We start from the raw sequence: 144,179 nt of genomic DNA, 5'->3' as shown, positions 1-144,179 counted from the left end.
AAAATATTATTTACGAGTGGAAATTGGACAGTCGTGATTTTTAAGTGCGGGTGGTCCACCCGGCGAGGAGTGCGTTTCCGGTCCGAGCCCACTGAGGCCCTACAACCGCCTTTATTTCACCTTTTCGGCGCCTTTTTATTTTCCCAAAGTAAAAGCAGTTTTAGGACTGACGGCTTCCTTTAAGCTTTCCTCCCATCTCGAACAGGCTGTTTGCAGAGTTGTGCGGAGAGAGCAGTCGGTGTAGAGGGACTGGGAAGATGTCGCTGTGCTACTTACGTAAAAAGCGATATCGGTTGCATGGCTTCAGAACCTAAATTCCAGCTCATCATGAATGTTTTACGAATACAAAGAAGTATTCTTGCAAGAAAAGTGTTGAGTAAAGAGAAAAGGGATAAATGCGGTAGTGTTTCTGCAGAATTTTGTTTCGTTTTGAAGTAACATTATAAATCAAGATGTTAACTAGTGTTCGTCCTTTAGAAGTCTAAATGATATGTTAGTGATTTCCTTAACTCTTATGCACAGAGAATCAACCTTAAATAGGCACTGCTCCCTGAGCTTTATCAGATTAAAATCCTAGCCAGGGGGATTTACTAATCGAAAAAAGATAGGGAACTCTGAGGTCTGCTCATATATTCAGAATTTCATCAATTATTCAGGTTCACTTAGTTACAGCAAGGGAATTAATTGCTGAATCCGATACACAGCAATTGTAAAGATTTTCTTGCTTTCATCAATTCATCAGCTGAAAACAATTCAATCATGTCGCATGTTCTTTCTGTATGAAAGGCAACTAGGGGTTAAACCCCGAGAGAATGTAATAAATTCACACTGAAAAACACGGAAATATCAAACCTGCAAGAAGTACTGCACTTTGGAAGTACCATGTTGGATTTACTAGCATTATTCTGAAGGGGAAGGGGGGGGGGGGGAAGTGGCGTTGAGAAACAGTCATTAAACCTTAACTCCACATATTTTCATAAACATAAGTTGAAATACTGAATAAAAAAATTAAATTACAGCAACATGCTAGATACTGGGGGACAAATTGAGGAGAATCCATACAAAATTAAAGGAAGGAAAAGATAAATTTTCCAATGTGCACGAAATTCACACTAAACGAATAGAGATGTAATGCAGTTAGTCCTTCACTACGTTCCTCAAGACCAAGAAAATCGTGTCTTCCAACGTAGTAATACAATAAGTAAAATAGCACAGAGTAGCTTCACACAAAGTAAATATATACAAAAAGGAATCACCCTTATGCAAGACTCAATAAAGTGGGACAGTCGCTAAATACCCTAATATTTACGAAAAAAATAATGAAATAGAAAGATGCCATGGCTAGAAAATAAAATGAACTGCAGTGCAGAAGAGAAAACGATGTATACGAAAAGACGAACAGAGCAAGTACAGAAGATCTGAATTCAACAAAATACGAAAAGATGAACAAAGCAAGTATTGAAGATCTAAATTCAACATCATAAAATCACTCGAAAACCGCTAAATCCTAATAAAATCGAAAAGAAACGAATCTACAACGAGAAATGAAAATTAATTCACACGAGTGTACAGCCACATGAGCATTCACACATAAGAGAAACCATTCTATCGAAACCTAAGCATTTATTCGCGGAATACATTTCGACACCACAAGGTCTGGAAGAAACCCCTCTGAAACATAATTTATAATTTTGAATCTAATTTTTTAAAAGAAAATCAGTTAAAATACTTCAGTTAACCTGAAACCTTACGCAACCTTATTGTAAGTCGAAGTTCCTAATCTGACTCATAAAGCAATGATCAACACTCACCAAGGCCCACCACGAGGTGCTCAAGCATGCTCTCAAAACAACGGCTTCACGTAGTTGGAACTGTCGCGAAAGATCCTTACTGCCACCAACCTTACTATGGTTGAATGATTACTCAGAAGACAGAAACCTCTCTGCCTTTCTGAATACAATAAATTGGCGACATTAGACTACAGCAGACAGGAAAACGCAGCACCACTATATACCACTGAAATAGATAGTAAATAAATAAACACACATATTCACTCACTCCATCGCATAGAGGATAAGAGTAGTGGGGCTACAGGGATATGAGCACATTTTATTAGTGCGGGTTGACTACATCAGGGACAGGTATGCACTCAGGGGGCAAACTTATTGTTCTCCTTTGATTGACAGGTACTTAACCTATTGTACTCCTTTGATTGACAGCTCCTTAACCTATTGTTCTGTTAAGTGGTTTGCCATGTCACCACACTTAACCTACTGTCCCCTCTACCCCATCCCACCCCTCCCCCCCCTCAGGAAACCTCCCCTCGCTGCTACAGGTACACTTTCAGGTCTGAATTATTGGAATACCCCCTATCACTACTATCAGTTTGATTGACTACTTAATTAAGTTGATCAATTAATTAACCCCTCCCCATCTGGTAAACCCTCCCACTCTCTCCTCCCTCCCAGAAAATGGGAGGGGGGGAAAGACTCAGTTGATCAGTTATTTGGAGGAAAATCGATTGTTCTGTATAGATTATTGTTTAAACAATTAAAACAATGTACAGAATATATGGAAAGAGTATATTGTTGATTTACATGAAATTCACCTTGTGGGGGTTGGATTTCTGTTGCTCATCATTCTCTGCTGTTTGGAAACATCTAGGTCTTGTTGTTGTTGTTGTTGCTCTCCATGCTACTCTATCCTGTGCAAGCTTCTTCATCTCCCAGTACCTACTGCAACCTACATCCTTCTGAATCTGCTTAGTGTATTCATCTCTTGGTCTCCATCTACGATTTTTACCCTCCATGCTGCCCTCCAATGTTAAATTGGTGAACCCTTGATGTCTCAGAATATGTCCTACCAACTGATACCTTCTTATAGTCAAGTTGTGCCACAAATTTCTCTTCTCCCCAATTCTATTCAATACATCCTCATTAGTTATGTGATCTACCAATCTAATCTTCAGCATTCTTCTGTAGCACCACAATTCGAAAGCTTCTATTCTCTTCTTCTCTAAACTATTTATCGTCCACGTTTCACTTCCATACGTGGTTACACTCCATACAAATACTTTCAGAAACGACTTCCTGACATTTAAATCTATACTCGATGTTAACAAATTTTTCTTCTTCAGAAACGCTTTCCTTGCATTGCCAGTCTACATTTTATATCCTCTCTACTACGACCACCATCACTCATTTTGCTCCCCAAATAGCAAAACTCCTTTACTACTTTAAGTATCTCATTTCCTAATCTAATTCCCTCAGCATCACCCGAATTAATTCGACTATATTCTATTATCCTCGTTTTGCTTTGGTTGATGTTCATCTTACACCCTCCTTTCAAGACACTGTCCATTCCGTTCAACTGCTCTGCCAAGTACTTTGCTGTCTCTGACATAATTACAATGTCATCGGCGAACCTCAACGTTTTTATTTCTTCTCTATGGATTTTAATTCCTACTCCAAATTATTCTTTTGCTTGTTTTACTGCTTGCTAAGTATACAGATTGAATAACATCATTTAGGCAACAACCTGTCTCTCACTCCCTTCCCAACCACTGCGTCCCTTTCATGCCCCTCAACTCTTATAACTGCCATCTGGTTTCTGCACAAATTGTAAATAGCCTTTCGCTCCCTGTGTTTTACCCCTGCCACCTTCAGAATTTGAAAGAGAGTATTCCAGTCAAGATTGTCAAAAGCTTTCTCTAAGTCTCCAGATGCTAGAAATGTTGGTTTGCCTTTCCTTAATCTATTTTCTAAGATAAGTCGCAGGGTCAGTATTGCCTCACATGTTCCAACATTTCTATGGAATCTATACTGATGTTCCCCAAGATCGGCTTCTACCAGTTTTTTGATTCATCTGTAAAGAATTCGTGTTAGTATTTTGCAGCTGTGGATTATTAAATTTTCACAACTGTCAACACCTGCTTTCTTTGGGATTGGAATTATTATATTCTTCTTGAAGTCTGAGAGTATTTCGCCTGTCTCATACATCTTGCTCACTAGATGGTAGAGTTTTGTCAGAACTGGCTCTCCCAAGGCTATCAGTAGTTCTAATGGAATGTGGTCTACTCCTGGGGCCTTGTTTCGACTTAGGTCTTTCAGTGCTCTGTCAAACTCTTCATGCAGTATCATATCTCCCATTTCATCTTCATCTACATCCTCTTCCATTTCCATAATATTGTCCTCAAGTACATCACCCTTGTACAGACCTTCTATATACTCCTTCCACCTTTCTGCTTTCTCTTCTTTACTTCGAACTTGGTTTCCATCTGACCTTTTGATATTCATACAAGTGGTTCTCTTTTCTCCAAAAGTCTCTTTTATTTTCCTGTAGACAGTATCTATCTTACCCCTAGTGAGACAAGCCTCTACATCCTTACATTTGTCCTATAGCCGTCCCTGCTTAGCCAGTTTGCACTTCCTGTCGATCTCATTTTTGAGACGTTTGCATTCCTTTTTGCCTGCTTCATTTACTGCATTTTTGTATTTTCTCCTTTCATCAAGTAAATTCAATATCTCTTTTGTTGCCCTAGGATTTCTACTAGCCCTAGTTTTTTTATTTACTTGATCCTCTGCTGCCTTTCCTATTTCATCTCTCAAAGCTACCCATTCTTCTTCTACTTTATTTCTTTCCCCCATTCCTGTCAATCGTTCCCTAATGCTCACCCTGAAACTCTCTACAATTTATCCAGATCCCATTTCCTTAAATTCCCACCTTTTTGTAGTTTCTTCAGTTTTAATCTACAGTTCATAACCAATAGATTGTGGTCAGAGTCCACATCTGCCCCTGGATATGTCTTCTAGAATTTAAAACCTGATTCCTAAATCTCTGTCTTACCATTATATAATCTGTCTGAAACCTTCGAGTATCTCCAGGCCTTTTCCATGTATGCAACCTTCATTTATGATTCTTGAAACAAGTGTTAGCTATGATTAAGTTATGCTCTGTGCAAAATTCTACCAGCCGGCTTCCTCTTTCATTTCGTACCCCATTCCATGTTCACCTACTACATTTCCTTCTCTTCCTTTTCCTAGTATAGAATTCCAGTCACCCGTGACTATTAAATTTTCGTCTCCCGTGACTATCTGAATAATTTCTTTTATCTCATCATACGTTTCATCAATATCTTCGTCATCGGCGGAGCTAGTTGGAATATAAAATTATACTACTGCGGTAGGCATGGGCGTCATGTCTATATTGGCCACAATAATGCATTCACTATGCTGTTTTTAGTAGCTTACCTGTACTCCTATTTTTTTTATTAATTATTATACCTACTCCTGCATTACCTCTATTTGATTTTGTATTTATAACCATGTACTCACCTGACCAAAAGTCTTGTTCCTCCTGCCACCGAACTTCAATAATTCCCACTATATCTAACCTTAACCTATCTATTTTCCTTTTTAAATTTTCTAGCCTACCTGCCCGATTAAGGAATCTGACATTCCATGCTCTGATCCGAAAAACGCCAGTTTTCCTTCTCCTGAAAATGATGTCCTCCTGAGTAGTCCCCGCCCAGAGATCCGAATGGGGGACAAATATTTTACCTCCGGAATATTTTACCGAAGAGAACGCTATCATCATTTAACCATACAGTAATGCTGCATGCCCTCAGGAAAATTACAGCTGTACTTTCCCCTTGCTTTCGGCCATTTGCAGTACCAGCACAGCAAGGCCGATTTGGTTAGTGTTCCAAGGCCAGATCAGTCAATCATGCAGACTGTTGCCCTTGCAACTACTGAAAAAGCTACTGCCCCTCTTCAGGAACAACAAATTTGTCTGGCTTCTCAACAGATATCCCTCCATTTTGGTTGCACCTGCGGTACAGCTATCTGTATTGCTGAGGCACGCAAACCTCCCCACCAATGGCAAGGATCATGGTTCATGGGGGGGATCTGGGTCTTACAAGAAGCATTTACATGGAGCAAACATGTTGCATAACACAATGTTCGGCATTGTACTCTGGGTGTCTCAACCAAATGTTTGGGCCTTTGTCAGCACTTAACTTATTGTTCTGTTAAGTGGTTTTCGATGTCACCCCATTTCCTTAATCTACTGCACTGCCTTTGATACCAAATTAAATAATTAGTTATGTCATCCCACCATTTTCTAGTACACTTTTCGAATTTCACATGCTTTTGAACGCCATTTCTGGCGCATTCTTCATTGTCATGTTCCCCGTTAGACTATTACACTGCGTTTTAGATAGAAAATTATTCAAATTAACTTAGTGGTATGCACTTAACCTGCTGTGTTGCTCCATGTCACCCACCGACACACACCCTCACATTAACTATTGTACCGCTAACACCACATTGTTATAAAAATTTATGCAAATTAATTAAATCGATATTCTTCACATGTATGGGGTAGTTTTTATTAATTCGCAGCGTCCTATTAGTTGGTGAAATCTATGGAATACAGTTTAAACAAAAGATTGATAATAAAAAACACATCGCACCACACGACGCCAGACGCTCGATGCCCAACGCCAACACTGGAGTCAGTGTGGAACTATGGTCCCCGTGAAGCTACGATGTCACCATTTGGATTCCGCAAGCATGAGGCGCTGACGTCTCTAGCTGCGAAGAGGTTTTAATAGCCCACATTTGTGTCGTCTGTCTCATGTCCTTAAAGTATCCCATAAGCATTTTTAGAGGTATGTATGCAGTAAATCGCTTGTACTCAGAAACTTTTCTATCCTCTGGATCGTCTATGAACCATTCCGCATTTTCTACTACTATGAAAATCTGCGGGTGATGCAGAGACATATTTTTTAAGGTTTGATGTTATGCCAACATTCTATGTACGGTCGATCTCAGACCCATTGAGTTCATAGCGTATCTCTTGGAACAGGAATGCTAAAGCTTTACGTGTAAGCTTTGTTCCCACTGTATCGCTGCCATTGGTTTTCTTGAATGACTCCTCTAGATATATGAAACTCTTGCATGGAAGCGTGAGTGCATCTTGGTTCTGGATGACAATCCTAATTACATCGTTCTTGTTAAATGTGGTTGAAGCGTAAGGTTTATGAGAGAAATATTCCTGAAGTATAAGAACTCATCATACTCTACCACACTGGTTATATTGAGTGAGGACGTCACTGCGTGGTTTCAAGCCAACTGATTTAAGAAACTCGTAGTTCGCACATGTTATCACTTTGCTGTTCGGTAGTGAAGTGACATGCTGTGGTTTGCGTGCACGTCTTGTACACCATATGCCCATCCCACCCTAGACGTAATCGTACATTGATGTCCTCACCCCTAAAGTCAACAACTTGATTATTCTGGTCCACAATACGCAACTCCAAATAATCCAATGTCTGAGCTGTCACTGGAAGGTATATTGCATTGGCAGGGGTCTCAACAACCTTATACCCCGTTGCAACTGAGGGGAAGAATCCGTAAATAGTATGGATCAGACTATCGTTGAGATAGGAGTTCGTTGCAATGTTACACTCGACTCAGATTGTGCTGACGGGAATTATATCCACAGTCTGATCTGACTTGTAAAATTTACTTGGATCCTTCTTCAAAATCTGCTCTTTTGTGAAGCCCTGCAGGCGCCCTATTGAACCTTTCTGGTTAAAGTCAATCGCTGCATTTACAGTCGTTATTTCAGATTTAAGTTTATTGATGTTTGCACGAAGTTCAATAACTTTTCCAGACTGTTTTAAGACTTCGTTTAAATTGTCGATATAGTATGCACCCTGTTGTATATCCACAATATATTTTTCACCATTAATATTCAGATGCAGTTTTCTGGTAGTTACAGTGATATCTGGGATGCTGTTGTACGTCTTCAGTCCAATCAATGCAATATTCCATTCACCAACCTTCAGATCAATTGGCAGGAAGTAATTTGCATGCAGTACAGATGATGGTTCTTTTAACGTCAAAGTGTACGACATTGCATCTGAACTTCAGCTGATGAAGGAATGTTTAAAGCTCCTCCTTATATAGCATGCTCCTTATTCTCTGCAAACGTCAAGAGAAACATGATGCATAGATGTCCACAGAGGTATGTATTAAAGTCCTGATAGCGTCGATAATTGTAGAACACACGTATTTTGTGAGTGGAGTATCGTTGTAATTCTTCTGGCGGTTGCAGGTCACCAAAAGAGTCGAATTAATAGATGGTATCCACATGTTTCATAACATATGATACCCAGTGGGTGCCGGGACCGCCAGCAACATCTAAATTCACAATGCCACATTCACCAGTTTTCCACATAGTCTTCGGTAATGTATCCCGCATAAACACACCACGGAATCTTGGTATGTTGAATTTGTTTCTAACAAACTTAAGAAGATAAGTATTTGTTAGTGGTCGATCTGGTGGGACCGCTAATGGCCTTGTTTTCATTTATGTATAGACCAATCCCTTTTCGGTACAGTTTCGAGTAAAGTCCTTTTACGATGGCTGTGGCTTCCGTCATGCGGTTATGTCTTCTTGCCTCTTGTCACTGCACTTGGGTACTTTGCACGTTCTTCACCGTTCGACCGATAGCTGCAGCACCACCAGCGAGAGAACCTACCGTCAAAAGCGTGGAGTGGGTCGGGATGTGAAATGGAAGAAACCCGTCAAATGTCTTGGGTATTGGTAGAACTCGAGGTTTCCAGAAACAAATGTATTAGAGGCGATCAAAAATTTCCGGCGAGGGCGTTGCTGCAGCGTATACACTTAGGAAGACTACGATGCGGGTTTATAAGCAACGACATGTAGGCAAGGGATTAGTGGCATTCGTGTCTTTCCGACGTGTGTGCAGTAAATGTGGAAACGAAGAACTGTGGTGGCATTATGACCAAATGCGTCCAAACAGGACCAACGCGCAGTTATTCCTTTCTTGATCCATCGGAGAAATGAAAATAGTGTATGAGCAGCATGTCTGTCGAAAACTAGCGTCGTGAAATGGTGCGCCAAGTTCCGAATTGATCGTGATTCAACACAAGACGCCGGTCGTCTGGGAAGCCAGTGTTATCCATTACGGACATGTGGGAGACACTCGAGCACCAGCCCCACAGTGCTGATCTCTCCCCATACGTGTATCACGCCTTCGTTTGCAATGCCTTGAAGGGTCGACTATTTCTCTCGGACGAGGTTGTGCAGCAGGTAGTTACGGACTTCTTCACGCAGCAGGACATGGTGTTTTACCGAATGGGTATTTTCAAACTGGTGCGTCGCTGGGATGATTTTCTCATTACTCGCGCCGATATTTCCTGATTGCCATACCAATTCTGTACTGTATAATCTTCGAACGGGACCCCTTATACACTGAATGCTTTCTAGATCAGAAACCATTCGGAACAGAGTACGAATTTCTTTTGCTTCTTATGAGAGTTTCTGTGATGCTCCTGAATATTGACCGTTCCTCCTGAGACACCCCGTTCCTTTGTAGTGGAACATACTTATAATTCAGTCATGTTCTGTGGTGTTATTGTTAAAGAACACTAGCAATTACTTGTTAAGGAAAACAGATGAAAAATTGTATTGTGGGTAAAAGTGCTTTGTGATGTTAAGAGGGAATGAGGTTGTCGGCACTGTTTCGAAGTAGGCAACTCGTAATGGATAAAGAAGTACGACCAGCTTCCTCACGTAGACTTACTCAAGTGCGGCTGCAAAGCCGAGCCAGACAGAACAATAAAATTTGTCCTTCATACAACTATAATGAACGATACTAAGCTGAAACATTCCCGAACATTCCATTATGGTCGTTGTATTTCTCTGGAGTGTATCACAAAAGCTGTAGCGTAAAAATAATAGAAGGTTTGTGCAAAAGTTTCGTCGATTAGAATTGACTTAAAAATCCCTGTGCAAGTGCAGCGAGGACCAGGAAGTTAACCCTTTCATTGGTTGTCACTTGCGATCGAGAGAAACTGGTTTACTGCGGCGTTTAGTCGAGTGTGAACAACAAATGCCCACTGGTGTTAATAAAATGCAGCTATATACGAGGGCAGTTCAATAAGTAATGCAACACATTTTTTTTCTGAAACAGGGGTTGTTTTATTCAACATTGAAATACACCAGGTTATTCCCCAATCTTTTAGCTACACAACACTATTTTTCAACGTAATCTCCATTCAATGCTACGGCCTTACGCCACCTTGAAATGAGGGCCTGTATGCCTGCACGGTACCATTCCACTGGTCGATGTCGGAGCCAACGTCGTACTGCATCAATAACTTCTTCATCATCCGCGTAGTGCCTCCCACGGACTGCGTCCTTCATTGGGCCAAACATATGGAAATCCGACGGTGCGAGATCGGGGCTGTAGGGTGCATGAGGAAGAACAGTCCACTGAAGTTTTGTGAGCTCCTATCAGGTGCGAAGACTTGTGTGAGGTCTTGCGTTGTCATGAAGAAGGAGAAGTTCGTTCTGATTTTTGTGCCTACGAACACGCTGAAGTCGTTTCTTCAATTTCTGAAGAGTAGCACAATACACTTCAGAGTTGATCGTTTGACCATGGGGAAGGACATCGAACAGAATAACCCCTTCAGCGTCCCAGAAGACTGTAACCATGACTTTACCGGCTGAGGGTATGGCTTTAAACTTTTTCTTGGTAGGGGAGTGGGTGTGGCGCCACTCCATTGATTGCTGTTTTGTTTCAGGTTCGAAGTGATGAACCCATGTTTCATCGCCTGTAACAATCTTTGACAAGAAATTGTCACCCTCAGCCACATGACGAGCAAGCAATTCCGCACAGATGGTTCTCCTTTGCTCTTTATGGTGTTCGGTTAGACAACGAGGGACCCAGCGGGAACAAACCTTTGAATATCCCAACTGGTGAACGATTGTGACAGCACTACCAACAGAGATGTCAAGTTGAGCACTGAGTTGTTTGATGGTGATCCGTCGATCATCTCGAACGAGTGTGTTCGCACGCTCCGCCATTGCAGGAGTCACAGCTGCACACGGCCGGCCCGCACGCGGGAGATCAGACAGTCTTGCTTGACCTTGCGGCGATGATGACACACGCTTTGCCCAACGACTCACCGTGCTTTTGTCCACTGCCAGATCACCGTAGACATTGTGCAAGCGCCTATGAATATCTGAGATGCCCTGGTTTTCCGCCAAAAGAATCTCGATCACTGCCCATTGTTTGCAACGCACATCCGTTACAGACGCCATTTTAACAGCTCCGTACAGCGCTGCCTCCTGTCGGAAGTCAATGAAACTATACGAGACGAAGCGGGAATGTTTGAAAATATTCCACAAGAAATTTCCGGTTTTTTCAACCAAAATTGGCCGAGAAAAAAAAATGTGTTGCGTTACTTATTGAACTGCCCTCGTACAAACAGAAATTCAGTTTTTAAGCTATGAGCAAATAGTGGTATACAGGGTGTTACAAAAAGGTACGGCCAAACTTTCCGGAAACATTCCTCACACACAAAGAAGGAAAATATGTTATGTGGACATGTGTACGGAAACGCTTACTTTCCATGTTAGATCTCATTTTATTACTTCTCTTCAAATCACATTAATCATGGAATTGAAACACACAGCAACAGAACGTACCAGCGTGACTTCAAACACTTTGTTACAGGAAATGTTCAAAATGTCCTCCGTTAGCGAGGATACATGCATCCACCCTCCGTCGCATGGAATCCCTGATGCGCTGATGCAGCCCTGGAGAATGGCGTATTGTATCACAGCCGTCCACAATACGAGCACGAAGAGTCTCTACTTTGGTACCGGGGTTGCGTAGACAAGAGCTTTCAAATGCCCCCATAAATGAAAGTCAATAGGGTTGAGGTCAGGAGAGCGTGGAGGCCATGGAATTGGTCCGCCTCTACCAATCCATCGGTCACCGAATCTGTTGTTGAGAAGCGTACGAACACTTCGACTGAAATGTGCAGGAGCTCCATCGTGCATGAACCACATGTTGTGTCGTACTTGTAAAGGCACATGTTCCAGCAGCACAATTAGAGTATCCCGTATGAAATCATGATAACGTGCTCCATTGAGCGTAGGTGGAAGAACATGGGGCCCAATCAAGACATCACCAACAATGCCTGCCCAAACGTTCACAGAAAATCTCTGTTGATGACGTGATTGCACAATTGCGAGAGGATTCTCGTCAGCCCACACATGTTGATTGTGAAAATTTACAATTTTATCACGTTGGAATGAAGCCTCATCCGTAAAGAGAACATTTGCACTGAAATGAGGATTGACAAATTGTTGGATGAACCATTCGCAGAAGTGTACCCGTGGAGGCCAATCAGCTGCTGATAGTGCCTGCACACGCTGTACATGGTACGGAAACAACTGGTTCTCCCGTAGCACTCTCCATACAGTGACGTGGTCAACGTTACCTTGTACAGCAGCAACTTCTCTGACGCTGACATTAGGGTTAACTCCAACTGCACGAAGAATTGCCTCGTCCATTGCAGGTGTCCTCGTCGTTCTAGGTCTTCCCCAGTCTCGAGTCATAGGCTGGAATGTTCCGTGCTCCCTAAGACGCCGATCAATTGCTTCGAACGTCTTCCTTTCGGGACACCTTCGTTCTGGAAATCTGTCTCGATACAAACGTACCGCGCCACGGCTATTGCCCCGTGCTAATCCATACATCAAATGGGCATCTGCCAACTCCGCATTTGTAAACATTGCACTGACTGCAATACCACGTTCGTGATTACCACTAACCTTTTGATGCTACTTACTGATGTGCTTGATGCTAGTACTGTAGAGCAATGAGTCGCATGTCAACACAAGCACAGAAGTCAACATTACCACGTTCGTGAATACCACTAACCTGTTGATGCTACTTACTGATGTGCTTGATGCTAGTACTGTAGAGCAATGAGTCGCATGTCAACACAAGCACAGAAGTCAACATTACCTTCCTTCAATTGGGCCAACTGGCGGTGAATCGAGGAAGTACAGTACATACTGACGAAACTAAAATGAGCTCTAACATGGAAATTAAGCGTTTCCGGACACATGTCCACATAACATCTTTTCTTTATTTGTGTGTGAGGAATGTTTCCTGAAAGTTTGGCCGTACCTTTTTGTAACACCCTGTATATTGTGTGTGTTTGCCTGTGTGAGCTCATTCGCATACGTGAGAGCACCTGGGGTCACAAGGAACTCAAAATAGAATCTAATTTGCGTTCACATTGTTTTAGATCTTCCTTCCTTTACGGGATGAATGAAATGATGATGTTCAGAGTGATGTACGAAATACGAAGTGCTTCGTACCATCTAAATATACACTCCTGGAAATTGAAATAAGAACACCGTGAATTCATTGTCCCAGGAAGGGGAAACTTTATTGACACATTCCTGGGGTCAGATACATCACATAATCACACTGACAGAACCACAGGCACATAGACACAGGCAACAGAGCATGCACAATGTCGGCACTAGTACAGTGTATATCCACCTTTCGCAGCAATGCAGGCTGCTATTCTCCCATGGAGACGATCGTAGAGATGCTGGATGTAGTCCTGTGGAACGGCTTGCCATGCCATTTCCACCTGGCGCCTCAGTTGGACCAGCGTTCGTGCTGGACGTGCAGACCGCGTGAGACGACGCTTCATCCAGTCCCAAACATGCTCAATGGGGGACAGATCCGGAGATCTTGCTGGCCAGGGTAGTTGACTTACACCTTCTAGAGCACGTTGGGTGGCACGGGATACATGCGGACGTGCATTGTCCTGTTGGAACAGCAAGTTCCCTTGCCGGTCTAGGAATGGTAGAACGATGGGTTCGATGACGGTATGGATGTACCGTGCACTATTCAGTGTCCCCTCGACGATCACCAGTGGTGTACTGCCAGTGTAGGAGATCGCTCCCCACACCATGATGCCGGGTGTTGGCCCTGTGTGCCTCGGTCGTATGCAGTCCTGATTGTGGCGCTCACCTGCACGGCGCCAAACACGCATACGACCATCATTGGCACCAAGGCAGAAGCGACTCTCATCGCTGAAGACGACACGTCTCCATTCGTCCCTCCATTCACGCCTGTCGCGACACCACTGGAGGCGGGCTGCACAATGTTGGGGCGTGAGCGGAAGACGGCCTAACGGTGTGCGGGACCGTAGCCCAGCTTCATGGAGACGGTTGCGAATGGTCCTCGCCGATACCCCAGGAGCAACAGTGTCCCTAATTTGCTGGGAAGTGGCGGTGCGGTCCCCTACGGCACTGCGTAGGATCCTACGGTCTTGGCGTGCATCCGTGCGTCGCTGCGGTCCGGTCCCAGGTCGACGGGCACGTGCACCTTCCGCCGACCACTGGCGACAACATCGATGTACTGTGGAGACCTCACGCCCCACGTGTTGAGCAATTCGGCGGTACGTCCACCCGGCCTCCCGCATGCCCACTATACGCCCTCGCTCAAAGTCCGTCAACTGCACATACGGTTCACGTCCACGCTGTCGCGGCATGCTACCAGTGTTAAAGACTGCGATGGAGCTCCGTATGCCACGGCAAACTGGCTGACACTGACGGCGGCGGTGCACAAATGCTGCGCAGCTAGCGCCATTCGACGGCCAACACCGCAGTTCCTGGTGTGTCCGCTGTGCCGTGCGTGTGATCATTGCTTGTACAGCCCTCTCGCAGTGTCCGGAGCAAGTATGGTGGGTCTGACACACCGGTGTCAATGTGTTCTTTTTTCCATTTCCAGGAGTGTACAAAGGGTCCCAGAAATGTTGCGACAAACTTCGGTTAGTTGTAATGAGCACTTTGAGGAACGAATGGAGGATAGAAACCCTTGTCCGGAAATGTCATCCAACGGCACTACAGAGCGTCGAAGCTATAGGCGCCGGCGCCTGCCACTAGACCACACCTTCGGCAGCAGACCTGACTTTGTACACGTACAGACTACAGTCGGAACGTCTGGAAATAGGAATTGTCTCCTTTGAATGCAACGTTCTGTTGCCTTGGTGGACGACGGTTTCGGACCCGGGTTTCCATCCACAGTTTTTCTCTTAGAACTCCCTAAAATTTCCAATATTTTTCAATATACAGGACGAAAATAAACTGCAATGGGAAACCCGTGTTCAAAGCCGTCATAGACCAAGGCAACAAAACGTCGCATTTATAGAACACAAGGTCTATCTACGCGGCAGCTGTCTCCATCTTCTCCACTGGCAGTCGTGGCAACCAGTCGCGATCACTGAATAACAGACAACATTGCGAGACCTTACGCCTACAGTCCGTCAGCGTGGAAAGTGAGGATTGCTGCCGAAGGGGTGGCCTAGTGGCAGGCGCCAGCGCCTGCGTCTTCGACACTCTGTAGCGTCGTTGGATAACGGCTCCAGCAAGGGGTTCCTGTTCTTGACTTGCTCCTCAAGACATCCTCTGCAGCCTCTCGAAATTAGTTGCAACATTTATGGCACACCCTGTAGAGGAGACCAGAAGGACTGGTAGCACCCACACTAAATGACATATACGGTTGGTTGGAGCAGTTCCATAAATCGGCAAGAGAGAAATACCACAGGGACAGCCTATAAAGTTCCACGAAGCTCAACTCCTGGCAAGACAGTTGTCAGTTGCACTACCGTAAAAGAAGAGCGGAGATCGAAGTTTTCCTACCTTCCTAACAGCATATTTTTTTAACATCTACATTATCAGCTTTATTTTTGCTGTCCATAAACCCATCTCCAATCTATGATAGATACTCTTGTTTACTCGCAAACTGACAATATCCCATATTCTAGCTCTTTCTGTCACATTGCTCATACCATTAGCAAATCTCCATGGTGGATTCGCTATGGCGCATTTGTACAACAGTGGCTAGGTTCATCGCGTCTTGTCCAAAAATGGTAACAGCAAAGCACAACGCTGGTCATTAACACTGCAACAGCTTGAAGGCGGCATGCAACAACATCAAACTGGCACGAAGTATACTACGCGCTAGGATATACAAATGATTTATAATTTTAGCGAAATCGGACAAAACGGGGAGACAAGAAATCGCATTTGAATGTCCGCTGCTTGAGAGAAAGCTGTGTTGTGCCTCGAATTAGGTAGTGGCAAACCCATGGTTTGTCGAGTACTAAGTGCAACGTCCACAATATTGTTGCTCTCGTTGATCGAATTCCCACGACTGACATGCGAATATCGAATCTACAGCTCAGGAGGGCCATACTCAGTGTCACGCAATATTTCGATAGCCAAACATGGCTAGCGCCATGGAGTCAGGTGCACTTGCTTGGAGCACGACAGGTATCCTCATGGACAGTATGACGTTTGTTGGAGCTCCACGGACTGCCGGCATGGCAACCCCTTTGATGGCTCACGTTGACACGGCAGCAGTGAGAGTCGCATCGACTATGGTGCGCCAAAGACAACTCTGCATACAGGAGTAGCACTACGTCACCTTTTCAGACCACTTCTGTTTTTGTGTACAGCGTCACAATGGATATATGCGCGTGTGAAAAAATGTTGCTTTTGTACTAGGAGCTCCTATTGTTCCAGTCTGACGAAGTAAACCTACGTCGTAATTGTATGGATACAACTCGTGCTGTTTGAAACGGCTATGTTTCAAATCATTTTGGTTTAGCGTTCTGTGCATGTTATTCAGAGCGTGGCCGAGAGATATTATACGAGGAAACTTTAAAAAATAGGATACACATTATTATGGCCGGCCAAGTATCTATTATTGATTATTGCAGTACACATCAGAGTGACGCAGGTACATGACGTTTTTTATCAACATAGTCACTTTGTCTGTGTAACTAGGGTTATCAAGGGTGATGGTGAACTGCAGTAGGATTGTTACATCTCCTCTGGCTACCGATCGTGGTGTTCATTTCTTCGTAAGGTGTCACTATTTCTTCGTATGCATTTTCGGCTGTCGACGATCATTTTTGTAGGACTCTAGTGAACACATAATAACCTCTGAACTGTAATCGGGCTTGAACTTCGTAAACAGCAAACGTCATACATTTCTCGAAACCTATGCGGTGTGTTACAAAGAATCGATATTTTCTTTGGTGTGCGGGGTAGTAGTTTAGTCACTTTAAAGTTTGTCACCGTAGTTCATCGCAGAGAAACTTGCAGGGAAAATGTGTGCCATGCGCTGAAAACATTTCTTATATTGAAATATTCACAGCGTTGGGTTCCACATGCCTAATGGGATGGGAACTGCAGAGTTCTAGTATTATAGCCTGTTTAAGTGCAGAACCGTTCAGACTTTGGAATATGTTTATGTTCCACAATCATTTGTATCTTTCCGTTGTCTTCCTGGTATGGGCACCACACATCGGAACAATTATTCAGAATTGATAGCACAACTGATAAAATGTTCGAAATTACGCCGTCTGGAGCTCCATCATGCATAAACCACATGTTTCTTCATAACCGCCTGTTATATCATCACAACACTATACACAATCTGCTGTACACTGATAAGGGGTGCTAACGTCCTCGACATGCGCGCATCTGGAGAGATCTTAAGCTCGTGGTTGGGTGTTGAGAGTACGATTGGTGTGGAACAGTCTTCTCTGAACAGCAGTTACGGACTTGGCTCGCTCTGTTCCTTTACGAGAATTAAATCTGCAAATCGACAAATTAAATCGAGGACGTGTTGCAGAAAGGATTAGTCAAAGACAATATGGAAGGATCTTAAATCTCAAACTTTATCCTAAGAATGCGAGAATGATCTATGACTCCCATCCACATTGGAAAAGTTAGACAATCGTAATCGTAAATTACACACTATTATCGAAGTGCTGGAAATAAATAGATCAGTATAGGATGCTGTCTGGTATACCTTGGTATATATGTTCGAGAACAAACTATGAGTGGACGTATTGCACAGTCACCTATTACATTCACAATCTACTACATAGTACACGAAAAGTAGTGGACGGGTGGTTTAGCGATGATACAGAAATTGGGAAGTATGCTGCTGCGTCATTGCTTGGCGTTGAAATTATGGAAAAGCTGAAAAAATTGATCACACTATCAACTGTGGTGCTTATTACAGTACATCTCCCCATGTCGACGCTGTCTTTTCAATCCCATCCATCCGCCAGTATGCTGTTGATTACCGCATAATGACTGATGTCACTTGTTTGAGATGGAGAGAGTCTTAGTGGGAGAAGCACCTTGCGGCCATGGCCTGCACGAAACAGTGATCGCGTACATGACTGCAATACTAGAGATCAATCGAAATGGAACACCTAGACATCTCCTACCATGTTACTGTGGAAGAGGAGTTTAAATGTAGAGGTCATCAGTCATCTTTGGGGATCTGTTTGGAATCGCCCTGCGATGCTGCACACTCTTCCAGTTTCCATATGTCACAATGTCTTCCACATTTTTGTCAATAAGAAACACTATCCTTGTTTCACATTTCAATCGTCCTGTACGTTGTGGGAGCAGCATAGTTTACACCTTGCGATGTCCAATTTTCAGTGAGAGACAATGGATTGAGATGTGTTAAAGTCATTTTAGCACCTGACACAAATCTCGAAGTAATGGTGCAAAAAACAAAATCACAGCGGTGAACAAAGCTGTAATGATATGGTGGTTGGATGCGTTACGGCAGAAAAAAAAACAATGAATCAACCTACCTATGAAAGAACAACACAGGGACCTCTCTTGCAATTGATAGTCAGTGGGATATGGATCTCCTATGGTACAGGTGATGAAAATCTGGCCGGCCGGTGTGGTCGAGCGGTTCTAGGCGCTTCAGTCTGGAACCGCGCGACCGCTACGGTCGCAGATTCGAATCCTGCCTCGGGCGTGGATGTGTGTGATGTACTTAGGTTAGTTAGGTTTAAGTAGTTCTAAGTTCTGGACTGATGACCTCAGATGTTAAGTCCCATAGTGCTCAGAGCCATTTTTTGATGAAAGTCTCCACTGGTCTGTGGAAGTGACTTCGATCACAGGCCACCTGCCCCATTGGACCAATATCTGTATATTTAGTAGGACTGCCACACACACTCTATGTTAGCAGGCAGACGGTATTTGTTTTCGATATATCGGAAATCTGGGTCATGGTAATATCGAGTTTTCTGTCGGTGACGTTCGTGGAGTTTTTACAGTTCATAGTTTTTCTCTGTTGGATGGTACAAAATAACGAGGAGGGAGAGAATGTTTGTGTGACAGACATGAATGCACCCTGAGAAATGCAGACCTCCTTCAGACTGCTGTACCTGTATATAGTTTGTAGATGCACCACAATGCAGTAGCAAATTCCTCATCCTTCCTCCAGATCCTGTATGATGTGGAGTTTTACTAATTTTCCGGACAAGATACATCACCGTAAATGGTCTGTACTGTCTTTTCTACTACCTTGTGTTAAAGGAGAAAGCTTCGTTTGGTGCTGGCATTCCACACTGTACATGGTTGGCGGAGCTACAACAGCATGTTCCGACTTCCACCGAGTGGTCAAAACATGGCCCTGCCACATTAACTCAGCTCACCCTGTTTTGCCATAGGATGCAGAAAGTCTTAGACATAGCACTCTCCGACTTCCATTCAGTTCTGACTTAATTTGGACCTATCACATGGGCAATGCTGTAGCGAAGGTGGAGCAGAGACTGAGGAACAGTTTCAAGATGAAGAGCGACTGTCTAAAAAACGACGCTGGAGTTTTGCTGTATGGGATACTTAGCAGAAAGGTTCGAAAAAGGTGACTCGTTTCGAGTTATGAGAGTGGCACGAATATGATTCACCAATGGCTGTAATCATTAAAAAATGTTCGCATAGGAGCCAACACAAATATATGGTTGATTCCAAATCGCAGACAGCATTTCTACCAGAAAGTAACACTATCAGCGACTATAGTGTGCCTGTAGAACTAAGACCGCTTTTTATACAAGCTTATGGTAACATAGTCATTGTGATCTTGTTTTTAACATCTGGTCACTTATAAGATGATTACGTCTCCCTTCTACATCTAAATCTACATTTATACTCCGCAAGCCACCCAACGGTGTGTGGCGGAGGGCACTTTACGTGCCACTGTCATTACCTCCCTTTCCTGTTCCAGTCGCGTATGGTTCGCGGGAAGAACGACTGTCTGAAAGCCTCCGTGCGCGCTCGAATCTCTCTAATTTTACATTCGTGATCTCCTCGGGAGGTATAAGTAGGGGGAAGCAATATGTTCGATAACTCATCCAGAAACGCACCCTCTCGAAACCTGGCGAGCAAGCTACACCGCGATGCAGAGCGCCTCTCTTGCAGAGTCTGCCACTTGAGTTTGCTAAACATCTCCGTAACGCTATCACGGTTACCAAATAACCCTGTGACGAAACGCGCCGCTCTTCTTTGGATCTTCTCTATCTCCTCCGTCAACCCGATCTGGTACGGATCCCACACTGATGAGCAATACTCAAGTATAGGTCGAACGAGTGTTTTGCAAGCCACCTCCTTTGTTGATGGACTACATTTTCTAAGCAGTCTCCCAATGAATCTCAACCTGGTACCCGCCTTACCAACAATTAATTTTATATGATCATTCCACTTCAAATCGTTCCGCACGCATACTCCCAGATATTTTACAGAAGTAACTGCTACCAGTGTTTGTTCCGCTATCATATAATCATACAATAAAGGATCCTTCTTTCTATGTATTCGCAATACATTACATTTGTCTATGTTAAGGGACAGTTGCCACTCCCTGCACCAAGTGCCTATCCGCTGCAGATCTTCCTGCATTTCGCTACAATTTTCTAATGCTGCAACTTCCCTGTATACTACAGCATCATCCGCGAAAAGCCGCATGGAACTTCCGACACTATCTACTAGGTCATTTATATATATTGTGAAAAGCAATGGTCCCATAACACTCCCCTGTGGCACGCCAGAGGTTACTTTAACGTCTGTAGACGTCTCTCCATTCCTTCCTAAGAGACACAGGTACCACTCGCAAGAAAAACAAATGAGGCATGTCCATCCATCGCGGATTTTCGCTCAATATTGTCTGGTGCCACCAGCAAAGACATATAGGAGAAATATTGTACTTTGTAGGGGATGTGCAATAGATTAATTGTGATTGGCAGGCTTATAAAGGTTGTGTTGGGGTATCAGGTTACTGTGGTCATTATTCCGAAATGTTCAAGGGAAATGACTTTGTGCAGTCGTAAGGGAGGTATGGATTAGGTGTGGAAGATTGCGATTTCAATGCGCCGATAGCTGTAAGGGGGGAAGAAGGATTTTACATGGAAAATTATGTACAGTCATAAAACGGATGTAGATATTGATATTTTCAGAGCCACAGCGTCTGTGGGTTGTATTTCCGATACTTCACTTATTGTGGAATGTCATCAGATTGGGCGTGCAATTATAATATTTAATTGCAGTTACAGTGATAAGTCTGTGGGTGGTTTTCTAAGACGATACCGTTTGGCGTGAGAGTGGTGGGTGGCAGAGGTAGCCTGCGGCTGGAACGAATGAGCTTTTGCGGATTAAGGCTCTCACGAGTGGCAGGTATAAAGAAAAATTCCAGCCAGTCGGCTACTCGGTTTTTGCCCACAGCGGCAGGGCATGTCCCAGTGGCGGCGCTCTCCATATAGCTGAATATCGATCACTGCCAAGTGTTGGCGCTGGATGTGTTGACAACATCCAAAATTCTATCACTCAAATCATCCCCAGATGCCCTCCATGGCGAGAGGTGTTGGAATCTGGCATACATGCACATCCATGACTGCGGCTGTGGCCATGGCGATAGTTTTCACTGAGCACTGAGGGTCGGCATTGGCAGTGTACGAGGGGACAGGTTCCCTGTGTGTGTACATCTCGGAGGTGAGCACGGGGGATGGGCGAGTGTTTTCAGCAATCTGAGGCGTCTAACCGTAACAACTAACGCTACAGACTGGATCGTGGCTTAAGTGTGTCGTGTTTAGAGCTTATCAATACAATGCGGTGGACTTTGTCTTGTAGAGGTATTTGCTGTTGTCTGTATCCTATCACGCACTAACCCTTCCTCCTCCTTCCGAAGTAGCAGAGAGAACCAACTTAGGAATTCTATAGTGCCTTAAAAACCCAATCCCGACGTCAAATTCTCTATTGATAGTGATCTTCGATCTCTAGCCATGACAGCTACTACTAATGATTTGGTCATTGTTTAAGTGTGTCATGTTTAGCGCTTCTCAATACATTGCAGTGGACTCTGTCTTGCAGAGGTATTTGTTGTTGTTGTCTCTATCCTGTCACACACTAGGCCCTTCCTCTTCCTTCCGAATGTAGCGGAAAGTACCAACTTAGGGATAATATAGTACTTTAAAACCCTAATCACAACATCAAATTCCCTACTGCTCAATTTATTGTCTCCGATAGTGGTATTGCTAGCACACACACACCAGTCCAGCCCATCTGCAGATTGTTTAAGGACATTTTGAAATTTTCAGCTACCTTCTACGTAATGGACTTCCTATCAAATGACCTGACTGTGTCAGTATCCACTGACACAAGGCAAGAATGGGGGGAAGAGATCCAGTAGAGTTTTGAAACCTCGCAATTGCAGGATCAAATCTGCCTAATATTCCAGTCTTAGTATCCACCAACAGCAAACAATGAGAAACTGTCCCACACAAAGCATGTCAATTTAATTAATTAGTCAAATAATCTGATAGAGTTAGGGAATATTTTCAAGACACCCACAGCTGGGGGGGGGGGGGGGGTTACCAGGTAAACACTGCTTTGTTTGCAGTTCACTCTGACCGTAACTGACAGTTTGTGCAGGCCTGGCAGTGGCATGCAACACAGTGTGGTCACTTGAGAGAGACAGAGAGAGAGGGAGAGAGGGAGAGAGGGAGAGAGAGAGAGAGAGAGAGAGAGAGAGAGAGAGAGAGGAATGTGTTTTAACAGGAATTTCTCAGGTATCAAAAATCAAAGGACTGCCGCCACTTGACGCGTTTCTTTGGGGATTTGCGCCAATTTCCAGATGTGGACAGAAGGGGAGGGCTGGGGGATTTACAAGAGAGGGGGATCAGTTAATTATCTGATCAATTTAATTAATTTGTCAATTAAAGCGATGAAGTGCAAGGGGGGCTATTCGGATAACTCAGGCCTGAAAGTGTACTTGTCTTAATAAGGGGAGTGGGATGGTTGGATGTTTCCAGAGGGGTTGGGAGAAGGAGGGGGAGGAGTGGGGGGAGGGGGAAGGTTTCTCAGAAGGATGGGTTATCCCCCGGGGGGGGGGGGTGTCGTAAGTCACTTAGTAGAACAATAGTTTAAGAACTTGTCAATCAAAAGAGAACAATAGATTTGCTCCTGCTGCTTGCCCCTGATGTCGGCAATCCGCAATAACAAATTGTCCTGATGGTCCTGTTGCCCCATGACTCCCTTCGACAACGAGATCATTAGAGATGGAGCACAAACTCCGATTAGTAGAGGATGCAGAAGGAAAGTGGCGGCGCCCTTTCGAGGAAACGATCCCAGCATTTGCCTTTGGCAATTTAGGGAAATCATGGAAAACATAAGCTAGGATGGTCCTATGTGGGTAGTCATTATTCATATAAACATAGGTCGCATAGGAATCACTAGCAGGTATTATAGACAGTGGGAAAAGCAATTCAGAACCCCCTGCAATAGGAGTATAGTATTAATATCGGTATTATTATTTTGTCATGTTCTTCTTTTACTTGTGCCTTTATTCCAAATTGGCGCTGTCTCGGTATAGCTAGTGACGAATTTGGCGTGATTAAATCAAGGAGTGGTTGCAGCCTCTTCCTGTCGCCACAGCGTTACCTGGGGCGGAATATGTTTACCCCTACGAATTGTGTAACTGAGGCAAGACTTGGCTACTATACCGATATTTACCTATTAGGATGTGGGAAACTGCCTAAAACCGACATATGGGCTGGCTGGTATACCTATTCTCGTCGTCAATCTGCCAGATGGATTCGGTCCAGGGCTGATGCATCTCCACGTGCCAGAAGTGGTGCTTTAACGCGCACTGCTATTAAAGTGATCCACTATTAGTTTGTCCTAAGGATTAGATTTTTTCGTGGGTAATTCTCTCCGAGATTACCTACAAGAGATTCGTAGTCATCAGTGCTCCTAGTTATTTGGTCGCGCCCTTATTGCTTTAGCTTTTGGTTATGTACTGTCACTCACTCATCGACGTTTATCCTTTTCCTATTTTTCATGACTTGTTTTTATTTGGCAACCACGTGTTTCAAATGTATGTAATTTTCCAGTGAAGCGATTTCTTAGTAATGCTTCAGGGCGACATTTTGCAAACTCATTCATTTTGACATCCTGTCTAACCTCTGTAATAGTCTAACTTGATTCTGTCAGTGATTGTTTTCTTCAGCCCATTTCCACTGATCTAAACCAATTATAGTCGCCTGCTAAGCCTCCATACTCATCACAATATACCAGATTTTGATCCAAGTACCACTACATTCATCCTAGCATGTCTTCCTAATGTCCCATTGGTTTTTCAGATAGACTGTGATACGATGATTACGATCCGAAAATAATAGAGAACAAGAGCCTATAGAATCGTGTTGTACTTCCCCTGTTGCAATCAGACCTAGCCAGAATACTCCCATTGATAAATACAAAAGCGATGGAGATTTCTGAGGACTAATGGATGTGCGGGTTTTGTCGTTCAAAAGAATGTGTTGCTAAGATCCTCCAGCTACGTGAATGCTTTTGCGAATTTGACGCCGTACTGGAAGAAAACTAACATGAGATCTGCGCTTGATAGAGCAGATGGGGTACACAGATTCCTTCTCGAAAAGATGGTTGCGTCAGGAAGGGTAACCGGTCACTATATGTCGCTAACACCGCCTAAACCGATACGTAACCGACGGTGATCTCGCAGAGAAAAGGTAAAAGGCAAAAGGAAGAAGAAGACATCATTGAATATGGTCGGCGCGTGTCCTACGGAAACATCCATTCTGTGCGCTTGAATAACTAGATATCCAATGACTGGGAAATTAGTTTCCCACTGTATATAGTCCTACATTCTTCACTTAATACTGGTTCGTGAAACATTGTCAGCAAGCTTTTCGGTTACAGTTGGCGTCTACCTATAGTCTCTGACACTTGAAGTTTTTGAGTGTCTCACTAACGCTCTGCTGTGAGTTAGACAGACCTGAGACGATTTGTGCTGTCCTTCTTTGTATACATTCAACGTCTCCTGTTGGTCTTATTTAGTTAAGTGACCCACACACTTGATCAATAATATAGAAGGTGGCGCCCGGATGTTTTGTAAGCAGTTTCCTGTGTATACTGACTGCATTTTCCCACTAGTCTGTCAATAAACCGGCGACTGCCAAATTCACTATCACTGTTATACCCAGCTTTTTGTATGAGTGTATAACATTCTGCGTGGTGTCTGTTCTAAGTCATGTCTCCCCACAACTTTTTCGCAACGACGCTCTGAGCGTGTTTTCTAGGGAATTGACTAGTTTGAACCTGGGACTGTTGCTGGTAAGGAGATGCCAGACCACACATGACATGTAGAGTTCAGAAGAGTTCAGTGAGACTAGCGATGATATAACCAAATACTTAATGATTTCAGCGTCAGCTCCACTGCACTCCCTGTAAAAGAATCTTAATACTAACTAAATTTAGTGGAAGGGGTTCAAGGCTTTCCTATTTTTAGTTAGCTGGTAAAATAACGTCGAAAAAGCAGTTAAGTTTACCATTGGAAATTTTATTCTACTCACAAAACATTCTTTATAAATTGCACTATTGATAAAAGGAAATGTTTTAATACAACATGATAAAAACCAATTGCGTTCAACAAAAATGTGAACGAATATTCCCTGAATGGGTTTCCAAGTTCTACAATGGATCGAAGGATTACCTATGCCATATCACATCTATTATCTAGGTTTAAATTAAGTTTCACAAAAGAGAAAACTATCAAAATGGTCTACAGTGACCCTCAATTATCTGTAATTACTTATCTAACTTGTCGTAAATTACAGTGGCTGAAGTGGCTTCTCAATAATCGTGTAACAGAAAAATCATCGCTTTTCAGATTTTTACTTCAAGTAGCAAATGTGAACACCATGAGATTTAATTGACGATCGACACTAGTATTACGTAAAAAGGGGGTGTAACAGATGAGACTTCTGCAGTTCTGAGTGAAGCTTTATGCGCTGTTATGCGGCATCTCGTGCGTTCATTACCTTGTCGTTGGTTAGGCAGCGTCAGGGGGCGGCGGGCGGCGCAGCTCCATACAGCTCGCCGTCTCAGAAGCAACTCTCTCCTAACTGCTCCTTACTACAATTTACCGAAGTTGGTTTAAAGAAATCTATCTGGCTGTGTTTTCAACTGACCAATCAGGGTCTCAATGTTAACCTTAAGCTCCGCCTACAAAATTCTGTCTATCCAATGAGAAACGTTATACTTTTCGTGGTAGGGCAATGTTTTTAACGTTTGCAACGTAACAGAGACGCGAAAAAGTCTCACGCTAAAACTTGCAGCTGGTGTGGCCCTTTTAGTGTTATCGTAAGATCTATACTGTTCTTATGGAGGGCTCTATCTTTTAACATGGGGTGGAGGGCTCTATCTTTTAACATGGACTGGGGGTGATTTTGGCGGTCGGCTGGCGACGTGGGTGTCTGTCCCTTATCGTAGGGCCTCCTAGCCTACACGATTCTGCTCTCGGCTTCTGTTCTCGTTCCTCCCCTCAGAACTGCGTCTGTTTCACGGTGTGAAGGTATGACATGCATTTAGGCGTTCTTGTGTTAGTCTGTGGTATTCCATTTGCTCACTTGTTGATCGTATTACTTTGGTTAATTTAATGTCAGGATTTATTCGGAGCTATGTGACATACTGCTGGATTTTCTTATCATGTCAGGGTTTTCATGGAAGGTGTTGGATTTGCCTGACACCTTATATATCAGCACCCTTCGAACTTAATTTTTGCACTGAAGTTAGGCAATGATTGAATCGTTGTCTAAGTCAGTCAAAAATTATTCCTTTACCTAAATTTTGTTGTCTACTGTTCAGCCATGTTATTCTAGTTGTATGCTAGTTTGTATTACTAATTTATAATTTTATATTCTTCCACCTTATTCTCAAAAATATGTTTATATTGGCAGAGGAAGAATATTTTTATGCTATTATTATTATTAAATTTTAATTATTTTCTTTCTTTATGTAAGTGTGAAATTTGTGTTTTAAAAGTTTGTTATCGAAAGTGAAGAGTCTTTCACATGGATTTTCTTAGAAACATTTTTTTTATAAATGTAGTAATTAAGTAAAATCTATTCCTAACACATTTTCTAAATATCATGTACAAGTAAAATGTTTTTGTTTCTAGACAGTCATTTCAACATTGTTACACTAACAAATAAGAATTATTTGCTTTGACAAAGAAATTTACATACACAAGTATTGAGATATTATCCTAACAAATGGTACAAATGTTAAAAAAAGGGAAAACATCCAACAAGATAATTTTTTATTCTTTGTTTTTATAAGGAGAAAATAAGTAAAATATAGTTATTCTTTTATTTTTATGAGGAGCAAATAAGTGGCATATAGTTTTAGTGCTTTATTATGCCTTACTTTTGTTCTTTATATACTGTCCATTGCAGAACTAATGACTTATTTTTATCGATAGTCTATTTTTTACTTAAGTCCATAGTCAATGACTGTTATTTTGTAGTTTATTATCTGTCTGGTGTGCTTAACTTATTTAGTTATTCACACGTTTCTTTTGCACAATTCCTGCATCACATAATTTGATTTCACACATTCACACAATCCTATGAATGTTTAAGTATGAGGTTGGCGAATGTTTTTGCACGAAGGCGATGGCCTTTAGCGAGATGGATGTGTGCAAGTATTTGATGTACAGCTTCATTCGTCGTTCCTTGCTGGCTTTGCAACTGTGTGTTGCTGTTGTGGAGGTCCCATAATGGAATGGAGCTGTGAGTGCAGAATTTCGTGGTTTACTGGCTTTGTATGCGTGAAAGTCATCGTTATGTGTCGCTGAAAGCGGTTGTTTTTCGTTGTAATACTTTGCAGACGACTAGTTTACAATAGGATAGGGATTTGGGAAGGTATGTCGTCTGTTCTTCAGCCATCTTCTTTCGTGGTCTCAATCTTGCGAATCTTTAACTCCCGTTCTTCCTGCTTTTTCTCTGCTTCGTACTTGATTCTTGGTTCTTCTCTGGGCAGGATATGGGAATATTTATTGATAACTAGTCGCTTTTTAAGTTCTCCTCTTAGTAACAGTTTGATAAATTGCCTGTATATAATCGGTATAAAGTGCCTATGTCCTTCATAGATCGCTCTGCTGTATTTACGCTAGGTTTGTACTTAGATATGTAGACGGGTTTTATTTTGTGTTGTTTTAACGTGTTCTGCCATTGCACTGATTTGTATTGTGGGCCATTATCCGAAATTATTCGTTCCACTCGACCTACTTGTCTGAGAAAATCTTGTCTAAATGCTTTACCTATAGTAAGACCTGTTGACCGTTTTAATGGTGTCAAGGTAACATATTTAGAAGTAAATTCCAAAACGACAAATATGAAAATATATCCATTTTTTGTGCTTGGGAGTGGCCCCATCAAATCTGTTGCAGCTATTTGTTTTAATTTTTTACGGATTATTGGAAACATAGGTGGTTTGGTTTGGAAAGTGACGTGTTTAGCCCTCATACATTTTTTGCATTTGACTAATAATGTTCTAATTCGTCTTTCCATATTAGGAAAATGGCTTGTTTGTTTTATTTTTAAAAAGCATTTCTTTGGTCCAAAGTGGCCATTACTTAAATGTGTATACCATATGTACTTATTAATTAGTTCATCTGGGATATAAATTAACCATTCATTCGTTGCAACATTTCGTCTAAAAAATAAAACATTGTTTTTTACGAGATAGTGCTGTCGAATGTCTGGAAAATCCTTACTTCTCCACTTGTGTTTGATTCCTAGTATTTCGGGATCGTTGTCCTGTTCTTTGCCTATGTTTTTCAATGCTGTCGTAATGTAGTTTTCGAAAGGTACTTGTTTCATATAGTACGTTGTAAACTGGTCTTCTGCTGCTACCAAACCTATGTTACTGGATGCACCCTGTGGACATCGTGATAAAGCATCTGCTAATACATTCGCTGGTCCTGGTATGTGTGTAATAGTGAAGTCAAATTCTTGTAGTATTAACATCCATCTGGCTAACCCCCCATGAGTTACTTTGGCGGATAACAGAAATTCTAATGCTTTGTGGTCAGTGTATACTTTTGTTTTTCTTCCTAATAGGAAGTATCGAAAACGTTGGAAGCCCCATACAATGGCTAATGATTCCAGCTCCGTGACTGAATAGTTTTTCTCGCTTTTTGTGAGTACACGACTGGCAAATTCAATTGTTCCATATGATCTTAGCCCTGCCTGTTCGTATTCTTGGAATAAAACAACTCCTAAACCTGTTTTCGCGCTATCAGTGGCCATACAAAAATTTTGTGTTAGATCAGGATGTGCTAAAATCGGTGCTGTTGTTAGTGCGTTTTTCACTTTTAAAAATTCTTCATTGGCTTGTTGATCCCATACCCATGGCGTGTTTTTTCCAGTCAATGCACATAGGCGTGGTGTTGCGAGAGAGTCGATCCAAATAAATTTTTTATGGAATCCGGTGAGACCTAGAAATCCTCTGAGAGTTTTCTTATTATATGGAGTACAGAAGTCTTTGATTGCCGTTAGTTTTTTTGGGTCGGGCATTACCCCTTTCTCTGAAATTATGTGTCCTAGAAATTTGACCTCTCGCCTTCCAAATTAGTATTTTGTTATATTTACTGTGACCCCATGCTCTTTCATGATCTGTAAAAACTGATTTAATGTGTCATTGTGATGTTCCCAAGAGGGTTCTGCTTAATCACATCATCAACATAACAAGTAATTTTTTGTAAAATTTCAGGACTGAGTATAGTATTAAATCCCCTAATAAACGCTGCTGATGATATGTTTAAATTGGTAACATCTGCCGAATACGATAAATGCTGTAAATTTTCTACATTCTGGGGCCAATTCTATTTGCCAGACACTACTCCGCAAATCAATTGATGAAAATATCTTAGCACCGTGGAAGTTTTGTATCAATTTCTCTAATTTTTCTGGGCGATCTGTCTCAGTGATTACGATTGTGTTGATCTGTCTGGAATCAAGCACTAACCTGATGCTCCCATCTCTTTTTTGTACAATATGGAGCGGGCTGTTATATGTGGAGGTAGCTGGTTCAATAATATCGTCATCTAACATTTTAGATATCTCCTGGAATACTTTATTCCTTTAGCTTAATGGGATTGTATAGGGTGGTACTCTAAATGGTTTGTGCTATTTTACTTCAAACTTGTACTGAAAGTGTTTAATACTGCCAGTCTTAGGTAAAAATACCTCTGCTTTATCTCGTAAAATACCCTCTAATTCTCTTTTACTGTGTTCCGAAACACCTTGAGCTTCTTGCAATTTTTCGTTGATTTCTTTATGGATTCTAACATGAGTTGAGGCGATTCCCCTTTTGTGCATACCATTCTAATTCTTCATCCTCTTTATCTCGCATCATTCTTAATTGTTCGTTTATAACTGGTATTTCCTCTTATTTTAGCTTATGCTCAAAGAGAAGTGTGACATTTCCGAATGTTACGTTATCTTTCCCCATATCTATTATCGCTCGTCTCTCATTTAAAAAATCTGCACCTATAATCAAATCTACATAGTTTAGGTATATTCACGAAGTTGGCTTCGATCTTTTGACCTTGACACGAAAGAGTTAACCTTGTTTGTCTCGTAACTTCCGCAGCATTGTTTCTAATAGGACCTCTTACATTAATCTTATGTGTTTTCAGAACTGGCAATTCCCCATGAGCATTACACTGCATGAATAAATTTTCTGAGATCACGGTCAATTCACTTCCGCTATCAATTACAATATTGACTGGGATATGCTTTACCATGGCCTTCACAATTGGTTGAATTTGAAAGAGTTAGTTCTCTTCTTCTTCTTCTTGCATCAACGAATCCTCCACTGAATCATACATGAGTCTTTTCAGGAATTTCCCTTGTGAATTCGAACTTTCTGTAGGGTAAGCTTCGACTGCTACTTCTCTCTCTTTTATTTCCTCTTCTCTATTTCTTCCTTCATTTACGCTTTCTTCAACATCCTCTACTTTTTCCTCATCCTCGACTATCTTCTCCTTCTTCGTCGCTACTTCGACATAATCGCATTTAAATGCTCTAATTATCGATTTATAACTTCCTTCATTATATACGTTGGGTTGTGTGCCCACTAGTAACTTATTTTCAACTTTTGTCGATTGCGTATTATCCTCATTGAATTCGCTTTCCCTGGTTCCCATCTCAAATAGCTCTGCAATACTCATTACTTCGTCCTTTCCTCCTACATTCGTTGTGCTTGCCTCTGGTAATTCATCTTCCTCGTCAGTATTCGCCCAATTAATTTCGTTCCAACACGATATTGTTATTTTCCTGTCTTCGTTTTCATCTGGTCCCTGCGGTTTTGTTTCTTCCTTCTTCTCTTCTGGTGATAAGGTATTTACTTCTCTGTTCAAGGTTCTGCAATTATCCTGGGTCGGTGCGTCATTCTCTTTGACATGGGCGCTTAGATGTCAATTCGAACGTTTTTCGGGGTTTGGTGGTCTTAACCTCCACCTCTTCTATCTGTATTCTCTTTTCTTGCTCCGCTTGTTGATATTGGTTTCTTTGTTAATAATTTGACGGTCTATTGGTTCTCCAATACCCGTTCCGGTTGTCATTGTTCCCTCTGTAATAGTTGTTGCCGTTCCTTGGTGAATTATAGTTATTGCAGTATTCTCTTCTAAATCCATAACCGTTTTTTTGCTGAAATCTGTTGTCGTTTCTTGGTGCGAAGTTATCACGTGGTTAAAAAAAATGGTTCAAATGGCTCTGAGCACTATGGGACTTAACAGCTATGGTCATCAGTCCCCTAGAACTTAGAACTACTTAAACCTAACTAACCTAAGGGCATCACACATCACCCAGTCATCACGAGGCAGGGAAAATCACTGACCCCGCCGGGAATCACGTGGTTCATAATTATTGTTTCTTCGTACTGTGTCTCGAGGATTCCACTGCTTTTTGCTTTCGTTTTCACGTGCGCTTCGTCTTTTTCTTGCGTCATCTTCCGAAAATATAAACTCTAGTTCCCTTAGAATTCCTTTAAATGCTTCGACGTCATTGCCTCCGCGACCTACTAATGATTGCTGGTATTTGAATGGTAACTTCATCGCGCATAATTTAATCAACTCTCCGTCACTGTATGGTACATCTAAGCATTGATTTTTCTTTGCCATTACTTCGAAAAATTTCACGGGACTCTTCTCTCCTGAATTTTCAAAATATGGGTTCTGTAATAATTCGTACTTCACTCTGTTCTGTGCTTCGCTGGACCAGTATCGTGAGAGAAACTTCTCTCTGAAATCTTCGTACGATCGGCATGTCGCTGCAACATTCTGCATGGTTTCTGAGACTGTTCCTGACATGTGTGCACATATAAAGTCTAATTTGTGTGCTAGCGTCCAGTGTTCTGGTAATCCTACTCGGAATTGATCAATAAAAGTTCGTGGATGTAATGAGTTTCCTTCTCGAAAGTTTTGAAATTTTCTGACTGTGAGGAAATGATCGTTGTCGTACTTGGTCGTAGTTCCATATGAAATTCGCGATTCTTCGCCACTTTTGTTTCTGATCATTTCTCCCGTCGTTCTTTCCGGTTGTGGTAGATCCATTGGATATTGTCCACTTTCGCCTACCCTTGCGTAGTATCGTTGGAGTGGTACGCAATAATTTTCTTCCATCGGTTGTGAACGTGTAGCTGAATGCATTGCACTGTACTCTTCGCGACCTGGTTTTCCATTGTCACGTATCGGTTCGGTATCTTGTCTGGCTAACCTTGCCGCTTCATTGCACGATCCAGACTGTCTTGAAACATACATTTGTGGTTCTGCATGTGTTTGTGGTGCCGTTTGTTCATCAAGAATTTCGAAACTTGTTTGTTGCTGTGCAGGCTGTCTGATTTCACGTATGTTACTTTCCGCCTGTGATTGGAATCGCAAATGCATGATATCTTCGTTAATTGCTTGTTTTTCTGGTGCTATTACAGATACGGATCTGGTTAAAGACTAAGTACTCGTTCGATCCTGTTCACTACGCTCTTCAATAGTTTGCAACAACTTTGTTCGCAATTTCTGAAATTGTTACTTCGTTTGCGCTTCTATTTTGACTCTGCGATTATCATATGTTTTCAGCGCTTCTTTTGTGATCGTTTGTGTAACACACTGTTTTCAACAATTTCACGCGCTGTACCTGCTGCTTGCCTAGTAATTACGTTTATCTGTTTCTCTAGTTTCTTGACTTCTCCCTGGGTGTTGTTACGTAATGTGTTGATCTCGTCCTGAATGTCATTACGCAATGTTTGTACGTCCGCTTGTACCTTGTCAATGTCTGTTCTCAATTGCTTGTGACCTGTTACTAAGTTTCCTGTCACTTCTCGAGATTCTTTTGCCTCGTCTTCAATATGACTTGGGTGTAACTGAATTTTTTTGCTTTGTTCTTTAATCTCACGCATTTGTCTCGGGGTTTCTGCGTTCTGAATTTGAATTTGGTTCGCTATTTCTTTATTTTGCCTTGTCATGTTTTCCGTAATTTGTTGTAATAATTCTGCCAGATTGGTGGGTCCTATTGCGTTTTCTTCCGACGTCCTACGCTCTATTTTTTCGCCCAAGTGTTGGTTCGCAACCGATTGCATTGAACTGTGCGGTGACACGTTCCTGCTCGCATTCCTTGTACTTGAACTGTGCGGTGACACGTTTCTGCTCACATTCCTTGTAGTCTGTGGTGAGGGAGCTCTGATTACTTGTACTATGGGTTCTACGTATTCAAGACGCAAGTTAGAATCCTCATCGACTGTCTCTCTACTTTTCTGCTCCTCTGTCGTATGCTGACCTGTTTTCTATGCCTTGGCGTACATTATCCTCGTTATGGTGCGTTACCTGTCCTATTTCTCGCGGTACTGCATCGTCTGTTGTACTGTCCTCTATTCTCTGTCCATCTTCATCTGGGTCTCTACCAGCCGGCCGAAGTGGCCGTGCGGTTAAAGGCGCTGCAGTCTGGAACCGCAAGACCGCTACGGTCGCAGGTTCGAATCCTGCCTCGGGCATGGATGTTTGTGATGTCCTTAGGTTAGTTAGGTTTACCTAGTTCTAAGTTCTAGGGGACTAATGACCTCAGCAGTTGAGTCCCATAGTGCTCAGAGCCATTTGAACCATTTGGGTCTCTACCTCAATTCGGTCAGTGTCTCGATCTGCCATTGCTAATCTTTCCGAATCCCTTATTTTCTGTTTTAAAAGCAATTCACGCGCCCTACTTCGCGTCAACATGCGCTCATACGATCTCACTCGTTTCATAAACTTTATGTTCACACGACTTGACACTTATTATACCCAAGACTGACAACCATTCACTTACTTGTTGGGTCAGAACAAACTTGACAATGGTGTATCCGCCACCTGTGCGCTTGCATTGGAGAGAAAACTTAATTCTAACAATATTAAAATTCATAACTTAATTATGCTATTTTCTCTGCTAGAATGTCTCACTTTCTATTGAATACTTTCTTACTATCTATCGCTGCAGCTACTGTTTTCAACTACTTATGACTTTAAAAAAAATTACTACGAAAGTTTTTTAACAGGATATTTTTCTAACTAGTTGGGCATGTGGTCGACCTTCAGTCATGGTATTTTACCATCCTGGCAGGGTCGCCATTCTCTAACATTATGCGTGGTGTCTGTTTGTTCTAAGTCATGTCTCCCTACCACTTTTGCGCAACGATGCTCTGAGCGTGTTTTTTAGGGAATTGACTAGTTTGAACCTGGGACCTGTTGCTGGTAAGGAGACGCCAGACCACACATGACATGTAGAGTTCAGAAGAGTTCAGTGAGACTAGTGATGATATAACCAAATACTTAATGATTTCAGCGTCAGCTCCACTGCACTCCCTGTAAAAGAATCTTAATACTAACTAAATTTAGTGGAAGGGGTTCAAGGCTTTCCTATTTTTAGTTAGCTGGTAAAATAACGTCGAAAAAGCAGTTAAGTTTACCATTGGAAATTTTATTCTACTCACAAAACATTCTTTATAAATTGCACTATTGATAAAAGGAAATGTTTTAATACAACATGATAAAAACCAATTGCGTTCAACAAAAATGTGAACGAATATTCCCTGAATGGGTTTCCAAGTTCTACAATGGATCGAAGGATTACCTATGCCATATCACATCTATAATCTAGGTTTAAATTAAGTTTCACAAAAGAGAAAACTATCAAAATGGTCTACAGTGACCCTCAATTATCTGTAATTACTTATCTAACTTGTCGTAAATTACAGTGGCTGAAGTGGCTTCTCAATAATCATGTAACAGAAAAATCATCGCTTTTCAGATTTTTACTTCAAGTAGCAAATGTGAACACCATGAGATTTAATTGACGATTGACACTAGTATTACGTAAAAAGGGGGTGTAACAGATGAGACTTCTGCAGTTCTGAGTGAAGCTTTATGCACTGTTATGCGGCATCTCGTGCGTTCATTACCTTGTCGTTGGTTAGGCAGCGTCAGGGGGCGGCGGGCGGCGCAGCTCCATACAGCTCGCCGTCTCAGAAGCAACTCTCTCCTAACTGCTCCTTACTACAATTTACCGAAGTTGGTTTAAAGAAATCTATCTGGCTGTGTTTTCAACTGACCAATCAGGGTCTCAATGTTAACCTTAAGCTCCGCCTACAAAATTCTGTCTATCCAATGAGAAACGTTATACTTTTCGTGGTAGGGCAATGTTTTTAACGTTTGCAACGTAACAGAGACGCGAAAAAGTCTCACGCTAAAACTTGCAGCTGGTGTGGCCCTTTTAGTGTTATCGTAAGATCTATACTGTTCTTATGGAGGGCTCTATCTTTTAACATGGGGTGGAGGGCTCTATCTTTTAACATGGACTGGGGGTGATTTTGGCGGTCGGCTGGCGACGTGGGTGTCTGTCCCTTATCGTAGGGCCTCCTAGCCTACACGATTCTGCTCTCGGCTTCTGTTCTCGTTTCTCCCCTCAGAACTGCGTCTGTTTCACGGTGTGAAGGTATGACATACATTTAGGCGTTCTTGTGTTAGTCTGTGGTATTCCATTTGCTCACTTGTTGATCGTATTACTTTGGTTAATTTAATGTCAGGATTTATTCGGAGCTATGTGACATACTGCTGGATTTGCTTATCATGTCAGGGTTTTCATGGAAGGTGTTGGATTTTCCTGACACCTTACAAGTGGAATTATTCAAATTTTGATTCATTAATACTGAAGCAAGCTACGTTTTATAGTTGTGTGCATTGCCAGATTTTACATTTCTGAACATTTAAATCAATTTGCCAATCTTGGCATGATGTTGAAATCTTATCGACATCTACCGAATTTTATACAGCTGTTTTCAGACAGTACGTTGCTACAGAGAGCTGAATCATTTGCAAAATGTCTGAGGTTACTATTAACACTGTATGCCAGAACACAAATATAAAACATGAACAGCAATACAATTCCCTGGTAAACGCCTGAAATTACTTTTCCATCTGTCGTTGTTCCCAATTCAAGATGCCATGCTGCGCCCTCCTTCCCAAGAAATGTTCAATGTAGTCACGAATTTCATTTAATATCCCGTATGATCGTACTTTCCTTAATAAGCGTTTTTGTGGAACTGAGTCAAATGATTTTCGGAAGTCCAGAAATACTCCCTCTACCTGACCGCCATGGTCTATGGCTTTGAGGATGTCATGTGAGGAACGCTAGAGTGGGTTTCGCATGAGCGATGTTTCCGAAATTCATGCATACCGACACGGAAGAGGTCATTCTGTCCAATACCTTACCACGTTTGATTATACTTTTTTTAACATTATGCAACAGATGAATGTCAAAGGTAGTGGACGACAGTTTTGTGTATCACTGTCGACTGGTATGATCTGTACTTCCTTCCAACTACTGGACCCAGTTTTTTTTCGAGAGATCTACAGAATTTGTTCTTTTTTTTTGTTTTTTTTTTGTTTTTTTTTTTTTTAATGAGGGGCTAGCTCACCTGACAATTTTCTTTCTTTCTTTCTTGGGACCTTTGTCCCACATCAACGTGGGGTTGGCCGTGGTACTATTGATGTGGAAGTGTTAGTTACAGAGGATAGCCGGATGCCCTCCTTGCTGCTACCCCGAATCCCCCAATACGTAATTAGTGTATCCCAGCTGTCTGCATCTAGTGTAAGCCATGGAATAATGCGAACGTTTATCAGATGTCTGCGAGTCATGTAACTGAGGCAGAACATGGGGACCATCCCGGTATTCACCTAGTAGGATGTGAAAAACCGCCTAAAAGCCACATCCAGGCTGGCTGGCATAACGATCCCCATCGTTAATCCGCTGGGCGGATTGTATGCGGGGCCGGCGCGCCTATCCGAGTCCAGGATGCAGCGCATTAGCGCTCTCGGCTACCCTGGTGGGTCACTAACTCAGCTGTCAATGATGTGCAGAATCTGACAGTGATTCCATTGGGCATTGAGGTCTTGTGTTAAAGGTTGCGACTGTTTCTCGAGCCACTGACACTATTATCAATGTCACTCATATTTGGTGTGGCACAAGAATTAATGTGTGGCAGTACTCAAGCAACTAAATCTGTGACCATTCTGCTTCTTGTGTACTGTCTGTGGTTGTTGCGGGTCGCCCATTTATTTCTCTATAGTGAGTACATAAAGTACGAAATGTTCTGCGAAGTATGGCCTCAGTTTTTAATACTTAATCTCTCACTGACACAGATTACGCACAGATTTTGGCCTACAACGAGCTTCTGAACAAGTTTCAAGATAAATTTTTCAAGACAGAAACACACTTTAAAGTTAGTCTCGTCGATGAATATATTTATTATTCGATTTACATCCAGTCAGAGTGACTATGGCCGAAATTGCCAGACTAATTGCTAGCGAGAACTTCCGTGACTGCACACAATGAAACATGAAAGAATTACTCTCCAATATCTGTATGAATTACTTTATAAACACTCAAAAATCACTATGGCACAAAATGAAAGACAAGAGACACAAATAATGAATTACTGGGCAAGTACTTTTAATACGACGCTGAATTTCATCGCAGTCCTTTCACCCAACGCAGCTAAATCACATCACGTACCAGCATACCATTGCTGAATTCACATACGCACATGTAAATCATAGCAGTTTCTCATAGTAATAGCTACAAACACATGATAGTGTAGTCGCGACTGATCAAGCAGCGATCAACAGTTTTACCTAAAATAATTCAAACTAACTAATCAATGCAATGTAGCTTGAAACGATGTATAAATCATTCTAGTATCGCCGTAAGTTCTGCTGATAAGAGAGAAGTCTGCGGTGGAATACTGAATCGTTCACCCTGCAGAGTCTTTTCGTCATAGTATGCACTATCCATGCCTTCACATGTGCACAAAGACGTCGTGTATTTCCATTCCGCTAGTAATTCCTCCAATAATTTTGTAGTACATTGCTCAGAAAACCGTCAATCATTCCATTAGTTCAATGTCGAGTCTTCGCAAGACCTACCTGGCCATGCGTTTCTAGGCGCTGTAGTCTGGAACCGCGAGACCGCTACGATCGCAGGTTCTGAATCCTGCCTCGGGCATAGATGCGTGTGATGTCCTTAGGTTAGTTAGGTTTAACTAGTTCTAAGTTCTAGGGGACTAATGACCTCAGAACTTGAGTCCCATAGTGCCCAGAGCCATTTGAACCACACCTGCAGACGCCCACCATATGGGCCCTGGAACTACAAAGGTCACTACCGTATGCAGCAGCCACCACATAATCCAGCAGGATCTGTCCAACATACTGCTAGGCGGTAAGGCGACCATGGATAACGGCAAGATCCGTAAGGCTGCAAACACTGAAGCCTCCCCTCAGCGTAACAGAACCTTGGAAATTTGTCGATTTCCTGGACAGCATTTAACAGGTAGCGCTCACTACGGGTTTCGCACCCGAACACGGCCATCGTCTTGCGTCAGAGGATATCTGGACTCGTCTGTGAATTACAGGTTTCGCCAATGACGACGTTGCCAGTTGACGTGGGAATGGCAGAACCGAATACGAATTGCAAAATGTATTTGAACAGGATGTCTGGGTCAGAACGCCCTTTCTCATAGCCCGTTCATTACAGACTGATCGGACCCAGTGGCTCCAGTAGTCCTTCTGTGATCGTCTTACAGTACTGTGGCGGTATCCGTGCGACGTCGCAACACAGAGATGGCCAGATATCTGTCTTCACGTGGGGTTGTAATGCGTCGGCGATCTTGTCCAACTCCCGCCTTGTGTACTGACCTGTCTCAGTGTAGCGTATCCACAACCTATGGATGACACATGGAGATGCACTGGCATCTGCAGCAGCTCAACCGAAAGTCCATCCTTTTTGGATCAAACAGATCGCCCTTGCGACTTGCACTGCAGTAAGATGTCGCATTTCATGTGCCCGATTGAATACAAAGTGCACAAACGGAAACTGCCATCTATATATCCCACTAGGAAACACCGGGACAACGGCACTCACTTCCTTCTGTGGGTTCACGTGACACTGGAATGCATAACACAGCTAATAGGTGACGAATGATTTTGATTGTTGAATACACCGAAAGTGAAGACCGCAAGCCGTCCAGTAAGACCACAGGTACCGCCTGCATTGAAACAGGTTAAACACATCGGGTGTTGATACACCTTTTTTTGTACATTGTACATTTTCTATTCGTAGTTTTTCTTCAACCAGAGTTATTTCAGTGTTGGCACATTGGCGATCTTTTACGCTCCATGCAGTAATTCACGAGGCTACCATCTGTGGTTCGTATTGCATTATAGTAAATAAAGAGGAGATTTCTTGCGAGCTCTGTTAATATATATATATATATATATATATATATATATATATATATATATATATATATATATATATATATAACTAAAAAAACGACATATCATATTGTGAGTATATGATTGAAGAGGAATAAATGTCTCACTTATCTCTCTCCGTCCGAATGGGCCTCCGAAGGCCCAACGGCACCAATCGACCGCCTTGTCATCCTCAGCCGATATCGGATATGGAAGGTCAGGTGGTCAACACACCGCTTCCCCGCCCATTGTTAGCTTTCGTGACCGGAGCCGCTGCTTATCAATCAGTTCGCTCCTCAATAGGCCTCACAACGGCTGAATGCAACCTGCCTGCCAGCAGCGCTCGGCAGACCCAGATGGTCAGCTATCCAAGTGTTAGCCAGCGACAGCGCTTGACCTCGGTGATTTGACGGGAAGCGTTGTTACCATTGCGGCATGGTTGTTGGCACTTGACTCACATGGTTATATTTAAATTAAAACTGACGTTTACGTGTTCTAATTTATAGCTGAAAATAACCTATATTTCAATTGTCGTTATCAAGTCTCGGCTTGCCATATTACCAGTTCATGTGATTTTTTATCCTACTAGTTTCGCAAAGTTACTCCGATCATAAACTGCCTAATTGGGGCGCCTTCACAGCTATTTACCTGCCATCAACTTTGCCTCTAAAGGACTATTCCGAAGGAATTACTTGAAGTGAACTGTAACAACTACAACATTGAAAACCTGACAAAAATATTATTAGATTGTAAAATTGTAATACTATGTTCATCTTCGAATTCATCCATGACGTATGTGTTTGAACGCCATCTTCCATTATTGTATTTTGGTAATCTGTAGTGCAATAATGACGAAAGAGAATTCTGCAACAAAGATTTGATTTTCAGTATTAAATATAATTATTGACCGAATTTAAAATGCTGTCCTAATCTACTCATTAAGCGGCTCAGTCTTATGTTAAAGGTTTAACACTGTAAGACACGTATTGCAGTTAGAAACTGTGTGTGTTTCTCGTGGCAACGTAACTCATGACTGCAAATCAGCCAAACTACATTCATGCATGGCCTGAGAATGAGAGCACTTAGCGACATGCAACAAATCTTACACATAATTTCAAACCTATATGAAAGTTTTCTCTCTTACACTCATACGGAATGATGAAAGGAAAAAAAATTATCGCTTTCTACATTTTCACTGTTCAGGCAGTAAAATATCAGCACCAGGCAAGAAGTTTTAATTTATTATTTATTTACTAATAACCTTATTCACAACATATTTTGTAGACCCTGTTCATATATATAACTGAATGAGCATGCAAAGTTATGCCGCTGTATGGTACATAGTTCGCGAGATATGACGTCATAAACATTGAAATGTGTGAAAAACTAAGTTTTCTTGAAACGAAACGCAAATTACCTAGACTATATTCATCCTGTGTTTGAGAATGATAGCACTTAACAATTTCCAACAAACTTTAAATGTAATTTCAAATGTTTTCTGAACTTTTTCTCTCTTACTGCTTAGCTTCAAATATTTAGCACTTTAACTCGTTTGTAAAGTAATGATACATTTGAAAGCCTTTTATACATGGGAGTTCGAGTTATTAAAGAATCGATAGTATAATGGTATATTTATATCTAACGTCATAGACCCACGATTACCAGCAGAAAAACACAATCCCGGAAGCTTGTCTCCTATTCGCAGTGGGCTACCAATTACCGACTAGTATCGAAATCTGAGGATAATTTCATGTATACCCACTCACTCTTAGTTAAGAATTGCTATTTATATTTTACTGTCAGTAAGAACTTAGAGTACTGTTGTTGGTAGTTCTATGACATCGGAGGAAATGCTGTATGTAGAAGAACCCACATGAAGCAAAACATTCTCAACCATGGGAAAGGACATTAGCACGGCCGCAACGTTACTTACTTTAATATTTTAGTGTTTTAAGTATTTCAAAATTATGATGTTACAATACACTCATTCGCCTGATTTGCATATTAGAAGTGCCTTCAGTATTATTTAGCAGTCTACGTAAAGCAATACCTAATGTATATAGACGTCACACAACGCTTGGCGGTGGAAATACAGATAATTTCAATAACACTTTGGGTGTAAGGGGTTTTGGGGCCGCAACTATAACAATTTGCCCTCGCTTATGTAATTCATAAAGGAAGCAACGTTCTTCTAATCGCCCTTAGTTCTTTCCACTCTTTTGTGGAAATCTACTCGGACTCTTCTTCCTTCTTCCGTCCAGGAGTAATATAGAAGAGGAAAAGAGAAATTTAGAGAAGCGCTGATGAGGCAGTAAGAGGTGCAGCTACTGACAGCCGAACTCTCCGCCTCTGATTAGGGTGGTTGGCCTCAAGTTACCGCGTAAAGAGAAATGCTACTTGCCCCTCTGCAATAAACATAGCTGTCTGGGCTTTCATTTACCGGTAAACAAGGCGACGCAGCTCGTTCCGTAAGCGGAACGGGTCATCGACAACGCAACGAAGGCTGCGTGAGAGGCTCTCTGCTGTGGGGCGCTGCTGCCCAGCAATACTCGAAAACATTCGTGCCAAGCTTCATGATTTCTATCATCGAATCACTTCGTATCATATGTCAGGCCATTACTCGATTCTATGAATACGAATCTATTATGATATTTAACTCGTGTCTATCATTCTTTACGTGTGTTCAGTATTATGATAGAAATATGTTATATAGTGCCAAATTATACTTGACTTCACTTGCTGCAGACAGCAGTGGATTTAGAGAATCTAAGATAAATTAATTGAACCCGTGGATAATAACGAAGGGATAAAGAAGAGCATAACTTTGAGTGAAATATTGACTTCCTGTGAGGTCTAGCATGAACACTGATTTTCAGAATGTACGACTGAGACATCTGTGTATTTCATATACAGTGTCAATCGTATATATCAAATTACATCTTAATTTATGAATTTAGTTAATTATTTCCTTTTTCACTTGTTTCCACTGTGCTGCATCTATAAACTGTATGAAAACGTTGCCACGTTGCTTATTATAATAAATATGAAATGTAGAAAACATTTTAAGGATTTAACATCTTCATCATCTGAGCTGTGTTTCAATGTTTCGTCCATAAAAGCTGAAACCACAATGCACTATTAGGGTCTTTCAATATTGGCGTGAAGTTCACGGTTACGATTCTTGGTAAGCACCTCAGGATTTTTTTAGGTAGCAAGATTTGGAACGTGACCCATTCTATCTCGAGAGTCGGAATAAGTTGTCTTTGAATAAAATAAACACATACGTCACCGTAATTCCTGGGAACGACAATTCATTATTTGTTTAGTGAGATATTGAGAACTGCGTGTCATGCTGCCAACGTTTACATTCTCCATTTTAATTCCAAGCAGTGGTTTTACAAAAGCACTCTGTCATCATGAACTCGTAACATCCTTAGTTCCAAGGCAGACGGCAACACTGAATAGCTGCACCGAGTATAAGGTACAGTGATTAAGACACTGGGATACGATCGGAAAGAGCGGTCTTCAAATCTATCACCAGATTTTCTTGTTTATGTTTCCTGTTTTCGAGACTCATAATACGGCGACAGTCTGAATAATCTCATAAATAAGACTGCGATATTTTTTTTCATCCTTTTCCGAGTTCATGATTGGCCTATAGTGCGAAAAAAAAAAAAACACTTGGCAGATGCTGCTGTCAAAAGTGACTGCGAATTTCTCTGTCATTACACGAGCCGATCCATCTGTAGAAAATATTTGGAAAAACTTATCAAAATACCCTGCAGGTAAACTATAAATGGACGTATGTCGTAATTTATGCGTACTCTGATGAATGGAAAGATTATGACTACCTGCCCAATTGCGTATTGAAATAGAGCTGCGATTCTGCATGCCATAGATACTACATGTCCTTGGTAAGACATATCACGAAGGACTTATCCGAATGATATTAGCTGCTCCAGTCTCAATGAATTAACTAGTAAACTGCAATCTAAGTATTACGTTGAAACTTATTGTGTGTGTATGTGTGTGTGTGTGTGTGTGTGTGTGTGTGTGTGAGTGTGTGGGCGCACGGGCGTGTGTGTGCGTGAGCGTATGCGTGTGTGTCACTGTAACTTTTTAATTCGAGTTTGCTGAGTTTATCGAATTTCATAAAACATTGCAACGTATCAGAAGGCAGCTTTCTGTGGTACTAACTTATTAGAAAGATAATTACTTGTACTATATGTTTACAGTCAATGGTAATGATCTATACGGTGAACATTTTTTTGTTTCTGTTACATCACTACATTCTCCATTTTCCTTTAAAAACTGGCAGGAAGGGAACTAAAGGGAATGAAAGTAGGCTAAATATATTGCATAAAAAATACTGGCCATAACTGTCTCACGATAACCGCCCCTCATATTTTTAGTTTAAAGGTCTTTAGTTTATGCCCATACAGAGGATTGTCCTTATATCTTGTAATTACTGGACTAAGGCAATAAAGTCATCTTAAAAAGTGCATAGCAGTGTTGTGGCGTCTTTAGGTGACTATGTTGCCTCTCTCGGAAGACATCCATACCGAAATGGCGTGGGGGAAAGATGCAGCAGACACGCCGCCGGATCGCGTTCACTCGAAGGTGTCAAATTTCCGGCACAGGTCTACTTGGTCCTGCCCTTTAGACCCTCGCCGTCGACCCAATCAATAGAGGCCCAGCTGCGTGTCCTTCGACACTTGCATATTCGCCTCATCACGAGTCACAGATACAAAACTGTGTGCTCTTGCTGTGAGCTGCAGGTTAAGAGCTAACAAGGAAACATCACCAACTCGAACACATATGTTAAGAAGAAAAAAATCGCACTTGCCAGATATCAGCACCAGAAACAGACCCTGCGCGAAAGTTTGCGCCATAATTCTGATAGTACTCGGTTATGACGTTGTAAGTACAGCTTTTAAACTTGAGCTCGCACCGTTTGTTTGTCTCTCTTTCCGCCCCCACTGCAGCCACCTAACACCAAAAGCGCGAACTACGGTTCATCGTAGGAACGACCGGAGTCCTCCTGTAAGCGGCATGTTGAAGACGAGGAAAGAGGAGGGGAGCAGTGGGCACTTCCGATTAACATGTGTTGACAACTTGTTCGAGAACAGCCATGATATTCTGTGCGAAAAAAGTAAGTACGTAATGTCTTTATGTAATATGTCAACCTCATTCACTTAGACATTCAGTACTACAATAACAATATTCTCTAACTGATATTCTGCATCTGTATATACGCCTCAAAATAAAATTTAATAAACTTAGCTAACTGAAGAATAATTATGAAATGAACTTAATAATTTTCAATAGGTTTTTTTATAAATAAATAAATCTTCTGCTACCAGTCACGATTTTTCTTTCTTTTTTTTTAGTAAAAAAAAGAAAAAAGAAAAATCGTGACTGGTAGCAGAAGATTTATTTATTTATAAACAAACCTATTGTATCTACAGTTGCAGGCTTTCAAAAAACCATTTATAATGGATCAAATCAGATTAATAGTTTTCGATTTACATTTTAATCATGTTGATTGCAAAGAGTTCTCTGGCACCACCTAGACGCTAGAAACTGCGCACTTTGACACTGTGAATAAAGCATGTTACCCATGTTAAAACAGCGTCTTACTCAGTTCGCTGTACAGAAAGTGGCGCTCGGGCACGGGGAGGCTGCGAATGTTTGAAAGCTGTGCGTTCAGAAGTTCATAACTGCGTACTATATGAATCAGGGCCTAAATCTTCGCGCGGGATCGATTGCTGGGGCTGACATCTGGAATGTGCGCTTTTTTCACTTTAAAACGTGAGGTCAGTTTGACGAAGTTTTCTTGCAACTGTTGCAGAACAATTTACTCGACGGAAAATTTGAAATGTCAGAAACATATCATGAGACTAATTAGATTCCTAAATACACTGGCATGTGTAACTTCCTAGTGTCGACACCAGTCACATGACGGACCAGTGAAAGTGAACGTTGCTGCAACATCCATCATATCACAGACCAGTGGCAGTGTGCTCGCAGTAAGAAGCACATCGTTTGCCAGAGCAATGAAAGTGGGCCCTTACTAACAGACGAAACAAAAATTTTAAGCTACTCGCTAGGGCTGTAAAATGTAACCTACTCAATCACAGTTTCAATTGCTTCCTCCTTTTATTCCTTCACTAGCGATCCACTCCTATTCCATACGTTATCTACGGCCGGATGGCTTGTTACAATAGGCAGTGAAGTACACGAACGTTTCTCTAAATCAGTCTGAAAATTGGGTGATTTATGCATTTATACTTCGTGAATACTAAAAGGATGGCCTAGCAAGCGATACCAGACAAATAGGGATATTTTAACTGAAATTGCATTCACATCATCTTACCCACGCACCACGTGAGGCATCTGGATCTATGAAAGATCTGAATCTATACAGTTAAATCGGCATAGTAATGACATTAATATTGTTTCTATGTGCAACGAATAACTTTCATTAACACATAAGTTCAAGGATATGTGATAGTGCGTGGAATGACTTGATATAGACTGTGGTAATTGCACTTCGCTTTTAAGGGCGTGTTGAGGCCTAGGAAATCACGGAAGATGTTCAGATTTATATGAGATATCAATAAAAGACTGCGGGTCAGTGATCGTAATTCATGGTAATTTAGTTGTTCTTAAGACCCTTGATCGCCATGTATCTTTACCAACATACACACAAATGTCTTCAATCCATCAAACACAGATAACAAATATAATATCACAATCTTAATTACAAAAATGTAAGTTTATGAAAATGAGGGTACTGCTATGGATACAATTTGTTCGGTGTACATTACTTATAGAGTGGTGGTTCTATATGACCTTGGCCTTGATTATCAGATTACACTGACAGGATACCCATTGTTGGGTTACACAACTGCATAACTTATTTTCCAGGTCACACCCAGTCCATCCCCCCCCCCCCCCCACCACCACCACCACAATTCTACGTATGCACTGGGTGTACTGCCTGCTATTATTGATTTGGATAAGGACTTCTGGGAACCCAGCTCATGCACATACACTCCTGGAAATGGAAAAAAGAACACATTGACACCGGTGTGTCAGACCCACCATACTTGCTCCGGACACTGCGAGAGGGCTGTACAAGCAATGATCACACGCACGGCACAGCGGACACACCAGGAACTGCGGTGTTGGCCGTCGAATGGCGCTAGCTGCGCAGCATTTGTGCACCGCCGCCGTCAGTGTCAGCCAGTTTGCTGTGGCATACGGAGCTCCATCGCAGTCTTTAACACTGGTAGCATGCCGCGACAGCGTGGACGTGAACCGTATGTGCAGTTGACGGACTTTGAGCGAGGGCGTATAGTAGGCATGCGGGAGGCCGGGTGGACGTACCGCCGAATTGCTCAACACGTGGGACGTGAGGTCTCCACAGTACATCGATGTTGTCGCCAGTGGTCGGCGGAAGGTGCACGTGCCCGTCGACCTGGGACCGGACCGCAGCGACGCACGGATGCACGCCAAGACCGTAGGATCCTACGCAGTGCCGTAGGGGACCGCACCGCCACTTCCCAGCAAATTAGGGACACTGTTGCTCCTGGGGTATCGGCGAGGACCATTCGCAACCGTCTCCATGAAGCTGGGCTACGGTCCCGCACACCGTTACGCCGTCTTCCGCTCACGCCCCAACATCGTGCAGCCCGCCTCCAGTGGTGTCGCGACAGGCGTGAATGGAGGGACGAATGGAGCCGTGTCGTCTTCAGCGATGAGAGTCGCTTCTGCCTTGGTGCCAATGATGGTCGTATGCGTGTTTGGCGCCGTGCAGGTGAGCGCCACAATCAGGACTGCATACGACCGAGGCACACAGGGCCAACACCCGGCATCATGGTGTGGGGAGCGATCTCCACACTGGCCGTACACCACTGGTGATCGTCGAGGGGACACTGAATAGTGCACGGTACATCCAAACCATCGTCGAACCCATCGTTCTACCATTCCTAGACTGGCAAGGGAACTTGCTGTTCCAACAGGACAATGCACGTCCGCATGTATCCCGTGCCACCCAACGTGCTCTAGAAGGTGTAAGTCAACTACCCTGGCCAGCAAGATCTCCGGATCTGTCCCCCATTGAGCATGTTTGGGACTGGATGAAGCGTCGTCTCACGCGGCCTGCACGTCCAGCACGAACGCTGGTCCAACTGAGGCGCCAGGTGGAAATGGCATGGCAAGCCGTTCCACAGGACTACATCCAGCATCTCTACGATCGTCTCCATGGGAGAATAGCAGCCTGCATTGCTGCGAAAGGTGGATATACACTGTACTAGTGCCGACATTGTGCATGCTCTGTTGCCTGTGTCTATGTGCCTGTGGTTCTGTCAGTGTGATCATGTGATGCATCTGACCCCAGGAATGTGTCAATAAAGTTTCCCCTTCCTGGGACAATGAATTCACGGTGTTCTTATTTCAATTTCCAGGAGTGTATATGTGGTATATTCGAGGTCAGGACGTAAACTGTTATCGCACTAGTGCCTGTAGGGCGATAAAATTAGTGGGAAATTGGTCAACTTTGGACCAACGTGACTGAAGCTCTTCTCCCTCTCTTCTACTGCTTTGATAACTAGAGGACTCGAGTGATTGGTTACATTCTGTAGCTATACACCATAGGGAGTGGGTCATCGGACTTGTTATTAAAGGCAACAATAATTTACTCTGTACGCAGTTCAGGTGAGGTAAAGGTTAAGTACCGAGATATTTTATAAACATACCGGCCGGTTGCAACCAAACATTCCCTATTTACCACGTTATAACGAGGAAATTAATTATCATATGAGGACCAAATCTGGTAGCATTAATATCAAGGGCTTGGGGAAGAGAAATAACGCAGAATCAATTCAATTAAAACCTTTTTAATGTGCTGCACGGTATATCATACCATTACATACCGGCGCTGCTACGGTACATCATACCATTACATACCAGTTCAATTACTGCTCAAAAAGGGGCTCAATATGGCGCCCATCAGTGTCCAGAAGAATCTGAAAACGCAGGATTGCTTCCTGCACAGCAGAATGTAGCATGTCCGTAGATATGCTGGCTACCTCTCTTGATACGATGCGCTTCAGATCAGTACATGTGCAAATGTTCCCCTAGTATACCGTGTACTTCAGGTAGCCCTCCAACCAGAAATCACAAGGAGTGGGATCAGGTGATCGTGCCAGCCAAGCATTAGGAACCGACCGGTTGATAATTCGTCAGTTCCCAAATGTGTTCCAGAGAAGCAGGTGAACTTCACGAGCGATGTGTGGTGAGGCCCCATCTTGCATGAAAACTGTTGAGTTCAGTACGTCTCTTTCCTGTAGGGCGGGTATGACATGCTGGCGAAACATATCGCAGTAATGCTGGCCAATCATACTGCACGTCTTTGGTCCTTGAGTGTCATCCTATTCACAAAAGAATGGACCAATGATGAATGTAGTGGTGAAGCCATACCATTCGGTGACAGGTTCACCATACAGAGGAACTTCATGTGCAGTGACTGGAGGTGAAGATCCCCACACATGGCAATTTTGTATGTTCACCTCACCCATCACAGAAATGAGCTCTGTATGTCCATAGGGTGGTCCAGAGCCATCCCTCATCAACTTCAATCTTTGCAAGAAAATGGAGAGTGAAGTCAACACATCATTGTGCATCCTGTGGTGCAGGCTACTGTACAATATGGATCTTGTACAGATACCATTTGAGAATGTTTTGAACCACCTTCCGTACAATGGACCACAGAATGTCCAAGGTCGTGACACAGCACACGCACTGCTTGACGATCGGGAATTGCGCGCAGCCTTGTCTGCCATAGTAACAAGGATTTCATCAACCACCTTTGGTGCAACCCGATCGTAAGCCTCTTCCCGGAGTGACACCCAGTTCTCCAGTTGGTTCGAACTTCTTCTTCATGCTCCGCACAGCAGGTGGAGAAAGAGGACGCTTTTGTAATCCTTTCAGCTGGCGTTATTCTGGAAGTGCAGGTGCAGCATTACTGTTGTTTTGATGATAGAGCTTCAGCAATAATGCCCTATTTCTGTTGTCCAACCTCATGTTGACACGCCAACAAGTGCACTGCGACTGGTCAGGTGTGTGAGGCTATGAATCACGATGACTGATCGCGGTACCTGGTGGCTATAGTTGGAACTGGACGGTGGCGCTGTGATCCAAGAAAATTATGCAAACAATAGGGCAACAAGGACATCACCCCACATTGCAGGTTGCATACATCAGGGGCAGGTATGCACTCAGAGTCAAACCTATTGTTCTCTTTTGTTTGACAGGTCATTAACCTGATATTCTGCTAAGAAGATCCTTCATTTTGATTGACAGGTCCTTAACCTGTTGTTCCCCCTCCCCCCACCCCTCAGGAATCCTCCAACCCACCCCGTCTGCCTCACTGCTACATGTGCCTTTCAGATCTAAGTTATTGGAATCCTATCAATTTGATTGACTACTTAATTAAATTTATCAGTTAATTAACCTCCCCCCCTCTCGCATACCCCCTTCTGTCCAACCGTCCCTCACGGAAATTGGCATGAAAATGTCTCAGTTTACCAGTCATTTGGAGGGAATTCGTTTGCAGTGTGTGGAATATTGTCTTAAACAATTCAGAAAATGTATCGAATATTATTAAATTATTTATGACAGTGTACAGAATATAGTTTAATCATTTAGTTAAAGAATTTGTCCGGAAATCGATTGAAGTGTATGTAATATTGTTTAAACAATTTAGACAATGTGTGGAATAGTGTTTATCTAAACAATTTATGGGATTCAAGGCAATGTATGGAATATTATTTATTTATTTATTTAAAGAATTTTTGAGGAAATCGATGCTCCTCTCTGCCGCCCCATTCCCACCCACCACCTCTCCCCCTCCTTTCTCCCTCTCCCCTCCTCTACCTGGAAATTGGTGGAGAGGAAGGATCTCACGAAGGGAAATTCATGGGTATATTGTTCATTTATTAAAAAAAAATCAGTTTGCAAGGGTTGGATTTCTCTCGCTCATAATTCTCTGCTGGAACGAGGCAGGTCTTGTTAGAACTAATTAAATCGATCGCCTTTCTTTTTATTCCAATTGCGCAAGAAATACTGGTACGAAACACACATCACACGTAATTATACAGTTAAAAATCTTTTAATCTCGAAGCACGCACCGCCCGCCGTCCCCTGTCCACTGGACCACACAGAACGCCACACAGACACGCTCCCAGGAGTCTGGATGCACCGGCGGCCTCTCCAGAGTGACGACGACGCGGCCGTCAGCTGCCAAAACACGCGTAGGTGTCAGTTCGGGCCCCGCAAGGATGAGGCGGCGGCATCTCTTTTATACACGACACCTGAGAAATATCTGAAGAAATACGTGTTAAACTAGGCACCGTTGCTGGCGCGATGATGCACAGCTGCGGGTCCAGCACTGAGAGAGATGTTTGCATAGCGGATCACCCTCAGCGAGATGTTTGCATAGCGGTTCACCCTCGAAGGCCCAGCTAAAAAGCTGTCAGTGTTGTACTGATGTCACATGTTTATGTAAATAAGAGCCTAGTCTTCCTCTCGGAAATCTTAAAGTGTGGCAGAAGTAGTTAATGGTCACTTTCGTTGTTGGTGTAGGAGCTTTCGTGGTGTCTTAGCTTGTCTGCTTGGAAATCCTTGTCCTAACAGGACCTGTTTACGAAAATAGCCCAGAATAACACCGACTGCATTCTTCCTAACGAGACATCACGTGTTCCGTTCCTGAAAATCATGACGTCCTGCTTTCAACATGCATCTGAGAAACGGTAAACGTTCTCACCGCTAAAAGCCTTCGTCACGTCTGTGCACGTCGCGAAGACACTGTGATCGTAAAAGCATTCTTGTTATTTGGAAAGAGAACACTGTCTAAACACACGGGGGAAATCAGAAGAATTAAGCAAACAGAATTCGAAGCACTGTCCTACAGAAGAGAAAAATGGCGGGAATTTTCGGTGTCCTACAGCTACAGGTCTGGAGATGTCCTAATGCCACACTGCTGGATGAGTGACAGCATCCCAGCCAGAGATGGATGGTCTGCTTCAGCTTGTCTTTTAGAACTTTCCTTAGAAACCTTGCCTCCATTTTGTTCTAACCAGTTTGTAGAGGCTCCTATACCCCAGCACGAAGGACATCTTTTGAGTGAATGGAGTATTCTGATTGGCTCTTACTGAATTGACCCTCCAAATTACTGATAATGCCAATGTGGGAGCACTGTCCGCCACTTTTTTTCTGCAGATGAGACTTTCAGCGACGATACTATTTTGTACAGATCGCCGTATTGCACTGACAGTTAAACCCCGCAAAAGTGGTCTACAGATCATCAGGTACATCCCACGTACTCACTGTGCCGCTGTACAGCGCCGAGGGCGGATACTGCCACCATAAATGCGGCCCATGACCAGAACTGCAGAAGAGTGTGTCAATCAGAGAGAGGCCAGCTGGCCGTGGAGGACTCCACACCCAAGGAAGACCTGAGTGGTAGGAGTTCGGGCACTATCAGCGCAAACACACGTTGTATTGAATCTTCTCAAATTTCTGCAGAGGACACATGCAACAGACGTGGTCTCAATGGCGATTCAAGCCAACTTGGTATTAGTTCACTATTCACTCGTCCAGGGGGAGCTGCAAGCCAAATTGTCATAATCTAGAAGCTTTCTCGGACTCTTTTGAACTGGTGTACAAAGGACGGGCAAGCCCCAGCTTGGAACAAAGGCGATTACGCTATATATATTGAGATTCAGGCCGGCCGGGGTGGCCGAGCGGTTCTAGGCGCTACAGTCCGGAACCGCGCGACCGCTACGGTCGCAGGTTCGAATCCTGCCTCGGGCATGGATGTGTGTGATGTCCTTAGGTTAGGTAGGTTTAAGTAGTTCTAAGTTCCAGGGGACTGATGACCTTAGAAGTTAAGTCCCATAGTGCTCAGAGCCATTTGAACCATTTTGAGATTCATTCCAGAACATTGCTTGGTGTCAGACTGCGGCAGAAATCCTAATACTTGTTGTAGTTACACTGATAAATATGTGCCTGGTTCCCAATATTCTTGTGAGTCTGGAGATAGCTGGAGAAATCACAGCAGCAAGCAAGCAGGTCGCAGCTGCAAACAGCATCTCAGCAGATGGGGCATAGTGCATTATCCTGTTGGAATTTGAACTTCCCGCCATTTTCTGGGGGAGTTATGTTAGTGGAGGTAGCCCAATTGAACTTCTTCCTGCCAAAATTCAAACTTACCACTAAAATCCACCATAATGAATGACGTAATGGCCGCCATCTTGGATGACATTATGTGCTGTTTCCAAGTCTACACGACGCCATCTTGAATGAAGTCATCGCCGCCATGTTGGATACATGTGGCAACAATGCAGAGTGGTGTAGCAGCCTCCTTGTCCCAATGGGAGGACCGGGTCCTGGGAGCCAACTGCAACACATGCACAGACACATACATATAGAAAACAGAGCACACGCACTGCAAATGTAGAATATGTGGGTGGGTGGAGGCTACTGGATGCAATCAAGTACAGTGCTATACTATGCAGCCCGATTAGAGAAATAGTGCATTTGCGTTAGGTTTTGGCAGCTGTACTACATTTATATGCAATTTTAGAACACGGAATGAGCAGTGGTGTAATGATCCTATGGGTACAAGTGACATAAAATCGACAGAAGTAGGAAAATGACGGAACTTACGTATAAATTGAGTGAGAATACACCGAAATTCGGGGGAACTGAGAAAGTATTTGCGTGTGTTTTGGCTGTAGCAGAACAATTCTTGTACGTGGGAACGAGAATGCGACAGCAAGAGGAATCCGAGAAAACGTTGACACGGAAGCGCCAGGAACCCGGGAAACAGTCACTTTTTTCCCCGTCGAGGCAGCATACTACTGTATGTCTATTAAGATAACAGTGATACGAGGGTAAACCAATTATTATCCGCAATTTAGTTATATTTTTGTTTATTTTGGTAACACTGTCGTTTTACGTTGATGACGCGTACTTTGTTTATTTGTTGTTATATCTTTCCAAATTTCTAGCTGCTGGGTTAGTTTCGTTATCGCTGCCGTGTTGTTACTTATCGCAGCTCTGCTGTCTATTTGCACCAAAGAAGAGCAACATTCAGTGACCCGTTTTTTGTGGTCGGAAGGCGTATCAAGTGCCGAAACTCATCGAACACTTTCGCTACAGTATGGGAACAGTGTTTTACCACAACGCAGTGTCTACAAATGGATTTAAAAATTCCGAAATGGTCGCACAAGTGTTACGCACGATGAAGGAGCCGGACGACCGTTTACCGCCACAAACGAAGAAACCATTGAGCGTTCATGTGAAATGATTCTCTTAGACAGACGATTAACTGTTGACGAAGTGGCACATTGTCTGCAAATTAGTCACGGTTGTGCCTACGAGATCATCGACAACAGACTTGGGTTTCACAAAGTTTGTGCAAGATGGGTCCCGAAACTACTTACACAGTTGCATAAACAAACGCGCTTAGACATCTGCAAAAAAGATTTGAATCGCTATGGTAACGAAGGGGACAACTTCTTAGACAGGATCGTTACTGGTAACGAAACTTGGATCCATCATTACGAGACGGACAGTAAACGGCTGAGTATGAAATGGAAACATCCAAATTCGCCATGCAAGAAGAAGTTCAAGACCCAACCGTCCGCAATAAAACTGATGCTTACGGTTTTTTGGGACGCACAAGGTCCAGTACTGGAACATTATGGGGAATAGGGCACAACAATGAACAGTGTACGTTACAGTGAGATGCTTATTGCCATGCTAAAGCCAGGAATTCGAAGCAAACGTCGAGGATTGTTGTCAATAGGCGTTGTGTTGTTGCACGACAATGCCCATCCGTATACTCCTGCCCACACTGCTGAAACGCTCCAGAGACTCAAATTTGAAGTACTTGATTATCCTTCATATAGTCCCGATCTTCCCCTTCTGACTATCACTTGTTTGGTCCACGCAAACAGGCATTAAGAGGGGCCGTCGATTTGCCGCGGACGAAGCAGTGAAAGAAGCGGTGCATTCCTGGCTCGCACCTCAACCGATAACCTTCTTTTATGAGGGCATCACGAAGCTTGTACAACAATGGACCAAGTGCGTTGAAGCGCAAGGAGACTATGTCGAAATATGATGTCTTGTAAGTTTCCTATTTGATTACAATAAAATTTTGTAACTTCTTTGCGGATAATAATTGACTTGCCATCATACATGCGAGCTGAGTACCGTATTTGACGCTTTTTCGGAAAACAGAGAACCATCTGCCTCTAAAGTTACATGCATCTGGGTTAAAGCATAACAGAGAGTGGACAGAGTGATCGTTTGAGATGGAGCTTTAACGAGGTACGATTTAATGGCAGACTGATGATGCTGCAGGTTATTTGACCATTTTTCTGCTGTTCCGTCGGGATGCATCAGTCGTGAGACATAGCTTGATTTCGACTCGTATAGAACGACGTGTTCTGTATGTGACTTAGAGCACTGACTACTTGGATCAATAACAGGAAACCTCTCGGTTATAAGAGGACTTTCATCTCATGTGTCATGAAATGTGACCATCCTGTGAGCGACACATTCCCCTAAATGAACGAAGACTTTATTAGATGTACTTCATTCCCCTGTCACATCTTGGGTATAAAAATCGAGTCTTCAGTTTTATAACTAAGGTTTTTCTAAGTTAGCGATAGGTGTTTTGAGGCACTGAAATCGCTGTGTATACATCGGCTTGACAGATGTGTTGTTTACAGAGTTAGTGACGGCATGATGTGCAATTCACATGCCGGACGCCGCTGCTATGGGTTTATCTGTTTCCTTGTAAGAGGTATTCTCCATTACTAACGATCCTTTTTTTATAGGAGTGATGCAGGCATATTATAATTTCTGAACCATGATCGGATGTGAACAGTGGACGTTATACATCTTTGGAAAGCTACATCGCACATGTATCACACAGAATCGATATTTTAAGGAAGTAGTTTTTACAGTTTACAGTTTGTTACCATAGTATATCGTTGAGAAACCTTCAAGACGGATGTATGTCGTGCACTGTAAATATATTTCGTGCATTGTAATATTAATAGTGCCGACTAATAGGTCGGAAACTGAAGCGATCTAACATTATACCCTGTTTTAAGTGCAAATTCAGAAGAATGCAAAGTCCCCAAGACTGACTAAGTTTCAAGGAAGCTCGAAATTTAGTGCGGCCGTCAATGCGAGATACTTTTAATAGGGTCCATAATGAAACATTGTCTCAAAATATGATAGAAAACCCAAAGAGATTCTGGTCGTATGCAAATTTCACCAGTGGCAAAAAACAGTCAATACCGTCACTGAGCGATAGCGATAGAAATGTTACCGATGATGGTACCACTAAAGCAGAGTTACTAAATACAGTTTTCCGTAATTCCTTCACGAAAGAAGACGAAGTACATTCCAGAATTCTAAACCAGAACAGCTGTTAGCATGACATAAAAGTAGATATCTTAGGTGTTGCGGAACAACTCAAATCACTTAAGAAAGGCAAGTCTTCGTCTCGATATGGTATACCAATCAGGTTCCTTTCTGAGTATGCAGACGCAGTAGCGCCTTTCTTAGCAATCATATACAACTGCTCACTTGACGAAAGGTCTGTTCCTAAAGACTGGAAAATAGCAGAGGTCACAGCAATATTCAAGAAAGGAAATAGGAGTAATCCAATGAATTACAGACCCATATCACTGACCTCAATTTTGGAGCATTTACTGTATTCGAACATTACGAATCACCTTGAAGAAAATGACTTATTGATAGATAACCAACACGGATTCAGAGAATATCGTTATTTTCAAGACAGCTAGCTCTTTATTCCCATGAAGTAATGAGTGCTGTCGACAAGGGATCTCAGATCGATTTCATATTCCTAGATTTCCAGAAGGCTTTTGATACCGTTACTCACAAGCGATTATTAATCAAATTGCGAGCATATGGAGTATCGTCTCAGTTGTGTGACTGGATCCATGATTTCCTCTCAGATAGGTCACAGTTCGTAGTGATAGACGGTAAGTCATCGAGTAGAACAGAAGTGATATCTAGCGTTCCGCAAAGTAGTGTCATAGGCCCTCTGCTGTTCCTGGTTTACGTAAATGATCTAGGTGATAATCTGAGCAGCCCCCTTAGATTGTTTGCAGATGACGCTGTAATTTACCATGTAGTAAAATCATCAGACTATCAATTCCAATTACAAAATTATCTAGAGAGAATTTCTGTATGGTGGGGAAAGTGGCAATTGGCACTAAACAAAGAAAAGTGTAAGGTCATACACACGGGTACTAAAAGAAATCCGATAAATTTTGGGTATACGATAATTCTCACAAATCTAAGGGCTGTCAGTTCGACTAAATACCTAGGAATTACAATTACGAGCAACTTAAATTGAAAGACCACATAGATAATATTGTGGGGAAGGCGAAACAAAGACTGCACTTTGTTGGCAGAACACTTAGAAGATGCGACAAACCCACTAAACAGACGGCCTACACTACACTTGTCCGTCCTCTGCTGGATTATTGCTGCATGGTGCAGGATCCTTACCAGGTAGGATTGACGGGGGACATCGAAAAAGTGCAAAGAAGGGCAGCTCGTTTCGTGTTATCACGCAATAGGGATGAGCATGTCACTGATATAATACGCAAGTTGGGGTGGCAGTCACTGTAAAAAAGACGGTTTTTTTTGCGGCGAGATTATTTACGAAATTTCAATCACCAAGTTTCTCTTTTGAATGCGAAAATATTTTGTTAACACCCACCTAAGTAGGGGGAAGTGATCATCATAATAAAATAAGAGAAATCGGAGCTCGAACGGAAAGATTTAGGTGTTTCTTTTTCCAACGCGCCATTCGAGAGTGGAATGGTAGAGAAGTAGTATGAATGGTTCGATAATCCCTTTTCCAGGCACTTAAGTGTGAATTGCGGACTAACCATGTAGATGTAGAACCGTGTAGAATTAGCGGTGCGTGTGTTTATGTTCTCTCTTACCAATACTCTCCTGGTACTGATTCTAGACGCTAGAACAGTACTTTAAAATTGATAGCATAGTTGTTTTATGTAAAATTCTTCCAACTCCATCTGTCTGGAGTTCCATCAAGCATAAAAACCACTCGTCTCTTGTTCTTCTTAACCGTCTTCTATTACATCACAACACTTTCAAATCTACTACTATACACCGATAAGGAGTGCTAACCTCCTCGACATAGGTGCATCTGGAGAAATCTTGTGCACTTGGATGGGCGAGGGCTCGGCAAGCTCCACTCATTCATAAGAGACAGAATGTAGTGGTCAACTTCTGGTCAGCTGCAGATTAAATCGATAACGATGCTGCAGGGCGGGTTGGTCAAAGACAGTGCAAGGGGCTCTTTCAATCTCTAATTTTATCCTAAGACTGCGAGAATGCCCTGTGACTCCCGTCTGAATAGAGGTACATCGTAAATTATGCTCGAGATGCTAGAAATATATAGATCGCTGTACGGATGTACTGCACAGTCCTCTATCTACAATGATACTCGCAAAGTAGAGAATGAGTGGTTTATCGATGATACTGAAATTGGGAAACATGCTGCTGCATCATTGGTTGGTGTTGAAATTACTGTAAAATTGCTAAAATTGTTCACACTATCAACTATGATGCTTATTACTACAGTACATCGACGGTGTCTTTTCCATCCAATCCATCCACTGGTACGCTGTTGGTTACCACATAATGATTGATTGACATCGCTTATTTGAGATGGAGAAAGAGTTTTGGTGGAAGGGCAACGTCTTCTGGTGATGCCTAGCACCAAAACAGTGATCGCGTAGATCACTGCAATAAGAGGAATCAGTCGAAATGGAATGCAGAGCCATCAGCTATTCCATCACTGTGACAGATGAGTTTAAATGTAGAGGTCGTCAATTATCTTCGGACAGCAATTTGGAAACGCTCCACAATGCAGCCAAACTCTACCTATTTCCCTATGTTGTAACTGTCCTTTGTTTAAAATCATCCAATGTGTGTGGTGAGTTATGGTAGCAGCAGTTACAACATGATTTACACCATGATACATCTAATTTTCTGTGAGAAGCAATGGATGAGAACATGTTAATGTCAGTTTAGAACCTGACACACACCTCGAAGTCATGGCGGAAAAATCACAACGTATGGCAGTGTACAAAGCGTGTTACAGGAGGGGGAAAAAAAAATTCATTCGACACAGGGTCATAGGGAGCGTCTCTTGCGACTTATGGTGTAGTTCTACATCTACATCTACATACATACTCCCCAATCCACCATACGGTGCGTCGCAGAGGGTACCTCGTACTACAACTAGCATCTCCTCTCCCTGTTCCACTCCCAAACAGAACGAGGAAAAAATGACTGCCTATATGCCTCTGTACGAGCCCTTCTCTCTTATCTTATCTTTGTGGTCTTTCCGCGAAATGTAAGTTGGCGGCAGTATAATTGTACTGCAGTCAGCCTCAAATGCTGGTTCTCTAAATTTCCTCAGTAGCGATTCGCGAAAAGAACGCCTCTTTTCCTCTAGAGACTCCCACCCGAGTTCCTGAAGTATTTCCGTAACACTCGCGTGATGATCAAACCTACCAGTAACAAATCTAGCAGCCCGCCTCTGAATTGCTTCTATGTCCTCCCTCAATCCGACCTGATAGGGATCCCAAACGCTCGAGCAGTTCTCAAGAATAGGTCTTATTAGTGTTTTATAAGCGGTCTCCTTTACAGCTGAACCACATCTTCCCAAAATTCTACCAATGAACCGAAGACGACTACCCGCCTTCCCCACAATTGCCATTACATGCTTGTCCCACTTCATATCGCTCTGCAATGTTCCGCCCAAATACTTAAACGATGTGACTGTGTCAAGTGCTACACTACTAATGGATTATTCAAACATTACAGAATTCTTTTTCCTATTCATCTGCATTAATTTACATTTATATATACACTCCTGGAAATTGAAATAAGAACACCGTGAATTCATTGTCCCAGGAAGGGGAAACTTTATTGACACATTCCTGGGGTCAGATACATCACATGATCACACTGACAGAACCACAGGCACATAGACACAGGCAACAGAGCATGCACAATGTCGGCACTAGTACAGTGTATATCCACCTTTCGCAGCAATGCAGGCTGCTATTCTCCCATGGAGACGATCGTAGAGATGCTGGATGTAGTCCTGTGGAACGGCTTGCCATGCCATTTCCACCTGGCGCCTCAGTTGGACCAGCGTTCGTGCTGGACGTGCAGACCGCGTGAGACGACGCTTCATCCAGTCCCAAACATGCTCAATGGGGGACAGATCCGGAGATCTTGCTGGCCAGGGTAGTTGACTTACACCTTCTAGAGCACGTTGGGTGGCACGGGATACATGCGGACGTGCATTGTCCTGTTGGAACAGCAAGTTCCCTTGCCGGTCTAGGAATGGTAGAACGATGGGTTCGATGACGGTTTGGATGTACCGTGCACTCAGTGTCCCCTCGACGATCACCAGTGGTGTACGGCCAGTGTAGGAGATCGCTCCCCACACCATGATGCCGGGTGTTGGCCCTGTGTGCCTCGGTCGTATGCAGTCCTGATTGTGGCGCTCACCTGCACGGCGCCAAACACGCATACGACCATCATTGGCACCAAGGCAGAAGCGACTCTTATCGCTGAAGACGACACGTCTCCATTCGTCCCTCCATTCACGCCTGTCGCGACACCACTGGAGGCGGGCTGCACGATGTTGGGGCGTGAGCGGAAGACGGCGTAACGGTGTGCGGGACCGTAGCCCAGCTTCATGGAGACGGTTGCGAATGGTCCTCGCCGATACCCCAGGAGCAACAGTGTCCCTAATTTGCTGGGAAGTGGCGGTGCGGTCCCCTACGGCACTGCGTAGGATCCTACGGTCTTGGCGTGCATCCGTGCGTCGCTGCGGTCCGGTCCCAGGTCGACGGGCACGTGCACCTTCCGCCGACCACTGGCGACAACATCGATGTACTGTGGAGACCTCACGCCCCACGTGTTGAGCAATTCGGCGGTACGTCCACCCGGCCTCCCGCATGCCCACTATACGCCCTCGCTCAAAGTCCGTCAACTGCACATACGGTTCACGTCCACGCTGTCGCGGCATGCTACCAGTGTTAAAGACTGCGATGGAGCTCCGTATGCCACGGCAAACTGGCTGACACTGACGGCGGCGGTGCACAAATGCTGCGCAGCTAGCGCCATTCGACGGCCAACACCGCGGTTCCTGGTGTGTCCGCTGTGCCGTGCGTGTGATCATTGCTTGTACAGCCCTCTCGCAGTGTCCGGAGCAAGTATGGTGGGTCTGACACACCGGTGTCAATGTGTTCTTTTTTCCATTTCCAGGAGTGTATTTAGAGTTAGCTGCCATTCTTTACACCAATCACAAATCCTGTCCAAGTCATCTTGTATCCTCCTACAGTCACTCAACGATGACACCTTCCCGTACACAACAGTATCATCAGCAAAAAGCCGCATATTGCTATCCACCCTATCCAAAAGGTCATTTATGTAGATAGAAAACAACAGCGGACCTACCACACTTCCCTGGGGCACTCCAGATGATACCCTCACCTCCGATGAACACTCACCATCGCGGACAACGTACTGGGTTCTATTACTTAAGAAGTCTTCGAGTCACTGACATACTTGGGAACCAATCCCATATGCTCGTACATTTGTTAGGAGTCTGCAGTGGGGCACCGAGTCAAACGCTTTCCGAATTCAAGGAATATGGCATCTGACTGATACCCTTCATCCATGGTTCGCAAGATATCATGTGAAAAAATTACGAGTTGCGTTTCGCAGGAGCGATGCTTTCTAAAGCTGTGCTGATGCATGGACAGCAACTTCTCTGTCTCAAGGAAATTCATTATATTCGAACTGAGAATACGTTAGAGAATCAGCAACAAACCGATGTTAAGGAGATTGGTCTGTAATTTTGAGGATCCGTCCTTCTACCCTTCTTATATACAGGCGTCACCTGCGCTTTTTTCCAGTCGCTCGGGACTTTATGTTGGGCAAGAGATTCGCGATAAATGCAAGCCAAGTAAGGAGCCAATGCAGTAGATTACTCTCTGTAAAATCGAATTGGAAGCCCATCAGGACCTGGCGATTTATTTATTTTCAACCCACTCAGCTGCTTCACAACCCCAGGGATGTCTATCACTATGTCCTCCATACGGGAATCTGTACGAGACTCAAACGGCGGTATGTTTGTACGATCCTCCTGCATGAAAGATTTCTCAAATGCTAAATTTAAAATTTCAGGTTTCGTTTTGCTGTCTTCCTTTGCCAGGAAAGACTGATCAGTGAGTGACTGGATGGAAGCCTTCGACCCGCTTACCGATTTTACATAAGACCAGAATTTCCTTGGGTTTTCAGCAAGGTATGACGGTGGTAGTGGTTGAATGCTTCGCGCATCGCTCTTTTTACAGCAGCACGAATCTCTACTAACTTTTGCCTGTCCTCATTCTCCCGATCTTTCTTGTACCGCGAGTGCAACTGCCTTTGCTTCCTGAGCATTCTCCGAATTGCGCTGTTAAACCACGGTGGGTCTTTTCCGTCCGTAACCCACTTTTTCGGCACGTACTTGACCAATGTGTTTAAAATTTGCATATAATTCTTCCACGTCCATCGTACCGGAAGTAAATGAAGTCGATTCATTTACTAAGTGGGTTGCTAACAACGGCTTATCTACTCTTTTTAGTAAGAATACTCTCCTAGCCTTCTTGACCGACTTTTTAACTTTCGTAACCATAGTCGTAATGACAATATCATGATCACTAATCCCTACCACCTGTAATGAATCCATAGAAAACCCAGTCTATACTAGGTAGTTTGAAGGCGCCTCCGACTAATATAGCATGATCCGGGTACTTCTGCGATACAGAATGTAGACTCCCTTTGAATGATTCTAGAACTGTCACGGTGGAACCTGGTGGCCGGTAATAACACCCCACAATTAACTTTATTTCCCCTAGCCCTGTTAAACGTGTCCAGATGACTTCACAATCACACTCTACTTCGACCTCAGTAGACACAATATTTTTGTCAACTGCAATGAAGACACCACCTCCTACGGTGTCTAATCTGTCTTTCCCATACACCTTCCAACCCTCACTAAATATTTCAGAACTTCCTATCTCAGGGTTCAGCCAGGTCTCAGTCCCGAGAATAATTTGCGCGCCACACGCTTCCTGGAGGGCAGTAAATTCAGGTACTTTATTCCGAACACTCTGAAAATTTACTGCTAATATCTTGATAGCTGAAGTGTCTTTGCAATGAGCGCGTACTGATTTCCCTGCCTTCACGTCGACTGGTGAGTGTTCATCAGGACACCTCGCACTACTGCCTAGCCTAAAAAAAAAAAAAACATGTGCACGCCACGAGTACTCTGCTACCCGAGTAGCCGATTCCTTTGTGTAGTGCAGTCCCCTACAATTCCCCACCCAATAGCGCAAGTCTAGAAACCTGCATCCAAGACCGTCACAGAGTCGACGAAGCCTCTAGTTGAGACCCTCCACTCGGCTCCAAACCAAAGGACCCTGATCCACTCTGGGAACGATGCTGCAAATAGAGAGCTCTGCTTGCACCCCGCATGTGAGGCCAGCGGTCTTCACCAAATCCGCCAGCCGCCTGTACGAACTGAGGATCGTCTCAGAACCCAAGCGACAGGCATCATTGGTGCCGACGTGAGCAACTACTTGCAGACGATTGCACCCCGTACGCTCGATAGCCGCAGGCAAGGCCGCCTCCACATCTTGGATGAGGCCCCCCGGCAGACAAACCGAGTGCACGTTGGATTTCTTTCCAGCCTTGTACGCTACATCCCTAAAGCCGTCGGCACACGGACCGTGCTGTCGAACGTTAACGTTGAGCGTGCCAAGTTCAACGTGCTGCTGAACGCTCAGGAACGATGCGACTTGTGCCTACGGTACGTGGGCCCCAACGTGGTATACGCAATCGCAACGCACTCCAGCGGCAGTTGAGGGATGTGTGTAGTTCGTAAATCACACTGTTTACTCAACAGGCGCGCGTAAAATTCCCTCGTTAGCTCTATTAAAACGCACATTTCCTTCATCGTTCACGAAAAGGAAAGTACCATGTCCAATCAATAAGGACACAGGCTTATAAAAGTTCCATAACAAACAGTGCGGTACAAATTTGGAATACTTCTCCGCATAAGATAAACATTATTTCGTCATTCCCACATTTTAGTAAAACTCCAAGGTCAGCCTTACTTGATCACTGTTCCTGCCCAGTAGCAGAATCTTTGCAACCTGTGAATTACGAAGCTTAAAAGAAAAAGGAGCAAAATATCTTTATACAAGTAGCGCAAGCTGTCCTGTAGATTAAGCCAATGGAAGAAAGTCACCCCTAAAAAAAAGGTAAACTTATATTTACATAACATCAAATATTATAGTATATACTTATATTAAACTAATAATAAAGTATCAGAACCTAATAAAACGCGAATGTTAGGAAAAAGAATTTGGTAGTATTACGACGCGAACCACCGCCCCATCAAAACCTAATTACTGGACAGAGACGCTACTCACTACGCTAAAACAACAACACCCTTGCAGCATTTAATCATATTATCTTACTCTTTGCTAAAAACATTGACCGTAGAGAATTATGTTACTAATTGAAATTTAATTATAACAAAATGTACCAAGAACAATGCGGTTTGGGTGGATCTTCAGTGTGTCGCTGCGTACAAATAGCCTACTCTCATAATACACAAGTTACAATAATTCTTTGACTTCGAATATGATGTTTCTCATTATTTTATTGGATCGAATCACACAACTAACAACGGGTTTTCCAGTGATTCTCAATTTGTTGGTGCTCAGAAACAGCTTATAGACATATAGGCTTGAAACGAATGCCAATATGGCGCCTCACAACTCTACTGAAGGGAGACGGCGTGCGTGTGACGTAGGTGGCGTTGTTCCTTCTCATTGGTCAACGCTCAGATGCACGCTCAGAATATCTGACATGCCAGATATTGCTCTGCACGTTCGGAAAGACTCCCGAACGTGCTATTCCACGCTATGACGTCAGAAACTCGGCACGCTCAATGCTCAACGTTCGGATGCACGGTCCGTGTGCCGACGGCTTAAGGGTCTCCATCGCCCGCCTAACGTTGGAGCTCCCAATAACCAGCAAGCCTTTGCCCCCGTGTGCCTGTTCGGGCCCTGCTGAAGGATCGGCCACCTGCCCACTGACAGGACGAACGGGCGAGGCCAGCCGGCCAGCCTCCACATTGACCCTCCATCTCGAGCGACCCGCGAAAGCCTTGCAGTCCGCCACTCACCCTGAGGTGAGGGCGGCCCCAACGCGCCGGGTACACTAGAAGGTGCCTGGGCGGCTGAGTCAGCGGACGAAGCAAGCGACACCTGGGGTGTCTCAAGCGACGCGCCAGACCCTCCGCCGTCGCTGCACCTCGAGGCAGCAGCCTGAAGGCGGCTGACCTTGGTCAACAGCACGCTCAGCTGCTCGCGAACCGCAGCCAGTTCCTCCTGCGCCCGCACACAACACCCACACACCCTATCCATCCTACTGCTAATATCTTACGACTCCGCGAATTTATGCTCTACAGCTATCAATAAGCAATATACTCCTCTTAAATACGAGAATACACAAGGATTTTATGTAATTAAATATGCAAGCGCACAAACATCGGAAAGAAATTAAGAATCAGACTACAAAACAAATATGAAAGCTAAATGTGCGACTCGCTACTGCACAGCGGCTGCTCAAGGCTCACTGAGCTGTGTCAAAAGCGGGATATTGTCATCCTCCCGCAGAACAGGCGATGCAACTTTATACTGAGCTGTGCAATTGATGAATACCTACCTGTATATTTAATAGGATTGTCACATGTGCTCGATGCCGGCATGCAGAGAGTATTTATTTTCGATATATGGGAGGAGTGAGATGCAGTAAAAATCTTATCGAGTTTGCATTAACTATGTCTGTGGCACTTTACGATTTCGTAGAGGAAGACTTGGCTCTTATTTACATAGACATCTGACAGCAGTAAAACACTGACAGCCTTTTAGCTGCACCTGCGTGGATGAGCCGCTATACAGATATCTCTCTCTCTCGGCAGTTAGGCCTACGCTGGACCGGCAGGTTCATGTGGTGGTTGGCTAAACATGTACGTGGCCAGAGGCGTCTTGCATGTCCCATTAGGATTGCCAGGGAGAATGCGACCTGTGCTATTCTGGGAAGCATTGCAACAGATTTCTATAGCACGTTCAGAGACAGGCTTGGCTATTACTTACATATACATGTGACATCAGTGTAACATTGAGAACATTTTAGCTACGTCTGCAAGGGTGAGTTGCTTGGCAATTAGGTTTTCATTGGACTGCAGGCAGAAATTCTATATATAATCGTGTAATCAATGGTAAACACGTCTGCATGGCCCAGAGGCGTCTCACGTATGGGACTGGTGCGAGCGTGCAGTCCGCCATGGTGCCTTGGGGCCTCTCTAGGGAATAGTTCGCTGATACAGTTCGTTTGTCAATAGTCCAAAAGCATGTTTTACATGCAATGAGTGTTTGTGCATTGCATTATTTTCGACTGTTTAAGCGTTATGAGCGTGTTGACAGAGTGTTATATATGCATTATTTTTTGACAATTTCGCGAGTAGTGTACATGTTTATTGCATTATTTTGTGAACAGGTTTGTAGGCTGTGTAATGCATTATTTCGACAGTCTACAATTAGTGAATGTGCTTGCAGAGCCTTTTACATGCATTATTTTGACAATATACGAGTTGTTTGCGTATCTGTACATCAGTGTACTGAATTATTTCGGTAGTTTACAAGTAGTTTGTAGGTCTGTATGCTGTGGAGCGCATTATTTCGACAGTTTACAATCAGCAAGCGTGTTTGCAGAGCGTTTTACATGCATTATCTTGACAATATACGAGTTGTTTGCGTATCTGTACATCAGTGTACTGAATTATTTCGGTAGTTTACAAGTAGTTTGTAGGTCTGTATGCTGTGGAGCGCATTATTTCGACAGTTTACAATCAGCAAGCGTGTTTGCAGAGAGTTTTACATGCATTATCTTGACAATTTACGAGTTGTTTGCATGTCTGTACGTCAGTGTAGTGCATGACTTACGAGTAGTTTGCAGGTCTGTAGGCTATGTAGTGTGTCCCTGAGCACGCCAGGGCGAGTGTTTTGTATCAGTGTAATAAATGAACTAAGTGAAATCCATCCCTAAATTAATTGTTCCAAAATAAATGAAGTACACTGCTTCCTCTCCAGCAGCCCAGCACAGGCTGAGTTCTTTTCCCGCCATTCCACTCCCCCCCCCCCTCCAGACCCTCATGGGATGATAGAGCCCTCTGGTGACAGTACTCAGTACTAGGTCATTTGGACTTATGGTGAATACACTGGATGGAGCTACTGCCTATGACAACTCAAACTGTTTAAATAAAAACTGCCTGCAAAATAAGGACTTATGTCCATCCTATCCTGCAGCCCAGCACAGGTTGAGTACTTTTCCCACCAATTTCAAGGAAGAGGTGGTTGTCAGATGAGCTAGGTTAGTGGAGGTAGCTGAAGTGACCCTCCTTCCCACTATTTTCTTAGGTTAGTGAAGGTAGTCCGAGTGCCCTTTCTTCCTCACAAAAACTTGAACTTCTCACCATTTTCTTGGGGAGGGGGAAGGGAGTGAGGAGGGGTGAGGGGGAGAGAAAGTGGTGCAGGTTAAAGGAGGTAGCCCAATTGATCTATCTTCCTTCCAAAATTCGAACTTCCCACCATGAAGTCATTGTGAAATTGTGACATATGTCGCCGCCATCTTGGATCCACCATCTTGAATAAATTTGGCAACAATGTAGAGTGGGGTGACGCCGCCCTTGTCCCATTATTGACGCCTTACGACATGTTGTCTAGCAGCCTGAACACATACCTGTAGGCACCATCGAACCACATCCATGTCATAGCTACAATGTCCCACGACAACTGATGACCCGTTAGCACAAGGAGCTGACCCGCCCTACTTTCACTGAGATGTTCAGCTACGTTGAACCTTTGTACAGTTCAGTTTTCTATTCTTTTGCATTTGCGATTGCAGAGGAGGAAGTGACCCACTTAAATGCCCACCCCCCAGGTGTCAAATGAAGAGAAAATGTCCTTGTACCACGTATCCTAGAAGCAGATTTCACTACTGCCACATGCACACACACAAAAACGTCGCCTGCCTGGAACTGATGATCATCACAAGAGACGTTGCCACTGCAGTTGCTGTCGTCCAGACCACTGTTCACCTCCGCTCTTGTGACCAAGACGTTGCGTTACCGGGTACCGAACACTACTGGTTGGGCGGGCCTGGACTAGGACATCATTTCGGGGATTGTAGTCAGGAAATTTAACTTGACATCCCTCTAACTCGTGAAAGAACTTAGCATTCAAGAGAGTGGACTAGGAGCGTTTCAGAACTTAACTTTTATTTCCACTGTATAGTCTAGCAAATGACTTCATTCTTGACACTAGCAAGAATAGAATTTTATGCTATTTAAGATTTACTAAAGAAGTGTTTCTGGGGTCACGTTCAGAATGTGAAGCACAATGCGTGCTTTCACTGCAGCTAAATTTGCAATCGGAACACGGAACACAACATCTTTCACATAGCCACACAGCCAGGAGTCACACGGATTAAGATCAGGTGATCGGGACCGCCAAGCTGTAGGGATATGGCAGATGATAATTCTAGCATTTCAAAAATGGCGCTTCAGCAGCTCCTTAACTGGCTTTGCAATGTGCAGAGGTGCACCATCTTGCATAAAAATGATACCATCCACACAGCCACACTGTTGGACAGCTGGAACGACGTGGTAGCGCAAAAGACACTCATAGTGCTTACCAGTAACGATACAGGTAACAGGACTGGAAGCACCTGTCTCTTCGAAAAAATATGGCCCTATGATAAGTGATACCGTAAACCCGCACCACACAGTGGCCTTTTCAGAATGAAGTGGTACTGGTTGATTTGCGTGTGGATTCTCCATTGCCCATATTCGACAATTCTGTGTATTGGTATATTTTGTCAGATGGAAATGGGCTTCGTCTGTCCACAAAATCTTCCACGGTCAATCATTGTCCAATTCCATGCGAGCAAGAAATTCTAAAGAAAAGGTCTATCTTGCTGGCAGGTCAACAGGAAGCAACTCGTGCACATGGGAAATTTTGAATGGATACCATTGAAGGACGTTTCGTAGGATTTTACACACCGTACTCACGGGTATGTCCAATGTTCGGGCAATTCTCCGTGCTCTACACGTTTGCACACCACCACTCGTCTCCTCCTGCATTGCTGTGGCCACTGCTTCCACTGACGTCGAATCAATTCGTTTCCTCCCTCTACCAGGTTGCACACCAAAAGAACCCATCTTTTAGAATTTCCAAATCATTTTCTCCAGACCCGCGGCAGTCATCGGACCATTGCCTGTTTTCAAACCCTTCAGTGTCCGGAACTTGTGCAGACTGACGTGTGCACAGTCATAATTCTTGTAATACAGCTTTACAAGCAGAGCGTATTGAGACAGTCATGGCGAACGTCGCAGACACGAAAGGAGGAAAGCCCTGTACCCGGCGTGTTTATACCACCTTCAATAGGTCGTGCACATGACAGGTGTTTTCATTTACGTATTCTGACGCATACAGCGCCATCTACTGATCAATTTTCACGTTTTTCTCATTCTCCGAAAATATTCCATTGCAATTGGACGTCACTCTGACCAGTGGTGTTATTTCTATAGCATTTTGAAAGTTTAATTATAATCATCCTGTATAATCTTGCATATTCACCTAAATCAGGGATAAAGAATTCCTGCCAAAGAGTCATTACCACATGCTCAACGCCACATCCATTATGGCAGTATCTGTCAGTTTAATGGAGAATGCAGTCATGTCGGTCAGTGTGGTTTTGTGGAGTCTCTCCTCTGAATCCACGTATTCACAAGGATAGATCCCTTCTTTGTCATGAGTTGAAATGTTGAATCATCGGGATTTGTAACTCTGGTGATATGTATACCTTCCTGACGCATTGTCTCAACAAGCTCCTAAAGAGGCATGTGCATGGAACGTAGCAAATCCAGGAAGTGGAGCGTTATTCTTGACGTGATTCTCTTGGAAAATGTGGTGTGCTTCTACCTTATACTCCTTCAAACCAAAGTCACCCAAGAGCTCAACAAGAAAGTTGTCATCATACATGCTCAAATAATGGAAGACACCGGGTATGTGCTGTGGCAGTTGGAACTTTAAGTTGCATAGATTATAGGGTACACCACAGAACTTTGCCATTAGATTACAATAGTCTCTTTGCGGAGATTTTACTTTTGTATCAAACGACAGTCCACAGTTATAACAGTCAAGTGTCTTACTGCACAAGAAATTTTTTTCCTGCAAAACAGTCATGAGAACGTTCTTGTGATAAATATTGCCAACGTTCTTGTGATAAATATTACCAACTTCCCACACATTCTTCAAGCTCAGAAAGCAGCTATGTCGCGGGATAGTCCCTGACGTATAGTTAGAATCTGTTGCAGTTGGAGTCTTACTTGCATACAACTTGATATGTCATATACAGTACGTACTGGTGCGCAGTTTTATGAAGGAGGTGTGAGAGGCAATGGGGTCACCTCGATAATGTACTACAGGCATTCAGAGTCTGCTTATTTGGTGCACTACAGGCATTCAGTCTGCCTATTTGATGAAGGTACATTGTTCCTAGACATGTGCGTTCTTAAACTTTAAGAACTTTTTATCAACAATAGGCATTTATGCATGTGTCGGTTCCTGATTTGAGCAGTCAATGAGGTTCCTTTCAAGATATTCACCTGAGTTAAAAGCTGAGGTGTCTGCAGCAAAAATACAGCTTATGTTCATTTCTCACGGTTTCTCTGGTGTGAGCTCATGGGGGATGACACCAGTTGTTGAGGATAGGAGACGTAAGTAATTCATTTTTTTTACAACAATAAATTTATTAGCCACGCATTTGCGTGCATTACTAGTGTGATTGTTCTTGTTTGTTTCTACATGCACTTGATTTTAATAACACAGGTGAATGGATATAAGCTGCTGACATCAAATATAGACGCCACAGTCTATGATTGAGCCAACAACTGCTCCAGCCATGTTAGAAATACCATTATTTGAATCATCTCCATTCTCTAGTATCAGCTCATGGGGGATGACACCAGTCACTGAAAGTGAATACGTAAGTAGTTCATTTTTTCTTTTGTACAGTAATATGTATGTTACCCACACAAATACTTACATGCATCCAATTCTAATGAGAGATGTTCTTATTTGTTTCTAGGTTCACTTGATAAAAATATTGCTATGAACCAAGGCAGTACTCAACTGCAGGCAGAGTTGGAAAATGTTTTATTACAGGCCAAAATACCAATGAGCTCTGAGGATGAAGCATATCTGTAACCTGCGGCTACATCAAAGATTTTTCGCATAACTATTATTATAATTACTATAATATCTTGGTTTTTACACTCACTTGATACTTTATACTAGCAGAGGGGATGAATGTGTACGGATGTAGTCTTGCACTTAAACAACTGACCCATCAACGACGTGTCCGGGGCCAGACGTGTCAACATGGCAATCTCGTCTATCAATAATGACACAGACACTCCAGTCAGATGCGTCACGGCCCAGTCCATGTGCGATGATGTACCTACAGCCAAGCACATCGCAGCCTAGACCACCGACGATATACAGTACCTGCCAATACCACAACTCAGTCCTTTGTCTTGGAATGGACTGACGACTCATCGTTTGCCATAGTCTGCGCCACGCTCTCTGCGACCTAGCCCATCATGCAAATGTCGCAGTGGGTCACTGCTGTGACATCACAGTGGGCCTAGCAGTAACAGTCCCACTGCCCACTCTGTTATGGATCACTATGCAAGTGCTGCAGCTGCACTGGACTATTCCGTAGTTGCTGGCGCTTTTGGGTACAGGATCCCACAAACCCATACTGAAAACACAGATGTGCGGTACGTAGATCCCGCCCTTTCCTTACTGCCTGCCAAGGCGGTTTGGAAAGTATTGTCTCCAAAATCACCAATGACGCATGGTATTCCGCCATTAAGTGCAGTGCGGTTTTATGTTGTGAATTCACGCCCCCTCCCTCCCCCCCCCCTCTCCCAAAAGAAAGTAGTGATCCTGGCAAGAAGAAGAGCAACGTCTACATTTGGGGAAATACTGGCACGATATTGCGATGTGAGTCAAACACAGAATGGTTAGCAACTTTTGTCAAAAGTGTAATACTAGGTAATTTGTGCAACAAGAAGGAAAGAAGATTAGGTAAGACGCTCACTTGCGTGCTCTTGCTCGGTGTATACTCACATGTTTATGATCCAGTTGACTGGGCATCCAGTTTCACCCCTCTTCTGAAAGATATCACCACTAAACATTGTATCGGTCACAGAAATTCGCGTCATGGCCACCAACTGAGTAGTTCCTCTGCCTGTTTCACCCACCATTCATCAGCCGTGAGCCGCACACTGCTGTCAGACGGCGCTGTCGGCACCCGGAGTGATCACGAGGCAGGGAGTGCTGTCTGGTAAGCTTTGAGTGGCGTGATGTCTGTGATTACGACGACAGTGTTGTCTAGGGGCTCTAAATTGGAGATGTCGAGTTTTCGTGTTTTCCGTTGACCTGGTATTCTGTTTGAATCTGCAGAACGTGGTCGCAATTCAGTAGCCAGGATTTGATAAAGTGTTCGTATACCTTATGCGCCGGTATTCAATACGTTTAGTTGCTTGGTCACTGTGAAAGTACAGGACATTGTATTCTGTCGATGAGTGATGCTGTTGGTTCCAAATGTGATGTGCACGAAAATCATTACACCGTTGTTGACGAAGTTGTTAGTAGTGTATTTAATTTACTGGGTCACAACACAGTTACCATTCACATCCATTTACACCAAGAAAGCACCGGATGGCACACCACCTTGAAAGCTAACCCCTTACGTTGCTGCTGTGTATTACAATATGGACTGTCGGTGTCACATTGATTTTGCTTGCGACGGACTGCTGAGTAACGCTCAGTTTACACAGTTGGGCATAAGAGCCGACTGTTACTGCATTTGTGAACACTACAAGCTATAACGGCGTTATGCTTTTGAATTCATCGATATGGTCGTTTTCTGCAATTGAATCGCAAATTGATGAAACCAAATAAGTCAAAATTTTCAGTTTTCGTATTTTCATTGAATAGTACATTTAAGAGTACAGCCTATCGTTTGGTGTTGAAATGAAACACGCCATGCTCCTACAAATGGTAGAAAAGGTGGTACACGTTGTTGATGAAATTATCCACTTCCTGTGTTGTCGCACTAACAGTCACTGTTAACGTTCATTGAGCGGAAGTTGGTTGTATTACTGTGTCTCCAAAAAAGGAAGAATAGTAGTTCAGATTGTGATAGAAATAAGATACAGACAGCTCGCACCAAAGAACTGCCTTATCGAAATTATAGAGGAGTTTATGTTCCAGGGAAAGCAGTTACAGAATCTGGCAGGTAAATATCAATCGTTCTTGGAATAACCGTAGGAAACTGTATAGATGTAAATAATACCAATATTACCAACAATACCAATCTTATATTGTAAATTTCCTTTCAGCTCCAGAATGAAATGTTATGACTCGATTGACGTAATTCAACGTAATAATATTTTGGCAAGATTTCTTGATCTTCCCACCAAAGATGCTTAGCGCCTTATTGAAACAAAGGAAGTAAAGCAGAGGCGTTCTGGGAAATCTGAAACAGAATGTTGTGAAAACTGTAGCGATGCAACGTTTCTTTACCATATAATGTTTGGAAGTGAAAGGAAACTGGTTTGCAAGAAAGCTTTCCTGAATATACATGCAGTGAGGAATTCGCACGTGTTTAGAATATGTATATCGATGGATTAGTAAGACATAGTTTTAACTGAAGAAAAAGACATGAGCCCAACATTCCAGGTTTAATAGACAGAATTCCAGTGGCTTACCCAACATACCAAGTACCTATTTCCAGAATGAAGATGGAAGATGTGAAGACAGTCATTGAATATGTGCCTGCTACAAAGAGATCACTCTGTGAAGAAGTGCTTTTTTGGCCAGTGACTGACTAAAATTATAGCTAATGTACAGTTAATCTTATTGCTGTTAAAATAATTCGGTTTGTTCTGTTGTGTCAGACCATTTTCTATGTGTTATTTCAAATTACAGTTGTTCGTAATCGTAATTCCTAGATATTTTGTTGAAGTTATAGCCTTTAGTTTTCATTGATTTATATGTAGCCGAAGTTTAACGCATTCCTTTTAGCACTCATGCGACGACCTCACAATTTTCATTATTTAAGATAAATTGACAATATTCAAACCAAACAGATATTTTATCTAAATCGTTTTGTAATCGGTTTTGATCTTCTGATGACTTTTTTAGATGATAAACGACAGCATCATCTGCAAAAAGCCTAAGAGGGGTGCTCAGACAGTCTCCTAAATTGTTTATTAGATAAGGAACAGCAGAGGGCCTATAATACTACGTTAGGGACACCAGAAATCATTCCTGTTTTACTCGATGACTTTCCGTCAGTTACTACGAACTGTGACCTCACTGACAGGAAATCGCGAATTCAGCCGCATGACGGAAACGATATTCTATAAGCACACATTTTGATTACAAGCTACTTTTGAGGTATGGTGTCAAGAGCCTTCTGGAAATCTAGAAATACGGAATCAATTTGATATCCCTTCTCTATAGCACTGAACACTTCGTGTGATAAAGGACTAGTTGTGTTTCACAAGAACGAAGTTTTTCAAATCTGTCTTGACTGTGTGTCAGTAGACAGTTCTCTTCGAGGTAATTCATAATATTAGAACACAATATATGTTCCAAAATCGTACTGTACCTCGTCGTTAATGGTATGGACCTGTAATTTAGTAGACTACTCCTGTTGCCTTTCTTGAATGCTGGTGTGACCTGTGAAACTTTCCAGCCTCTAGGTACGGATCTTACGTTGAGCGAGAGGTTGTATATGATTGATAAGTTTGGAGCTATTGCATCAGAATACTCTGAAAGAAACCTAATTGGTGAGCAGTCTGGACCGGAAGACTCGCTTTTATTAAGTGATTTAAGTTGCTTCACTACTCTGTCTTAGTTGGGTATGTGTTTGAAATTAGACTCAAGTTTTCTTTGAAACTTTGAACAATTGTATCATCTGAGTTGGGAGGTCGTTAAAAAGGTCCATTTAGTATTTTTCTCTAGTTGCCAAGATTGACCTCTACCCATATTAACTCACAGGAAATATCTACTTCAATTTCGTTACGAGATAAACTACTTCTAACAGCAACAAACACGCCACCGCCAGCTGTGGTTAGCCTGTCCTTTCTGAACTCCGTTAGGTTCTTCGCAAACATTTCGTCTGAACTTATCTCCGGCTTCAGCCAGCTTTAAATGCCCATAACGACTTGAGCATCAGTGCTTCCTGTTAGCACTTGGAGCTACACTTCTTCTTCAGCATTTACAAGTTTTACACCGGTGCTCCCTAGATCTTCGTTCTTCCTGTGTTCGACCAGCACCCTTTGAGACTGATGTCCTTATTGTGTTTCCCCGAAACCCTTTAACCTAAAAAGTCGCCTAGTCTACGCCACACGGCCCCCGCTACTCGTGTAGCCGCCTCCTGCGTGTAATGGACTCCCTACCTATTTAGTGGTACCCGAAAACCTCACAACACTACGGCGCAAGTCGAGGACCCTGCAGCCTACACAGTCGCAGAACCATCCAAGCCTCTGATTCAGACCCCCCACTCGTCTCTGTACGAGAGGTCAACAATTAGTTCTATCGTCTATACTGCAAATAATGATGAGCCGTGTGCGGCTCGGGTTCATGCCGTTCATAGCTTGGCATCTTGTAATAGCGATAGTGGCGTCTCGTTTTCTTAGTGTGTTCACTGGCGCCACTACTTTGCTCGCCTTGTCTGTTCGTGAGTGGCAGTAGCAGGGCTTATCGATAGCGCGTTTTGTGGTGCCATCTTTGGAGCGGCCTCTAGCATTTCCGGGTCGTCGTGTGTCGAGGGAGTTGAGTTGGGACGGAGCAGCAGTGAGGTCCGGACAGCCAGTACCCGCCCGACCGCTGGCGACACACACGCACTGTCCGACGGAAGAACGTGATCGCGAGAGTGCACGACCATCTCAAGGACCGGATTCAGCGAATTTTAGTTGAATGGACCGTGATATTAGAGTAGTGAAACTTTCACTTGTTTGTGTGTGTGTGTGTGTGTGTGTGTGTGTGTGTGTGTGTGTGTGTGTGTGTGTGTGTGTCCACCCCTCGAAGTGACTTCGTGGCAATAAGTTGTCAGTCGACGATTTATACTGGGATCTTTCCGTGCCTGACTTGAGTGGGGACGACCGTTGGTTGGTCGTTCGGCTGGTCTTCGCAACGGACGACGTGCATTTGGTCTTCCGACCTCTTCCGGCTTCTTTGTGTTTGTGCCGACTTATAATTCGTCCGTGTTGCACAGTGACTGGTTTTAGTATTGTGAGTTGTTGGTGGAATTGTTTTCCCGCATCCGTGTGTATCTCGTGGTTTGAATGAGCTGTTATTTTAATGCTGTCTGTGTACTGGATTTGGTGAGGAGAGTTGCGAACAGGCAACAGTTCAGTTGGGGCGCAGCAGCGAGCAGGTCCGTGGTCTGTGCGGCGAAAGGGTAAGCCAGGGCCGCTGGCGGCGTGCTGCCACTGCCGGATCGAGGAGGGGTAGCTGTAAGAGCGACAGACTTCGTTGCACACCGAACCCTGGACTTTTAAGTTGTGTGAAGAGTTCACTACTAATGCAACCTCGACTATTCTGAGATCTCGCCTTTGGTCGGCGAGTTGTTGCTCCCATGGCCGCTGAGCCTGGCGGCAACGAGTGAAGTGTTTAGAGGCCGTAAAATATTGCAGCCGTCTTTCTCTATTTGTTATTCATCATTGAATTTAGTATTATTCTTATTAGTGAAGTGCAACTAGCGGTATTTTCTGCCTTGTGGCAGCTAACGCCCCAGTTACCTGCCCTGGAGGTTAGTGTACTTTTCTGGCAGTGTACCTTTCCTCGTGATGTTGATGCTGTCAGGGCTTGTAGTTCGACAGCCTCTTGTATTGTACTGTGCATATATTTTGGAAGGTCTGCCTTGGTTCTAGTGTTTCCTTCGGCCTTGGGTGTGCTTCTGAAGACGTGGTGCTGTCCGTCTCTTTGTCCTTGCCTAAAAATATTCCATCATTGTACCAGTGATCGGACATTATGCGGATTGGTTAGTCGGTCGGTGCTTAAGTTACCCCTAGTGTGAGTTGCCATCCTGTTACGTGAGTACAACTCTTGGCTGCCTGTCTCACCAATTACACATCTGTAGTCACCTTCCTCAGTCGATCCAGGGAGCGCTATCTGTGGGTCACTCCGTCTTATTTGGACAATTTATCATAATTGTTTAAAATTTACTCTAATGTTTTAACATGCTATTGCCTTCCCCACTTGTAATCCCGGCCTTCAGCCGTTAATTGTTTGTAACACTGCTTGTGGCCTTCTGCCAACAAATTATTTTCAGTTTTCTCTTAATAAGGCCTGGAGTTGTCACTATAGCTTGTTACAGTTCGTTAAGATTGTTTTAAAAGAGGTTTTAGTATTTTAACATGCAACTGCCTTCCTTACTTGTAATTCAGGCCTTCGGCCGTTGATTATTCTGAAAATTGCGTGTGGCCTTCAGCTTCAAATAATTTTGAATCCTTTCTTAATCAGGATGTCCGCCGTTATTTGTTTGTAACATTGCTTGTGGCCTTCAGACGACAAATAGTTTAAGTTCTGTCTTGATAAGGCCTTCAGCCGTCACTATAACTTGTTACAAAAAAATGGTTCAAATGGCTCTGAGCACTATGGGACTCAACTGCTGAGGTCATTAGTCCCCTAGAACTTAGAACTAGTTAAACCTAACTAACCTAAGGACATCACACACATCCATGCCCGAGGCAGGATTCGAACCTGCGACCGTAGCGGTCTCGCGGTTCCAGACTGCAGCGCCAGAACCGCGCGGCCACTTCGGCCGGCTAACTTGTTACAGTTATTCATATTGTTCAAGGGGTTTTTGGTATTTTTTTAACGTGTAAATGTCCATCTTATTGGTAAATCAGGCCTTCAGCCGTTGTGTATTTTTGAAAATGATTTTGGCCTTCAGCCGACAAATAATTTTGAACCTTCTTAATCAGGCGTTCAGCCGTTGATTGTGTGTTACATGGCTTGCGGCCTTCAGCCAGCTTGTAATTTTTCTAATAAGGCTTTCAGCCGTCAATGTAGTAAAATCTTAAAAATGATTGTGGAGGTTTTTTTTTAATAGTGTTTTCTGTGCGCAGGCCGGTGTGGCCGAGCGGTTGTAGGTGGTTCAGTCCGGAACCGCGCGACCGCTACGGTCGCAGGTTCGAATCCTACCTCGGGCATGGATGTGTGTGATGTCCTTAGGTTAGTTAAGTTGAAGTAGATCTAAGGTCTAGGCGACTGAGGACCACAATTAAATCCCATAGTGCTCAGAGCCATTTGAACCATTTGTTTTCTGTGCAACCAATGGTCACTGATTAGGCCCCGTCCACACCTTTACTGCTTTCCCTAAGTCCCGCGTTTCAAATGAGTTCTGCTTTCATCTCGCAGCCACGACTGGGCGTCCTTATTACTTCAGATAGCTGCTCGAAACAAGAGAGAATCTCTTCTGATCCGAAGCGACACACACCTCTGGTACTGATGTGACCACCGCCTAGAGCTGGTTGCGTTATGCGGTCTCCATGGCTCTGGAAGGAACCGTTCCACATCTGGAATGACTCCACCCGATATGCAAATGGCATGCACATTGGCTTTCTTCCAATCCTTGGGAGCCATGTCCCTAAGAGAACCCATAAAACATCTAACACTGGAGCTCTCAACTACCAATAACCTTACCCTCCGTGACTGCCTGGTTCTTGCAGTCTGAGAGATTTCATTTTAAACAACACAAGCGACTGTAACTGGCATAGACACTGTCAGCCACAGATAACGCTTGGAACCTGCTTGTCAGACTAACAAGGCAGGCCTTACTTTCGGTCCCCTAGGAAGTCTTTCACAGTCTGCCACGCTCTGAGGTGATCTCCCTCTCTACCACATGTGAGAGGTCAACGTCAGTGCTAGCAGTAACTGGGCTGGCCATCAGTGCGGACCATTCGGTGGGCGCATCAGACGTGCTGGACGTCTGTTGGATCCTCACTGTCCATCCACAGTAGTGATGCCCATCCACTGCCGCCTCAAGCTCCCAACACAGACTGGACCTGAGAGCGAAGTGTCACCAGCTCAGCTAGCATCCGCACATAGCAAATAAAGTCCCTATCAATACTAAAGAGTATGGAAAACTGTACTACACAGATAAATATCGACACATGTGGAACTCTACTATAGACGCTAACCAAAACGCAAGAACTGTGTCTAGTAAATTAGATGAACACACCAGAAATTGAAAAACTAAACTACCAACGCACATGCAATTTACTCATGATTAGGAACTCGTCAAATATCACAAATTCGGTTACTTCCCTGTTGCTGTTGTTCATTCGGCAGCTAGTAATGGTTCACCACTGTAGGTATTTAATAAAGTTGTTGAGGGGGACCTGTTATCTTCGAAGTGGCCGTGCGGTTAAAGGCGCTGCAGTCTGGAACCGCAGGACCGCTACGGTCGCAGGTTCGAATCCTGCCTCGGGCATGGATGTTTGTGATGTCCTTCGGTTAGTTAGGTTTAACTAGTTCTAAGTTCTAGGGGACTAATGACCTCAGCAGTTGAGTCCCATAGTGCTCAGAGCCATTTGAACCTGTTATCTTCAGCAGTCTGTGACTGTTGTGTGGCAACAGTGCGCTGGTGATGCTTAGTGTTGATCGAGTAATTCTATGTGGCCCAGTCGTATGTTATTCCTTTTAAAATTTGGTTGGTAAAGTCTTTCTTTATTTCTGCTTTAAATTGGCTGAGTGGTTTTTATTAAATTTATTGCTGAGTCGCAACTGTTATTTTAGGGCCACTTCTTAAATACAGTGATTATTAGATTTAAGGCGAGTTGCAAGTTCTCTCTATGCATACATGCTAACTATTTTGATCGAAGGAAATATTTTATTAAATATCCAGGGCTTTTTACGGGAGTGAGTTAAGGGACAAATTGAATTTCTATTAGTGGATGTTCTTTAATTGCCATATCGGTCATCAGAACCTGTACTAAACAATCACCAAGATTGTTGTAGTGATCTATGGTTATAGTTTCAGGTTTTTCCACGGCAGTATATTGCAAGTTTTGCCACGTCCGATCCTATCCAGGATGGTGGTGATGTCTTCCCACATTCCAAGCAGCAAGTGGACATAAAATAAGTCACGGCTGAGAGCTTCAACTATTCTGTCTGAATCTTTAATTAATAAACCAGAATCAAGTTAACCTTATTACAATTAATATCCAACTCTCCACTCCTACCACATGAAAATATCCCAGTTCAACATGCTGGTATTAATGTGCAGAATGCCGCTGAGGGGGATCAATATTTCTTTGCATGGTCACTTAGCAATAGAAACTACTCAAAAATGCATCAAACAGGTATACATACAAAACAATTTATTTTATGCGGGTATTATAATTTCAAAGGCATTTCATTCCCCGTAAAACTCCAGGACCTACCAAAATTCGAGGAGCAGCCAGAATGAGCAAAAATAAACATAACCGGTATTTTAGCTGCAGATGCATCAACTTCATTAACAGAAGTGTCTTTAAAGGCATCTGACTGCTGGAATCAGGAAGCTGTACATGCGAAAATACCTACCGAGGGAAAAAGTTCTTAAAGTATAAGAACACACACCCTGAAGAGCAAGGTACATTTGTCGTGTAAGCAGTCTTCGAATACCTCCTAGCTCTTTTCGTGCATTGTGAAGGTGAACCACTGCCCCTCAACACCTTCTTCAGAGTGGTAGAACAGCACATATCTGGGATGGTTCCTCTCCAAGCACGAAAAACCTGTGAAAATTTGATGGGATTTATCACAATAATAGGCTCATGACTATCTCGCAGGAAAAAGATGCCTTGTACAAGCAGGCAGTTGTCACAATTGTGGGCTGCCATTGGATAACAAAGCGGGAACGCAACGTAGAGACCATTGTAATCTAATGGTGAAGTTCTGCACCGTAGCCCACAATGCATGCAACTTGAAGTACCAACTGCCATGGCACGTACCTGTCTTCTTCCGTTATTCAAGCAAGTATGAGACTACTTTTGTGCTGAGCATTTGGGCGATTTTGGTTTGAAGGATTATAAGCTCAGTGTCAATCCTGGCATTGTCGAAAGAGTCACATTTTCTGAGAGAATCATACCAAGAATAATGCTCCACTTCCTCCCTGACTAGGTTTCATGCGCGCACATCTTCAGAAACTTGAGATGATGTATCCGAAGGATACGCATATCACCGGAGCTGCATATCCTGATGAAGCAAAGTTTTGGCTTGTGATAAAAGAGGTAATCTTTCCTTCCAGATACGTGAATTCATTGCTTGACATATCCACATTCCCTAGTGAACAGAGAGACGTTGCCATAGTAGATGCAGCATACAAGCATGTTTGAATGTTTGGCAGATTTAGAGGAATATCCAAGATCATGCTTGAGTACCTATGTATGCCTGCTCACAGACATCTTTCAGAAGTTTCATATTTATGCCTGGGTACATACTTCCTGTGCCTTACCTTCTATTAAACTGTATTCGGGCTTTTGTGGGACATGATGTAAAGTGAGTGGAATATCGACAGCAAACTGTCAACTGCTGTTGACATCTTGCACTTCTATAAATGCAGGATTCGCAGGGTGCTTTGCCAGCGTATGCACAGGTATGGCAAGGCGAGTAACTTTCACATTGGGTGAGGATGAGTACAGGCTATGTGAGGCTTTAAGTTATGTTCTTTACTTTTATGTGAACTGCATCTACGGACAAGCCATCCAGCAGTCTTTGCTGATTGGAGGGTTCCGATGGACGTCCAGAGTGGAAATCGCTAGACTGAAGAATTTAAATGTGGCTGTGGATTCTGGTGGGGGATATTTCCTGGAGGCAGATGAACATCCTATGCAACTGTCCCTGGGCCTGGAGCGCAAAGTTCCATGCAAATGTTCCACCCTCAAGCAGATGACAATGCTGGAGAACTATCAGGAGCCAGAGACATGCTATATACTACATAAATCTCCATCACTATCTCAATTTGCAGGTGAAACTTGTTAGAATCACCTATGAAGCTGATTAACGAGTACAGTGATTTAAACACCAAAATGAGCGCGTCTACGTCGTGGGATTCTGAGAGAGATTTTTATAAATTAATGAACAGTTCATTTTTTGGGAAAACAGAAAATGTTAGGTAATACCATGAAACTAATTTATTATGGTGCAATAGATTTCTTTGCCAGGCTAGATTTCAAGTGGGCCACCATTTTCAATGAAGGGCTAGTCACTGTGGAGATGATTATGGTTTCAGTCTAGTTTACAAAACCTATGCACAGGGTGAGTCTTATTAGTGTTTAAAAACCTCCAATGCTATGCAGATGATGATGAGAAAGTAATTTAATGTAAGACACATGGAGCTAAAAATTTCGGGAAATACCCCGAGAGCGGATGAGAAATGTTCAACATGCGATAGCACCAGGTAATGTACCTTGCTGCGAGTGCAGCGGTTGGGCATGTCGATTCTACACTTACCGGTAAGAAGCAGTCCCACACGTTTTGCTGAGGTATTTCGTTTTTGTTCGTGCGTTATTAGATGTGGTACGGTAGCGCTTGCAGTTGTGATAAAAAAAGATATGATGAATTGTTTTACATTTACGAAAACACAGTAGCCTAGTGAAATGTTTGAAACTCCCCCATACCAGCGAGAGTAGGATCGACAGGCTGCACTAGTAGTGAGGTATATCATCTGGTGACATCACATGGGCTACATTTCTCGTCCAGTTTTGTGATATTTCCCGTCATTTGCGGGCCCATACGTGTTTTGTTAAATTAGTTGCCTTCGTGTTATCTAATCCACTTTGAGGCTTTTAAACGTTAATAAGAATCACCCTGTGTATCGGCATGTGTGTTATGAACCTCTGCAAACTCCATATGTACTGCGTTCACTATGAGTCTGCGAAGCCAGATTTTGCCAATCCCAAATTACTTTATGTAGATACAGACAGTTTCATCTACTGAGTGAAAGGCTGCGATCCATATGAAGTAATTAGATACAATCCCGAAACATTCGACACGTCAGAATATGCAGGGAATAATCCTTATGAATAACACATCACAGCAAGAAGGGTATTGGTCTGATAATAGGTTAGCCGATGTGTTTCAGGTTGTGGAGTTCATGGGGCAGAGGTAATATGTCTGCATAGAGTATAGATGCTGCCTGCATCTGAAGGTGGGCTAAGGGTGTGCATTGTGTGGTTTCAAAGGCTTTTATGACTGAAGACCAAAAGAAATGGGATGGCAGTGGTTCACATAAGACGTGTCAGATAGTCTTCCAGTTGCAAGGTAATGATGTGCATGCTGCAGTGCTGTTCCAGGAGGATGGGATCAGGTTCCTACCATACACTATTCAATTCAGAGTGAGTGAATCTGTGGATGGTCATTTATCTGTAACTGGCGAATGTGTGCGTGAGATCTATGTGGAATAGATGGATGGACTCTTTGTTATGGGTGCGTATCAGTGTGTGTGAATGACTGCCCTTGCATATCATGACTGCACACTAAGTTTACACATAAATATTGGGACTGTTTGTGTGTTTTATTCACTTACTACTGGCAGTCATGCGAAACATAGTGGATATGGTATTCTTCTTCTTTAGTAGTTTTAGCGTAAATGAATGAACATTATCCTCATGTACATATATATAAAAAGTATATCTCTTTCCTGATAGCATTTGCTTTCAAAAAAATCTATACATGTCGACTTTGAAGAACAAAAAATAATGTATTGTGAAAACAGCTTTCGAAGAAAATTGTTGTTAATAAACCGTAAATTATAAAAGAATTGTAAATAACTTTTAACAAACACTGTTAATAAATAAACCAAAAAATTAACAAAATTAAACAATATTGTTAAAATTTCTATTTCACAAAAATATTAATAACACTGAGGTTGATTTGTTAATTCATGTTCTGTTACTACAATTGAACTTCAGAGAGTAAATTATTGTTAATAACAGACCTGTTTCTCTCTCCCTATAGCGCGTAACTACGGAATAAAGCCACACACTCAAGTGCTGTAGTTATAAAAGTATCGGGGAAGAGGGAGAGGGAGCTTTAGTCACCCTGGTTCATGGTTGACCTACATTTTCCTGAAAGTTTTATCACTTTGCAGGTATGAGCGAGATATCAGATTACATCCTGACCTTGAAAGTACCACATACATGTGCACGAGTAGTGTTTCTGGAAGTCCTTATCTAAACCAGTAATATGTTTCTTGGCTTGAACTGGCAGTACCCCAAGTGCTTGGATACACAGGGGAAATGGGGTGGTGTGTGACTTTGAATGTGTCATGCAGAGTGGTAAGCTGATACCTAAAGTCCTTTTCAGGTACATAGACAGGCCCACGAAGGGGCAGAGGGGAGGGGGTGAGACAATGAATGTAAGCACTGCAACTGTAAACTGATATTCAAGGCCAAGGTTATTTGTATCCAGAAGTGGCTCTGTATAAGTACTTACGGTTTGAAATGAATGCTAGTATGGGAAACAATTCACTCAAACTCTCAGAAATCAACATACTAGTCTTCAGGAGCAGATATATCAGGAATCTGCAGGTGCTCTATTATAATCAAACCACTGGAGTAAAAGCAGGAAATAATAGGCATTTTACTGGTCAGACACCATATTAGGGAGAAAAAACGTTAAATTTTATAAATGCAAGATGAGAAGAAAATCCTTACATGCTTTGGAACTCGTTCTACTCGTAATTTCGTGTCAGACAGCACAGAATACAGTATTGCTTATTGGATGCAAGATAAGAGACGTATGACAGGTTCCGCTCAATATAATAGCACTTGAACTCAGAAAAATATTATCAACTGAATATGATCCCTGAAGGCGATGGTATTTACGTTTAATCAAATCAGAATGAGCTTCGACTGGTTAAGTTACCACGTGGCATGATTACTGAAAATGAGGACCATGATCAAGGTACGGATTTTACCACATAAATATCATACTAATTCCAGAAGAAAGATCCTTGAAAGTTACATGATACAAACCCGTATTTAATTTAGAAACCAACCAATGTGCAACATTCTCAACCCATTGAGCTATATTCGCATATGTTTACATGTTTCAACGACAAAGACTCTCACAAAACTGCATGTTACACTTAAAATCGAGTGTACAGAAGCTAAAGTATGATCGTAAAGTGAGTTATCTTATTCTACCCTGAGACAGATTAAAAATCGCTACATGGTGAAAAATTAATTCAGGGCCTAACACCAAATCAAATCAGTATGATGATGAAACACACCATGTAACAATCACGAGAACCTGACGAAGAGTGTCAGCATGTTTGCAAAATTTTGGCGGGTCCGTCCTCGCCATGTGGTGTGGAAGGCCAGAACCGTTACTCGCTACCAGCAGCATGTCAGCGAGGCTGAAAGTGAATGGGACATCTCTGGCCCTCCCTCCATCTACTGCTAAACTCCAAGTCCCATAGTACTGCACTGTTCCTGTAGCTCATGCATACAGATGTCACCTCTCTCGTTTCTCGTGAAACATTCAAAACTGACTAATTCATCCATCCAGTCATCCAGAAGATTTAACAGGAAGGAATGTGGGTCAGAAAGATATTGCTACATAACATTTTCTCGCTCATTCTTGTTCCAGGGGCCTCGAACAACATTAAATACACTCCTGGAAATGGAAAAAAGAACACATTGACACCGGTGTGTCAGACCCACCATACTTGCTCCGGACACTGCGAGAGGGCTGTACAAGCAATGATCACACGCACGGCACAGCGGACACACCAGGAACCGCGGTGTTGGCCGTCGAATGGCGCTAGCTGCGCAGCATTTGTGCACCGCCGCCGTCAGTGTCAGCCAGTTTGCCGTGGCATACGGAGCTCCATCGCAGTCTTTAACACTGGTAGCATGCCGCGACAGCGTGGACGTGAACCGTATGTGCAGCTGACGGACTTTGAGCGAGGGCGTATAGTGGGCATGCGGGAGGCCGGGTGGACGTACCGCCGAATTGCTCAACACGTGGGGCGTGAGGTCTCCACAGTACATCGATGTTGTCGCCAGTGGTCGGCGGAAGGTGCACGTGCCCGTCGACCTGGGACCGGACCGCAGCGACGCACGGATGCACGCCAAGACTGTAGGGTCCTACGCAGTGCCGTAGGGGACCGCACCGCCACTTCCCAGCAAATTAGGGACACTGTTGCTCCTGGGGTATCGGCGAGGACCATTCGCAACCGTCTCCATGAAGCTGGGCTACGGTCCCGCACACCGTTAGGCCGTCTTCCGCTCACGCCCCAACATCGTGCAGCCCGCCTCCAGTGGTGTCGCGACAGGCGTGAATGGAGGGACGAATGGAGACGTGTCGTCTTCAGCGATGAGAGTCGCTTCTGCCTTGGTGCCAATGATGGTCGTATGCGTGTTTGGCGCCGTGCAGGTGAGCGCCACAATCAGGACTGCATACGACCGAGGCACACAGGGCCAACACCCGGCATCATGGTGTGGGGAGCGATCTCCTACACTGGCCGTACACCACTGGTGATCGTCGAGGGGACACTGAGTGCACGGTACATCCAAACCGTCATCGAACCCATCGTTCTACCATTCCTAGACCGGCAAGGGAACTTGCTGTTCCAACAGGACAATGCACGTCCGCATGTATCCCGTGCCACCCAACGTGCTCTAGAAGGTGTAAGTCAACTACCCTGGCCAGCAAGATCTCCGGATCTGTCCCCCATTGAGCATGTTTGGGACTGGATGAAGCGTCGTCTCACGCGGTCTGCACGTCCAGCACGAACGCTGGTCCAACTGAGGCGCCAGGTGGAAATGGCATGGCAAGCCGTTCCACAGGACTACATCCAGCATCTCTACGATCGTCTCCATGGGAGAATAGCAGCCTGCATTGCTGCGAAAGGTGGATATACACTGTACTAGTGCCGACATTGTGCATGCTCTGTTGCCTGTGTCTTTGTGCCTGTGGTTCTGTAGCCGGCCGAAGTGGCCGTGCGGTTAAAGGCGCTGCTGTCTGGAACCGCAAGACCGCTACGGTCGCAGGTTCGAATCCTGCCTCGGGCATGGATGTTTGTGATGTCCTTAGGTTAGTTAGGTTTAACTAGTTCTAAGTTCTAGGGGACTAATGACCTCAGCAGTTGAGTCCCATAGTGCTCAGAGCCATTTGAACCATTTTTTTGTGGTTCTGTCAGTGTGATCATGTGATGTATCTGACCCCAGGAATGTGTCAATAAAGTTTCCCGTTCCTGGGACAATGAATTCACGGTGTTCTTATTTCAATTTCCAGGAGTGTATGAAACTTCCTGGCAGATTAAAACTGTGTGCCGGACCGACACTCGGTCTCGGTGCGGCACACAGTTTTAATCTGGCAGGAAGTTTCATATCAGCTCACACTCCATTAGCAACATTAAATGTTGTTGTTGTGGTCCTCAGTCCTGAGACTGGTTTGATGCAGCTCTCCATACTACTCTATCCTGTGCAAGCTTCTTCATCTCCCAGTACCTACTGCAACTTACAGCCTTCTGAATCTGCTTAGTGTATTGATCTCTTGGTCTCCCTCTACGATTTTTACCCTCCACGCTGCCCTCCAATGCTAAATTTGTGATCCCTTGATGCCTCAAAACATGTCCTACCAACCGATCCCTTCTTCTAGTCAAGTTGTGCCACAAACTTCTCTTCTCCCCAGTCCTATTCAATACCTCCTCATTAGTTACGTGATCTACCCACCTTACCTTCAGCATTCTTCTGTAGCACCACATTTCGAAAGCTTCTATTCTCTTCTTGTCCAAACTGGTTATCGTCCATGTTTCACTTCCATACATGGCTACACTCCATACAAATACTTTCAGAAACGACTTCCTGACACTTAAATCTATACTCGATGTTAACAAATTTCTCTTCTTCAGAAAAGATTTCCTTGCCATTGCCAGTCTACATTTTATATCCTCTCTACTTCGACCATCATCAGTTATTTTACTCCCTAAATAGCAAAACTCCTTTACTACCTTAAGTGTCTCATTTCCTAATCTAATCCCCTCAGCATCACCCGATTTAATTTGACTACATTCCATTATCCTCGTTTTGCTTTTGTTGATGTTCATCTTATATCCTCCTTTCAAGACACTGTCCATTCCGTTCAACTGCTCTTCCAAGTCCTTTGCTGTCTCTGACAGAATTACAATGTCATCGGCGAACCTCAAAGTTTTTACTACTTCTCCATGAATTTTAATACCTACTCCGAATTTTTCTTTTGTTTCCTTTACTGCTTGCTCAATATACAGATTGAATAACATCGAGGAGAGGCTACAACCCTGTCTCACTGCCTTCCCCACCGCTCCTTCCCTTTCATGCCCCTCGACTCTTATAACTGCCATCTGGTTTCTGTACAAATTGTAAATACCCTTTCGCTCCTTGTATTTTAGCCCTGCCACCTTCAGAATTTGAAAGAGAGTATTCCAGTCGACGTTGTCAAAAGCTTTCTCTAAGTCTTCAAATGCTAGAAACGTAGGTTTGCCTTTTCTTAATCTTTCTTCTAAGATAAGTCGTAAGGTTAGTATTGCCTCACGTGTTCCAACATTTCTACGGAATCCAAACTGATCTTCCCCGAGGTCCGCTTCTACCAGTATTTCCATTCGTCTGTAAAGAATTCGCGTTAGTATTTTGCAGCTGTGACTTATTAAACTGATAGTTCGGTAATTTTCACATCTGTCAACACCTGCTTTCTTTGGGATTGGAATTATTATATTCTTCTTGAAGTCTGAGGGTATTTCGCCTGTTTCATACATCTTGCTCACCAGATGGTACAGTTTTGTCAGGACTGGCTCTCCCAAGGCCGTCAGTAGTTCCAATGGAATGTTGTCTACTCCGGGGGCCTTGTTTCGACTCAGGTGTTTCAGTGCCCTGTCAAACTCTTCACGCAGTATCTTAACTCCCATTTCATCTTCATCTACATCTTCTTCCATTTCCATAATATTGTCCTCAAGTACATCGCCCTTGTATAAACCCTCTATATACTCCTTCCACCTTTCTGCCTTTCCTTCTTTGCTTAGAACTGGGTTGCCATCTGAGCTCTTGATATTCATACAAGCGGCTCTCTTTTCTCGAAAGGTCTCTCTAATTTTCCTGTAGGTAGTATCTATCTTACCCCTAGTGAGATAAGCCTCTAGATCCTTACATTTGTCCTCTAGCCATCCCTGCTTAGACATTTTGCACTTCCTGTCGACCTCATTTTTGAGACGTTTGTATTCCTTTTTGCCTGCTTCATTTACTGCATTTTTTATATTTTCTCCTTTCGTCAATTAAATTCAATATTTGTTCTGTTACCCAAGGATTTCTACTAGCCCTCGTCTTTTTACCTACTTGATAATCTGCTGCCTTCACTACTTCATCCCTCAGAGCTACCCATTCTTCTTCTACTGTATTTCTTTCCCCCATTCCTGTCAATTGTTCCCTTACGCTCTCCCTGAAACTCTCTACAACCTCTGGTTCTTTCAGTTTATCCAGGTTCCATCTCCTTAAATTCCCATCTTTTTGCAGTTTCTTCAGTTTCAATCTGCAGTTCATAACCAATAGATTGTGGTCAGAATCCACATCTGCCCCTGGAAATTACAATTTAAAACCTGGTTCCTAAATCTCTGTCTTACCATTATATAATCTATTTTCTGATACCATTTAGTATCTCCAGGGTTCTTCCATGTATACAACTTTCTTTCATGATTCTTAAACCAAGTATTAGCTTTGATTAAGCTATGCTCTGCGCAAAATTCTGTCAGGCGGCTTCCTCTTTCATTTCTTAGTCCCATTCCATATTCACCTACTATGTTTCCTTCTCTTCCTTTTCCTTCTGACGAATTCCAGTCACCCATGACTATTAAATTTTCGTCTCCCTTCACTACCTGAATAATTTCTTTTATCTCGTCGTACATTTCATCAATTTCTTCATCATCTGCAGAGCTAGTTGGCATATAAACTTGTACTACTGTAGTAGGCATGGGCTTTGTGTCTATCTTGGCCACAATAATGCGTTCACTATGCTGTTTGTAGTAGCTAACCCGCACTCCTATTTTTTTATTCATTATTAAACCTACTCCTGCATTACCCCTATTTGATTTTGTATTTATAACCCTGTAATCACCTGACCAAAAGTCTTGTTCCTCCTGCCACCGAACTTCACTAATTCCCACTATATCTAACTTTAACCTATCCATTTCCCTTTTTAAAGTTTCTAACCTACCTGCCCGATTAAGGGATCTGACATTCCACGCTCCGATCCGTAGAATGCCAGTTTTCTTTCTCCTGATAACGACGTCCTCCTGAGTCGTCCCCGCCCGGAGATCCGAATGGGGGACTATTTTACCTCCGGAATATTTTACCCAAGAGGACGCTATCATCATTTAATCATACAGTAAAGCTGCATGTAAAGCTGCATGTCCTCGGGAAATTAAATGTGTGAAACTCAATGTGACTCACATATACTATAATGCACGGAAACGCCAAGTGACAAATCTAATGAAATGGAACTGACAGTGCCGTTTCAAATCTATTCGTGAACTCTGCACCAAAATCTCTACAATCGTTTCTGAGATTAGCCTTCACATACAGACAGGAAAAAAAAAGTGGCAGCGGACTTTAATTAATATGTATAGATTTCCTGATGATGAGTTCTGAGTGAAGTAATGCACTATTCGATTAAAAGTATCTGGACACCTATTAGTGAGCATTAATATAGCGTCTGTCTATTGTTGTCCTTTATGCGGCTTGCACTATGGTGTGGAAAGTTTCAACAAAGTTTCTGAATGTCTGTGGAGGAATGGCACCCCATTCTTCACAAGAACGGAAACTTAAGAAGGTAATGATGTTGAACCTGGGGTCTGGAACGAAGTAGACCTTTTTTTCTTTTTTGGAGTCATCAGTCTTATGACTGGTTTGATGCGGCCCGCCACGAATGGGCAACCTTTTCATCTCAGAATAGTTCTTGCAACCTACAACCTCAATTATTTGCTGAATGCATTCTAGTCTCAGTCTTTCTCTACAGTTTTAACCTCCACAGCTCTCTCTAGTACCATGAAAGTTACTCCCTGATGACAAATTTCCTATCATCCTGACCGTTCCTCCTGACAGTGTTTTTCATATATCTCTTTCCTAGCCTATTCTGTGGAGAACCTTCTCATTCCCTGTCTTATCATTCTAGTTAGTTTCTAGGGAGACTGATAAGAATTTTGCTCCATTGAATTCAGATCGGGGCTATGGGCAGAGAAGTCAGTTTCATGAATGTTATTATCCACAAACCATTGCCTCATGCAGGCTGATTTATGACAGTGTGCATTGTCAAGCTGACACAAACAACAATTTTTTCTCAACTGTTCCTGTACTGTATCCAGAGAACGATGCTGTAAAATGAGTTCATAATCTTCCGCATTTACGTTTTCTTAAGTGTAGTAAAGGAATTACACCATAACCGCGGAAAACACCATCATACTATAACACCACCTGCTCTATACTTCACTGTTGACCGTAGACACGATGCCAGATAACATTCTCCAGGCATTCGTCAAAACTAAATCTTTCCACAGGGTACAGCGTGATTCATCACCGCAAATCAAGCGTTTCCAGTCATCCACTATCCAGTGAAGTCGCTCCTCACGCCACATGAAGTACCGCTTGGTACTCATTACGGATGTATGTGGCTTATGAGGTGCTGCTCGACCGCTGAAAACCACTGTTTGTAACTCCTAACGTCTATTCATGGTGCTAGCTGTATTGCTCGTAGTACTCTGAAATTCATGAGTGATTCCTTCTTCTGATTTCATGTGAACTTTTTCAGTCACCGTCTGCAATGCTTGCCAGTCCCTGTCCCTCAGGACATACGGTGTGCCTGGTATTTGTTTAGCCATGACTGTTACTTGGTATTTCCACTTCACAAACGCATCACTAACAGTCGACTTGCGCGGCTTTAAAAGATTTGAAATACCCCTGATGGATTTGTTATTCAGGTGCCACCTTTTCATCTCAGAGCAGCACTTGCAACCTATAAGCTCAATGATATGCTGTATGTACGTCGACGTTCTCAGTCCCAGAGCCCCCCCTGACCGACCCATTCCGCTGTTACTGTCTCTCTACTGACAACACAATACTGTATGCCTCCTTTGTATTGGAGCGTAGTCTCTGGTGACATTTAGTGCTCAATTCCGCGTTACGTAGGGGTGTCCAAATATTTTTGTTGTGTGTGTGCAGGAGAATCTTCCTAAAAGCAAAGAACGTTTGTTTCTCCAAACAGTTCTACTCAAGATAGTGAAAGACAACTTACTTTACAGAGAATTTTGATAGCTTATTGTTAGCTGTCTTTCTATGAAGTCGTTGTTCAAATTTAAATATTTCTCGTGGCGCTCTCCAATCGTTCCTATGCTTTCTGCATACCTAGTTGCCATCAAGTTGTTGAAGCTGTCACTAACGTCCTCTTTCAGTTCATTGACATTTCCATAGTGCTTTCCGCTCAAAAATTCCATCAGTTTGGGAAAAAGACAGTCCGTGAAGGGCTGACAGTGGGTCGTTACATTTATGGTCTCTTCACAATGCATAAACTCTAAGAGAAAGCGGCATTTCGAACCAAAACACTGGTCGTAATGTTTTTGGTGCTCAGAATTTGTTTGGTATTTTTATTTTGTTTTGCTGACCCATCTCTCATCATCAGCAAGTGTGGTTCAAGAGCAATTTGAAATCCTTACTGTGCTGACAAAAGTCAGTGCAGCTCCCATTTGCTATTGCGTTCATTTGTCAAAAATCATGGAACCTTGGAGGCACATACTTTTATGCAGTCTAAATCACCACCATCGAATTGATGAGGAAGACATTGTGAAATTTCAGGAAAGCATAAGCTCACTCCATCAACGGCCCTTGATTTTAATTTGTCAGTCACAGCTGAAGGTCGACCCGCTCGTCATTCATAACATTTCGATAAACTTCGGTCACCTGTGCGTAAATTTCGAAAGACCGGACATTTTTTTTGTATTAAGATACCACATTACACTATGAACCTCACACGGGATTGTTAATGTAGTTACACTCTTTTAAAATCACACAAATAAGAAGTGAACGACTGTTCCTACTCGCTTTTATCGTAACGGCGACAACGATTAGTAAGGTCTATGACAAGGTGTCGTGGTTTAGGGGAGAAATGCCCGGCTCGACAGATCAGATCAAAACGTTCTTTACTTTTAGAATGACCCTCGTAACAATTGGCAACTGTATTGATATGAGGAATTCAGGTCATATTTCTGTTAGTTTTTCTAGACTGTCGATTGACAACGAGATAGTTGCTGCAATAGTGTACGACATTTGTTGTAAATCTCCTAAACCACTCGAACAATTTCAACCAAACTTGATACACATATCCCTTACTATCAGGCAACAATTTTGTGCGAGAAAGAATCACCTCTGTAACATACTTCAGGGCAGATGACATCATAAACACTGAAATGCACGGAAAACTGCTGCATCATGCATGACGTTTAAATTTATTACTACTTTGCTACTAACCTATTCGCAACACATTTAGCAAACAGTATCCACATATCTGCTGAATGTACTTACAAAATTGTATCCCTGTACAGTTCAAAGTGGGAAGGATGGACAGCGCAATGGGTGGGCGGGTGGGGGGTGGGGGGTGGGGGAGGAGATGAACATAGACAGGAAAGAGATGTATGGAGTGGGGGGAGGAGGAGATGGCCAGCCTGTCTCCATACTTTATTTGCCATAAAATATACTTGTCCATCATCTAGGTCAAATACACTGTTGAATACTAATAGTACTGGATTAATTTGTAGCAATGAAAGGTATTGTGGAAGCTATGTTATCTGACTGCTTCCAGATATGTTTGGAATATGAATTTACTGGTACATGTGACTAATTAATTTCATAATTACGTTCCCTATCAAAGGAATCTTAAGTAACTTGCTCAGTGGAAAAACATTTCAATAAAAATAAAAAGGGTGTTTCACCTTGATTATTACAATCAGGAGGGCATCTTACATAGCATACCATGTAACTTCTACCCAAAGTAAGGTAAGCAGTTAGAAAGGAATCTCTATTACACCATAGTGATCTCTTTCCTTTGTTATGAATATCTAACCTCACTAGAAAATTTGTTGTCCAATGCTATTTTAGTCAATTCTTATCTCATATAATAAATGGTGCACCGGTCAACTGTAAGGTATAAATAACTTACAATCACCATTTTGAAGATATGCCTTGAGAGTGTAAGTCCTCTCTGACTTCTCTGATCATTCAGACACATGAAAACAGTGTTGCCTGTTACCACTGTACTTAAGCATTTAGCTGTTACTATAGATTCTGCTTTGTGAGCTAATTGATTGTCCCATGAGCTAAGTTAGTGATAGCATGGCCATTTAAGTGTGTTCATTATGTTGAGATGTTTGTGAACATTTAGCCTTCCTTGACAATCACAACCCATGACTCAATGGATAGCAGAAATCTTGGCTTCTACGAACTAATCACAACAAAGCTAGAATTTATATCTATGATGACTGTCAAGTTGCCTTTTCAGTAGGATTTGACAGTTGCGTGTAGGTTCTCAGTATGAAGGTAGGATGACACCACATCTAATGCATTCATTAAAACCATCTTCAGGTTGACAACTGTTTATCTGTGTACATACATATAGTGTACCACAAATGAATTATCAGTATGCATTTGTCCATATGGCTTGATACCTTGGTGTTAAGTGGATTCGAAAGTGATCTATTTGAGGTGACATTATGTTGCTGATAGAGTGAAATTTGCATAAGGTGAACATACTGTATAAACAAGTTATTTGTAATTCTGGGAATCCCAGTTCAAATTACAAGTAGAATATGCATTACTCATCCCTTGAATAGGGAATCAATGGAATTATGTGATACACAGAGAAATGTTTTGTATTTGCTCATTTGTTGAAGCCTTGCATTGAGGATCATTCCACACATTACTGACATTGTCATTGATGCTATGAGAATTATATGCAGTCATTAAAAATGGTGCCAAAACTTGCAGCTCAGTAATCCAAAATACAATGATAAAGAAAATAATTTTGAAGTGAAGCATTTGAATACAATAATGGCATACTATCATTTTCACTTCTTTCTCTGTGACTGTTTCTCATAACTTCTTTAGCTGCTGTAGCATAGATTACTGCATATTCACATGTCTATGTATTAAATTATGTCGACTGTAATTTATGGTGTAAAATCCTGAAACAGCTTGCTATAATCATCTAATTAAAAGTAAAACTTCTCCATTTTCTGTTTTTAGGACGATCAATACAGTTCTATGTCATTTGGAATGTAAAATTTCAGGGATGTGTGGTTTCTTTATTGAAGTGATGGTTGACTGTACTTATCATCATTGATCAAACATTTCTGGAGAAACAGCCTGTCACTTCAGAATTTTATGGAAAGCAATATTTACTGCAAAAGTTATAGCACCTGGTATGTAATATGTATAATTGTATGAACCTCCTCTTAAAAGTAACTGTTCCTTCATAAAAGACCATGTAAGATAAAAATCATAAAAATACATTTATTTATAGAAATATTTTATAAATGTCTTTTCCTATGTACACTTCGATATTTACAAACATTTACAATGACTATATTCACACTTTTATATCCATAATTTTAATACTTACAAATGATATAACTTTTTCAGTTACATGCATTGGCATAAAATTTTTTGTTGTACAATATACACATTGAAAATAAATATGATTTCCTTATCCAGGTACAGATTCCTTTTACAGTGCTCAATATAATTAGGTATATTTTAGAACTCTTAAGAGAATATCCTCTGGGTTATGCTCAGAAACAAAGAATTTAATTATGCTGTTTATACAAGTTTAATACTTTCTGCACTTCATACAAGTGAGAATTTCCCAGCATCTGTTATAACATTGCATTTCTCGGATAAGTGGATAGGTTTATTCATGAAAAATGTTACAATCTGAGAAGCTGCATTTTGACTGTAAATGTTACTTAAATTACTTGTAATTATTTAAAATGTAGATTTTATCTTGAGTAAAGACCAGCATTATTAAAACATTACAAGAATGTTGGTACAGGATATATTTTGTAATAAATGAGGAATTATCAGTGTTATCACAAACGCAAATGGATTTTTATCTAGTATAGTAAAAAAACACATGTTATTGCTATTTAGATAACTCTTATAACAAAAAACAGACTGCTTGAGATACCAAAGTAGCCATTTAGATTTGGAAATCTTTTGAATAGCATAATAGCACATGATTAACATGTAGAATAGAACAAATCTGATTGGAATTTATTTACTTAGAATTACGAGGAACTTACTGTCAATGGAAATAAGATTTTGGAGGTGTTGCTGCAGGTTAACACTGTAGGATATAATTAAAAATAGACTTCTGTAAGAGTATGAAGCTGGCACCACTACAGTGGATACAGTTGAAGTAAAACAATTACTAGTGTGTGTGTGTGTGTGTGTGTGTGTGTGTGTGTGTGTGTGTGTGTGTGTGTGTGTGTGTGTACATGCTTGTGCATGCCATTTGGGTGAGAACAGATGGCCTAAGGAGATTATAGAATATTTCATCTAATAAAAGAAGAGGATGCCCAAACAGAGTGTGAAGAGGGAGTTGGAAGGATCTCTGTCAGAAAGGAATTCAGAGCTGGAAGTTGGGAAAGGTAGAAGACTTTTCAAGCAAAATTGCAAGAAACAACTGTAATGTTGTATTGAATCACAGTAATAAAAAAAGAAGAGTTTCAGAAGGATTAATGTTCTTCATTTCAGAAATTACAAAAACTGAAATTGTGCTTGATGTAATACTCCAGTCTCATTTGAGATTTTTGTATTTGAGTAAAAAGGGTGCCAATGTTAATGAGCAATGTATTAGGACAACGATCTTTTAATTGTAGGGTTGGCTTTTTTTCCATACAGAATCACAGAACAAAAGCAGCAAATTTGAGTCTGCTTATTACGAGCAGAGTGTTGAAGTAAATCAGCAAATGTCTACAAAGAATTTGCTTCATGATGTGATAACTTATAGCAATGTACAGAACTGCTGCGGACATTATCTACAGTGCCAGGTTGCTACAAGAGGCCGTTTTGAAGGGGTAGGTGTATGAGAAAGGAGAACACTATAATTTAACTGTGGTTTCCTTAAGTCTGTCAGACACAAAAGTAATGCAACATGGTGAAACAAATAATTTATCAATATCAGTAACATAGGAATTTTGAAGAAATGCCAATTGATATTATTGTAATTGTACATTTGTTTATGACCACTATAGAAAGAGGTAATACATGCTTCATGCTTTTAAAAGTTTGGCTGTACAGAAATGTCAAGAATACAAATAATTTTTTTGAGCATTTGTGATTCATTTCCTGACTGAATGCAGTAGTGGTAAGACACTACAAAATAAAAGTTTATAGTACAGTTTTGTATTAAATAATAAATTACCCCAGACTTTGTCAGGTACTGACACATGATTTAATATTTTTATATATATTGTGTACTTTTATTGCACATGTAGTCTATGAGTGAAGTTAGAAGGCACTATTTGTTCTTTCATAATATCAGTTTAATGTCGCTTTTACCCTGTAAAACACACACCAGACTAACTGAAAAATGATTATATTGCCTCCCTAGTGCTGTATTTATTCGACGCAATGTTCTAGCGTACTAATCAGTCAAATGCTTTGCAGCACAACAGGTACCTCACTGCATTTGTCAATATTGTCATTTCTCGGACGACTTCAGGGTCAGTTCATCTGTTCACTGTCTAGGCAGTATCGTTTGAATATTCTTTCGTCATAACACAGCGAGTTTGTCGAGGCACAATTGACAGTCAAACTACATCTAACATTACAAAATGGCACAGCCTGCGAATGTGGGGAATGGGGAATGAAATGCACCACGGTCCAGGGATTAAAACGGAGACACGCACGTCCTACCGACAGCCACACCCAACCACTGCCATCTCGTGGTAGTTCTTAAGCACCACTTTGGACTCTTCGTCTAAATAGAGCATAGAGATGGACGTGAGCTGCGTCGGTACACAGCACGCTTTCGGCACGAGGCCAGGGTTCATCGAATTCATCAAAGTCTGTACGACAGCATGGTTCGTAGAGTTCATGTGTGCTGACAGTGGGAACGGACAGTCACCGTGACAATACCACGCTTCGTAGCCTGGCGGCGCTACAATCCAGTCGTCCCAACCGACTTCGCGGAAATCCACGTAGAGCGGGTGACGGCGACATGTCGAACGCTGGTCCTTCCGCTTCGATTTGCGGCTGGGGGGCGCGCCGTTGCGCTTGGAACGTCTCTGAGGTCCGCGCTTGTCGTCGGTGTAAGCGAGCAATACAGGCTGCCGTTGCAGCCACCGGGAGTCGTCCTCATCGGCGGCACGACGCAGCCGCACGTGATGAGGTACCGGTGTCGTCGGTTGCTGCTTTGCGTACTGGTCCGCAGCCAGCACCTCCACCAGCAAGCCGTGGTTGTGGCGCGGATCCTCGCGCCACCTGCGCACCGCCGGCAGCACGTCGAGCGCCAGCGATTCGTTGGAGCCGGTGCCGACCACGCGCGAGTCGACGAGGCGCGTGAGGGGCACATCTCGGGTGCCGCGGCGCACCACATCGTGCACCAGCACGCGCAAGCGCCGGCGGCCGCGGCCGGTCTCGATGGCGTCGCGCGCCAGCCGCAGCTCGGCTGCCTGCAGCAGCTCGGACTCGGGAATACTCTTCACGTCGAAGTGAAGACGGAAGCGATGATGCCCCTCGAACTCTGCGTCCGCATCAGATTCTGCAATACAAACGGGAAAAATGAAATTTAACGTGGTAAATTGCGTAGGCGCGATCTCAGTCAGTTATGCAACTTTTTATTGCAATGTAATTCGTCAAATCAAAAGTTGCCGACCTAAATTATGTACAAAACTCTCACATAAATATAGTTGTCTACATCCACATGGTAGCGCATAGGTCCGAGCAGCTTATATCCATAATTCCAAATCTAATCCACAAATTCCAAACGAGAAGAGTAAAAACGAAGTTTAAGTACACGTTAGATCAGTTCTAAAGAGAGGCTCGTTTTATACAAGGATAAAAATATACAGACACTCCCTAAAATAAGCATCAAGAGAACAAAGTGAAAACATCATATGAGTCATAACAAATATTGTATGTAACCAGTATTTCTTTACGAGCTGACCTAACTTTTAACTATTGTTACGGCAACTTCTAGTATTTTAATCCACTCTTCCGGTTATTTCGCTTTGGCATCTGTAACAGCACTCATCCTCCTTTCGACTGCGGACAACTAGCTGTAAGCGCTAGTAAGAAGAATTTTATATTATTCCTCGCAAACAAATCGTCGCGTTTTCTTGATAAATCCTGGAGAAGCTCCCAAATCAGACCCCAACGACACAACATTAATGAGTTCTGGTTGTAGCTGTCAGAAAATACATCTTAATTCATCCTCGTGTACATCAAACTAAGCTGAAATATTTAAAGTTGTGGAGGTATGGTCAGTCGTGGGACGCCACAATGGCTGAGATGTAACGTAAATTCGTCCTTAAGACAATCTCCCATCCCAAACCTGTATGTGAAGAATCTCAAGTACTGGACAGTAATCTTGAAATTTTGGCCAACAGAAAGTTGTGATTGGTGGAACCGTATAATACGAAGCCGAATCCTTTAGTGTACAGTGCTTCCTTTACCTGGTACCAATCAGTGATGGCAAAAGCTGTTCACTAAAGAGCTGCCGGGAAACTACTTTATTACGACGCAGTAACAAAGCACCAGCTATTAGCGTCCCTCATACTCAATGAAGTCAACCTATAATAGCTAAATGCTGAATCGAAAGAACTAAGACAGATGGTACAGCGAACCTTCAGACTGTGACGAAGTGCTGAAGACATCATCTGAGTGTTTTGTATTACCTGAATTGGTTAGCGCAAACATCCGGAAGACTTCATTGAGTTTGAGGGACGCTAGTAGCTGGTGCTTTGTTACTAAGTCATAATCTCGTGGAGCTTAAGTGTTAGCACAAAACAATACTGGCCCACTGTCCAGAAAAGTATTAGGCCCATGCTTCAATTTGGCACAAATCTTTAACTTGTCAAATGTAATCAATACAGCACGTACTCTGCTCAAAGAAAAAGCAACAAATATCTACTACTAAAAAAATTTTTATCTTCCACGGTGCACAAAGGAAGAGGATACATTTACTGTGATGTGCAGAAGGTTCAATAAGCATCAGTTCAAAGATGCGAAATCTTTCGCTATGTACTTAAGACTCACTGGGCGGCAAAAGACTAATTATACCCCGCAAGGTACGAGGGCTTTTCGGAAAGTAAGGAACGATAGGTCGCGAAATGGAAACCACAGTGAAAGTCAAAACTGTTTTATTTGCAACAGTTAGCTACAACTTCCAGCTACTTATCTTCATAGTCGCCGATCCGACTTAGACGTTTGTCGTAGCGTTGTACCAATTTTCCAATACCCTCGTTATAGAAGGCAGCCGCCAGTGCTTTCCGCCAATTCTCTACGCTGGCATATTCATTGCCCCTTCAGAATGCGGCTGAGAATTGTCTTGAAGAAGAAAACGAACGACAGTTATGTAATGTTGGCTGCATAGCTTCAGGCGAGATTTCTCACCAGGCCCTCGTACTTGGCGGGGGACACTATTGTTCTAGGTATCTTTATGTGCTACCTGTGCGTTCAGAACTAAAATGAACGACGTAACGCGATCGATGGGCATATTAGAGACATTGCCCAACACACCTGTGCAAAACATCATCGGATTTTCACTATGGTGTGATAACGAATATCTTTGCTGGACTGGGACTCTAGCCCGGTTCGCCCGCTTATTGGGAGCGCATTAACCACTTCGGTTATCCGAGCACGCCTCCAAGACCGATAAGCAGGAAATTCATGATCGAGTCCCGGTCTGGCACAAATTTTTAGTGCCACCCATTGTGCAGCTGAAGTCTAATCGTATTCGCAACTGCGAATACATTTAATTCATTCTACCATGAGCGACAATCAAACAGTTTGTTTGAGGGCGTTTCTGCAGTATATACGCAACCTAGCGTGACTCCGATGCTGGTAGGGCCCAGCACGTAGGCAAGGGATTAGCATGGCAGTGTCTCTTTCCGACGTGCTCTCGATAAATGCGGAAATGACCTACGGCGACATTATTAGCAAATGCGTCAAAACAGGGTCAGCGTGCTGTTATTCTTTTCGTGGATGCCGAAGGACAAACACTGGTAGGCATTGCATCGGAGAATGAAGAATTAGTGTGGGGCACCAGGTCTGTCGAAAATCACCGTTTTGGAATGCTGCTGATCGACGATAATCCACGTCGTCATATCGCAATGTCGTTTCGCCGACTCAAGCGGAAGACAATACAGCATCCACCCTGTAGTCCTGATATCTCCCCATGCGATTATCACGCCTTCGGGCCTTTAAAAAGGCCCTTGAACGATCGACGATTCCAGTCGGGCGAGGATGCGCAGCAGGCATTAACGGACTTCTTCACGCAGCAGGACAGTGTTCTGCTAAACCAGATGTGTCGGTATGATAATTGCCTCAATGATCACGGAGATTTTGCGTGATTGGGATACCGATTCTGGACTGTACGGTCTTCGGACGGATAGTCCCTTACGTATATCTATGTCCTGCGCATTATTACATAGCAGACGATAATATTCTTACTGCACCATATACTGAGTGTTATTATTGTTCCATTTACGGATTGTGCGTTGTTCAGGCGTCTGTGCGAGCTGTTATTTGCCTACACCGTTTACTATTTTCGATCCTTTGTTTAATTTTGATCATAAACATTCCGGGGCCACTGTGTGTATTACAGCAACTGGTTTTCTGCAGGCATCGCTTACACAGCCAAATCCTACTCGTTGCACACAGACGCGCAGTTTAGTTACATACATGCAACTTTCAACGCTTACGTATCGCATTTCACCAAGTTGATGTCAAGTGTCATCATGTTATGAATGGTTATGAAGCAATAAATCTTTTATGTGTAAACAGCTGTTCTGGTTTTACCAGAAGGAAGAAAGGAATGGAAATTCACCCGTCGCGCTTGAATGCTGAATGCCCCTGGACTGACAAATTGATTCGGGTTCAGTTTTTCACCCGAACACTGTGTGTCTCTGCGCCTGCGTTGTCAGAGTGGCCCGCAGTACACAAAGGCGGGAAGGCGGCTGAAGTTGCCTGGCCGGGGCACACGAGTCGTTAACATCTCTGCGTTTGTCCCGTCTCTGAAGACCTCATTATCGACAGGAGGTTAAACTAAAATCTTCCTTCCGTGTTTATAGCAATTTTATACACCAAATAATCCAAACCAAGCCACTTACAGCCACAAAAAACCGCCTTTGCAGTGTACCTCGTTGTCTGCTTCTTTACGAGAGGTAGTGGGTGTTTGTTTTCGTGCCATCCACTGCGACCAGGCGAAATTGTCCACTACAGCCACTATTTTACTACACTAACCAAAAAGAAAAAGAGAAAATTCTACATCTGAAAGATGAAGTTTATTCAGATTTTGCTCCATTCGCAGAAGAGTGGCACTAATAGTGCCACCATGAGGATGCAAATTAGGTTTGCTTTAAATACGTGTTGTAGGAGTCGTGAGCATTAGTTACATTTGAGATTGGACGTGTTGAGTTGATGTTAGTGAAGAATGCCTTTAAGGCAACACCTCACTGTGTTTGAACGAGGTCGTGTAGTAGGGCTATGAGAAGCTGGGTGTTCCTTCTTCGATATTACAGAAGGCTTTGCAAGAATGTAGGGACTGTACATGACTGCTGGGAGCGGTGACCACGGGAATGCACAGTCGCGAGAAGACCAGCCTGTGGATGGCCACGTGGCACTAACGGGAGGGAAGAGCATCGTTTTCGGTGCATGACTATCGCATCGCACTGCATCTACAGCAGCTGATGACTGATGATCTCAGAAGTTGAGTCCCATAGTGCTCAGAGCCATTTGAACCAGATTTTCCTTCGCATTTCCTTTCGACGCCTTATATAAAAATATTAATAAATCAATATAATTAGGATTATTTTGGTTTATTTGTAGTGTAAGTGACGTAAAAATTTAAAATACAGAAATTTCTGCATAGAGACTGAATCCCACGATCCTTTTCTTATCTTTCTGTCTTCTTGGCGCTGCGCCAACCGCTGTCTAGTAACTAAACTAACATAAATGACTAGTGCAGGCCTCGGCTGCCAGATACTGTGGTCATTTGTGTGTGAGTAGCGTTTACGTGAGTGAGTGAGTGCGTGCGTGAGTGCCGAAAGCTTACTTGTTTGACAGTCTTTTTGGTGTGCCTCACTACGACTCAGCATCTCCGCTATATGGTGTATAGCAATCTATCCTTTTCATAGTATTGTCATTATTTCATCTTGGATTTTCCATTTTTTAAGTACTAGTTCGTAGTCCTAGCCCCAAAATTGCCTTAATAATGACATATTTTCAAAAAGCCTTTAATTCCCTATTTCACCCCCTTAGGAATGGAATTTCGAAAAATTGATTCTTAAACGACGCCTACAGCATAAGATCAACACTCTCCTCAAATTTCCAATTTCTATCCTTGGCAGTTTGTGCTGGGTGATGTTGGGTCAGTCAGTCAGGACGTCGCCTTTGATATACACAGTTTTCGTTTCTCGGAAACTTCCTGTACGTATGTCAGGTATTTCGGTACTAACCTCGGTGCGTAAAACTGCGGACGGTATTGGCGCCGTGCGCGGGAACGACGTGGCGCCGGGGTTGCTTGGCGTGCTGCTGCTGAGCCTCGAAGCGCGTCCGCCAGAGCTCGAGCATGGCGGGCGGCACGACGACGCGGGAGCGGTCGGGCCGTGGCCGCGAGCGCAGCCCCAGCGCGGACAGCAGGCTGGCCTCCGCCCCCGCGGGCAGCGCTCGCCCCTGCGTTGCGCTCGCCGCCCCCACCAGCACAGCCAGCGCCACCGCCAGCAGCAGCGCCGCCGCCGCCGTGGCGGGGCGCAGCGCACTCATCCTCTCTACACTCCGGCCGCTGTGGACGGGAAAACAAGGGACAGCTATAAACGAGGGTGCCAGGCGAAAGCTGCCAGCGGACTACAAGGGGAAGGCCAACGTGCAGTACACTCATGTATGACCAGAAAGATTAATGCCGAGACAGAGTTAGTCAGCTGTAGTAGAAATGTGTGTCCAAACGTTAGTCGATGTCGAAGGTCGGAAAATACGTCGGCTATTCGGAAAGTAAGATCCGATCGGTGGCGAAAAGGGATCTCTGTGAAAATCAAATGTGTTTTATTTGTTAGCTACAGTTTCCAGCTACTTCTGTAAATAGTCGCCACTCCAACATTTTTCCCGCATTGTATCAACTTGCCAATACCCATCGTAGAAACTTGTGGTTTCTGCCAATTCTCTGCACTGATCTGCAGATTGTTCTCTGTGCGGAACATGAGCAGAGATGAAATTCATAGGAAACCAGTTACGGGTTGTACTTTGCGTGATCGAACACTTCCTGTCGAAAACGCTGCAAGAGCATATTCATTGACCCTGCAGAGTGCAAAATCTTTCACCAGGTCCTCATCCCTGGCGAGACACTATTTATCTAGGCATGTGCTCACTGTCCGCTCAGAACTGGAAAGAGCAACGTGACTCGATCGACGGGCATTATAGAGACATGGCCCAAAACATCTGTGCGAAGGTTCATTGGATTTTCACTGTCGGTTCCATTTCGCGACCAATCGGACGTTACTTTTCGAATAGCCCTCGCATTCTCTTTGAAGGTCTCTCTTTCAGGAACTATAGCTGCAAAGAGTGAAATACGAAACACTGTTACAAAACCTTCTACCCACATCTCATCAACAAGAAGAAAAGGTCCCTTAAAAGTAAATGAAACGTTTTTGCAGCTACGACAAGATGAAATTTTTCCGCCCGATGGAACTGGGAAGACCCTTCCACCTTCTTGAGTCACAAAACGGTTTGCAGTTGAATTCATGCACTTGAATCGTGTCGAGACATCTGCGCACCTTACTGTAGCACAGAAAATTCTTTGACAGTGATAGTTCAACATCTTTTCCCGCAGAGCACAGAAAAAAAAGAGTGTCGTATCACTCTGTTTTGTCGTGAGTGTTTGCCGGCGCTGCTGACATGAAATGACATTATTCGGAGCGTTTTGATGTTTATAATCTAGTTTCATATCGTTGATTTTACTACTGCAATAACTAAAGATCCAATCAGATCCAGTGAATATATTCTGACTGGGATTGTATATAAATTAAAACAAATGATGTATTACAATACCCTACTCTACGGTTAGTTGCTCTGGTAATATTCTCGCAAAATATTAAATCATTCTGTACATCATTCTATACATTCGATAGATGTATTGATTTTGTAGAGGTGTCAACACAGATTTTGTTGAAACTGTGTTAAAGGCTTTCTCAAAATCAGTGAACTGCAAATCTTTACTTCATACTGATTGCTTCGTTCCATAGTTGATCCCCTTGTAAAATAAAGGTGTTACGTTGCCCGTTTAAATTCTACTGTTTATTCGACGCAGTTTGTACACGTTAGGGACAGGAGGCTGTCAAATCTTTGTTTTTGTCTTGCTGTCTCGTTTCCTTTGTGAGTGGAAATAATTATACTCTTGTTTCAGATTTGGGGACTTCACTTCTTCCTAGACATTATGGATTTAGCTTTGCAAGTTCATCATCTTCCGACGCCTTTCCTTTGCACATTCCTCGTGATTCTGTAAACCTTGGCATTTAATTTTATTATTTATCCGTTCTTCTTATTAATCCCTTTAACTATACAAACTAGAAAAAAAGGTCTTGGTATGCTGATACGATTTCCTCTCTTGTTTGTTGCAGTGCCGTCCGTCATCTTCACTTATGATACAAGGTGTCTGTCAAACACAAGTTTGGATTTTATTCAGTTCCAGTGTTCAGAGTTCGCTATTTATTCCCTCTCTCCCATTCTCTCTACGACGTTAACGAATAGTTCTACATAATTCAGAATATTCTGTTTTGTATTGCTGTGGTCTTCAGTCCTAAGACAGGCTTGATGTAGCTAGCTGTGTTACTCTATCGTGTGCAAACCTCTTGATAACAGAATAACTACGGCAACCTACATTCTTTTGAGTGTGTTTACTGTATCTGTCCTGAGACGTCATGACCGGCCTCATTTGGACTCTTCTGTTGGGAGAGTTAATTTGGAGTTGGAACGGCTGCTTGGGTCGGGTGCGGGGGCTCATATTGGTGTGGTTCCTGTTGATTATCTCAGTAGGTGGGACTATACCAGGCACGGCCTACATCTCAACAGGAAAGGGAAGGGGAAACTGGCTGGGGTAATAGCAGGAAATTTAAGGGGGGGAGGCACTGCCATGAATGGTAAAATACCAGTGGTTACAGGTGTTGGAGCAGCACATTTTTTAGGATAGGTAAGACAGAAAGATGTTAAGTTCTACGAGAGGTCAGGATTGAAACAAATCTTCAGTTTAGGAAAGAAATTAAACAGCACAATTCTAGCACATTGGATCACCAATCACAGCTATCAATTATAAATTTTCACCAATCACCAGAAATTTTATTTCCACCAAGTTGTAGCTCAGTCCTAGGTAATTGCATTGATGAATTAAAGTCACCCAACCCAGTTGACATAATCTGCCTCTCTGAACACCGTGTGACCACTGGTATAGGAACTAGGCCTAAGCACAATGAGAAACTCAGACAGGAGAGTACTGCAAATGTTAGAATAAGGAAAGGTTCTCATAAAGGTATAATTAAAAATAATGTAAGTATATTTCATCAAAATATTGGGAGTTTAAAGAATAAAGTAGATAAGCTTCTGGTTTGTTTAGAAGATTTAGAAGCTGAGAATGAAATAGATATACTATGCCTGTCTGAGCATCACATTGTTACTGATATGGATAAGGTAAATGTAAGTGGATATAAGCTCTCTGCACATGTAATGAGAGAAAATATGGAGAAAGGAGGAGTTGCCATATATGTCAAAAGTTATCATTGTGCAAAAAGTATAGAAACAAAAAAGTTTTGTGTAGAGAAACATATAGAAGCATGTGCCTGTGAGCTTAAATTAAATAAAGGCACATTTATAATTGTAACTGTATATAGGTCCCCATCAGGAAATTTTCATCTATTTCTGAAAAATTTGGACTCCTTGTTGTGCTATCTGTCAGACAGGGGGAAGCAAATTATTATTTGTGGGGACTTCAATGTAGATTCTCTGAAAGAGGGTAATAGGAAAAATGACCTTGAAGTATTACTCGGTTCTTTCAATTTGACACCCGTTATTGATTTTCCTACTCGGGTGGTAAAGGATAGCAGCTCACTGATAGATAACTTCTTTATAGACCAAGATAAGTTTAACCAGATAAATGCTCAGCCTGTTGAAAATGGTCTTTCTGATCATGGTGCACAGCTAGTTACAATATATGACATAGCTCCATTCAGCAATACTAAACAGTCCTCCAAAGTGGTACGTTCAGTCAACGATTTAACAATTGCAAATTTCAGGGAAAGCCTACAGCAGTTAGACTGGGATGAGGTGTACCGTGAACCTGATGCCAATTTAAAATATAATTTATTTCATGACATTTTTGTAAATGCATTTGAAAACTGCTTCCCCAAGAAAATAGTTAAATATACTCATAAGAAACCTTGTAAGAAACCATGGCTTACTAAGGGTATAAAAATATCTTGTAACCGCAAAAGGGAAATGTATCTGACAGCAAGAAAGAGTAGTGACCCAGAAACTATCAAAAATTATAAAAACTACTGTGTTATATTAAGAAAAGTTATTAAAAAATCCAGGAGTATGTGTATCATGTCTGAAATCAGCAACTCTGATAATAAAATTAAAACAATTTGGAATATTATTAAAAGAGAAACAGGTCAACCAAGAGCAGAGGAAGACAGTATTACCATCAAATTGAATGAAAACTTTACGAACAAAAAGTCAGAAGTTGAAAATATTTTTAATAATCATTTTCTAAATGTTGTGGATATAGTAGGATCCAGGTGTTCATTAGAAGATGCTAGGCTGTTAATGGAAGAGGCCATACCTATGCAATTTGATACAATTGAAATCTCACCCACTTCTCCCTTTGAAATTAGGAAAATAATAAACTTGCTTAAAAGCAAAAACTCACATGGAATTGATGGCATTTCCAGCAAAATACTAAAAGCTTGTTCTCAACAGATAAGTAAGATTCTCAGCCACCTGTGTAATAGCTCTCTGGAACAGGGCATTTTCCCTGATAGACTGAAATATGCTATTGTTATACCTTTGCATAAAAAGGGGGATAGATCTGATGTCAACAATTACCGTCCAATCTCCCTTCTAACAGCTTTATCCAAAATTTTTGAGAAAGTAATGTATTCAAGAGTAGCTTCACATATCTGTAAAAATGAAGTACTAACAAAATGTCAGTTTGGTTTTCAGAAAGGTTTTTCAACAGAAAATGCCATATATGCTTTCACCAGTAAAATTTTGAATGATCTGAATAACCGAACACCACCCATTGGGATCTTTTGTGATCTCTCAAAGGCTTTTGATTGTGTAAATCATGAAATTCTGCTAGACAAGCTCAAGTATTGTGGCATGAGTGGGACAGTGCACAAATGGTTTAATTCGTACCTAACTGGAAGAGTGCAGAAAGTTGAAATAAGTAGTTCTCGTAACATGCAAAGATCAGCACATTCCTCAAACTGGGGAACTATCAAGAATGGGGTTCCACAAGGGTCAGTCTTGGGTCCTTTGTTGTTTTTATTATATATTAATGACTTGCCATTCTATATTCATGAAGAGGCAAAGTTAGTTCTCTTTGCTGATGATACAAGTATAGTAATCACACCTGACAAACAAGAATTAACTGATGAAATTGTCAATACTGTCTTTCAGAAAATTACTAAGTGGTTCCTTGTAAACGGACTCTCACTGAATTTTGATAAGACACAGTACATACAGTTCCGTACAGTGAATGGTATGACGCCATTAATAAATATAGACCTTAATCAGAAGCATATAGCTAAGGTAGAATATTCCAAATTTTTAGGTGTGTCCATTGATGAGAGATTAAATTGGAAGAAACACATTGATGATCTGCTGAAACGTTTGAGTTCAGCTACTTATGCAATAAGGGTCATTGCAAATTTTGGTGATAAACATCTTAGTAAATTAGCTTACTACGCCTATTTTCACTCATTGCTTTCATATGGCATCATATTTTGGGGTAATTCATCACTGAGGAATAAAGTATTTATTGCACAAAAGCGTGTAATCAGAATAATAGCTGGAGTCCACCCAAGATCATCCTGCAGACATTTATTTAAGGATCTAGGGATATTCACAGTAGCTTCTCAGTATATATACTCTCTTATGAAATTTGTTATTAACAACCAAACCCAATTCAAAAGTAATAGCAGTGTGCATAACTACAATACTAGGAGAAAGGATGATCTTCACTATTCAAGATTAAATCTAACTTTGGCACAGAAAGGGGTGAATTATACTGGCACTAAAGTCTTTGGTCACTTACCAAATAGTATCAAAAGTCTGACAGATAACCAACAAGTATTTAAGAAGAAATTAAAAGAATTTCTGAATGACAACTCCTTCTACTCCATAGAGGAATTTTTAGATATAAATTAAGAAAAAAAGAAAAAAATATTAAAAAAATAAAAATAAAAAATAAAGAAAAACAAAAAACACAAAAAAATAAAGTTGTTATATTAACTTAAGTATGTTGTTAAATTAACCTAATTATGTCATGTATTGGAAAATTCGACTCGTTCCACATCATTACGAAATATCGTATTCATGAACCATGGAACTAGTATTAATCTAATCTAATCTAATCTAATGTCTCTCCCTACAATTTTACCCCTTTTTATCCCCCTCCCCACATACACTTGAAACTAGTGACCCCTTTATGTTTCAGAGCTTGTGCTATCAACCGATCCCTTCAGTTAGTCAAGTTGTGCCACAAATTTCTTTTCTTCCCCGTTCTGTTCATTAGTTACATGCTCCATTCATCCCATCTTCAGCATTTTTCTGCAGCGCCGTATTTCAAAAGCTTCCATTTTCTTCTTGTGTAAAATCTTTATTGTCCACGTTCACTTCCATAAAAGACTATACTTCAGACAAATACCTTGAGAAAAAATTTCCTAACGGTTAGATCTATGTTCGGTGTTAAATTTCCCCTCTTCGGAAATTCTTTTCTTCCCATTGCCAGTCTACATTTTTTTTATCCTCTCTACTTCGGTAATCATCAGTTATTTTAATCCCCAAATATTAAAATTCATCTATTTTCAGTGTCTCGTTTTCTAGTTACTTCCCTCAGAATCGCATGATTGAATTCGAATCTATTCTATTTTGTCCTCATATTTTTTTATTTCTTCTCCAAGGACTTTAGTTCTTTCTCCAATTTTTTCTTTGGTATCATTTACTGGTTGCTCAATGTAAAGGCTGAATAACATCAAGGGTAGGCTACAACGCTGTTTCACATTGTTCCAAGGGCGCCGATATTCCAAACTTTCTGGGTGTGCATATCAGTGGCGGAATGTACTATATGTTTTCTAGGGAGTCTCGATAATTTTTAAAATGATTACCTTTCATTTATAATCATTTTTGAACATAAAAATCTGTGCCGTGATAAAGTAAAATTTACTGGAACTGTAAGCATATGTTGAGATTATCCTAGCTCAGTCCGTAACACAGCTGATTTAAAAGCAACAGAAATGAGATCAATCTCGGGTGCAAATGTACTTTGAGGAACCTACAACCGCAGACGCGCAACGTACACGATACGGGCCCACCTGCAAAAATAAACATCCTTATCCCTAACATGAAATGTATAACCAACCATTAACTAACGTAAGTTTCTTTATAGCAGGTAGAAATAGAAATTTAACTGTGTGTGTTATAAAATCGCCTGTAATGTACCCAAAAATATCATTCGTTTATTTTATTCAAAGTTTTAAACAAAAATGATTAATACCGATAAATGTGATTAAAAATTAAATACATTACAGTGATATACAGGAAACTGTTCGAATTCGAATGTATGTATGTATTTCAGTTTTCCATACGCGTTCAGGAACTGCGTAACGTGTGAAAACTGCGAAAATTTTTGGCCGCTGGAGAGCTTTTGCTCCACACATTCCGTCAGTAGTCCTCCTCCTTTGTACTAGCTATCAATGCTGTGACCCCTCTTCGGTCTACAGTATAGACTACTTCGTCCTTCAAAGCCTCTGCCGACAAACAAAACGGTAACATCCAGATTACGTGAAAACAATTTCACTGTAATCTTAAACTACACCACTGTTATGTTTAAAAAATTAACTACTGACGTACTCTGTTGCAATCGGCTTCCTTGTATCTCTGATTATTCTTTATTATTTCTCGATGTTGGCAAACAGATATTTTAAAACAATTATTGATGAATGGAGTGGCAATATTGTTGCGAGTCACTTGTAAGGAAACATGAAAGCAAGCCGAAAAGACGGAATTCCACTCACAGTATACTGCGGCTGTTGTTCTGGAGAGTGACTTGACTTGGCCAAAGAAAGGCAAGGAACGGGGGAGTGTATTGTTTCGTTGCCTTTGCACAAAGACATCTGAAACAAACACATATATTTCAGAAGTCAGAAACTTTAACTACCATCTCGCTGTTTTAATAGTTCATTAATTTTTGGTAAAGGCAAGAGAGAAATATTTATTTTATTTTGTTTTTATCAAACTAAAAATGTTGTGGATCCAGCAAACCCACAAGATTTTGTATTTGGGTGCTCGAGTCCCGGCGCACCCACTTAGTCGGCGCACACGCTTCCCTCTCAACTATTGCTTCCTTTCATGCTCCTCAACTCCTGTAACTACCATCTGGTTTCTGCACGAGTTGCAAGTAGCATTCCCTTCCTGTATTTTACTCTGCTACCTTCATAATTTCAAAGAGTGTATTCCAGTCAACGTCAAAAGCTTTCTCCAACTCTACAACTGCTATAAACTTGGTCTGCGTTTCTTAAACGTATCTTCTTAGAGACGAGTTAGATCAGTATTACTTAGCATGTCCCTACATTTCTCCAGAACCCAAACTGATCTTCCCCGACTTCAGCTTCAACCAGCTTTTCCATTCTGTAAAGAATTCGTATTGATATCTTGCAACTATGACTTTTTTTAAAAGATAGCAAGTGCTTTCTTTGGCATTTAAACTGTTACGATCTTCGTGGAGTCAGAGTATTCCTCCTGTCTCATACATGTTGCACACCACATGGAGTAGTTTTGTCATGGCTGGCTCTCCCAAAGTCATCAGTAGTTCTGACTGAAATGTCGTCTATTCCTGCGGCCTTATTTTGACTTAAATCTTTTTGGGCTCTGTCAAATTCTTCTCGCCGTATTATGTCTTCTGTCACATCTTCATTAAAGTCCTTTTCCCTTCCTATAATATTATCTTCAAGTTCATCTCCCTCGGATATCTCCTCTACATACTCCTTCCACATTTCAGCTTTCCCTTCTTTCCTTAGCACTGGTTTTCCGTCTGAGCTCTTGATACACGAACAGCTGTTTCTTTTATCTCGGAAGGCTTTTCATTTTCATATACGCGGTATCTATCGATCCTGTAGCGATGTATTGTTCTATATCCTCACATTTTTGCTCTAGCCATTCCTGCTTCACCATTTTGCACTTCGTGCCAATCTGTTTTTAGACATATGTATTTCCTTTCGTCTACTTCATTTGCTGCATTTTTATATTTTCTAGTTTCACCACTTTAATTCAGTATCTCTTGTGATAGCCAATGATTTCTACTAGACATTGTCTCTTTACCTATTTGATCCTCTTCTGCCTTCACTATTTCATACCTCAAAGCTATCCATTCGTCTTCTTCTGTGTTCCTTTCCCCTTTGTTGTCAATCACTGTCTAATGCTCCTTCTGAAGTTAACAAAAACTTCTAATTCCTTCAATATATATGCTTAATTTACTATCTTTTTGCAGTTTCGTAACCAATGAATTGAGGCCAGAGCCCAAATCTTCCCCTGGAAGTGCTTTTTAGTTTACAATCTGACTGAAATCTGTCGGTTACCGTTATATAATCAACCTAACCTAAAAGCTTACTGTGCTTCCAGATCTCTCCCACGCATGCAACCTTCATGAGTCACACCAAGTATTAGCGATGTCTAAATTACGCTCCGTTCAAAATTCTACCACGCGACTTCCTCTTTCATTTCTTTCCCACAGTCCGTATTACTATTTTTCCTTGTTTTCCTTTCCCTACTATCGAATTCGAGTACCCCGTAACAAACTTCCATGTCTCTTAAATATATGAATTTTTTTCTCAACATACATTTCTTCGATCTCTTCATCTTGTAAAACTTGTACTGCTCTGGTGGGCGTTGGCTTCATGAGTTCAGTATGCGGTTCATAGAAGCTTGCCAGGATTCTTATTCGTTATCAGACCTACTTCTGCATTACTCATTTCATTTTGTATATAAACCTGTATTCATCAGACCAAAAGTCCTGTTCGTTCTGCCACCGAACTTCACTGATTATATCTAACTTCAATCTACGCATTTTTCTTTTTAACTTTTCTAATTTACCTATCCTATTAATAGATCTAACATTTTATGTTCCGACCCGCAGAGTGCCGGTTTTGTTTCTTTGTTGTTGCGCGTAACACATTAGGTTGAGAAGGTATCATAGTTTAATGGAACACGAAATTTAAAATTTTGTTCCTGTGCTTCCCATCTATAAAATCATATTTTCCTCCGTAGGAAGTCTATTTTTAGCTTACGGTTCCTAATAGCTGCACAACGTGAACCTCTGGACTGGACACTGGTATTAACCCTGGTTGTAACACTTAATTTTCATTAAGATGTGATTAAATGTTCCCCCACACTAACTCTTAACTGAATAGTTTTTAGCACCTGTGATATATCGAGCGAAGTGGTGCTGTGGTTAGCACACTGGATCCGCATTCGGGAGGACGACGGTTCAAACCCGAGTCCGGCTATCCTGACTTAGGTTTTCCGTGATTTCCCTACCTTTCCAAATCCGATGAAACCGATGACCTTGCTATTTGGTCCACTTCCCCGAACAAACCAACCAGCCACCTCTGATAAGTGGTTAGTGCAGATTGTCTGGACTTTTAGAACGCAATAATAAATTTCCGTAATGTTAAACATACATAAACAACAGTGTTGCTCCCCTGATCGTTATATTGTACAGCTGATTACAGCAGCTCTGAAGTTAATCCTTTTGCTTATAATTTATTTTAAAAAATTAGTTTTATTGCACCAAGAGAAAAAGATGAACTTCTGGTCCAGCTTTAAGCTTTACACGCATAGGAAGTGACGAAGTTTGAAATGGCCACGTGTCAAGTATGGAGCACAACAGGGAAATAGCATATGACGCTATGCTATACACGCGTAGTATAAGCCAAACAACTCTTTTTAAAGCCATTTGCACTAAAATGTCACCACTTTTGATCCTTAAGTCATACGCATTGTTATCGTTATTTGTAATGAAGCCTACACGAAACAGTTAAGTTTTGACGACACCGCCGATTTCTTCTGGGCTCACTAGTTCTGCAGGTCAATAGCACGACGTACAGGCAATAAATCTGAAGCAACGAAATTAGACGCCGTGGGTGTTGCAACTGCGGAGCCGGACAGCACTCTCAATTATCTTTATGGTAACTGCCAGTTAAATTTTATGTGTAGAAGTGAACTTGAACAGCGTCATTACATATGCAGGAGCAGACCTCTACGTCCGTCGCTTTCGGCCAGGTGTGCTGCGTGTTCTCAAAACCATGAAGTGGTAATTAATGCTAGCTCGATGGAAATACGCTTTAGAAAGTAACTCGACGGCTCCAAGCTGCTGACAGCCAATGAAAGTAAATATAGTAGGAATCTCACTGCTCGTTTCGTAATGAGACGTACAAAAAGAACACGTGCACCCACTTCTCAGTCACCTGCTCGTGCAGCCAAGCAACGACGCGGAACAGCCTTATTATACGTAGAATTGTTTACAGGTAACAGGAGACATCGTGTAACGGCATAGGGGAAAAGTAGATCAATATTTAATTCACACACTGATTCATACAAAAGTAAAAATGAAGTAAAGTTTGTGTATAGTAATAAAAGAGCAGGAAAAGTAACGGGCTGTATTATTGCTCACTCACTGAAAGGAACTAGTGTTTATAAGAATTTCTAAAGGAAATGGAGAGAATATTTACCTTTATGATGGGTTGAAGCTACGCAAAAAAAGTGGCAACTACAAATGCAATGAAAAGTAACAGCAGTGAGAACAACAACCTGCTGAACGTTTGGCTAGAGACGATGCAATAAAGAAACTGAAAGGATGCAATATTATTGACATAAATTTCAGTTAAAATGTCATCCGCAGCGTACATTTTATTTGGACGAGGAGCAAATATCAATGTCTGACATAGTGGTGGCCTCATTATCAATAGCATTGTTTTTGTGGTAGCTCGTGCTGCAGAACGAAAGAAGGAAAACGTTCACATGTTCTTCGGAATTGTGGTGTTTGTGCGATTTCTTTAAAAATCCCTGCGTATGTTTCGTTTGAATGAACTGTAATGCTGTGCATCATAAAATATATTTGGTTTTAAACGGTTTTTACGAATTTAAATCTATCCAAAATGAGTGCAAATTTGTAAGTTTATTAGAAGCGTGGTACTTAATTTTCAGCAGATAATAGAACTAAGTGGAAAGTTGACTACGCTTTCCTTGAGAAACTAGGTGGGAGGCAGCTTTGCGCAAGCTGATTAGACCGTTTGTTGAATGAACACCAAGAGCAAATTAGAAACTTATTTTAAAGCGCGTAGTAATGAATGTATAAATCGATTTTTTACTGTGAAAGTGCACTGCATGTCTGGGCGTGCCACGCGTTACTTTTCGTTCAACAAGCCACACATTCGACGGCCGAGCCGATGGTTTGTTCCACAGACTGACAATCACTTACAGCAATTTTTGCATTTGACGGATGACGACACACGCCGCGGAACAGCTGCATTTCCTTTGATGTGAGCTGAGCACAGCTGGCAGATTCGCCGTCCGCGATGTGGCAGCCCTGCCAGCTTGCGGTCGGTATTAGGGTCAACGCGATACGAGAAACTATTTATGGACGAAGATTTCGAGCCGTTACGGAAATAAGGCTGGTAAAAAAAGGAAAGGTGTTTAAAATAGTAATTATCTCCATTGGTGAAATTATAGAAAGAAACACTGCTCGATCAGTGTTGCGTTAAAGTATAAGCATACATATCGTGGAGGAAATGGAAATATTCATTCATGCTTCAAGGCGTGGGAACAGGGCTCCAGCGAAAAAAGCAAGTCAAAGTACACAAAAATTCATTTTTCCGGTACGCCAAGTCTTCCAAATGTGTTTAAGTTAAGTCATCATTAGTCCTAATTATGTCCGCAAATGCCGATGCCAGCAGTACAAATAGTCGATAGCCATACCGAAAATTCCATGTCCATCATACTTTAGTACCGATTATGTTTTATAATGAAGTCAAAAGGTAAAACTGTTGCAGTGCAATGTTGCACAACAGTGTAGTGTGGTGTTAACGAGCAGAAACGACGGGAAAAAAGAAAATTTGGAAAGCTAAACTAAGAAGTGAAGCACTTGAGTTGTGGAGAACGTGGTATGTGAAACGTGTACTACAGTAACTGCTACAAAAATACTAATGCATCTCACACAAGCTGTAGTATGCCTATCTACAATGAAGCACTCAGACCCATCTTGCTAGGGCCTGCATAGTTTGTACCTCAATAACTCATAATTAATTTCTAATTATGTAAATAACTGGCGTTTTTGTATAATAATTTATACGAAGCAGGCGCGCCTAATGATTCAAGTCATGCTCTAAACAAGTTACAATAAATCTAATTTAAATTATAACCTAAATATGTGACTAAAATCTGTATTCCGCAAATATTTCTCAAGACACTTCTTCACACTTATTTACTGTGTTCACAAATATATTTCGACTACATACTGCCTAAATTCTTAAAGAAACTTAGTAAAATTTTTATCGCTACTAGGAGAGAGGAGATTAAGCGTAGCTGCCGAAAACTGATTGTCTTCCAGTACTGGCGGTAGCTGTAACGGAAAAGAAAGAAGGACAGGAAATACATCAGAATCAGTGAACTACAAGCAATAATACTCTATAGCTTCAATTAGAAATCTGTGCTGCCGCAGCTCGTGGTCGTGCGGTAGTGTTCTCGCTTCCCACGCCCGGGTTCCCGGGTTCGATTCCCGGCGGAGTCAGGGATTTTCTCTGCCACGTGATGACTGGGAGTTGTGTGATGTCCTTAGGTTAGTTAGGTTTAAGTAGTTCTAAGTTCTAGGGGACTGATGACCATAGATGTTAAGTCCCATAGTGCTCAGAGCCATCTGAACCAACCAACCAGAAATCTGTGCTGATTGACTTAGAGATCTATGGGACACTGTCTTTCGAAGAGAACTTTAAGAGATATAACTGAAGGAAAAAACAAAATACGAAATGTGTTGATAGTGAAATTCCTCTCTCCAAGAATATTACTAACAAGGGAACCTCCCCATCGCACCCCCCTCAGATTTAGTTATAAGTTGGCACAGTGGGTAGGCCTTGAAAAACTGAACACAGATCAATTGAGAAAACAGGAAGAAGTTGTGTGGAACTGTGAAAAAATAAGCAAAATATACAAACTGAGTTGTTCATGGACAGATAGGCAACATCAAGGACAATCGGAACGCAGGAGCGCCGTGGTCTCGTGGTAACGTGAGCAGCTGCGGAACGAAAGGTCCTTAGTTCAAATCTTCCATCGACTGAAGAGTTTAATTTTTTATTTTCAGTTTATGTGACAAACTCTTATGTTTTCATCACTTTTTTGGGAGTGATTATCACATCCACAAGAAAACCTAAATCGGGCAAGGTAGAAGAATCTTTTTACCCATTCGCCAAGTGTACAAGTTAGGTGGGTCGACAACATATTCCTGTCATGTGACGCACATGCCGTCACCAGTGTCGTATAGAATACATCAGATGTGTTTTCCTGTGGAGGAATCGGTTGACCTATGACCTTGCGCTCAAATGTTTTCGGTTCCCATTGGAGAGGCACGTTCTTTCGTCTACTAATCGCACGGTTTTGCGATGCGGTCGCAAAACACAGACACTAAACTTATTACAGTGAACAGAGACGTCAATGAACGAACGGACAGATAATAACTATGCAAAAATAAAGAAAGTAAAATTTTCACTCCAGGGAAGACTCGAACCAAGGACCTCTCGGTCTGCAGCTGCTCACGCTACCACGGGACCACGGCGCTCCTGAGTTCATATAGTCCATGATGTTGCCTATGTGGCCCATGGAGTACTCAGTTTGTATATTTTGCTTATTTTTTCACAGTTCCACACAACTTCTTCCTGTTTTCTCAATTGATCTGTGTTCAGTTTATCAAGGCCTATCCACTGTGCCAACTTATAACTAAATCTGAGGGGGGTGCGATGGGGAGGTTCCCTTGTAAGAAGAATGCGAACTTCAAGGAACAAAAGTAATCCGCAAATACGAGGAAGAAACAAGACATCCTCCAGCGCTAGCGCGTCGACACAATCGCGAAGAAGAGGGCAGTGTATCGCGTTACCCATTTCGTAACAGAACGCTGTTGGAGAAAAAAAGATAGCGAATCATGTTTCACGCGGACAGAAATAACGCACTCGTTCTCACGGACAATACTCGTAGTACAGGCAATTTTGCCTGCTCAGTTTTAACAGACGCTATTCAGCTTGTCCTTACGAAATAACGAAGGTATTACATTGTCATGATCTTTATTGTTACTCTTGAATGGCCTTCTAAAGTATCAATAGAAGCCAACGAAACCCTCTTGTATACTTTAAGGCTTTTCTATCTCTCCCATGAAATTATTTTGGGTCTTTTTATACTTGTCTGTTAAACTTTTAGTGTCGCCCTTAAGACTTTTAATTTGTATCTTTACTTTTATTAAGGTTAATATGTGATGAGAGCAAGGAGGAGGGAGGGGGAGGGGAATTCGTGTTCGTCTTACTATACAAAACACCCACTGCCTACCCACCACATTTACCTCTGTTACAAATTTAATTATTGCTTACTGCACCAGTATGTGACCCATCAACTTATCCATTTTTATTCAGGATCTATAATAAGTATCTTTCCTCCCCTATTCTATGGAACATGTCTTCTTTAATTACCAAACCTGTCGGTTTAGTTTTCAGCGTTATTCTTCAGCACCAGATTTCAAAAACGTCTATTGTCTATACTGTTTATCGTTCACGTTTAACTTCCATATAAAAACACACTCCAGATAAATTCTTTCAAAATGCAATAGTACCACATTCATGTAAGATGATAACGTTGTGTCTAAAATTATGAAGAATGTAGCAACCAGTCGCGAAAACATAATTAATTTATCTTGTTGCAAATCGATTTCGACTGATATCAGTCATCTTCGGTACATTTTTCTAATCGATACATGCCGTAGGTAGAAGTACTGTCCTTGGCAGTTTTCTATCATGAAGTTAATGTTTCCGCGACTGGTTGCTACATTCCTCATAACTTTATATTCCACGGACGCTGCACAGAAAGGGAACCTTATGGAGCCCAACATTATAACGTTGTCTCTTTCATGGGAGCCTTTCTTCCTATTAGCAATTTGCATTTTATATCCTCTCTGCTTCCAACGCCAAATATTTTACTGCCCAAATAATGAGTCATACTCTTAGCGTCTTATCGCTTAACGTATTTTCCCCTTACATCTGTTGACTTCAATCTTACTATACTCGCCGGCCGTGGTGGCCAAGCGGTTAAAGGCGCTACAGTCTGGAACCGCGCGGCCGCTACGGTCGCAGGTTCGAATCCTGCCTCGGGCATGGATGTGTGTGATGTCCTTAGGTTAGTTAGGTTTAATTAGTTCTAAGTTCTAGGCGACTCATGACCGCAGAAGTTAAGTCGCATAGTGCTCAGAGCCATTTACTATACTCCATTACCCTTATTTTAATTTTGTTGATGTCCATCTCTTAATCTCTTGTTAAGACATTATCTATTTATTTCAACTGCTCTCTCAACATTATCAGCAACCACGTACTGTGATAATCTTTCATAGTTTCTCCATGCTTTCCCTTAGTACAAATTCAATAAAATGGGAGTTATTCTAAGGCCCTGTCTCACAGCTCCCTAGTCAAGTGATGTTTCCGTTTCATGTCTTTCGTCTCGTAGGATTGAATTCTGGTTCCGTATAAGCTGTAGTTAACGTTTCGCTACTAAATTTACAAATACTTTAATTGTTGATTGTACTTTCTTCATCCTATTTTCTAAGATAAGTCGTAGGGGTGTTATTTCCTTCCGCGTTCCTACGTATCACTGGAACCCAGAGTGATTAGAGCTGCAACAATTTTGCACATAGTAATCATAGAGTAGCAAAATGAAAAATGATGGTTGTTGCCATGTAAACCTTTTACTAAAACAATAAATAATAACTCGAAAATTGCAAGAAAATGTTCTAAAGTTTTCCGGTCAATTAGACATATCCAACGGTTAGAAATCGAATGGGTTGACACTGTAAAGGGAACAAGTGGGCGTCTAAACCGCCGTAGAACACGTGACATTCAACTATTAAGCTATTGGCTCTATCCCGGAGCTCCCGAAAGTGTGTCTGTCGAATGCTGCATGTCTATGTAAGAACTCACCCATAAGAAATGTGGCTCATGCAAGGTCTGCTAGATAACCGTTCTATGCTTCAGTTTGCATTCTGCTAACAAATATATAGCACGATGAAGTTCTGAACACGAAATGAATGTCTACATCTACATCACACTTCGTAAACCACCTAACGATGCTCGGCGGAGAGTACTTCTGGTGAATTTATAACTGATCCCACCTTTCCTGCTCCACTCGCGAAAGGCGCGCGGGAAGAATGATTGTTGGTAAGCCTCTGTGTTAGCTCTAATTTTTCGAATTTTCTGGTGTGGTCATTTCGCGAAACGTATACGAAATGCAAGTGTATGTTGTCCGACTGTTCCCGCTCTCCGTGATGCACAATGTCTCCTAGCAACGTCTGCCACTGGAGTTTATTGAGCATCTTTGTAACACTCTCGTGCCAACTGAATGAACAAGTGACGAAACACGTCGCTCTTAGTTGGATCTCTCTTTCCCTCTCTCTCTGTTTGCCTGTCCCCTATCAGTCCTACCCGGTAAGGATCCCAGATGATTAAAAGCAGTCAAAAATCTGTCGAACAAGCGCCCAGCAAACCATGTCTTTCGCGGATGAGTTACATTTCCTTAAGATTCATCTACTGAATCTACGTCTTCATCTGCTGCTCCTACTGCTTGCTTTATGTGGTCATTCCACTTTTTCCAGCAATTTTTCATCATTAGTGTAGTTGTGCAGCAGTGTATTTCTTTTCCTATGTGTGGGCAATATGTTACATTTATTTACGATCAGGGTCAACTGCCAGAGCCTGCACCATTCTTCAATCCTCTGCAGGTTATTCTGCAAATCGATACAGTCTTCCGGCGTTGCGACCGGCTGAGAGAGATTCCGACGCCCCCTACGTTGTATACAGTAACAGTCCTATCACACCTCTTGTGATACTCCGGAAATTATATTTATGTCTGTCAAAAAATGTTCAAATGTGTGTGAGTTTCTAAGAGACCAAACTGCTTAGGTCATCGGTCCCCAGACTTACGCACTACTTAAACTAACTTATGCTAAGAACAACACACACACACACACACACACACACACACACACACACACACACACACACACACACACACGCCCGAGGGAGGACTCGAACCTCCGGCGGGAGGGGCCGCGCTTATTTCTGTCGATTTTATTCAGTTAAGAATGACATGTTGGCTTATATATGCAGGAAAGATCTGTATCCAGTCGCAAAAACCAGTCCAATACTCGGTATGTTCATATTTTTTTTTCACGAAGTGACATTGTAAGACGGTGTCACGTGCCGCCCTGGAGTCAAGGAACGTGGCATCGACCTGACCGCTATTGTCTACAACGCTATGGATCTCATGGAGGAACAGTGCGAGTTGCAGTTCAAGATCTCTGTCTGCTGAATCTTGATTTTTGTTGGAGATTTTCGTGCTCCAAAAGCTCTTAATTCTTGGGCATAAGACATGCTCCATAATTCTACAACAGTTTGACATCATCGATATGGGCCTATATTTATGTGCATCTGTCCTATGACCTGTGCTTTTTTCCAGTCGCTAGGTACCTTTCGTTGCACCAACGGTCTACGATAAGCTGCTGCAAGAAGGGGAGAAAGTTTTTTCGCATGATCTTTGTGGACTGTTATAAGTATCTTATATTTTCCTATAGCCTTTCCACTACTAAGCGATTGAAGCTACTTTTCCATCCTGCGATTGGTTATCTCGATATCTGCCATTTCAGCGTTCGTACTGTGACTGAAAGAAGGGACCGTGTTACTATCTTCTGCGTGAATTCCCATTGTTGTGTCATAGGTAATCAACCAACACCATCGTTGCTAGATCAATTACAATCCTAAAGCACACCCCACCCAAATGTTCGTTTGAATAGCTACACGATGGTAGTATGTTGTACGAAAATAAAAAAAAGAAGTTATCACTTTTGTCTTGCTGAATCGGTATGTTGGTGTGCTTCAATCTTTTGTAGTACCTGAGTTGCTGTAAGACGCTTGATGTCAACAAGTTGCTGCGATATGGCACATACAAGGTAATTAACGGCAGCTGTGCAAGTATTATTCGTTAACAGCGCTATCTGAAGATTAGATTTCTTTCCCTGTCTTTATTAGCACCGTATTTGCTGTAGGAACCTCAGGAGTCGCGTCGATAAGACTCAAGCCAAAGAAAAATCCGTGTAATCATTTCAGACCCACTCAGAAAAGTAAGGCTGCTGTAACATACGTACAGGAAAACTCAGTGTACGGTACGTGATTTCAAAGAATTGTTAATTTGGTATAGTGAGAAATACGCTGCCTGGCAAGTGCCAGAAATTCACTGAGGTGACCAATCGCACGCGTCGGAGAACGTTAGTAGCTTGAAATAGAGATTGAAAAGAGAGGTAGTATATTCGACCATCATGTTCGTCATCATCAAAAACGATTCTGAGTCCATATCGTATTCTGTATGTACTGCAGAAGATAAGTTTTTGTGGTTTACCACAGTTTACGAAAACAGTGATTTGGCTGTGTTTGAACTGCATAAGAATAACTAATAATTTTAACTAGCGTTTGAAACTTATGAAGGGACGAAGCAGGAAGACGATACGGTACGTACAAATTGTAGCCAGATCACACGTACTGAAAATTATCTAAATATGAATTCGTATGTATGTAACAAGAAGAAGAAGAAGCAGCAGCAGCAGCAGCAATGAAATAAAGTAATATCATTTTATCCACACATGCATGTGAACTTCATTTGAAGATCTAAATGATGTTAGATAACAGAAGATGCAAAGGTTTCGTTTTGCCACGTAGCAGAATGTATTCGGATTTGTTTTTATAAAATCGCAGCTTCGTTTCATACAAGATAGCTTGAAGTATTTCGATTTTAAATCTTCAGTTAATATCCAGGTGCAGTACATTATTCACAGTAATACTTGTGGAAGAGCTCTTCTGTTTTGTACTGTGTTGCTTTCACCGTGGAGTAGCAACGACAGTCACTTTTTATACAGTACAGATCTACACACTCAGTGGGTCACGGAGTTTGCTCATTTTTCGAAGGACTCTACTAGATAATAAGGTGTAACGACTACTGTTCTAGTGCGGTGCATTTTTCAAGCGTTTTAGAGATGACGATGACGATGTTTCGTTTGTGGGCGATCAACTGCTCGGTCATCAGCTCTCGTACAATGTCCCAATCACATTCCAATTTTAGCCACGTTCCCAAAGATGATGATGATGATGAAATGATGGGGACAACACAAAAACCCAGTCCCCGGGCAGATAAAATCCCCAACCTGGCCGGGAATCGAACCCGGGACTCCGTGATCCAGAGGCAACAACGCTAGCCACTAGACCGCGAGCTGTGGACAAGCGTTTTAGAGAAATCAAAGTTTGACGAGCACGTCACGAACAGCTTACAACCACGACAGGTGCCTAGCAACGGCGTTAGCACTACGGGTAAGCCGTCAGACTAGAAGTCCGAGAAATGTGATTTTTTAAAAATGTTTTACGAAATACTTGTATCGCCACAACGAGTATTCTTTCTTTGGTGAGGTAGGATGACGATGATGATGCTGATGATGAGTGTTGTACATTCGTGGCAATGTGTAATCGGGGAATAATATGGAATCTTATTACAATGCGCGACAAAAGTACCAAGAAGACTTGGTCGGATGTCAATATTACTTTCTACGCGTAAAGACTATCGGCGAGTATGTAACTGAATAGATCTGCAGTTCTCAGTGGTAAGAAGAACGGCCACCAAAATGTGTTAGTATTGTTCGTCACTAGTGTTGTCACCACGCCTGCTAGGGTGTATGAGGAACGTGCACAGCGTCCAACGCTGAGTTACACTGCTGGCCACCGTAAATGCAACACCCTGAAGGAAGCATCCGAATCAAGTGAAATTTACACCATGGGTTTGCAGCGATGAGATATGCAACTGATTAGAATTTCAGCGCACACGCACATCACGTGCGCCTGTGGCGCCACCTCATAGCGCCATTTAGGGCTTGGCGTTTTCGACGAGTGTACGTTCGGCACGTGTGTTTACCTTGTGGTTGTTTCACAAGACGATCAGTTATGCCTCGTAGACAACAGCGAACATCTTTTGATCAAGTATCCGAGTTCGACAGAGGAAGGATAGTGGCTTACCGCGATTGTGGATTATCATACAGAGAAATCGCTAGTTGTGTTGGACGAAACCAAACAACTGTAATGCGGATATGTGACCGTTGGATGCAGGAGGGTACGACGGACCGACGTGGTCGATCGCATTCACCTCGGTGCACCACTGCACGTGCTGATAGGCAAATTGTGCGCATGGCAGTGACGGATCGCTCAGTGACATCTCGAACCATAGCACAGCACATTGCGTCTGTAACGCATCATCCAGTGTCTGCGCGTACCATTCGACGCCGTTTACAGCAGAGTGGTCTGCTTCGTCTACCATTGATGCAGAACCACAGACGTCTCCGTCGCCAATGGTGTGATGACCGACGGATGTGGACGGCAGAATGGAATGACGTTGTCTTTACTGACGAGGAACGCTTCTGTCTGCAGCACCATGATGGTCGGATTCGAGTGTGGAGACACCATGGAGAGAGGATGCTGGACAGCTGCATTATGCACCGCCACACTGGTCTTCCACCGGGTATTATGGTATGGGGCGGTATTGGATATTACTCTCGCACGCCTCTAGTACGCATTGCCGGTACTTTAAATAGCCGGCGCTACATATCCGAGGTGCTGGAGCCAGTTGTCCTTCCTTACCTTCAGGGCTCGGCCACAGCCATATTTCAACAGGATAATGCGCGACCACACGTGGCACGCATTGTCCAAAGGTTCTTCGTCAATAACCAGATTGAATTGCTTCCCTGGCCGGCTCGCTCTCCGGATCTTTCGCCGATAGAAAACATGTGGTCCATGGTTGCTCAACGAGTGACCCAGATTACATCCCCAGCTGCCACACCAGATGATCTTTGGCAACGTGTGGAAGCTGCTTGGGCTGCTGTATCCAGGAACACATCCAACGTCTCTTTGACTCAATGCCGAGACGTGTGGCAGCGGTGATCTCCAACAATGGCGGCTACTCTGGCTACTGATTCTGGCAGGAACCACGTGTCACAGACGTCTGTACACGTAATCATCTGATACTTGGTCAACATGTTATCTACAAAATAAATCTTGTTGTGCTACCTCTTGTCTTTCTTGGTGTTGCATTTACGGTGGCCAGCAGTGTATTACGGTGAGGTTACCGCCGATAGTGGTCTCACGTATTTCCCGCGTTCTCTTGTGTTACTTCTCCTGCTGCAGAATCGTGGTAACATGCTTCTACAGGGATGGCGACCACACAAACTGCGTGTACCTATAAAATATCTGTGTGGTGTTGAGTTGGCCAGCGAGGTCACCAGATCTATCCGCGTTGAACATGTGTGGGCGCAGCTTGGACATCAACCCTGTCCCACTGCCAGTATATCGAGGACCAATTACAACAGGTCTGGGCCAGCTAGGCTCGGGAGCGGATAGAACGGCTTTATGACACCCTCCTCAAGCCAATCACTGCATGCAGCCAGGACAGATGGGACGCAGTATCATACTGAAAAGTGGGACTCGCACTATGAAGTCTTTTGTGAATCTCACTCAATACTGTAATCACTGAAATAAATTGACATATCCTCTGAAACAGTTAAGTTTAGTTTCTTTCACCCTCCCGGTGCGGGCGCTTTAAATCTTTTTGTCAGGCATGAAAATGAACATTTATTTATCAATACTTTCGTACGCATATCATGGTGAAGTCATATGCGTGTGACTTATTTCGTAAAGTTTTGTTTCTTAATTATCCACAAATGTATTATTATTGTTGTTGCAATTATTATTATTAAGTTATAAGGAAAATATGTTTGATTGGTGATTAGAAAAAATTAGCCAAGAGAAAGTAGGACTCGCGCTCTGAATTCATTCATCCCAGGAACCGAGAATGTCTAGGGTTTTTGCCGATTACCGACATCGATAGTTAACAGACGGACATCCAGACTGTCGAATAATTAACGACAAGAGAAATATTTTTTTCCGTGTGATATAATTACAAATTAACAATTTTCAGATTATTTCGTTTCCTTATACTGTAAAATCGTGCTTCTTGCCAAATTTCATGATTCTGGGTCAACGTGAAGTAACATATAGGTTTTGAAGAGTTCGTTTGCGAGAATCCAAATATGACACAAATCTTCATGTTTTTTGATTGCGTTGACTTAGAAGCTTAATGTTTACACTCTGACAAGGGATCGTACTATACTACAAATTCCCGAGAAAAAGAGTTTTTAACAGTCTGATCTTATGAAGGTTCTTTTCTTACTACACATGGCTCTAAGCACCGTGAGACTTAACATCTGAGGTCATCAGCCCTCTAGACTTAGAACTACTTAAACCTAACTAACCTAAGGACATCACACACATTCATGTCCGAGGCAGGATTTGAACCTGTGATCGTAGCAGCAGCGCGGTAGCGGACTGAAGCGCCTAGAACCGTTCGGCCACAGCGGCCGGCCCTTTCTTACCGATTGGGATATAGAACCCTAAAAAGAAAGAAAATGACTCATGCCGATGACGGTAATGTCAGACTTCTAGTTCGCCGTCTTATTAGGTTGCACTGACGCCGCCAATCGGCGACTAGTTCTCTGATACGTTATTCAACAGGCTCGTAACACTTACCTCGATTTCTCTCTAACTCTTGAGAAGAGTATCTTACTAGAGAATCACTTATTCTTTTTAAATGTACACTATAGTAACCCCAAACACGAGCAAAACGGGGGACCTGTTGTGTGTATACATTGCTGGGAGTCGTACGCCACACGAAGTTGTGCAAACAACCGACGTGAAATAATATGCGACCAACTGTGCGGCTGGTTACGTCAATGGGTCACAGCTTAATGCCGTAAACAATGCCAATATAACATTTGGTGAGGTCCCTGAACACATTTATTACATCTACGAATTAATTTATTGCGTTTCTTTTTCGTACTCGTCTATAGGAGGGATAATTGCGGTCCCATCACCTCACACTCTGAAAATAGCGCTCTCGCTGACCCTGAGGTATACGGTTTACCGTGTTCATTCGGATTAGCAGGAAGGGCACCCGAGGTGACGTCGTTGCCGGCCGGCGTCAAGGGTCGCCTGACCCAGATCGTGCGCCGAGAAACTCGATCGGGCTGAGGCGCAGGCGGCGAGGCGGCCGGCTCGGGGTCGGCGCGACGCCCGGCGACGCCACGGCTGAAAGCCGAGACCGGCCCGTGGGGTGGCGGGCTTCGCCGTCCCGCCCCGGACTGACTCAGCGGGCGCACCCTCGCCCCCTGGACCCGCCTTTTACACCAGTGTCTTCCCCGTTCATAAAGGCAAAAGTAATTCACTTCACGGCCTCAGGCTTCTTTCCTTCGGTGACCGTCCAATAAAACGAATTGATTTCTTCACCCTTCAAAGAATATGCGCGGCACTGTTCCACAGCGAACACAGCGTTTGAGACTGCATGCACCTATATCGCTCTCCGAATGATTTTTCCTCTCTAGTGGCAGTATGATGTGTTTCTTCACCTTTTTGTTGACGGAGTCGCCATTTTTTTCGGTTGAGATGAAGATTCTACGAGTTAAAGATTACGAAAGCTGCAGCGCCATATTCCCTGCAACAGTATTTACGTCGTTGCTCCTGGACGATAAGTCGAAACAGCGAATTCTCGGTAATACAATACCGACAAGAGCAAGGTCGTGGGCAAGCACAAAGTGTCACGTGACAGAAGTGAATCGGTCAACTCATCTCTCATCAGTCGTCGTATTACCAACACGGATTACAGTATGGAGCTCAATAGTGGCTTCAGTGCTATGACAGTGGAGAGCACTGAAAAAGGTGAGCAACGCACCGTCCGAACGTGTTTATCTCAGTTAAACCAACAGTCAGACGGGAGTAGTAATGATAAACTGGGTATGCATCCCAGAGACAATGAATTCATCGTAGCATTCTGAAATAATTAGGCGCCCGGGATTAGCCGAGAGGTCTTAGGCGCTACAGTCATGGACTGTGCGGCTCGTCCCGGCGGAGGTTCGAGTCCTCCCTCGGGCATGGGTGTGTGTGTTTGTCCTTAGGATAATTAAGGTTAAGTAGTGTGTAAGCTTAGGGACTGATGACCTTAGCAGTTAAGTCCCATAAGATTTCGCACACATTTGAACTTTTTTTTTAAAATACTTACATTCTGTCGCAGCTCATTTTTCAAACGGAGGACATAAAATTGTGTGTAACCGAAGGTATCGACTTTCGATGAACAGCATTACATTGACCAAGTTTGTGGCATTTCATAATACTGCTCCATACATGGTGCGCGTTTTATTTTTATGTAGGTAAGCCGAATGACTTCACATTCGAAGGGTTGCTTTTACAACAAACTCCACATTATCCGAGTTACAGATGACTAAAGACTGCGGAGATAGCCAGACAACACGAATAATAGAAATACATATGATTTTTACCGAAATCTGTACGTTGTATTTACGAAACATGCTACGTGTCAGATCCGAAAAGGCAAGATATCACTTACTCGTTACAGACGGGAAACTGTCATATTACTTACAGAATTACACCTAGAACAAATTGTATTTCGTATCATTTACTTCACTATCTGAAAAATTTCATTCAATTTTTCCTCGCTATCCGCACAGTCGAAACGTCGATACAGTAAAACGAATATGGCTCTGCACACCGTAATGTACCAACGAATTTCATTGCATCGGCGTGCGCGACGGCCGCCTCTTCGCCCTCTGAACTTTTTTCAGTACTGGGTGTCACAGGAGGAACTTTTATTTTTGCTCAGATAATCATTCCTGTCATATTCCTGAATTCTGATTACCGACCATTCCTCTCAGAGACACCATGTATATTCACGTCACTTACCTTCTCAAATCCCGGTTCTGTAGACATGAGATTTAGCCATTCGCAGACGTTTTCGTCATCTACTTTTTCACAGTTATGAACATGTATCCTAAACAAAAATATCTCTAACTGTGAGATAATGTTCGTTTTTTATCTTTCAAAACTCGCCAAACTACGCACGAATCATCCGCAAGTCGGATAATCCGCACTCGGATTCTTGGGAACTTAAACGATGGCTGATGGGAGCGACCACAAACGCATTTCCCATTTATGATAGCTGTCATCAGCCACGGCGCCGACTGTCAACTCAGTCTGCACGTACAACATTTACTTTACGACTCTTACGCAAGGACAAATATTAAGTGTGCGATAGACTGAATAGAATATACCAAAGAGCTATTTGGACTTCATTGTTGTACGCAACATGTATTTTGCTGATATTAAGAAACGTGTTCTGAGCAGTTAGGAGTTTGTCTCAAAATTTGACCACCTGTCTTGTTTTTCTAATGTTTGTTCTGTAAACTGATATTCTTAACATGTTGTATAGCTCTCTCAATCTGTCACTAAAACCTGCTAACGAATTATTCTACCTTGTATATTCCTCAAAGTTCCAGTTTTTCAAAGAGTGTTCAACCAACGTTCGCCTACGTACCTGATTAGTAAGCGTAAGATGTCTGCCATGCAGAGGAACCGGGTTAGATTCCTGATATTGCCAACGATTTTTTCTTGGTGAGAGGTCTGTTACGGGGTGCACTCGGCTTCTGATGGCAACTGAAGAGCTACATGAAAGAGGAATAGACGCTCCACGGTCTGTAACGTCGGCAAGACGGCCGGGAGGGCTGCGTGTTGGGTACATGCCTCTCCATACGGCATCCGCAACGCTGTGGAGAACACAACGAACGTTCGACATCCCTTGGGCTTCAAGTCTTTGACGACGCGCTCGTCTCTCTCGTTTGATCAGCCATAGGTAGACTACATCTGATACAGTATGGTGTTGAAAAGCCAAGTATATCTACTTTCACATAATTTTCGTAAGTAATTGAACATAGCCTGAAATTTACAGTGAAATTCGTAATTAAAATGCCTGGGGACAAAAATGATGTTCACAATTCATTACTAGATCACTCTATTGCACACAGAAGAGAATCAAATTACGGGTGGTATCCGGTCTATATCTGTACCTATATCTATATGAAGCAGCCTACCTTCCTTTTCTTTGCGGAGTGTGCTTATGGTACCAATATTATTTCTCCCCTTTTCTCTTTCATTCATGAATGTTCGTGGAGAAGAACGACTGCAGAAAAAACTCCGTAGGGGCTCTAATTTCTCTGATTTTCTTGTCGCGGTCATTTCGTGGGACTCGTGTAGCAGAAATTACTATGTTGTCCAACTATACTTGGAACGTAAACTCAACGAATTTCGACAGGTTATACAACGTGTCTGGCATAGCGTCCATCCTGAAAAAGGGAATGAGTGGCATTTTTTTCCAGTCGCTCGCTAGCCTTCGTTGTTCCAGCGACCTACGATGAAGCATTGCTAGAAGGAACAATGTCTTTCACATAATGCCTGTATAAAATCACAAGCCTCTCGTTCGATCCAGTTGCCTTGGTAATGTTGAGCAGATTTAGTTGATTTTCTGCTCCGCGATAGTTTCTCAATATCTGCCGTTTCATCGTTTTTGCAGTGATTGAATTCAGGAACTTATTACCATTTTAGGCCGCGAAACAATTTCTGAATACCGTATTTGGTGTAAAGTGTGATAGAAAAAAAAAAAGATTCCGTTCGAAGTCCGTACGGTCCAAGAAGGTATAGCAATCAGGCATTGAGACAGTTATCTCAAGTCCTTAACTGACAGCTGTATATGCTCGTCCGACAGGAATCGTCGACACTTCAAGGCCTTTTCTATGGGACCATAGGCGTGGTAATTGCATGGGAAGAGATCTGGACTATAGGGCGGGTGCTCTAATGACTCCCTCTTGAGTTGGCGTAAGTTCAGCGTTGTGAATTTTACGATATGGGGAACGTATGTTTTCATGCAACAGCGGCACCGCTTGACGCACCATTCCACAACGGTGGTTTTCGACAGACATTCTCCGATGTACGTCTGCAGATGATTGTGCTTCGGCAGCCGGGAAAAGGATAACGACACGTTAGATCTGTCTGGACGCATTTTATAATATCGTCGCCATTGTTCAAGTTTCTGCATTTAGCACAGGCACGTTGGAAATACACGAATGCCACATGAACCTTTGGCTACATGTCGATACTTATATACCCGCATCGGAGTCGCTCTACGTTGCCTATATGCTGCAGCAACGCCCTCAAACGAGGTCTTTTTGATCGCATCTTATATTTCAGGTTCTCTCTGTCATATTATGTTTTGGTGCTAGTACGGACACGCATCACCTGGAGAAATTTATTTCGATCCCCTTGCTGACTATACGGAAGACTCAAACTGTTTAGTGTTTTTCGTCAGGTCAGCTGGCAGACTTACGATTCCAGTGAACACTTGTGTCTTTGCTGCCCTTATGCTCACTTTGGCTCCGTTCAGCTCATGCTTTTCAACGAGGATTTGACTTCGTTGCGTTTAACCCCCGCCCCCCCCCTCCCCTCCTCCTCGCCCAAGCTTGCTCAGTACATGCTGGTGGAAGGCGTGTAGTACAATACTTATGAATTTTATACATTTTTGTTCCATATCTTCGTCCGCACAGCTGAATATTTTATCTCGACTACTGAAGTAAATGGAATTTTTCCCGTCACTGTTATTAATCAAAATTATTTTCCTACATGTCGCAATATTCCTTATCACACCTGTAGTCAGTGTTGAAACAGTCAATGGTACATTAAATCTAAAACAAATAAAAATAACGTAACTGATATTTCTTTAACTTTTAGGTAACTCCTAATCATTAGAAAAATAATTTTATTATTTGTATGCAACGTCAACCGCCATTTTACTTACTATCAAAATCCGTACTCAAATGCTCATTGTGCAGTCATAACGGTGTCGTAACCATAGAGAAATATATTTCGTGAAGCTAAAATATTCCCGATCACTACGATTTGTTGTAGTCTTGGGCTACAGTAGACGAAACTACATCGCTAGCTGAAAACAATGGACATTTCCATTGCCAAGTCTCTTCTACCATGAAGAAATATCGTATTTTCATTAGTGCTCTGATATATAATAGTCATGCACCACCCAATCGAAGTTTCCAGAGTATTAAAAAAACCTTAATTCGTTCAAGGGAATGTCGAATGTTGACATATATGGATCAGTGATCTCTCGAATAGTTCAGTTATAGTAACAAGGTTCCTTAGAAAGAATCATATTTTTCAGATTAGAACCGGCAATCTCCAGATACAAAACTTCGGTCACATCACGATTGCGTCTTTATGAATTTGGCTGAGTGCGAAACGTTAGGAGACATGAAACAAAATGTCTCTCTCTACAGGGAGAATTTAATTTATGATGACTGTCGGGGAAAAAAGACCAGACAATATTGTTTTTTTGTTCGATATTCTCGTATTTAGTACATAAATTATGCTACATAGTCTTTCCTCTTACTTGAAATTTTTAATTATATAGCTTGTTTGAAACTGGTAACTGCAGTACATGTGAAAAAGTAATAGTCACAAGATACGGCGGTTTCAAATGAACTTTTCACTCTGTAGCAGGATGTAAACTGTTTTAGAATTTTCTGGCAGATTAGAACTGTGTGCCAGATCGGAACTTGAACCCGAAACGTTGTCATTCACGAGCAATGCTCTTACCAACTGAGTAGTAAGTAAGAGCATTTCCTGCGAAAGGTACTGTTCCGGATTTGAATCCAGGTATGGTGCACAGTTTTAATCAATCAGAAAGTTTCGTATTCAGCGGTGTTATCCTTCATCGCATGCTTTGATTACATTTTACGCACTACTTTCCAGCGACACAACATAAGGCAGAAAATGGAAAGAGAATATTATAGCTGGTAGGGAGAGGCAGATAGTTTACGTCACCGGTTGCGTAATTAGAGAACAAAACTCCATTGTTGACGATCTCGTGAAACTGTACGAGAAAACTTTTTTCAATATGCTTGGTGAAGGGAAGGTATATTATTTTATGCTTACTGTACTTCTTCCTATGGTCATTGTCGTCGTCTTCACCCCGACGACCACGCTACTCTAACCTTCTTAAGCCTCTTCAGCTCTACATAACTATTAAAATCCAGATCCAGTTGTAACTGCTTACTGTGGCCAAGCCAAAATTTCCACATACAGTTGTTATCCCCTACCCCCCCCCCCCCCCCCACACACACACACTTAATCCATTACCAAAATGACGAAACCTTGATGCTTCAGGACTACAGAATGTGGCTAAATCAACCTATCCCTTTTTCCAGTAAAGTTGTGCGTAACGTTCCTTTTTTTTCCCAGTCTGATTTTAGCACCCTCTCAGCTACCCGATCCACCCATCTAGTGTTCAGCAGTTTGACAAATCTGCTGTATCATCACATAACAAACTTCTATCCTTTTCGTATCAGAGGTGTTTATCTCCCACTTTGCACTGGTGCACAAGTCTGCACTCAGACGAACACCTTCAGGCAAAGAATTCCTAACATTTATATCTACACTCGAAGTTAACAAATTCCTCTATAGTAGACATCCTTTTCTTGTTATTGCCAGTCTGCATTTTATGTCCTCTCGACTTCGGCCATTGTCAGTTACTTTGCCGCACATATAATGAAATTCATCTCTACTTTTGTGTGTTATTCACCAACTTCAGCATTGTCTACTTTGATTATATTCCATACCCCTTATTTTAATTTGTTGATGTTAATCTTATACCCTCAGGTTTTTATTTAATTTCCTTTAACTTGACCTTCCTTTCCAACTGTCTCCTTGGTTTCTTTCACAACTTTCTTGATGATACAGAAAAAAATAAAATTTATTAAATAACAAGGAACGTAGATAAATATATGCAGTTTTCCTTAGGCAGACAATATGGGGGAAAACAATTTCCCTGGACATCGATTAATCAGCCAGAGCACAGAATCGGTCAGTCCAGAAAGTCCGTGACTGCTTGCGGAAGCAGTACGTACGACCTTCACCTCGTTGGAGTGATTGAAGATGTGTGCGAGGACTAGTGAAGGCCAAGCATTATTCTCTGTCTTGGAATATGCAAAACCAATTAAACGCACGTTACAGCAACCACCCTATCACATCAACATCCTACAACTCATAGCGCATGTTAGTTTCCTAAAATCGATCTCAAGTGTGTTTTTGAAGTTAATGCGCGTTTTTTCGCCGTGTATCCACGCGTACTAATTTTCGTGAGTTATGTCCCTAACCTTACCTTACCTTACGTAGCAATTAGCTACAATATTTCCAGATGTGTAAGCTGTCGATATGTGGTGCAATATTTGATTGAGAGTGATTAACGAGGACAGCTTCGCTTTCAACTAATCATATAGTTACACTGGGCTAACAAACTTCCTAATTATAGTTACGTAGTCACTGGAGACTATCAAGTAACAACTTAAAGACTTCCGACCCAGTTCCTGATATTGTTTAAATGCGAAGTTATGGATGATGTGACAATTTTGGTTTAAATAACACTGATTAACGCTCAGTGTTCTTGTGATCTAGAAGTCACATGGAAGACAACTTTACTTTTCATGCCATACGGGGTAGGCCTTCAGCGTTTACTTTTTCCTTCTGTTCTTTCAGTTTCTTTACTGGGTGGCAGTTTTTCCAGCGTTCCCGTGAATCAGTTGTGGAGCATAAAGAATAGTTATCAGTAACATTATTTATTAAGCAATTTGCCTCACAATACGCGTATTAAATTCGATATTTAGTAACTGTTTCGTTTTCACTGTTTCCGAAAGGTTTGCGTTTCATTCAGAACATTTCCGGTGAAGCTTGTTTCTCCACCAGACATTTTGTAATATAATAGATATAATTTTTTTGTGCTAAGATCTCCAAATACCAGTATTTTCTGTCTCGAGGATCTCCTATTTAGCAGTACAGCTTGCAGAAGAAAAAGTACCAGGGTTAAGCATCACATATCACTAAATTCATTATTTTTACGCACTCCTTTCATGCTTTAAAGTGTGTGTGACGTGCTTTCTCCATAGAATAAATCTATTCGACATCACCATACATACGTATGTGTACAAAATTAAAAGAAAAAATTACTGAACTTTGTTGAACGATGGGTGCGGACTGAAAGCAAATACACGATGAGAACATTGCGAAATTATCTAAGGAAAGCTGCGATGCAGATATGAGAAATAACTTTTAGCATATTAAAGTTAAATAGTTCTCCACAGACAATTGATTGTGGAAATATAGAAATACTAACATTTCTCTTCTGTATCCCTCAAGGGAAACAGTATCTGATGAAATTCGATATCCGTCTCTGGCGCTTTCCTCGGTTACGGATCTTTTGGAACGTGGTTCATAGACGCGACCAGAGGCGCATATTTTCTTCGAGGTCGCTGCGCACATATAACCAGTTGCCGCTTCTTGGAAAGAAGGCGGCCGGCGTTAATATTCCAAGTAGACGCCAGACGCGATGTACGCAGATCCGCGAAGAGCGCTGTCGAATAACTGGAAGTCTCGCTGCACATAGCTGTTATGGAAATCTAAGCTGCTCACACGTAGACACGTGTAGTAGTATCCTAGATTCCGTAGACACACTGAGGCTCTTCGCAGATGACGCAGTTTTTATAGAGCTAGGTCACGTCACTGTACAATTATTACGAAATGCATGAAGTCTTTTGGTTATCAGTGCAGGTTCGAAACACTGACAACTGACCCACATCATAGACAAGTGCAGAATAATGCGCGAATGTGAAAAGAAAAACACGGTTTCGTTTGACATCACGAATGGCGACCGTTCACTGCAGTCAGTCACATCAGAGAAACGCATTTGAATGCCTGTTCGGAGCAATTTGAAAGTGATAACGCACGTCCATCTAGCCACGGAGAAACTAGAAACAGGTCAGACTGGGATTTATCGGACGAATCCTAAAAAAGTATTAGTTATTTTCGAACGATGTCTGTTACTGTTCAGTAGTATGACAAATGTTAAGGGGCCAGATCGATGAAGAATACCCTTATCAAGTTGGTTTAACACAAGAGACCGTCAAAATCAGTGAAGTGCTGCGCATGCGCACTTCGTTAAGAGTTAGATTACTCTAACAGAGTCGGCCTCTGTGGCCGAGCGGTTCTAGGCGCTTTAGTCTGGAACCGCGCGACCGCTACGGTCGCAGGTTCGAATCCTGCCTCGAACATGGATGTGTATGATGTCCTTAGGTTAGTTAGGTTTAAGAAGTTCTTAGTTCTAGGGGACTGATGACCTGAGATGTTAAGTCCCATAGTGCTCAGAGTCATTTGAACCATTTAGTATAGCAGAAACGCTGGAACAAGTACAGTGGCGAACGTTGCAAGATCTTTCGGAATTGCACTGACAAGGGACGGCCTCAGACACAGCAAACCGAAAAGGCTGATATCTGGCAGGTCGCTTGTGTGCTGCTAAAAATCAAAGACAAGATGTTTTACAACAACATCCCCGATGCTCCCGCGCTCCCCGTCACCCCATTTTCGAGAAAACCACCCCTGAAGGTCATCACATAATTGACCAAAACTTGACGGGACCCTCAGATAATTGAAAATTATGTGGGTGCGCAAATGGCTATTTTCCTAAAAATCGAGGAAAATGTATGACAACGAAAAATGCTAAATTTTCAATTACCTATCGATCGTGTCAGTTTGAAGTCGAGTGTGCGTCGTGAACTTTAGGGATGGTTTTCTCAAAACTTGGAGGGATGTTGAGCAAAAATCTCTTAGAGTCTTTCATTTTAGTTTTTGCACAAACGACTGCCAAATTTTTGAAGGATCGGTAGGCCCCTTGTGGGCGTTATTCTCAAACGTCTCAGAATCCATGTTCCAGTACGATTCAGGATACATTATTTCCTCCAGTTCGTATCGTGCAATGACCGCGAGAGTCTTGGGCACGTTATTTTCACTTGAGCTGTCCAGGAGCCTTACTTACGCCCCCTGAACGCCTCAATGTTCCATTAGTTGTCCTCACGTCTTAGAAATTATAATGATCCTCCTTGCTCTGCATAACAGGAAATCCGCGGATAAAGCTTTCGGGGTTGAAATTCAGGTGCTAGTACATTTTTTGAACACCATCTGCGAATGCAGAGTTCTGCAGTCCCATTAATACAAAATTATCTGTTATTCTTCTAATGCTGCAGTTTTGATGATGAGAGAACCAATATTGGAATTTCACATCCCGTCAACGTCAGTATCTGCAGCGATAAAACACTATCTCTCTTGACCAGGTATGGGGTCAAAATTGACCGTGGCTCTTCAGAGGCAACGCCTCGGCATTTACCTTAATTTATTCAGGGACGCTGAGGAAAATGTCATGTTGGTCGAACGGACTGCAGCTGCTCCAGAATGGAAGTCGAGCAGGCACTTACCCACTGAGCCAACATGCAAAACTGATGTCATGGGAACCGAGTTTGACTTAGTTACAATTGTACCCAGAAGCACTTCACTGCAAAGCTTATACTAACAATACAGATAGTTTGTTATTTAAATAGGCAATTGAACCAGTATTATTGAAAACAATAATTCCAAAATTGTCTTTACGGCTCATCGTTGACGGACTATCAGTATTACTGTAGGTATTTCATCTGCATACTACAAGAACGTTGGCTTTATGCCAGCAGCTTTTTTTCTTTTTTAATCAGGCTGTGCACAGCCGCGCTACAAAGATATGAGGCACTTGTCGATTAACAAATAATGTGGAAAAGCGCTTTAAGCATGACGTTAATTATCTGTACGTTCGGTGGATCATAATTGCAATCTCTCAGTACTGAGCAGAGCACGTCAGTTTTAAAATTATAGTACAATTTTTCAGTGAACTTGCTGAACATTTACATAACTGTCGTAGCTTATACCATTTTTTTAAAGTCAGATAATTTTGTCTCCCCCCGCAGTTCATGTTATGAGCCTATGTGCCTTGATTACTGGAATCCAATGATAATTCAAATTCTACAATTTCTCCGCAGATTATTTTTCTTCTTTTGGTATGAAAAGTGAGTTTTACGTAAAATCGGATATGATCTCTAGATACTCGTTTTGCAGTACTATATCATGAATGTCGTTTACGTCTAAAACGAAGAACGTTATGGATGACGCAGATGTAAGCCATTTCGCACATCCTTATAGAAATTCATTGAACGTTGTGTAAGATTATGTCTGTTCTGTGCTATATTTACATCCTGCAGTTTGGAATCAATACAGACAGATTCTACAGCAATCGGCACTACCTTTGGTATAAAGAAACGTGTATTTTTTTTTCTTTTAGAAATGCTGTACCTATATGTCACTGCAAATGGCATAATTTAATTTTCATTTATGAGCGTTATTTCCAGCAGTATTATACTCCCTTTGGCATGAAGTTCAGATATATATATGAATTTCTTTCATATAAGGTGTCAACAGTAACTTTTCAGTACGTTAGGCGTATGGAAAGCTTAATGTCTGCATTTAAGGCTTGTTAATGAGGTTATACTAATCGTTAATACAGAGTTCTCATGCGATTAGATTTCAGAACGCTATATGTTGATAGAAATACAGGTTAACTTTCTATGATTACTGAAGTGACTGCGATAACGGGAAAACAATGTCAATGCAGGTGATGCTTCAACAGGAAGGAAAGTAAACATCTAAAAAAATAATAGTGGCGTTCTGTAACAAAGGCTGAAGAGATTTCCGAAATGCTTCTTTGATAAAAAAAAAAAAAACTTTCTTCAAAGTATTGACCTGGGCGCTTATCTCAGAGGCAACAATGACTCTGGCCGGCTGTCTTTGTTCAATCTGAAATACAAACTTCCAAAGAAGAGATGATACAGCCATGGTGTTACCATTTATCCTAGTAAACCTTGAAGTTTATTACATTAAAATATACTGCGAGCACTAGGAACACCTTGATGTATTAAAGACCTTAATTCGCATTATATATTATACCTGTTACTGTGAAAGTGCATTGCTACAGAAAGGATTTTTGTTACTGTTATTCTGTTTGGTGCACTAGCCGTTTCTCGGAAGTGTAGAGCTTCAACCTCCAGTGGCGCTCACTAGTGACAGGTAGGTAGAGGGGGACGAAAGGGACGGGAAGTATTCTACCTGCTCCAGTCCGACAAGCGATTAGGCACAATAGCACTGTGGACACTGGACAGTTATTCATACCCACCTGCAACGCACACAGTGCACACGTGCCGTAAATAGCATGGCGACACAATGCGAATGAGGAAAATAACAAATAAGATCATACTTTAGGCGAACTCGTGGAACGTGACTATGCATTGTTACATGAACAGGCTTCCGCATGATTTTAAAATATCACGTGCTAATGAAGAAGCCATTTATTATTGTGGAAGATGATCCTTTTTATGAAAGTTTTTCTGTGTTACTTGAATTACGTATCCAGATGGTTCGATGTCCACCGCATCGTGGTTATGAGTCTTATTGCCTACGGTGTACTGATTATGAGAAAGACCGTTTTGACGGCATGAGGTACTGAGGAGAAATTAAACGAACCTTGTTAAAGCTAAAGCGCGTCGCAGGCAATTCAACACTGTAATTTCTCGACAGCGAGGATCATTTGTTTATTTGTCTCTATGTTATAATATGTGTTTTCAGTCAAATGAAGAAGAATATGTACTGGAAGCGTATACCTTTTTCTATTCACGGATTACTGAAGCTTATCTTTTGAGTATTGGCATTCGCACAGCTCTCCGGAGAAATGGACTTCACTGCTTACTGAAAACGACCAAGTTGAACTAGATGTATTCTGTGATCAAGTAACATAATCACCATTATTATCGACAGGTCACAAATTCGTGTTAGCTCCGCAATGTAAGTTTATCGAACACCATAATGCCTGCTAACACAAAAACTGACCGACGGAGGCCAATTGAGCCCACATCACTCTGGTATTAAATGTCACAGCTCAGTCACAAAATTACAAAATGCTAGAACTATGCTCTAACTTCCTATAAAAAGGTGGGATGCAAGTACAAATGTACACCATCAAATATTTTATAATACGTCTTATGAAAGATATCTGAGAACTTATCTTAAAGTGCAATGCGGCCCTTGGAGAAGCCGCTATTACTGACGCATATTATCTTGTTTACTGCAACTATTATTTAACAGCAGAAGGAACCGATATCAGAAATAATGGCGGGGAAACACTGTGACAAGTCGGATGGTCCATGATTGTCCACAATGATAACTTTTCTCTTTTGCATCTTTACTGTTGCCTGCAATCGCACAACTGATTTTTACAGCGGTGCGAGGAGCCATATGTCCCATTGGGCATCACGAATTAGTTATGGATGCGCCGATTGGAGCTGCTTTAGAAACCTAACTGATTTAGCGGATGAAACTAGAGCTCTGAAAAATGTAGTTTCTAAAATTGTAGTTTGTAAATGCAGTTAATCGCTGGAAGAGTTACGCCTACTTCGTCTCAACCTGCGTTGCCTTACAGAACTGCTGTCACGATTCAGCTCTCGTCCGTTTATCACAACGGGTGACGTTATCTGACACAAAATACGATTAAAGAGAATACCAATAATATCCAGATCGAATTCATGCCGAAAAATGTACAATTATTCGTAGTCACTAGTGGGATACAGCGAAAACCATTAAAAAGTTCTGCAACCAGAAACGTTTTGAGATCGTGAATATCGGCCCGCTACAGCGTTTTCCACAACTATGAAGGATTTGTAGTTAATGTATTTTAGCAATTAAATTTCAGAATAGGTTGGACTTGGGAGTTTTGAAGGTCGTACAACTTCTAGATGAAAGATTCGGTCACTTTTGCCAGAGAAAGTAGAAAGGGGAGAAACATACTCTGGAAGCAGGTTAAATAAACGAGTTGACGTGGAATGGTGGGTCGAGACAATTCGTTTCAAACATGTTCGTACGTAAGTGAAGACACTTCATCATGTTACGACGGTGGCGAAACTCCCAAATTATCGCAGATTTTACATAATACCCAATGAGTGGCTGTACATAACCGAACGTGAGTTTATTTTCTATGTGTGCTCACCGGATCAAGTTTCTTGCAATGGTTAGCACTAGCTGAGGCCGTACAGTAAGTTATGGTTCAAGTGTGCGGCAGATAGAAAATGAGAATTACTGCTGGTCACCCGCACGGTGTGAAAAGTGTTGTCTTACCGATGGCATGCTATGTTCTAGAGGTACTTACATGAGCCGTCCGTGACGGCGGCAAGCAGACTGAGCTGACAGCGACGACACCTCACTGGCGAAGCGACGATCGTCCGTAGGCACATCACCAACTGTACGGGCGCACACCACAACAACAACCCTTCGTGCTCTTCAGAACGTCGTAATCCAAGTACTCTGTATGCTGTCTACCACCACTGGAACTGGGGACAACGTCACACTATTCTGCGGGCTTATCTCCTGTCCGTCAGACGACGAGCGCGTGTTTCTCCTACGAAGGCAGATCTCCGTCCTGGAAGTGGCGACTCCACCAGCTGCCCGCGAAGGACTGAGCGAGTAGCGACTCTCGCGGGCGCACGCACTGACCGCCAGGGAGTGGGGCTCTTGGGGTGGGGGGAGGGGGGGGGTGGGAGGTCGTGAGGCGGCCCCACAACTGGGAGCCGCTGTTGGCCTCTGGACAGGCTTACGCGCCTCAGAGACGCGTTTGCTTTACACGAGCGCCAAACGTGCCTTCGTTGGGAACTCTGCGATTAAATTCTAGGCAGCAGGACAGTTGCCGCCTAATGTCATTTTTATTTACTGGCAAGTACTTTATTGATTATACCTCTGTCTCTAAATAGAAGAAAATGCTATGAACTGCTCCACTCACTGTGGATCATCCCATAAGCAAACACATACCGTCTTCTTGTGTGATGCTGCCTAGGGCCTAACTAAAACGTTTACACTGTTTTCTTCTGTGCATTCTTCAGCGTAACCATTTTCCTTTCAGTATAACTGCTGGGCAGTCTTATTGTCCACAGACTAATATAGTAAATTATCGTCTCAGAAGTGTGTTCTTATCGTAGTTTAGCGAAAGTTTGCCACTCCTTTACGTGGAAAGTTGCGCAGGTCACACCAGTGTCCAATAAAGGCAAGAGGAGTAATCTGCTGAATTACAGACCCATGTCACAACCGTCGACCTGCAGTAGAATTTTGGAACATATACTGTGGTCAAAAGATATCAGTTATCTTGAAGAAAACGATTTACTGATAAATAGCCAGCGCAGATTAAGAAAATATTGTTGTTATACTAGCTCTTTGTTCTCATTAACAAGCGGAGGGCACGACGTTGGGATCACGGTTTTACTACAAACTTTGTACACCTTTAGTATGCCATTGACGTGCGAGTAGTAAGGTGCACTACTCCGGCAATTCTGAGAAAATCGCAAGAGAAGATTCACGAGTCTATTATATAACATTATATAACTGATGTATCTGTGCGTAGGTGGCGGACGTTAAGGGTTCGTGGTGGTTAAGTGGTTAGCATTCAAGCTACTTAAGACGAACGTGTATGAGGTGATGGTTCTATTCCCGCTCAAACCTTCATTTTTGTAGTAGAACTGTAAATTCTGTCGTATTCAACAAATTTTGCACCTACATTATTCGTTCTTACTACATTAGGAACATCTCATCGGTGCGCAGGTTGATTGTCAAACGGGGCCTGACTCTGTATCTGCAGCCGGAAGCGTCGAGGTGCAAAGTAGTTCCGGGTACCTTACCAGATTGCATGTATAAGGGATTTCGTAAATCACGAAAGGCATAAATTTTCAGGAAAACACTATGCGTTTCTTCATATAGTTGTCGATAGTTATAAATATGTTAAATAGTTAAATTTAATTACAAAAATGTAAGTGGTCAAATAACATGAAATTCACTAACACTTCAGGCATATACAGATGGTTTTTTAAAATTGTATCACCTCTCAAATGTCAAATAAAATAACATGACCAGTGATGCAAAAAATATACATTAAAACATAAGTATAAACATGAGTCGAACCGTCGCCTCATAGACGTTCCTCTTACGCGGCTCGAACGCTAACCACTTAACCACGAAGGATTCTAACGTCCTGTACCAACGCGCAGATACATCAGTTACATAATAGATGCGTAAAACCTTTCTTGCGATTTTCTCGGAATTGCCAGAATAGTGCACCTTACTAATTCCACCTTACGTTGTTTTAATGGCCTGCTAAAGG

At 42.5% G+C, this 144,179-nt stretch overlaps 1 protein-coding gene across 1 annotated transcript; it reads right to left on the bottom strand.

Moving 5' to 3' along the window:
* Window positions 1–95,850: 95,850 nt before the first annotated feature.
* Window positions 95,851–142,477, bottom strand: LOC126195158 (protein decapentaplegic-like). The gene is made up of 3 exons (XM_049933665.1): window positions 142,185–142,477; window positions 103,991–104,316; window positions 95,851–99,072 (listed from the first exon to the last, which is right to left on the bottom strand). Exons 2-3 carry the CDS (start codon window positions 104,295–104,297, stop codon window positions 98,222–98,224), a joined length of 1,158 nt encoding a protein of 385 aa, XP_049789622.1. The 5' UTR covers window positions 104,298–104,316; window positions 142,185–142,477; the 3' UTR covers window positions 95,851–98,221.
* Between the last annotated feature and the right edge of the window lie 1,702 nt (window positions 142,478–144,179).

The sequence above is a fragment of the Schistocerca nitens genome, chromosome 7 (genome assembly GCF_023898315.1).
Source record: "Schistocerca nitens isolate TAMUIC-IGC-003100 chromosome 7, iqSchNite1.1, whole genome shotgun sequence".
NCBI lineage: Eukaryota > Metazoa > Arthropoda > Insecta > Orthoptera > Acrididae > Schistocerca > Schistocerca nitens.
The sequence above is the reverse complement of the archived record's forward strand: the minus strand, read 5'-3'. Positions and strand labels throughout refer to the sequence as shown.

Coding starts and splice junctions, on each gene's coding strand:
- LOC126195158 (XM_049933665.1), bottom strand. CDS start 104,297: ATGAGTGCGCTGCGCCCCGCCACGGCGGCGGCGGCGCTGCTGCTGGCG. Junction 99,073..103,990: donor CCGCAGTTTTACGCACCGAG/GTTAGTACCGAA, acceptor TTTGTATTGCAG/AATCTGATGCGGACGCAGAG.